Genomic DNA, 144,179 nt, shown 5'->3' on the forward strand with positions numbered 1-144,179 from the left:
CAACCATAGATAACCATTAAATATAAATAATAAATAAAGTACAACATTCAATTGTATTTATCTGTATGTGATAGCCTGAATTCAAAAGAAAGTGACTAGCAGCATAACTAATATTAAAATTTAGAAAAAAATTAATTAAAGTTAAGAATTTATGGCGAAAAATTTTATTTAAAACTTATTTTGATGGCAATAATTACGGATAAAACAATGTAAAATATCATATTGAAAAAGATTACATTTTCATAAATAGCTTAATTCTAATATTTTGCCGAAGTTAAGTCGCAGTCAAATCTTTCTTTCAATCTTAAAAACGATTTACTAAAGAGAGTATTATACGATAGTATATATGAGAATGAAAAAATTTATGTGTATCTGGTTATAATTTATATGCAAAAGCAATGAAAAGACACTGATTTTGTAATAATATATTTTTTTATATAAGAAGCATTTGCATCTTGAAAAAAACAATCGGCTTTACATTAATGATATATAAAGAAATTGTATTCAATTTGTATGTATACCTGTAATTTTGACTCCTTTTTTTACACTAGATTTCAAAAACGTGTATTGTTAGTGACGAAGCATATAAATTTGAGTCTTAATTTAATAATTTTTTTTGTCATATCTAGTTACTCATATCTAAACATACACCAAAACGTATCATAAATATTTATTTTTTGAATTTTGACGTTTTTTATAATTATAATAAAAAACCGAGAAGATTTCTCATATTTTAATTTAGATTGTTTCAGCATATATATCCATGTAAAAATGTAAAAAAATAAAATTTGACCAATTTACTGATAATTAGAGATTTTATATGTAATAAAACTGCATCATATAAGTACATTTTTTTAATTTATACTTTAATACAGTATTTAGAAAAATTTGTGTGAATTCATAAAAACACGACAATTTTTTTATTATTACTCAAGGTAAAAATTATTATAAATTTTTTTTAATGATTTAATCTATCAAAGTTACAAAATGTAAGCGTATTTTTTTAATATAAGAATCATTATTAATAATTCAAAAATATATTGCATTTTTTGATTTTGAAGGTGACTTTGAATGCTTTCGCTTCTCTTATTCACCACCAGCTTGTGATTTTAAAATATCCTCAAACCAGTTTAGAAGCATAAATTTAATTTTTAACTAAACTGTATTTATATTTAATAAGTAAAAGAGATGAAATTATGTTTACTCTATGTAGCTGGTATAATAATAAAATCACACCACAGTTACCTATATTCTTGCACACCAAAAAAAGCTGTTATGTTTGGTCACGTGTTTGGCGCCTCAAATAGCAATTTTTTTTGCCAAGAAAATAGATTAGTAGAAGTTTTATGTTTTACTTTTCAGTTCCTAGAACAACCCACTTTCGCTCTTTTAAAATTATATTGATTTATAAAATACAAGGTTGAATTGCGGTCGAATTTTTTTTCACTTATCAAATGTCTATAAAACTAGCCTTGCCACCGTTTCATATTATGAAATGATAATAATAGAAAAAAAATGTTATGGTCAAAAATTATAAGTTATTCTTGCATCATGTAATAATCACTTAAAAATACTAGTAAACAAATCTTTTTACATAAAACTCTTAATTTATTTTTAATTTTTCAGTTACTGCACCATGCTGAGATCCAGACCTATAATACCTACTGAATCGTATTAAAATCCGTTTGTTAAGCCGAATAATAAAAATGGGATTGTTATAAACAATTTTTTTAATATTATTTTGTATATTTCATGGACTTATTTATGCAGATAGACATTTAATTTACATTTTTAAGACAAGCCCGCAACATATGTTTATTAAAAATATCTTTTGACATTATAACTATCTTCACATTTTTTAGCTCTATGCAGATGAAAAAATTACACGGTTGCTTTTTAATGTTGTAAAACTATTGCATAAAGATAGAAAATATGTAGAAGCTGTTATATATTTCTCATAACACAAATTACATTCGGAAAAACAGTTTGAGTTGCATTTTTTAGGCTATCTTAAAAATACCATAAAAATCGTAAATTATATGGATAGAAAATAACAGCACTAATGCGAATAAAATACGCGTATGAATAAAAAAAGAAAATGTTCTCTTGGTTATAGTATTACTAAAAATACCTTCAAAGATACAATATTGCATTAATTCTTCTGTTTTACAAAAAGGCTGCGAAAAAATAATGTGTATTTATTGTAATTATAAAAAAGCTTAGTAATACAAGCGCTTTATCTATTTTGAATGTTTAGATAGATTTGAATACACATCAAATATCGGATCTTCTTTTCCACATTTTTATACTACTTCAAGATACAAATTTCTTGAGAAAAATTTTTAATGTTAAGAAAATTTAAAATTTTAAATTAGATTTCATTTTTTAAGCAATTCGTGTAATTTATTTTTGAAATCTGATTTAAAGAATCTTTGATATACAGTTTAAGCCAATTTATTATAACATTGGCATATACCCGAGACTAATTGTTTAGTAAAATTTTTTGCAACATTATATTAGCAGCACAGAAAATCAATTATAAATTTCTATGCACTTAGTTGTGTGAAAAAAATTATAAAATTAAGATTCTTTTTACAAACTTTCAATACTACGGCATTTTAGTATGATAAAAGATGAAAAAAATACATTGTTGCCTTTTTTGAATAGAGTTTACATTAAAATTATCGTTCTGGATACAATACTTTTGCTTAAAATAAATTATCAAGGGAAATATTTATTCATTGTGAGTCTTTCGTAGCCATTTAGATATATTTTCAACTAAAAAACACATTTTTTTATTTATTAATTACACAAAAACTCTGCATTATCTGTTTTTAAGATGTTATCAGTTTCTTATTTCTGATACTAAATTATAAATGTAATTTATTACAAGTAAAAATACTGAACAATGTATAATAATCTAAGCAGACAAAATTTAATGCGATTTTACAGATTTTTTTTTTGCATTTAGACCGCCCGTAAAAACTTAGCACAAATAAGTGTGTTATAATTAAATCGAAGTATGCAATATAATACTTCATACTTAAAATCATAAATAAAAAAAAGAAGAACAAAAAAATATCGAGAAAACCAATTTTGGATATACCGATGTTTTTTAAAATATAAAATTACACTAAGAAATACTTTTATTGTAAAAAGTAATTATTGGAGGGGAGTACATCTAATCATAAAATAACAATTAAGTATATCGGATAAGCTGTCGATATACTAACTTCGATCGATAATTATGATTTTCACTGCCTGTATTATGATTGCAGCTTGGCTCTATATAGTCTTAATTTTACAATACCTAAATATTAAACTGCTAAATAAGTTATAAAGGGTTTTTTATATTATATATATGTTAAGAAAAATGATATATTAAATCTATGTTTTGCTGGAGTATTTGGTATCATATAAGCCATACTACCGTAAAATATATTTAAAACATGTTTTTATACACATAACTTAATTTATATAGTATAAAAATAATTCCTATACCTTTTACGATTATTGATATTATTTGAATTTATATTTTTGAACCGTTAAATGGCTTTGACTCAAGGTAAAACATATAAAGCAATCACACTTTTACTAAAAATCTGTAATTTTACAGATAACATAAACGAATTCTATTCTATCTATATTTTTTAAAATTAAGAAGTTTTATAATATCGAACAATCATATTAGATTATGCAATGTATAAAGGTCTACCATTACAAATATTCCAATCTAAGAATGTTTTTGCCTTACATATTTTCCGAGATTTTCTGTTATATTTTATATAATGATGTAAACTAATTTGTATAATGAGCATTAAATATATTTTTATGACTTGTATAGAGTGTTTGTAAAATTATATAGAAAATATGTTAAGGAGTTAAAAATCCCGGACGAAGATGAAACATACATGTAAGCTCTCACACAACACATGTAACTTGAAAGTGGCAAATTTATGGAAGTTAGAGCAGTTGACACAGATAGATAAGGGTAATGTGTCAAAAAATGCATCAAGGGTTTTTGCAATATTCCTAATGAGCGATCATGTTTACATAGATATTATTTTTAAAAAGAATATATAAACATTATAAATATACGGGTATGAATCCATTTAAGAGCAGCCATTCTTTTTTGTGTTTCTTTGCTACAGTTTATTCGCATACTTTCACACGTGGTTTATTATTATTTAATCTTAGATTCATGTAAATATTAGTGATTAGAACGTATTATATACGTTATATCTTAATACTCGTTTTATAACATCGTTTTCTTTTAAATACTTATATTTTTATATATCATTTACACATATTTCAGAAAATCACATTTTCTAAAATACGGGCTATGATGAAAATGCAATACTTTTGTAAAACTATAAAGCCGATCTCCTTAAAATATATTTAACAATACAATATATAAATAAAATATATTTTAAAATATTGAATCTGTTTTTAAAACCACACAATATTAATCTATGATATTAGATTTTATCATTATCCTTAATAATAAAATACAAAAAAGATGATTTTATGTAAATAATTATCGACATAAGTTTTTTAAAATAATGAAACATATTTTATATAACATAGAATTTTTTATTACGGATTAAAAAAGAAGAGATAAACACAAATTTTATAGAAATAAACATAGGATCATATAAAAAAATATAGGAAAATATATAAAGAAAATAAAATTTAGCATCAAAAAACTATATTTTTTCCTTGTAAATTTCTTTTTGACTAAAAATTTTGCAATTTTATTCATTTCCACAATAAACTAGAGTTAACATATTTTAAATAAAATTTCTATTATTTATACAGAACTTTTAAAAAACAGCAAGATTGATAATTTTAAATTGTATAAAGATAAGATGTTGAAGTTTGTATGCACTTTTTATATGTTTTTGGCAATAAAGACGCTTTAAACTATTATTATATATATTTTCAGCCTTTATATAGCATCATAAAATATATTTGTATTATAAGAGAGTTTTTTTAAAATTCTTTTTTGTCAATTTTTTGTTTAAAAAACAACTACTTATGAATATATAAGTTCGAATTTTAAGACGTAATAATCTAGATATATTATATTGATGCAAAAATTTAAAAATGAAATTATTAAAATCGCCATTATAATGACTTTGAATGTTTATTCTTAGACAAAAATAGCTTTTTTTATCCTTAAAAATACGTTTTTTTAGCATATATAACTAAAATACGTTAGAAAGTTATAGAACAAGTTCATGCAAAGAAATCAGCGGATGTTTGAGTTTTCATTTCTTAAAGTGTCTACAGAAATAAAAAGATCATTTTCAATTTTTTTTTGTTTTTCTATATTTTTTAACTTTTTTTAGGCATGTATCAGTTGAAACCAACATTATAATATGCAGAATTATAAAATACCATATGAACTACGAGTTTAAATAAAATTGCCTTTTTAATCTGACAAAAAACATTTAACACATAACTTATTCTATGTGATATAGCTGCTATGCAGAGTTTATAATAATTTTTTTTAGGTCTTTTCAATTATATTTTAATAAATTCAATCTTAAGTAAAAAGTTTAATATTGCATTTATTTCGTAAATTCATAAAAAAATACAATATGATATCATTATATAATTTTTATAAAAATCTTTTATTATTTTATATTTAAACTTCAAATATGCAGCTAATTAGTACGAATAGAATTATGAAGGGTTTTGAAAAAACTAGTTATCGCATTATATATAGATTATTTGCTGTTAAAAGATACGAAAGAAATTTGAAAAAGAAAATTTAAGCATACAATCATACTATAGCACAGAATTATAAACCCTTGCACCATAGCTTTTAAAAAGATAGACCCTATGAGATGTAAGAAAAGATTATACTGTAAAAGTAAAGAAATGATGTTTCCAAGAGAAATCAATCACGTAATTCTCAAAAGAAAATATAAAATTATAATATAGATGTAAATATATATACAAAGTCAATAAATTTTCAGAAAATTATTTATATTATAATTTTATACAACTTATAACGATTATAAAATTAATGCAAAAAATAGTTTACATAAAAATGTAATACAATATATAACTATTATAATGATGTGTAAGAAGTAATGATTTAGGTCATAAAAAATTTGTCAGACGTGCACTTAAATATTAAAATCATGTGAAAAGTTATCTTTTACATGGGCAAAGTATAGTTTAGGTAGGATATTTATATACATTTTTGTAAGAATATATTAAAAAATGACCGATTAAGCTATAATTCTTGTTTTATGCCTATTTTGGTTAAATATACACGAACCAGCTCAAAAAAAGACATAACAAATTTCAATGATAAAAAGTGCATATAAACACCAGAAAACAACGCATAGGTATAATCTAGCTACATAGGAAATATATATATACATATGGTTTGATATGTAAAATGTATGTTGTTTGTATTACGGGTAGCTTTTCTCTTTAGAAAAAAAATTCATATAAATCCGATGTAAAAATACAAACATGTAAACTATACTTATGTGTAGTTAGAAGCCAAAAAACATCCGTTTTTTTTTGTTTAAATATAATGTAATTTGCAATAATATGGTAGCAATAAGTATAAAATATTAGTGATAGCATTGAATGTTTTTTTTACAATCAAGCAATAAAATATTCCATTTTAAATACATAAAATTAAAAAATTAAAGCTTTTTTTTTGCAATTACCTATTCAGAAATGAAAATAGAGGTTTTTAGTCTGGTTTAAGCTATATACACTATATATTTATGCATAGTAAAATTCATAATCGACAAAATATTCATATTCAGAGGAAAAAATCATCATAATATTTTAAAAATTTTTATCAAAGCTAGATAACGATTTTAAGTGGAACGATATCTAAAATAAAATTTCTTCAAACAAATTTTTTAAAAATATAATCGTCAAAGATTTTCTGTAATCGAGCACACAAAAAACATATATATATTGCAAAATTCAGCATTCTAGATTGAAAAATACAGATTTTCTGCCGTTTAAAAGTGTTTATGTTATATTTTTAGTAAATTTACTATTGTAAGTAATAAAAAATAGTTCTTCGAGATGTTTTTCCTATTCTACATCTTAATTTGTAAGAAATTCTAAACGCTATACTATACTTTATACGATTAGAATTGAAACGAAAGATATATATCGGCGACGAAAGATAAAAACAGATAAAATAATTAGTAAATTATATTAATCATATTATGTGCCAAAAGTAATAAATTTATACAATATTTATTATTAAATACTTGAGATAAATATTTTTTTTATAATCTATAATAAAGGCAATTCGAAACAAAAGAATTTTAAAATTATATTAAAAGTGAAATATGAGTTTTTTAGATATAACAATTTATGGTTTTTTTATTAATATATATCATACGATATCTAATTGTAAATATATATTCGAACAGTCTATCCAGAGAATTTACTATTATCCTTTGTTCATTTTAAGATTTAAAAACAGTGGAAGAAATTCTTCTCATGATCTATTCTATATTTTTAGAGAAATAGATATATAACAGAGAAGTAAATTTGTATGTTTACATATAAGACTATGAAAAACCAGAATAGTCAATTGATTATTTATTTTTAGATTTATAATAAAAATATATAAAATTTAAAATTAGAAAATGTATTATATATACAATTGTATGCTAAAATATTTTTTATGTCGAAAATATAGTAATAATTAGTTTTTAGGATGCATAAATTTACGTTTATATTTTACAGCTATATTTTCTATGTATGTATTAGTTGTAAATGAAAGAAAAAGGTCGAGATGCGTTTATAACGTAAAATAAAATCCTTTACACAACAGAATGATTTTTTTTTGGCACCTAAATTTTCAGTCATATGTTAAAAAATGCATCTTTTGCTTTAATGGATTATATGGCTTTTTTAAATATCCTGAGGATCATAATGTCATCAAATTACTGCCAAATTACTTTTTTTAAGCAGATAAAATCATATTAATTTATTAGTTAGTAGTTAATATATATTAAAAATATTTGTTGAAGTAAAGTTACTTTTAAAAGTAATAATCTAATGTGTTTATTAAAATAAAATAGTTTTTTTATTATACAATCCGAAAATCAGATTCTAAAATATTGCAGAAAACATTTAAAAGTAATCTTAATAGTTTCTATTTATATATTATATACCAATTTCGATACTTTTCAGTATTAAAACATCGCAAATACTTCTTTTTTTACATTCATTAAGATAAAACTTGCAAATTAGAATAGAAAAATTTACATTTTAGCTTTTTTTTAAAATAATCTTCACTATGTTTTTATTTTTTTGTAATATAATTTATATCTTTTAGTCAGCGTATTTTCTATAAATAATATGCGTATTTATTTAACAGGTAGTCTTGAAATTTTCAAAAAAGTAAATTTTGTGTCTTTCTAGTATTCATGTAAAGATTTTTTTATTAAATCATATTATTTTTATAAAATTATTTATTCAATTAATAGAATTTAATCAATAAATAGAATTAAATCAATAAATATAATCTAATCAATCCAATATATATACTTCGAATTATTATTTTTTTATTTGAAGCTAAATATGTTAACTTAAAAGTCTTATCATATATAGAAATTCCAACTTTCAATGTTAATTAATATCTATTATTTAACAGATATAATTTCTTAACTTAGAAACCCATTATAATAAATCAAGCTATATATTAGCTTAATAAAAAAGTATCGGAAATTATACATACTTATGGTCTTTTTATACTGCGAATTGCTTTAAGCACCAACCGTGCAGGAAAAAAGCATTTAAGATTAAATTTGCACAATATTTTATTAGTGCATAAAAAATAGGTTTTGACATCATGCTTTATATAACATTAACAATGGCTAAATTATCAAGCCTATAAAAGATGTGATGCTGATCTATATCAAATAGAGATAATCGCACCAAAAAAATTATCTAATTACAAACACATGTTAATTGAATTTCGTGAAAGCACATTTTTATAATGTAAATTGTATTAAATGATAGTGAATTTACAAACCAAAATTTAATGATAGATATTTTATTCAAAATACGCATGTTGATTGCTAAAAATAATCTATTTGCAATTTATACATGAATAAATACATAAAAAATCACGCAAATTAGTAAAATACATATTGGAAAAATAATATATTTTAAAAGTCCGAAATGATATTTAAATTACACGTAAATATAAAATCAATATCATTCTACTACATATCAGCATAAGAGCTAGATTTGCATATATCTTAAATACCGGAAACATACTTTTTTTTACATTTACTATATGGAAAACATAAGCTTATACTATATTATATTTAACAAGGAAATAGTTAAATACAAAAAAATAAATTATTATATATATAAATTTACAAATCATAATGCAAATAAAGATCTGATCATCACAATTGGTGAAAAATACAGTATGATCGATGTATACCAGAAACCCAGATTTTCCTATCAGTCGATTATATATCGCAAAGTTCAATATAAACATATCATTCCCTACCTGGAAAAGAATAATATTTGATTATTCTATCGCCCGTTGACAAAATCAACTATTATAAGGTTTAATTTAGTGTCAGTAGGTTAGCTTATTATAACGTTTTAATGGCCATTTTTTATTTTTTTGAATTTTAAGTTTTTATGCCAAATATAAATTCCGTAAATGCAATTATTTTTATAATATATCGTTTTTTAAATTCCTTGCATCTATTTTATGCATCTTTTATTTTTAAATAACGATTATTTCAATGGTTTCTTCAATACTAAAGTCATAAAAAACGCCATGTTCTATAATGTAACTTCGTATTCTATTTTATACATTTCATATTAAATATTGATTTATTACTCCTTGATATTTTATTTTTTGGTAAATATATCTTTAAGTCAATTGCATACTCACAGGCAATACAAAACGTTGCCTTATATAACAGTTTGAGATTTAGTGCCAGCTTCATTTCTTCTATTTATATTGTTGCGTCAATTCTTTTAGGACGATGCGTAAACTTTTTTTATATACTTAAATTAAATTTTTTTATGTTTTCGTTGATTTGTAAAACACAAAAAATGTAATTGGTGTATTGTGATCAATATATCCGCCGTGAAGAAGTATGAAATATTTATAGATTTACTAGATTTATAATCGAAAATTGGCTATTAGATATATTTTATCATCATTCTTTCAAGACATAAATAATAATCTTCGGTATGTAAATTTCCAACTATATGAAGAGTTTTTATGTATTTTGCAATATAAAAATAACGATTTCTAAACATATATATGCATTATATTTCTTATCAATACAACAAATTTATACTTCTTATTTATACAAGAAATATTTAGCAAAATATGTTAATTATTTTCTATATGTCTAATATACATAATATAATTTATTTGAAGGTTTTAAAAACATTTCGCAACCGATTTCTTATATCTTAATTATATAAACATCTGCTTAATAACCAAGTTCTCATACATTAAATGTTTTTCTATGTTATAACACAGTGTTGACTTTCCGTTTTTATAACTAGAGATGAAATTTAATATTATCTAACAATTTTTTTTTCTCTACTAAAGGCAGACAACTTTTTTATTTTCCGCATTTTTGAAGATTTTATATCTAATATCATATAGTTGCTGTTGTTCCTTTACAGTTTAACATATTTACGGTCAGAATAATACACTTATGGCAAACGTATTTTTTGGTTAACAAAAGTAATCATTTGAAATCTTATATTATTTTTACAGTCTAATATTGCGCAATAATAATTTTCGCAACATTTCTTCTACATATATAACAGCTTCTTTTTGAACTGTATTACACACTTTTAAAACTTTAGCTACTAAGGTAACAGAGTTGTTTTGTTACTAAAAAAAATATGATACGTCTAATTGTATTTTATAACTTTTCTACTTTCAAATAATTTTTTTTTGCTATAATAGATGTTTTTTAGTTAGAAAAACACAAATTCAAGAAAAGAAATCTAATTTGTTACATGGTGCCAGTTCTAGTCTTTTTGATAATTAGATAAACTAAAAAAGCATATTTAATTGTGTATGAATGAATTTGATAATTTCAAGATCTATGATAAATTTAGATAAATTTTGATATATAAATTTATTTAAATTTATAATTATTAGATTGTCTGAATAAAAAAAATACTATATGCTTATATATCAGATAGAAATATATTTTACACTATTTTTATAATTTACTGATCGTGATACGCATACACATATTTCAATATATATGATGTAATCATTGAGTTCTATACATGTATAGGAAAAATTGAATAAGATCTTTGTGCAGTTTTACTAAATCTAAGTAACTAAGATGTTAGGAAATATCCATAAAGTATATGTTTTATAATAAATTTTTATAATATATGTATAATTTGTGCATTCATGAAATAATAACTATATGGTAGTTTATTTTATAAACAAATATGTGTTGTTTTTAATCTTACCCAGTTTTTACTTTGTATGAAAAATTAAAAAAATCTATAAGAATATCAAATACACGAAAATTATTGTATGCTTAGCTAAGGTTTCAGTGTGTTAATATTCCAAGAACATCATTTTAGATAATTAAGTAAATAATAAATAAAGTATAAAATTAGAATCTTATCCAAACATGCTTTTATTTTATTTATGCAGATAATAATGCAAAAAATAATTATAAATTGCCATATAATATCCCGAATAACCACATAAATTACATTTTCAGTAGAAGATAGAAAGATGCAGGCTTTATCTAGGATAATTTTATAATAATTGAAAATAATTAAATATATTTAAAGTAAATTTTCAGTTGAAGATAAAAAGATGAAGGCCTAATCTAGGATAATTTTACGAAAATTAAAATAATTAAATATATTTATATAACTTAATTTGTTTAAAAACAAAAAAACAAAAAATATAATATATGAAATGTTAAACATTCGTGTGCTTCATAAATACAATTTTATTTGTATTTTAAATCAAAGAAAGTGATTGATTACCGTATATACATGTTTATTAAATATATATAAGTTATTTACAGCCTCAGAAATTATAGTCTTGTGCTACTAGATCTATATCATATAACATTGTATAGTAATTTGACTTATTTTCATGATCCGAAAGATATTTTAGACTTAAAGAAAAATACAACTAAACTTTATATTTCTGTATAAATTTCTATGAATAAGATGATAACGGTATTACCTTATATTTTTTTTTCTTGGTTATTGTAAAATATATTTTTAAATGCAATCATAACTTGATTAAATTCATTACCAAATTTTTGGGAACAAAAAGTATTCATTGATATATAGAAAAACAGTAATAATACCCACAAAAATGTTTTTCTGTGCCAAGGATGTATCTTATACTTTTTATTTTGTTTAATATGTCATGCTAATTGTTCAAATTGCTTAGTTATACATTTTTTAGGCAGTATATGCTTTCAAAATTATAAAATCTCTGAGTAAAGCTACCTATATAGTTTATAAGAATATAAACATGTTAGCCATTTTTAAATTCAAAGTTTATTTTTCAAGATAGTTCTACATATCTAAAACCACAAAAATTATTTAATGAAAAATATTATATGGTTTTCGCGAAATCTTAGTATTTAAATTATCATAACAACGACGCATGCAACTTTTTTACAAAAGAATACTATAACTCAGCTAATATAAATTACAAAAAGATTTGACAAGAGTATTTTAAATTAATATAACTTTTATTATATAATAGATTCCTTTTTATTTACAAAAAAATTATTAGCAATATATTGAAGAATCATTTATATATGCATCAAGCCTAAACTGATAAAAATTAAACTTCTTAAATGCAGTAGGCTATACAAATAACAAAATAAAGTCTGCCACTTTAGATGAACTATACGCAGATGTAGCAAAATAAAAAGAAGGCCCGGCAGCATAAAAATATCTTAGAGTATTTGATAAAGGAAAATCGGATATAATGTATGAAACTTATGATATAAGATTAGAAAAAAAGATAAATAAAACATGAAATTTATATAAGACTAAACTATATACTAGCATTTATATAAAGCAAACAATGAAAATTCAAAATCAAAGATAAATTACTATATAGGCGTACACAAATTAATAATTAAATAATTTACGCAACTTTATATTGATATAAGAGATATTTGAAAAAATTTTTACATTAACATTCAGTCTAGTAATAAGCAAAGATCATATCAAAGAAAGAGAACTTTGACGTAGGGTATGAATTATTAGATCAATTGTCGGAAAGATATACCCCAGCTAGAAAATTTGATTGAAATCAGTATAAACAGTTAAACGTGGACGGCTGTAATACCTAATGCAGAAAAGAGTAACAAAAGATATCTCTCACTTATTGAAGAGTATCCTAAAAATGAATATCATGACAATATTAACGATTCCGTGAAGCTGGAGAATAAATAGCAATATAGTAGTTTGGGCTTAGTAAATGAAACATTCATATATAAAAACATTTTGAAATCAAGGAAAATGATATAGTTGATATTTTTGAATCATCAAGATGGAAAGTGGCAAAGATGAAAACAAGTAAAACAAGAGAAATTACATTTTATATCAATACATGATTGTGCAGTTCTAAAGTCGTACAAATTCGCACATTTTTACGAAGCTAAGAAAGCAATCATGCATCTTGCAGTTAGATGCAAAAAAATATTTAGCAAAGATTGGACGCGAAGTCACACTGAAATCATAAGATGTATTTATTATCTTCTATCAAGACAAAAAAATTATAAGAAAAGTTTTCAGATCAGAACTCACACAGTAAAAGATACCACAAAAAAATGCAGAATAAAAGTTTGAGCCAAAATAAAAACCGATAAATAAATCAAACAAAATTTATTCATTTTTTTTTACGATAAGAAAAACAGAATTATTACGTTACTTGTAATATTTATAACTAGTCTTCACAAATATACTGAGTTATGATTGAAAAATAAAGGAAGTATGTCAATTTTGGAGAAATAAATTTGTATAAATTACAAATGGTGAACCAGATCACACTATATGGAAATGACATTAAGAGGCGTGTTTACCAAATTCCAAAAGAATATTTTTAGCAGTTAAAAACCCCAGACAAAGTGAAAGCATACATGCAAGCTCTCACGCTTCGCAAGGCCTTTGAATTCATCTCATCGCGAAAAAATGAACAGTTGAAATAAAACAGGGGAGTGTGTTCTAATTTGCATATAAGAGTCATGCAATATTTGAAATAGACTGACTACGTCCTAAAAGATTATATTGATACGATTGTACTTAATCTATCTATAAAAACAATATTTAAATATCTTATGTGTCTTACTTTACAGATGAAATGAAACATCCGAGATATGAGTCAATTTATATTTACAAAAAATAACTCAAGCATTTTTTATAGGCATATAAAGCTATATGATAACAAAAAAACCTTTTTTTTACAACAACTAAATAATTTATAACAAATAACATAAAAATTGTATACAAAAACAACAATTGCTACCTAGTTCGTTTCTTAAAATATAAATATCTTACTGGTGCAAATTGACTCTTTACTGCACGCAAGAAACAACATTAAAAAATAATTTGACGAATTTTTTTATAAAAGTATAAAATTACGTTAATGGTTCAAGTTTTAATTTATATTCTTAAAATTCAAAAATTTTACAACATTAAATGATTTACAAAAAAAATCAACATAAATGAAACATTATTCAAATTTCTATGTATTCAGGGTCACAAAAAGACGTATATAAGATATAAAGATTATTCGGAAATAAATAGATATTAAGGTAATGTTCTTATATAATTTTGCCCTAAAACCAAATAATAATATAAAAATCTACATTTGAAACAAAAGAACAGACAAAAAAATACTTCAGAGCCATATATCTTATAGATATAAGATTTAGATATTTTAAGAAAATCAACTTTCATTTTGTAGTTAATGAGCTTTTTATATTCAATGATAAAATATGTGATGAAAAAATTGTTTTAAAAAAAAATCTTATGCTTTTTTTCTAGTTTACTTTTATCCTTATCCATATATTTGATAAATTATAAAAAAAAGGATTTTTAAAATGATTTTCTTCTAAAGAATAAAATCAGATGAAAAAGAATCATTGCATTAAGGTGCAGTATTAAAATAAAGCTAATATTCAAGTAGATATGTATTCTGGTAAAAGACAATATAATATTTACAAAGGAGCAATTTTTTTTTAATTGAACCGATTAAATATGTACGAAACACGAATACTTTATAACTTGTTTATTAAATTATCAACAAAAATTTTATTTTTTTCTGTCATTAAAAGGCTTGGAAGCTTAATTAGGGATATATACATGTCAAAGAAGATTATTATAAGTAAGTTCTTGTGTAGCTTTAGCAGATTTATATTTTGTTTGCTAAAATTTATTTTTATTGCTTATAGCTAAGGATATATCAAGCATTCTGACTATCTTGTAAAATATTTGTAATAAATTCTTAGTTGATAAATAATCCAATCAATACTATCTAAAGAAGTAAACAAAATTTTATTTGCTTATAGTCTATATTATAACACTAGAATTTATCATCAAAAATTCTAGTAACCTTTTTTCTAATCGATTTTAAAAAAAGATTGTATGTACATATAAATTTGTATTGCAAATACAAAAAAAGATAAATAAAATACAATCTTATATTATCTCTTTTTCTTATATATGATCTGAAAAACCGATGTATATAAATAGGTAAGAGGTTTTAATTATATTTAATCATAAAGATTGAGTGATTTTGGCAGCATTAATAATTTTTTCTATTCAATAAAACATATTTAACCCAATGGGATACGAAGTTCTTTTTATCATAAAAAACTTATCACATAAATAATGATTTATATGACAATAGAACACAAAATGCATAATATTCTCAAATAACTATGATTAAAACTTATGATATACATTAAGATTAGTTTTAAAGGTTTTTTGTATAAGAAAAAAGCACATAAATATTAGAAATAGAATAAAAGATAAAACTTTGTCGTGTGCAAAAGAAGAATCGAACTTTTTTTTATAAGAACGAAGTTTATCAATAGAAAACACACAATTTTTGTATAAGAACATATAAAAATAGGATAAATTACTGACAACAGTCTGTTATATGTGATAATGTATCTCAAAACTCAACACAAAAACAAATGTAAATAGTTTGATCATATTTGAAAAAATAGAAATGATTTTTGATATTAACTAAGATAACATTTTTTTTTCGGATTGTATCGAAGATTTAATAGTAAAATAAGAATTTTAACAAATTATGTGACTGACTTTTGCATATAGTATAGCTATATTTATGTAGTAAAAATTTTTTTGTCTTGATATGAATATATAAAAAAAAATGTATATCATGCAGCAAATATTGTACAAAAAGATATAAGAATGTTTTTGATGTGCTTTATAAATTTTTAGAATTCTTTATACATATGTATTGTTATAAGAAGCTTTGACCCACACAAAAAAAATGTGACAATCATAAGCATTTATCGTTCAAGGTCAAAATGCAAATAGAGACGAAAAATATACGTGCAAAGTATAGAATGACTTTGAAGAGGTTACGAGATATATCAAAATACAAAAAAAATAAAGTTGGCATAAAAATCAAAAATAAAATTTTTTCAGACAAATGATGTATATAATATAACAATTTTACTGCTAAAATATATAGAAAAATATGTTTTTTAATGCCAAACACCACGTACTTAAAGACGTATATGTTAAGTTTATGTTCAAAAAGCAAAAGCCACCTGGTAAAGAACATGAAGAAAACATGGAAAATTACATATAAAGCTAAATATCTTAGTTTTTTACACATAAAATTAGCTCCTTTTTTTGGAATTTACAAATGTATTTTTAAAACATTAACCGAAGCAATATTTGCTTAAAAACGTTAGTTTTGCCATTATCAAACTGATTGCATCAAGAAAATGTATAAAGATGATATTATATGCTTTTCATTTTATAGTACTTAGATTTTGTTTCGTTAGTGACTTTTATAATAAGCATAAACGATGCTTTGTGTTTAAAAACGTATTTAAATGATAAAGCATTTTGATTTAGAGCTATTTTTATTCATCAACAGAAAAAAAATTATCAAAAAAACAAACTTGAAAGTTTGGTTTATCATAAAAAATAGTAATATATGCAGAAAACTTATTTTAAAATCATATGATACTTACACAATTTTATATACATTTTAAAGCTTAGATTTCGATGCACAATGTACTTATACTAAAATATAAGTTAAAATGTACTAAAATTACATCATAAAAATATTCTAAATTACAAAAAATGAATCGAAATACAACAGAAAAAAATATCTTTATTGCATTTTATGTTTAAGACATGGATTCTTGACCATTTGCATATAGAATGCATACGATCCTAAGAAGGATGAATACATCAATGCTTGCAATAAAAATTTGTAAAAATGATGTGTATGTCTAAAAAAAATATTATAAAAACTATTCTGTGTATAAATTTTATATATAATTTGCTTTCTTTTTATATAAAAAAACTATAGACGCTAGCATTTTACCATTTACACAAATGCATTGAAACAATTCTTAGGATAAAAAATTTTATGGTTATAAAATCAACTATTTTGTATCTAAAAAAATTTATGAAAAAGAAAAAGTACCTTTTCCATTATCGTTACACATTAAAATAGATAATATTAAAAGCCGATTGCTTTTTTCTATTACAAAAAACTTTGATTTATATTATTAGAAATATTTTTTTGTAAAGCTAAATTCTTACTGCTTATTCTGTAATCCTATATATATGATAACATTTTAAATGTCACTAAATGTATATAAAAACAATAAAGCCACTTATAAAAAAGATATTTGCATAAATTGAATATGATTAGCATATTTTGATAAATTATTTTAATAAAAAAAATATTTATAGAATTCAATTGATTATTTCTACTAGAACTGAAGGAGAGTGTATATTAAATGTTGCAGCTGGGACTTGAAAAGAATATAAAATTCTATAAAAACCATAAAGATAGATTAAGGATTGCAATAAACATTAAAAAATCGATTAAAAAATATTTTATTTAACATGAATTACAAAAAATAAAAAACAGAGAATATTTCAAAATGATTTTGTATAATTTAGATCGCAACTAACGAATAAATTTCAATAGAAAAAAACAATTTACAGTGTAATTTTACAGTTGATAGGTATCATAACGCGCTGATATAGTATTTTAGTAACTTGTATATGATTTAAGTAATAAATTCTTAACAATTAATTCAACGATAATGAAAAGTATGATTCTATTGCACTTTTATAATATGCCAAAAACCTTCAAATAGAATACAAAACCAAAATATCAGTCAATTTCATAGAAGATGACATTTTTTATGCTTCTTTGGAATAATTATCATATACATACAGTGAAAAACTAACGTTTGCAACGCCTAATTAAATTTGGAGTAGATAAATTTATTACTCAAGATTTTTAAATATAATAAGGAGTCACCAATTATCACTTCGAAGGTTTATTGCAGCAAAGGATCATAGAAAATTTACTTTAAAGCATGAAAGATTGTATCGATATTAGCATTCCTATATATAAAATATAAAAAAACTGTTTTATGAAATCATATCACAAAAAATAATAGTAAACAGCTTAATTTATATAATTTTAAAAACACACAATCAACAAAAAAATCTCATAACTGTTTTAAAATGCGTAATTTTAATTTTCTGCATAATTTTTTTTATATGCCACATTATGCTGGAATTTTCTCATCATATACAGCCCCACAATATTTTTTTCTGATATATTATTAGCGCGAATAAAACTAAAAACTTCGTTTTAAGATAAGATACTAAGCTTTTATTGACTAAAAAGACCATTATAACATATACAAAAAAAAATTTCACTGCAGAAATATACAAAATATATATGGATAAAAAATTTCTTCTTTATTTATAAAGATTACTTACGTATCAATTTTATGTTGACATTGCAAATAAGAAATATTTAAGATAGAAAAGATGAAGTTGATATTTTCATAAAACTTTAAGAAGGCAATTCTACTTCTGTCATCCATAAAACAATAAGGCGGAAAAAATAAATCCTTTACAAGATATTTTTAGAGCCTAGAGATTGAGTACGATGTTTAATGGGCAGAATGAAAATGCAAAATTTACGTCTAAGTTGAAAAGCAAACACTGTAACAGAACTATTATTATAGTAGAATAATATGGTTGTATAAATTCACATATATTATATACATACAGTTAAGTTATCCCCTTACTTTTCTAAATGAATTAGAACCAGAAAGTTCATAAGTATATAAGAATATTATAGTCAATAAATGTGAAAAAATAGTACAACTTTCATCATATTTTATATGATCGATGATTTTATATGTGTAAAATAGAAATTCAAGCCAGATCTTAGTACTTTTTATGGAACCACGCAATTTTATTGCATGCTGACATTTTAAATCAAGAAACTATTTAGAAAAAATATTTTGCATTTTGGAAAGTTATTATATGCAACAAAATCATGGAAAAGCGGTATATTCGTGATTTTATTTTATAGATTTAGCAGAAGATAAGAATATTAGTATAAAATGGGATTAAAATTTATGCAGGATAGTATATACAAGGTTTAATGACAGCAGAAAACAATAAAAAACTGTCTTGGAATTTGTATAAAATAAAAATAATGAAGGAAACATATATAATCTGTAAAACACAAAAATTGACTTCTGAAAACTACACAGGTTTATAGATTAGAAAGCTAGCCATAAATAGATTTATAAAAATTGCAATATGATATATTATAACAAAAAAGCAGGAAATCAGATATTTGTATACTATATAGAATAGTAATTTTCGTAAAAGCTTGACTTTAACACGTTGTTGGCGCGTACAACTATAATATATCATATGTACAAATGATTTTTGTTATCTTTTTTTGATCATTGATACCGAGGAAAATAAAATGATATAAACTATCGTATGACCTATGCCAAAGAACTTCCTGTATAATTTAAAAAGGTATAATACGTTTATATTACCTCTAGTTTATTTATACCGAAATGGTTCCTAACGATGTAGGTTGAATAAGAAATATTATAAAAATTAAGATATGTAATACATGTTTTTTTTATATTAAGATTGACGATAAATTTAAGCTACAATGTTTTAAAAAGAAAAAGTTTGTTTAAAACATAAAAGTCATAAATGATTAGTCCGTTTCGTAAAAAATAATATTCAACGTAAAGATTCTAACTTCAGAAAATTCTATAGGATTTATGATCATATTTAAATACAGCATCAATGCAAGCATACTATATGTAAACGAAGATATTTTGTTTGCACCGATATTTTTTTCAATCATTATTTGAAGTTTAACAAGCCATGAACATTTGAATTTGAAGCAAAAAAACAGCAAGCTTGACATTAAATCTACAAAAATTCCAATTTAATTCTAATTTATATATGATAATATACTTAAAAAAACATAGATATATTTTATAGCAATAAAAATATTTTTTTTACTTCTTATAGATGTCGAATTCAGTACGTTAATATTACACGTGTGTTTTTTTTAAAATAAAGATGGATCTTTTATATAAAAATAAAACAGTTGAACAGCACACTTATAATAAAACCATAAGAAAAAATATGAATATACAATGTTAATATTCTTATTGATCATTACATTTGCCATGTAAAATGTTTTATCAAAGATCAAAATAAAATTTAATATTGATTAGATTTCATTTTTTTTCATATTGTAGGTTTCATAGTCTTTTCTATAACTTTTATAAAATCATATATATTCATGCTAAATAAGATTCTAATACACTGTATATATATATACACTTGCGTAATTAAATACATATAATCGTTTTAACCTATCTTTGAAATGTCTTTGTACAGCCTGTAAAAGAGCTATAATATCACCTGTATCGCATTCTCCCCTACTTTTATAGCACCATTGATAAAACTCATGTAATATTGTTGCATCATATGCATTTTTTTGTAAAAACCTAGTGTTCCAGTTTTTCGTATGAATGGATCATAAAAACCTTTTTTTTAAAATTTGTGATTTACAACATTCAAAGTATCTATCGACTTTGAGATATCGCTTTTGGCCATATAAAATGACATTTCTATTGATTTGTAAGGTTATTGTTAACTTTTTGATGCAAAAAATTCGCTATCTTGTGCAGGTTTAATTTTAGCCGCGTATAACATATTAATATACTTTTTATACGTATCATCATATGTTAGTAACCGAAGTCATGTGCGGATTTGTAATTTCATCATGTAGTTTACATTTACCAGAAAAAAAGCAAGATCAGGCAGTATATAATTTTAAAAGGACTATTTATACGTCAAAAAACAAGATATTATTATTTCATAAAAACTTTATTTTATAATGGATTATCTAAATTTTCTATCAGACAGTTTTATGCCTGATTTATAAGTACGCAAACACATGAATATATCGTATTTTGTATCATTTGTCTGTCCAAGAAAATAAAAATACACAATAAATAATTCTTATTTTACTACACAAAAAATTCGGCTTCAAAAAAATAAAAAATTCATAACACATACAAATACGCTTAAAAAAAAATAAAATTTTAAGTGATTTTTATGAAGTCTTAAGATGTGATTTAGAAAAATAGTATATCTAAATAGTACGCGTTACATTTTACATAGTTATCATATTAAAAAAAATGAGAAATAGGAATTTAACTTTTTAAATAAGATGTAAATTCATTTGCTTTAAAACATTTTTATTTGTTAGTTATGGAATTTATAAATTATTGATTTAGTATTTATCGTAGTTTTTACACGCTTTTACGTAATTTTTGCTCTTTATTCAGTAATAATAGGCATTAAATCAACTAAAAAAGCAAAATAATTATACATATTTTGAGAATGACCATAAAGAACTACGAATTATATATATTTGAAATAAATAATAAAAAATAGTTAAAAAATTTTTTTACCATAATAGGCAAAATGAATATTTAGAAAAGTGAAAAAAATGAAAGTGTTTACAAAAATATTTTTTTATATATTACTAACATCTATATCTTTTTTTTATAAAAAATTATATTTCATCATAGCAATGTCTTATATATAAACATAACTTTATTGTGTAAAAATCAAAAAATATAGTGAAAGTAAGCATTATACACATTAGGTGGCTTTAAATAAATTACTAAACGTAAAACGCTTTTATTACTATCTTATTGTTGTAAAAATATTTCGTTTAAATTATACTATATATCAGAAATTTGGTTTAAGTTTACACATTACTTACTTTTACATAAAAATTTTTATTTTTAATTTTTTCATCATTTAAGTTTTCTTTTTACCAACTGTAACATGTTTTATTATTCGATGTTGTTTGAAATGTAAATAAGCGCTTAAAGCAAACTAAATGCTTTAAAAACTAACAGAACCATTGAAAATATATAAAAAAATGTCTCTACGTGCACAATATTATTATATTTTTTCTAGATTCTTTAGAAATCTTTTCTTTCGCTTGCTAAAATAAATATCAAAATAGACCATTTTGTCATGTTTTTAAGAAGACAGCCTTTAATTTGCTTGTAATTTGCAATAATTTAGTATATAAACACATCAGTAAAATATAAATTATACTTGTAGATATAACATGAAATTGAATCAAACTTAAATAATTATAGTGATTATAAAACAATTTTCAAATATTATATCTGTCGTATTACTTTATGTTTTAATATAATACAATTTAGTTGTAAAATTACGGCCGTTTTTTTCAGAAAAGCTTTATAAGGTATAAAAAATAACAGCGAAAATCACTCTTATAAGTTCTATTGATAGAATTTATTTTGCTGTGCACATAAAAGTCTTCGCGGAAATCATCTAAAACAAACAATTGGGATTACCATGTTTGATAATAAATAAGATTATATTTATATGTATTATAATGATTTCGATTTTAGCTGCATCAAAACAGACTATTAGTTTTACTAAGCATTTTAAAGTATTTTCTACATATTTTAAATTTAAAATTATTATAGTCATGCATTTTTTTATAATTTTTTCTTATTTGCAATTTATCTAGTATTTACAAGACATTCTATTTTTAAGAATGGATCTGATGCAAAATGAATAACTTCCTTTTATAACTTCCTTTTATAACAAAAATTTACATATAATACATCTACCTTTATTACAAAAAATATCTGTACAGTGTAAAACATAGTAAAATGACGCGATAGATAGTTTAAGAAGCAAGTATGTATAAAAATATTTATCTAAATTTATGCTTGACAAGATAAAGAAGCACAAATAGTATAAAACATTATAAAACTAAAAATGGACATTTATCTTATATAGTTAAATCTTAGGAATACGCACAATTATAATCTATAAACTATCATACAAAAAAAATTTGCAGTTATTCTTCTCAATAGGAAGCTAAAATCATGGTGGACGAAAATCCAAAAGTGCCAGCAAAATCAAACGCAAACGATTAAACCTATAGTATTTTAAAGAGTTGCAATGTATAGTAGAAACCAAAGGTGAGTGTCTAAAATTTCATTAAAGTTCGCAATATGTGGAAGAGCTTATTACGTTACAAAGGTGAAATTTATGTCCAAGAAAGACACTATACGATTTTATTTTTATATAAAAATCTTTTTACTTGTGATTTTACATGTGATGTGTTTGTTTGCAAAACAATTGACCTTTTTTTTACCGAAAATGCATATAAAAGATGATAATCGCATGTGTATTTAATAAAAAAAAATTGCTAAAGAATGATGAATTATATTCATTACAATATAAAGTACATCAAAATCAATTTTTTATAAAAAATAGTGATTTGTGAGTAGACTGCAAATTATTATCCAAATCGGCGCAAAATATGTTTTTTCTTGTATATTGCAAAATAAGTCGGCACAAATTTTTTTTCAAACATTAAATTATACTACTAAAGTGTTAGTAATTTTTTTATCGCTCTTGTTTTTTTTAAAAAAACAGTTGATATGCGTTTTATTTTGCAGAAAAAAACCTTTACTATTCTAATTACTAACATATGATATTTTAAGGTTATATTTGATTTTCTTATAATGTATATATATGATCATCTTTTAAGTTTTGTTAATAAGTTTTTAGCATTAGCCAGTTGGAAAATATCGTAAGATGGCTCTTTATGATCGATCAAGTTTTGCAAACCAATAAATGTGCTATTCAGTAATATAGTTTGAAATAGATCACAAGAAAAGAAATACTTTATTTTCAATGTTTTTTTGAATTAAGAACTTTTTAGATATAGAAAAGCATTTAGAAAAAAAAACGCATCATGAATAACATACATAAATGTAAAATTTATATATTTTACTATGTATATTGATATAAAAAGTCAATTCTGTCATCAAAAGAATGATAAAGTATAATTCGTTGCAAATGTATATTTAAATAAATATTTTCTACCTTATTACACAATAAGAATGGTAATAGTAAGATTGAACAGAAAAAATAATTTTTTTAATAAAAATTAATAAATCAACTCGTCTGATATCTTACAAAAAAGTAGAAATCTTCAAATTATGCCTTGCTTATAAAACTGATCAGTTAATTATTGATATATACAATTTTTTTTTGCAGAATAAACAAATATCACATAGAATATATAAATTTTACACACAAGATACCCTTGTAACCCTAAAAATGTAAAAAGTGCACATATATATATTCATCAGTTTATCGATATTTAGATGTCTAAGTTTATACATCGAAATTCTGTTATTTTGTAAGCATTAGTTTTACTAAAGACGCACTATTTTTTACATACAAGATAAAAAATATTTATAAGACGCAATTAGATACACTACCTCTGCAATAAACATTCATCAAAAATTTTATATCTATCAAAGATATTCGTAAAAGCGTATGACCAAAAAGTATGGCATAAAAAAAGAAAATTTTATTGCTATATAATATATATTATCAAAAGAAATTTAAAAACATAAAAACCAAGATTCAAAGCATACTAAAATATAAAATTGTATATATATAATGTTAATAAGGAAAAAATGCTCAATTTTGTATAAAATCACTGTGTTGGTGCATTGAAGTCTTTTAATATAAATAATATAATTTTTTGATTTTAGTCAATGCTTCTAAAAATTTAAAGCATCCAATTTTATAAACAGATATAACGATAAATTCTAACTAATAATAATTAAATGCCCATGATATTTTATAGTGCAGAGCATTGAATTATGTAATTTATAACATGGTTTCTATACGATATCAATTCCGCATTTGTTGTTTTGTGTGCTTGAGATATATGAGGAAAATCATGCTATATATCTAAAAACGCGTAAAATATTGAGCTATAAATTTTATAAGTCTTAAAAGATATATTCGCATAAATTTTTTTTTATTTACTAAAGTGTTTATAAAATAAAAGGTAAAATTTTATAAGTATTTTATCTCACAATATTATTATATAGTTAAGTATAATATAAAATAAATTTGTGTATGTTATAAAAATTTAATGCAACTTAATGATTGAAAATCTACCCATAAAAGCATTCAAATACAGATTAAATTTCATCTATAAAAACGATGTTTAGATTGAGAAGATACCCAAAAAATTAACAAATGAAAATATCGCAAGGTATTTGGTAGTTATAGAATACGGTGTTCATAAATATAAAATTATGAATATTAAAAGGTAACGTGTTAAACAACTCTAAAATAACCTAAGAAAAATTAGAAAAATTTATTTCAATATAAATTGACAGACAACTAAAACTTGATAAGTGTTCAAAGTGCAGTTTTTAGTTTCTAAAATTTATAGTCTTATATGATATACGTATTTTTAAAATATTTTTTTCGTAAAATATTCTAATAATCATGCCAATAAAAAGGGTTGGTCTGTAAATAAAGTATATAATACAATAAATTTTTTTTATAAAAACTAGAAATAAATTGCGCATTTTTATGATATAAAATTCGAAAAATATATAAGTAAATAAATTTTTTTTGTAAAATTATTGTCAATATTTGCAAACGAAAATTGTAATATCAATTTTACGCTAGTCACTATATTTTTACTACTTTCAGAATATCCACTTTACTTTACAACTCACAAACTTTTTCCAATTTTATATTTTTAAACTTCTGATATCTCTTGATTATATGCGATTATCACAGTCTCCATCTATACTAGCATATATATCATATAGATAAATAATTTTTTAAGCTTTTATTAGTACCATGAAATTATTTTGCATGTCTTATCTATGCTAGAATGAGAATTTAATTATATAAAAAATATGCAATGATATTTTTATTACCACTACCGAGTTCAAAACTATTTTGATGTTCAAACCGATTAATCGCAGCTATAATATATTATAAATAAATCCTATTGTTATTAGCAATTGCACAATATTGATTGTACAAATACATATATTTGCCAAAAAAGGAAGTAATTGCAAATCTAGATTAGCAACTTTTATTAAAAAGCATAAGTCTCATATGAAAATATGACAGCTTTCTAATTTCTTAAGATAACATATTTTCTATATACATATTAAATTCTAAGGCGGTTTTAGAATGGAAATCTATATCAACAAGTATAATCGGTGATTAGAACTTACTTTAGTATTTCTAGATACATTTGAATTTTTTTATAGTAAAAACATGATAAAGACAGTATTACAGCATTTTCGATTCTATTGATGTCTAGTTAATGGCATGTTAATACCAAATACACGGTAAATAAAAGTATTTTCTTGAATTTTCGACCGCAACTGTGCTTTTCTTTTATAAAGAAAAAATGATTATATATATATAATGCATATACTCAGTCATAAAAAACACATTATTTTACTGGCGAAATATTTAAAACTAATTATCGTAATAATCATGTATTATATACTACACTCATATACAATTTATAAATTTAGATGCACTGTGAAGTGTATTATAAAGGCATATTATAAAAGCAATATCAAGCAACCAATAATCATGTTTGTACATAATATTTGCAAAAAACAGATTGTATACTTCTTTTCATATAACATAAAAAACTTCTATTTATAAGTCTTAAAAATGTGAATATTATAAATGCTTATAATGCATTCTAGAAATACAGACATAACTAACTTTAAACAATACATTTTTTAGACAAAATTGCACATTTCTGTACATATAATAGTTTTTATTAGTATTTAATGTTTTTTTAAGATGCTCATCGGTACATATATACAAAAAAAACAGATCCATATACGGGGGTCTACGTAGCTTTTTTTGATGTATACTTAATCAGATATCTGTGTGACGTAAAAATGTTTAAGAATTTTTTTTAAACAAATATATCATACAGATGTATGCGATTTATATTACGAAAGAACTCTAAGTGATTAAATAAAATGTATAATTAAAAAAAAATATTGGAATAAACTTTTTATAATAATATATTTCATTATTGCTGTTTTCTTATAAATATAATGCAAACATGGGTATAAAAATTGATGTATACTCTATCATTCATATGGTTTTGATGCAGTCACAAGTCTTTTTTATATCAAACGGTAAATTTGTATCCTGCATATAAAAAAATTTGATCATAAAAATACACATTCCTAACTACTGTAAAATATTTGCTTAGCATACAAGAAAAGGAACACGTAGTTTGGTAGCATACTTTTAACAAAATGCTCGAAAATCTTGTTTTTTATTTTATATGCAATTCGCTACATATTAAATAACAAAGAACATCAATTTTTTTTCATCACTTTATAATAATGTAACTTAGATAAAAACAAAAACATATTTTAACCGATAGCAGAAAATAATATCTCGGACGTGCATCCTAATTCATGCAAGGTTTTGGCACTAAAGCATACTTACGCAAATAATTTGCAAGCAAATATATGATAAACCTTCGTTGTTAACATTTGCTTCTGTTGCGATATTTTGTTTTACGTTTTTACGTTTTAAAATCACGTATTTACAAAAAAATCAAAGAACACATAAATAAATTTTCAAACTATTAATTTACTGGTTATAGTACACCTTATAACAAAGAAATCGCTGTATGACTTTCATAGCTACATAAAACATGTTGTTATTTTGTTTATGCTCTTGGTGTATAGATTCGCATACTCTTTTCAACGAATATGCAATTATAATTTATATTGTATAATGTAAATACTTATAGTTACGTATGCATTAAGTTATTCACAAATAATATTCTAATGGATAAATGATAATTAATAATTTCTTAAGTTTTGGTTCAAGGTAAAATTTCATACAACAAATTAACTGGTTTTATTTATCTTTTATAATATTTTTTCACAATTAAAAAGTTATACAATACGCTTAATGCATATAAATCAACATAAAAATACTATTTGTATCAGTAAATTTGTTTTGTATGTAAGATGCTTTCCAAACTTTTACTTTTTTTAGTTTTGTAGAAATGCATGTTTTTATCTTTTTTTATGCAATTTATCACCAATTTACCGAAATAAAACTATCACAATAGATAATAAAGTTGTATATCATTTCCTTATTCTAAATTTTTTTTTTCGTCAAAATTTCTATGAAATATTTGATATTTATCACAAAATTTTTTGTCATAATCGTGTCATCTCTTATACACAAAATTGTTAGACATCTATTATATTTTTCTATAATATGATCAGAAAACAATGAGGAAGCCATTAAAATAAAACAAATAAATATGTGAAACTATGTAAAATAAAGAAGAAAAAATTTTTTAGAAATTACTTTTACTATTTATAAAAAAATTCTTTTTCAGCTTGCAATATTTTCTAAGAATTAGACTGTTCATTATAAATATGCCACGCTAATTAATGTATTTTTTTTACACTTGATATTCTAGAGTCAATTGCAACTATTCATTAAAGAAGACCAAGTTAAAGTAAATTGCAGATTGTGTGAGTTTGCTATTTTTTGTACAATTTTATGTCGGTTTTAACTCCATTTTATGATTTGTGTGCAATACGTTACATCAATTAAAAATTCTATGATATGGTATCTGAATTTTTATACATATGTTTATATTTTTAATTTCGTTAGCCTAGGTTTTATAATTTTTTATATTTTTCTATTTCAACATGTGCAAAATTTCGACGGCTAGTTTATCGAATTTATTCAATGTTGTAGTATTTTCATGCATATCTTGTTTATATATACAAAGATACGCGTTTTTTAGGCACATAAATTGCAATTGGCGCTTCGTCTTGTTAGATCGCAATTTTTTTAATCGCAGATCTGTTGTACTTATTGACTCTTGATCTTTATCGATTTTTTTATAAGTATAGCGCCAAAATAATATAAAGTAGTATTTTATTAGTTTAAATTATACATTTGTAGCTTTTCATTGCTTTAAGTTCCGTCGCATCTTTTCATAGATGCTCTTTCGTTTTACTTATATTTCAATAAAAACAACTCATCTCTCACGATCATAAATATCACACTTTTGAATACAAATATGTCTTTTAAACTTAGTATATTAGTAAGCCTATTTGGAAAACTTAAAAAACAATAAGATAAAGCCTGATCAAGTAATTTAAACTTTAAATCAATTTTTTTATTTTATTTTCGACAACTTTTTATCTAAAAAACATATTTTTAATGATATTTGCTTAACAAAGTTGCATATATATTATGCGTTATTTTTATGAAAGTTATAATGTGTTATGATAAAATAAATATAATATATTTTTTATGAATTTTTTTTCGTTTTAAAAGAAAGTCATAGTATTTACAAGCAATTATAAACTTTTAAAGCTTTCCACTGCCTTTAAGAATATACATCAGAGCATACGTAATAACGCGATTAGGTTATATCAGATGTTATTTTCTAGGCTGAAGTACATAGAAAAAACATTAGTTCATACGTATTATGTCATTTTTACTAATTTAAATTTAATATACCTAGACGATAATTTTTAATACATTTTTTTTTATGTTAATCACGTTAATTATTGAGATTTCTTGATATTTATTGCGTTTTTCATGCATATCAAATCTTAAAAAAATATACATTTGAAGGTAAATCAAGGCTGAATATATTCTATTTATTCTTTCTTTCTAACAAAATTTAGATATTAATTTAATACACCTTATAATAAATTTTATACATCTAGCGTCTATTAAATGTATAATGATAGACTCCACGTAATTTTATGATCAGCACGTATAAAAAGTTTATCGTTCCATAAGTCATATTACCTTTTATAGCCTGAGCTTAATACTGTCATTATCTACATTAAATTCTTTTGTGATATATCTTCGACTACGTTTTTCCTGTATAAAATTTAAAGAATTCGCTGTCATGTGAATAGATACAGATATTACTTAACAACTAAAGTGCAAGTATTATTTTCATATTCAGTTATCAATTACTAAATTACATACTTCTTATTCATTTAATCAAAAAGAAACTACATATAGCCGTATTCATCCCATACAAGATGATATTGTTTTTTTGAAAAATTCTAGCTACTTATTTGCGTGTAATATGTTCGTAAAAATCAATACATATGACATACAGTTATCTATTTTATATATATAATGCAATCACAATCAAAATATTAGACAATGATCCTTGAACATGTAATATAATTACATAAATGATTTTTACATACTTATTTTGATCTAATGCTTTTTTTTCTAATTACTGTAACAGATATAGCAGTTTACTTCTATTTATTGATAATATACGTAATTGATCTAAGTTATATCACCTTTGCTATTTATAATTAGTAGCTGATATGTAAAAACAAAATAAAATATTATAACATTAATTTATATTTCGAAATTTTTTTATTATATTAGAATATGTTCATAAAAGCTCTTCATCTATTATAATTTTAATTAATAATTGGCATCCAGTATGGGAGTTTTATATAAGCAACGATTTTTTGTTGTTAAATTTATCCATCTGTTTTATCAAGCAAATTTTCTGTTATAAGGTCGGCACTAATTAACATAGAAATTACAAAAATATATTAAATCTTTGATTCTATACCTCTTTTCTATATTTTTTTTGTTTATAATTTAAATATTAGATGCGTCGATTTTAAAGTTTTTTTCTATAATCGAACCTTTTAATAAGTGTTAAAAAGCTCTAAGATCATTTAAACTGTTTATTATCACATTCTTCTACGTAAATTGTATACTAACAATTTATAAAATTTTATATCGAATACTGATTTTACCTTTTTCTTAATTCACATTTTCTTTTGTTCATGTCTCTAAATAGCATAACTCCCAAGATATTTATTTTACAAACACAAATTGTGAATTTTTTATAGACAAATCAGGTTTTAAAACCTTTAACTAAATAGATCTTTCTATCTAAAATGTATTACAACATAAAATCGATGCCGTTCTGTATTTTTTCATATTAGCATCTTGAGGTCTGTTGCGGAGTCGATAAAAAGTATAACTAAAATCATTTTTTGTTTATTATATACGAGTAGTAATGAAAAACAGCTTTTTTAATATGCTTAGAAACATATGAAATTTTTTTGCGTGTAGTTCCTATCTATGTCTCTAAATTCAGGACTTGTTTACTTGCTTTTGCTTTTACATTTTACATTTTTCATTATTTTCTTTATACATAGTCTACCACATATCTATCTAGATTTAAATATTTTAAAACACAAAATTTAATTTTAATTACTTTATAATTATAAAAGGTACCAGCCGCTATTTTTAACCATGGAGATCTATATAATCAAGCTCTTTCTGAAATTTCTACTTATAAAAAAAAAGTTAAAGCCACCCATTATATTCTTTTTTAAGTTTTATACATAAGTAGCCTGGTATGCAATAAAAGCTTTCTAAATTTGCTGTATGTATGTTATATTATATTAATCGTATATGAGCCTATAGATGTAAATTTTTATGGATATGCAATTTGCCAATTTTTAAAATCGATTGACAACATTTTTGGCTTAATACTAGCTTCAGTATTTCAAATATATCTTTTTAGTGATTTCTTTGCAAATTCTCTGCTGTATCGAATATAAAATAACGAAGAAAACATCTAAAATTATGCATACTGCAAATTATTATTATATTTTTTATTTGTATGTATTAAATGAAGTCATATAATATTTTAATCTTACAGTATTTTATACAGCAAATCAATAACTCATATCTGTTTAATGCGGTGTATTTTATGCGCTAATTGACTGTATATTGCATTTACTTAAATTATAGTGCCACGAAACTTACTTATAAGATACATTATATACAAAATAAGGAAACTGTACACTTAACTATAACTTAAACAAAAATTTCAAGTAACTTATAATTATTTGCTGTTTTTTTGTTAATTTTTTATAATATAATAAGAATATTTACTATCGATTTCAAAAAAAAGATATATAAAATATAAGATTCACAAGACGCCTTGAAGACTTTATACACGGTTTTATATGTAATAGGTTAATTTTTGCGTAATTGGATATCGTGACTTAAACAACCAATTTATTGTATTAAGTCGTTTTTAACTTTTGTATGTTCAAAGAAAAATTGTATGTCATAATTATTCGAAGTTAAAATTCATAACACTTAATAAATACCATTTTTTACATTTCAAATAATACAATACACTATTATATGAACCAATCTACATGTTTTCCGATCCAAAATTCAACTTATTTCATTAACTTACGATTCATTGCTGATATTCAAAAATTTTAGAATCTTATACACTAAATAAATACGTTTTGCACAATTTACATTTTATATAACTTTATAAAGTAATATTCTTTAGAAATTCAGATTTTTTGGTAGATAATTTTAATGAACTTTATTGTATTTTTGGGTAGGTTTTTTTTAAATCGTATTTATCAAGCGGCATTCTATATATGCTCTCTAACTAGATCTTTTTTATATATATTTCCAATAGATTTTTACAACCTCACCATCCCAGGTATGGCCTATAATGCAATTTATTTCTATATTGATCATTAAAAAAAGCTTCTTTGGCAAATAAATTTTATTAACAGACAAATATCTAAACTGTAGTTATATTTTTGATATACTTGCATCAATATACTTTAGATTCTAAGCTTGTTTTATTATCATAAAATAATTATTTGGTAGGTCATTCGTAAATTTAAATTTAAATATCAATCTTAACACTGTACACGATACTATAAGAATTTCTGAAGTATACAACAAAAAATAATTATAAATCTGCATACTTATAAGTATATCAGATTCACTAGGGTAAACAGACTTTAACCCAGTCATAGTACAGCATAAATAAAAAAAATCTTGGAATATTTCTAATATTAAATTTGTCGTGATGCAATAAAATAAAAATATATTAAGAATTGATTTACAACTAACTTGAAATCTATAACTAACATTGACTTAAGTGGTTTGCTTTATATATGGGGTAGCACATTTGCAGAATCTAATAAAATGATATAATGGTGTTACAATTAATGTATTATGACAAAATATTCCTTACTTTTAAAATTTTACATAATAAATAATCAATAGATATATAAGATAGAAATTTAAATCGGAACAATTCCAGTGTAGAAAGATTAAATCGCTATAATTATATTTTACAATCTCAAAAATATCGGATCCTTGTGGGTGCATATTTTTTTTTTATTACATAGCTGCCGATTTTATTTTCATACGATAGCAGTTGTTTGTATTATTTTCCACTAAATTAACAAATCATATATTCTGAGTGATTATAATCTTTGTAATCTATCGAAATTTGATTTTCGAATATTTGAAAATTTCTTCGATGTAATATATTCTAATCATTTTCTTATCAAGAACAGTTTACTATCTTCGAGAGAGATAATGGACAAATTTGATGAGTTTGTTCTTTTTTAAATTTAAAAATATATGAATGCTCACAAAGACATTTATCCAGATAAAAATTTACCGAACATGATATTTACATCAGTTTTGAAAGTTTCATTGATGGTTAATTATTATTTGATTGTTTTAGTTTTTAAAATTAAATAACGAACATAAAAAATCGCATTTAACATTCTTGAATTAATTCTTTGATTTTCATTATAAACATTTTTTTGTGTTGCTAAATACAATAGAACATAAAAAATGTATATTACATATTACAGCTGTTTTAGTATACCATAAGTAATAATATTTATATTTTCTTCTAATATTAAGCAAAAAAAAGTTTCATAAAACAATATAATGCAATCAGCTTGTTGTTTTATTTGTAATCAAAATAATCATAAAAGTTCTTATTCTTTGTAAAGATTTGTAAATAGATAAAAATATATATAATAAAAATAATAAAATTACACAGCAAAAAACGATGGAGATTAAAATAAATAAATTTATATTTTTTGGCTGTGTTATTTTGATAATTGCAGCCTCGATATTGGCTGGCTTAAGCTTTAAGAAATTAATTTTTAACAAGAAACGACCAAAACAACTCAGCTGTAGACATTGATGGAAAAAATCAAAAAGCAACAACAATAAAATTAGATTTAGATGATTCTAAACAAAAAGAAGTTAAGAAAAGTGAAGAAGATCTTATTTTACAAAAAAAAAGGCTATATAAGAGAGAAACAGACTTAATGAATGAAGGTGAAAATATTCATAAATTTGTTCCCAAATATATAGAAATTGATTATAAGGAGCTCGGGGATATTTCAAAACTAAGATTTAATATTTATCAAAAATTTTTATGTGAATCAGTTGATTTAGCATATGATATGGGATTAACCGAAGACGATATAAATGTATTAGAAGCTTTTTTTATCTAAGGAACTACCTATTTTTCTGCCTAGAAGATAATATAACAAGCGAATTTTCGATAGTTCTATTTCAAATGAGATCAAGCAAGAATTCTATCGAGTAATGGAGATCATAGAAAAAATCAAATTCGATCAAAAAACAACCGAAGCGTTAGAAAATGAGCTATACTATTGTTTACGACCATGTTATAAGATAAGAGGGATAATATCAAACACAGGAACTATTAAAAATATCATCGATGAATGTGATGATAAAAACACCAAAAAATTATTGACCCAAATCACAGAAACAAAAATTTTAGTAGATAAAAATGACATTGATTCTATTGACATATTAAATTCAATGACCAAAGACAAACAAGACATATTTACAGATAAAAACATTACAGATGCAGTTTATTTGGATTATAGCAAAATCTGTGTCTCAAAGAAAAAAATTGTTAAAGTTAGACAATATCACGAGAATAATAAGAAATTTGATTTTTTCAAGTTTTTTAGATTTGATTTACGACGAGAATTCATTCTTAAATTTAATTCAAAACTAAATAGTTTGGGTTTCAGAATACCGGCATCAATGAATGATTCAAAAGTTTATATTTTAATACGCGATCCAATTTTTAGATACGATAAAAATGGGACTAGATATTTAGAACAGAAAAAAGAGGGTGAACTTGTGCCAGAAGATATGAAGGAAGAGCTTGAAAAGTGGAAATACAATAGAGATGAATTTATCATGAATTTTGGACCTCTTGTTGGAAAATTTTACGCAGCACTTAGCGACATTAAGCGTAATACATTATCGTTTTAAAAGAAATTATTTTAAGATGTTTTGTAGAAGTATTTATTTCGCACCTATTTTCGAAAAGATTTTAAATGTTAAAATCAAAAAATTTTGCACTTCTATCATGTTTTTTTCTGTATATCATTAACATAAGAATTTTCTAAGAATGCTTACACAATGACAATGGCTTTTTAGTTTCATTAGAATTTAAAAGATATATAAACAGTATTGAATGGTTCTAACAATTATTTTATGATATTCTTTATATATATCTTCTATATAGATGAGTAAATTCCAAATAAATAAAATATAAAATATATATTTCCATATAATGGTTCTTCAAGAATGAATTATTGAAAACACAAATTTTAAATAGCGATTATCATAGAGTAGTTAACAGAATTACGGAAATATTGTGGTTTATATAGTATTCTTATTTATTTATGGGTTAATTTTCTTTTTATCGATTTTATCTTTTTAGACGTGTTCAGCGTGTTGGGAATATTGCACAACTCCTTGATGCATCTTTTGACACCTTCCTCTGATCTATCTTGTTTATATAGTATAAAATATGTTTATATAAAATGTTACCATAATAAGCTAAAATTTTGTCGAAGCCTTATTCAGAGCATAGTTCGGCGAAAAAAATATTTTTAATGAATTATCCGTGTAATAGAATACAAACAATCACACTCCTATATGCATGTAAAATTGTATAGAATAGATGCAAAATACAAAGAACTCTATTCGATCAGTAAATGCACGGATGATAAGCACGTATATTTGAAATATATATATACATGAATATATAAACAAAATAGTTTTTGATTACTATATAAAAAGACATTTATCTTTGATTGGTAACTATTCCATGTGTTCTTAAGTTAAAATCACATGACACATTATACGACACTAAAACTTGAAATTCAATATAAATTTATCATTTTAATCGTACGGTGAAGTAGCAGAAAAATTAATAATGGCAATTTAAATAAATATACTAAGATCGATAAAAAAAATACCAGAAAATAGTAATTACTAATTTCATATAGTAATCTGCTGTAAAGAATAACTATAATTTATGTCTTTTAGATAAAATTATATATATCTATAAAATCAAATATATAAAAGTTATATTATAAAAGAAAAATTTAGAATTTTTTTAAATATTATAAATGGAATGCATATAGTTCAAGAAACCAATTATGTTTATTTAGGACCCAGATCATAAAATATAAACAAAATACAATATGAATTTGATTTTTAAATAGAGCCTTAAATAAAACAGCAAAATTGTATTTATACATAAAAAAAAGTTGTTTCTTTAATTACTAAAGTAAAAAAAACAAAATACCGCACATGCAAAAAAGTATCTTTGGTTGTTTAAAATGCACTTTTTTTATTCTATATCTTTTCGCATATGGCTAAAATATTTTATTGTATATCTCGCTTAAGTAGTATATTTTTTAATTAGATCAGTTTACGTGTTTATACGAGTCAAAATCGAAAATTATATATATATCACACATATTGTTTTCTATTTTGTGTTGATATGTTGTTTTAATGTAAATTAGTGACGCAATGTTTTCTTCAAAAGGATAAATACAAAAATATAATTTTATTACCGTTAAAATGTAATTTCAAATCTAATTATTTATATTTTGTATTCAAAGATAATAAATAATTTTATAACTTTACAAAATCTTTTTTTTAATTTAATGAAACACAATTTTAATTTCTATAATAATAGCTATTTAAAAAAAATCACAAAAAAGTTAACGCAAGAATTATATATCAAACTAGATAAAAAAGATCAGTCTTCTGAAATTTTCGTTTACAAAAATATGCAGGCCTTATCACATTTTTACACTTAAAAAATAAAAGAATTACTCAATTTGCAAATCTGTGGCCTCCTACCTTATATTTATAGCCGATTTTGTAATTGCATATAATCATACAAATTAGTTGTGTCACATCTTTATTATAATTTATATAATAAGATAATATCTATAAAAGTAACATAAAATGCACGATTGTGTATTCTATGAATTCGAAATTCCGTGAGAATACACAATTGAGTAATTGCTTACAAAAAATACCATATGAACCTTGTATTTGAAAATTGAAATTTGGTAGTTTTATACTATTTGCAAATAAGATGTTTAATTTATGAACCTGTATAACCACTGTAACTATATTCAAAAAAAAATGCAAAATAAATACGTTAGTGACTTGAAATACATGACTTCTATGCTGGTATAAACTTAATTTCTTGTATATCAATTAAAAGCATTATTTTAAATTTCAATTAGTTAGTATTTTAATTATATACATCAGGTTATTTTATTTTTTTTATATAAAAAAATCTGAATTTTGAGCTCTGAAAATACAGTTTATATAAGTAGAACATATGCATATAAGTATATTTTCACATAAATTATTTTTTACGTTTTTTAAGAAAAATAACTGCACGAAAATTCATTTTATCTCTTTATTATGCACAGTTAATTGCATTTTTATCAAGAATTTTTTTTTTAAAATGTATCTTTTGATACTTTACTATGCTATTACTATATTACGATATAGTATTTTATGTATGTAAGTCAATCGTAATATTTGTTTTTGATAATACTTAATGTATATATTTATCAAAAGAAACTTGATAGCCGAAAATTAATGTATGCTAGGTGGCTTTTTTTTATGCAAAGAAGCAACAAGAAATCATTTTCAGTTTCTTTATATACTTCAAAAATGTTTTATATCGGATATTGAATAAGGTATAAATGCTTTAAACGTTTAAGAACACAAAATAATAAATTACAATAAGTCGAACAAAGAGATGTCAGCATTTAAGCACTTCTGCTAAACTATGAATACATAGTAGATATTTCACCTAAAATTTGAATATTTCTTGTTATGTCAGATTATATAGAAATTGAATAAATAGAAATCGATGTAAATCATGATACAAATATCGTCAAAAATATTTGTAAAGATCACATAAAAGATATATACAGACACTCACTATATAAATAAACAATAAATATCGTCAATTTTAGAATAAAAGCAAATTAAGATTTTTGTAGGTTTTTATGAAATTAACATGAACATGATACTTAGTAATGCATGCCATTGTAATTATATTAATATTGTAAATTTACGTTAAATCTAAAATTCAGCTGTTAATATAGAATTACGTGTTAAGAATGTTAAACTTTATATTTTAATTCTTGATAATAAACATCATATAAAAATAAATATATTATACAGATTAACTTTGATTAATAACAAATAAAATAAATATACACCCAGATTGATATTTTTGTATAAATTATAATATGAATAAATATAATTGTTTATAATGTTTCTATAGTTTGTTTATTGTCTTATTAGTTAAAAATTGTAGAATAAATACATGTGTTCATAATAAACTAGCTAAATAGAGCAAAAAAATTACAATAAAGTATTTAAAATTGCAAAATTAAAATATTTTAGTAAGATATCAGTTGAACTATTATGCATGAATATGTATTTTTATGTTCATTTTAAAAAATTGCATTTTTATACAATAAATGATTACTTTTTTTTACAAGCACGCTTGAAAAGTATAAATTAAATATGTTTAAGAATATATGCATCCTATTTCGATTTTTAAAATAATAAAAATTACCCGAATATAGTAATATTATTATTAAATCTAACTAGAAATGGCATATTACGAGCTCTAAAAAAATACATTAAAAAATAATAATAATTTTGAATATATTTATATATTCTAAACATTAGATTATCTTTTTAAGGTGATGATTCTCGGTCTAAACTGTTAAACTTATATTTATTATAAAATTTACTTACTTGACTCTAGAAAAAAAAATCACTATATATGTAAAAACAGAAAAAAATATTTTATCAATATTTTTTTTATATCAAAATAAAATTTGTTAGCTTATTCATATAAAAACGCGTTTACAATATTAAAATCAACATTTTGGACTGAGAATGTAGAATTAAATATGAGAGCCATGATTTAAGATATCTTATAAATATAAACAAATAGCAACCCTTAGAATTGCTGCACGTAAAGAAAAAATATCTATGAAGATGTCTAGATTCAATAATAAAATCGCGAAAAAAGTATTCATATTTCAGAGTGACAAAAAATATATTTTTTTGATTTTACAGAATTTTATTTCCACAGCTATTTTGACAGTGTGTGCAAGAAAAACATATTAATATGCATAAAGCGGAAATTCTGTGATAATCATATAATTTAATGCATTCAAAATATTGCAAGTTTTATATTTTATATGCATTTTATGATAATAACTTATGCTTTAATGAGAAACGAAATAGAAAAATAATACAGTATTTGTTTTTCTAATGCATCCTAAGAATTTTCGCGTCATGTACTACAAATAACAATTCTACCTATACGGTGAAAATACGGTAGTACAAATGCGCAAAAAATATAAAAGTTAAATCTCTAAAAACTGTTTTGACAAACAGAATGGCGCATTATGACACAAAAAAACATGAAAGTGAAATCATAAAGATGTTTTACATGCTACTTATTATGCAAAGTATTTTATAATGCGCGTATGGAAATATCTCTAAGTCAGTATTCAAGTTTTTGCTTGTACTTTAATATATACATTTAATCTGCATTTTACTTTTAAAAAAATATAATATGTATTAAATGATCTGTAATTCTATAGCAAAATTTTCCACAAGGTGATAGCAGTATTATTATACAAATTTAATATATTTATCGCTTGTTGTTAATATTGCATTTACAATCCCTATATTTTATATGCATTTCTGCACCTACAGATCAATTTAATACATTAATAACTTGTTATTTCCTTTAATATATCGATGTAAATACTGGTTTTTATTCGTATTTAAAAATCCAAATTTCTATAATTCTATGTTTTTCAATAATGTTCGTAGTAAAAATAATCTTGTTGCACATGAACAGAATCATTTAGTAAAGTAATGCGTGAATATTATTTTTTCCAGATGTAAATTTTCTGAGCAATTTTTATTTCCAAAGAAAATACAGTTTTATGAATTATAGATTATAAAAATTTGCCGTTAAATAATCTTCATTCAAAATATATAACTAAAAAATACATTTAGAAGATCCTTGTTATGCAGTTATGATGTATAATTCTGTTTAAGCATAAACAAGATATAATTAAATCATGATTTAAAGTTGTATGACCATCACATAGTATTTTGCATTTCTAAAAACATTTGAGCAATAATTAATCTAATTTAAACATTTATTAAATTTATTTTTTTGGTGCAGAGTTCGAGTATAAGCCAATTAGCTTAAAAAATAACAAGTATTTTAATTAGCAACGACGTATTATAAAAAAGCTGTTGTAAAATGAGAAATTTCTGTATTTGTATTACATCTTTAGATATATTATTATAAAACTTTGCTAATATACTTGTAAACAATTAAAAAACAGATTTGATAATAGTATTTGTAACCAAAAGTCTTAGTCTTTATTTTTATTACATATTTCTTAAATTTAGTATAATTTTGAAACATGCTCATTTATAGTATTAGACATATGCTAGCTTTCTATTTTATATATCAATGGCAAAAATCTATTTTTTTGAATGCATAGCAATAACATTTGTTACCATAGTTTAGAAATAGTAAAATAAAAAGCTATTCATTTGTTAAAACTATGTCATCAGGCAAATTTTTACACTAAAATCTAATGTGAATTGTATAAAATCAGTTTTTTACCTTTTTTATATTCGCACTTGACTTTTTTTTTATGTCTGGGCTAATGAAGATCTATAAAAAAACGATTTTTTACTATGTAATTCTTGTTTATCATGTCATAAATACAAAAAAAAACTTTATAATGTTCGAATTGTAAAATGTAAGAAAAGTAGCATTCACTTAATTAAAACTTTTTTTCATAATAAAGCATTAATTGGGATATGATTGCATAACTAATAGATTTTTCGTCAAATGTATACAATATAGTGACATTTTATAAGCAAAAATGAACTTTTTACCAAATAGAATTTGTCGATAGCTCTGTATTTTTCTCAATATTGTAAAGATTAAAAAAGAGTTTTTTGTAATGTAAAAAGACGGCATGAATTTTCGATTACGTATTAGCTCCAACATAAGTGACAAGAAAAAGATTTACTTTTCACAGCAAATCCACATACAAAATCTGATAGATATAGGGTTTTTGCAAAGTAATTTTTCGTACGCTATCCTTAATATATTACTAATTCTATAAATTGACAAAGCTTTTTGTTATACTTTATCGCACAGAAAATTGATGATAGTAATTTTTTTCCTGCTAGATTATATTCAAAATGAATTTTCTCATGCTTTTTATATTCTCTCACTTGAGTTACATGTACATGATAACCTTTTTATATGCATTACTTTTACAATGTTATAAAACGATATCATAAATGCATAAAATTTTTTGTTATTGCCATTGATATATTTTGTTATATTTTATAATACTATATATGCTTAGAATCTATGTAAAACATATCATGTCAAATTCTATTTTTAAAATTTGCAAATTAGTGTAACGATAACGATTTGAAACAAAATTGGTATACTTTATGATAAGAATTTGTGTAAAATTAGTTTTGATAAATAGAATTATAAAATTTATGAAGAAAAACATTAAGATGCTCATTAAAACTTGGTATTCTTTATTATCAAAATTATGGACTTATTGTTTGATATTGACTATAAAATTATAACATAATATATTCTACACGACTACTTCTGATAGATATAAAAAGTTATATTTTTTATGTAAAATCTGACACGATTTGCGATTTTATAATACAAAAAAAACAAATTTATTCTAAATATTAAACACATTTTTGATTTAAATCATGTCAAACATCAAGTTTATCTTCGACTTTTTGTTTAGATTTATAAAGTAGCGTTCTGTGTTTATTATTTAGCTAAGATAAAAGTTGAATAAAAAAATAAAGATAACGAGAAGATATAGTGATAAGCTAAGATCGAAACTACAGAGATTATAAATACTTCAAGATCCAAGTGACACGTTAGAAAATTTAAAATTGCACAATATTAGCATCAAAAAGCATTTGAAGAATATATTTAGTTTCAAATATAGTATATTTATCCAATAACTGGCTTAAAAACACGTAAAAGAGATAAAATGTATCCCTAGCATCAAATTTCATGTAAATCTAACCTGAAATATTACATGTATACATTTTGCCTGGTTTGATAATTTCGCTTTTTATGCAGTCTACAGGTAATACTTAATAAGATTTATGTAAGTAAACACATGTATATTTCATAAAATTTTTGTATGTGTATGTAATTTATTTCATTTTATAGGTATTTGTTTTTTACTAGAAATATAGTTCAAAGAGAAACACAACAGTCGTTTTGTATTTACAGATTGAAAAATATTTTTCTGGTGTTTATTTAGATTGAGTATTATAGAAATAAACCTTTTATTAGTTCTACGATTAGATATATGATATTTTATTTTTCGTAATTTATTTTGAGAAAATATACAAATAAAAAAATTTATATTATGAGACACAGTCGTATACTTTAACAGTGAAAGACAGATTTATTGAAGAATGTTAATGTGTGCACAAATTTATAAAATTTTTGACTAAATATTTCCATAAAAATATATAAAAAAATCATTATAAAAATATATTCAATCTAAGATAAGATGATACATTTTATATTGTTAAAACATCTATATCTACATTATAGAATATAATTCTATCATTACTTTCTGATTTGAAAGCCGCAAAGGCATATCAGTAAAATTCTTTTTGTCAAAACTTAAAAACCTACATTTTTATGAGTAAGAGTGTATGCAAGATGCATAAATTATTTTTTTTCCTATAAAAAATGACATATTTTTAAATTACACAGATTTAGACTTAAACTATAGTTTTTGTTGTATATTGATATTTTAAGTCTGTAACATACGTTAAAAGCTATAATATATATTTACCATTTACTAGCATACACGTATTAACCGATTCTGTCTAATTTTTTATATAGAATGTACTTTGTTTCAAAACAATATGTTTTTTATTGCGAAACTAAATCAAGACAGCTTAATTCTATTTGATGTTTTTTTTAATACTATTACGCAATTTTTATCTTGTTCAAAGGTAAAAAAACTACAGAAATAAAAATCATTGAGATTATCATAATATAATGCGAAAAATATCTTACCTGTTTCAAAGATAGTATATTAAAGCGATATTATGATGGCCTATATTTACTGTTTCGTTAATACTTAAAATATGAGTTTATATCATTTTCAAAAAAAATTTTATTGATAATTTTATCTTTAAGACATTCACTATATTTTTTGCTATTGTTACTCTATCGCCACATATACAGCGCAAAAATTTCTTTATTAATTATAAGTTATATTTATTGTAAAATTGCTATTATTTTTTTTACTAGTAATTCGTAATTTTCAATTCTAAAAAAAATATATACAAGTCTGAATTAATTGATGTTTCTTGGATTTAAATACATACAAAAACGTATAAATAATGTATTTTTAGCATGAAATATTTCTTACTTGGATATATAAAGTATAACTTTTTTTAAAGAGCATAAAAGTTATTTATGATAAAATAAAAAATTTAGAAGTATAATCAAAACCGAAACGTAAAATAAAAGATTGTTAATAACTTGAGCAGATTGTTATAATTTTCATGTTCTTTAATAATAATATAGTTATAATCTTTTTTTTTTCTACACTAAGCTTTTGTATTATATAAACGTAAAATATATGTAAATGTTTTTTAGTATATTTTTTCATGATAAAAGTATCCGCCTGTTTATTTAATAACAGAATACATTTTAATTAGTCTATTCTGTTGTTATTATAAACCTAAACATATATAAAAACATAGAAAACACGTAGTAAAAGCAAAATGTATATAAAGTTTTTCCATACCTTCTTTTGCTCTTTTTCTTCGCTTTTTTTATATAATGAAATATATCTTGCCTTAAAAAAATATACACAACTGCAATACTTGCATTACATCCCATATTTCTTTTTCGCGCTACAGAATACAAACATAAACGATAAATAACTGTCTATAAGAGTTATAATTATATAATATTTAAGATTCCATTATCTGTTTAAAAACGCAACGCAACATAGTTGATTATTATTGTATGTAGTCAAAAATTGATCTTTTTTTGTATTTTATATTTATAAAAACCTATAGAAAAGACTTAAAAGATGTAAAAATGTTCGATGTTTTGAACTAATATGGGAAATCAAAATAGTTTTATTAATATGTGATATTTATAATCCATGTTTTTTAGCGCTATTTGCATTCAAAGAAGTAATTCTTTATACTTGATTGTATTAGAAATATTTTGCATTTTAGCAGCGAAGAATGATTTGCTTTGCTAGTATTTTTTTTTTACAGTATATGACATTTTTAATGGTCTTCGTTGTGCTTCAGACAACAAAATAAGGTATCCGAATTACCATACCATAACAAATCTTCTTTTTTGATTAGCTTCTTTACCACAAGAAATTATATTAGTTAGAACTTCTTAGAAATTAAATTGCCATTATAGTAAAAATACACACAACTGCAAGTTCCCGAAACAATAATTGTCACAAAGCAATATACATTCAGAAAAGACAACATACAAAAAACTAGGGGAATAGATACAAATCTCATATTAATAACATACTAAACGTTTTAAATTTTTTTTTTCGTCTTTCTGTAGAATTTCGTGTATATTAAACAGTTTTATGTGATATCTAAGGTGAGCTGGCATTGATAAACTACAAAAAGGCGTAATTATTGCCATCTACCGTTATATACATTCATCACTATATTTAAATATCTAATATGGTTTTTTATAATAAATGACCCTATGACCATAATTTAAAACAAAAAAAACGTCATACGTACAGAGTAACCGAAGTATTTAATACAGCTTTAGATCTATATCGTAAGTTGTTATATCTTTGAGAATGTATAAAGGCATCATCTTATAAATACTGCCTCCGATTATATCTATTTTACATTTATTTGTCGTTTTGATAAATTTAAAGATGCAAGTAATATTTTTACGATACCACTTTCATGCGAAAAATGTTGTGTTATATATTGTATGTATTTAAATAGATTTCAATCTGTTTATACGATAAAATTGATGCTTTAAGTACGTAATTTTAATTTTATCTTAGCTTTCCAAAAATTTAATCTTTCGTTTGTTTTAAAATCTGTTATTAGTATTTTATATGTCGCAAAAGATAATTTAAATGCATGTCTTTTAATTTTCCTCTATAGTAATATAGTAAAACTCGCATAAGCGACAGCTCTTGTAAACCACTGATTTTTACACCACGGATATCGATTAATAAATTTTAAGTTTTACATTTTTTGATTTTATATACTCTGTCTTAATTTTAAGTATCAGAAATATGAAAACTGTTCTTTTATGTAGTCCTTTTGCTAATATTATTGAATAAATAAATAAATTCTATCAAAACAACAATACAATTTACCTTTTTTATTATCAAAAACGCAAGTATGTTATGTTGTCACGATTTTTTATCATTCACTAGTTTGGATAGAATTTTTACGGTGATTTCTGTAGAATAGAACAATTCATTATGTTTTACACGCCTTTAAATACAAGTTTATATCTTTATAAAAATATAAATATTAGTAGAAATATTTTTATAACTGTCTAAAACTAAAAATAGCATAAAAACCATGCTCGTACACTTAAAAAAAGACCATGAATATAATATAAGTATTATTTTTTATGTTTTCAATGTGATTATCAAAAGGCTTCATTGTCAGATAATGACATCAAAATTTAAATTCAATTTACATGCATGTCTATATTCTAGTACTTGAATCAGCGAGTAATTTGTTCCCTTGCATATTATTTTATATATTTTATAGAGTTGTACGCAATGAACAAAACACTATTTTATGATTTTGCTAGTATCTTTCGCAATCTTTCTGGTCTTAATCGACTTGAATATGCCAAGCAATCGGAATGTATGATATATTGTTTCTTTCGCATATAAATGAAAGATTTGATCTGCACAAATCAAAAAAAGCAGTTTGCAATAAAAACTCTGTTTTTTTTTCTTCTATAATCCTATATTCTGTTATTGTGCATCTTTCAATATTCTTATTATGCTCTATGTGTAACTGAATCCTTTATTATCACTTTATGTACGAATAAATATTTTTATGTGTAGTTTTTCTATGTCCTGAACATAGCGATATATATTCATATTTGCTTTATATACACTTTGATTACTTCGGTGTGTCTTGTTCACCGAATGCGTTAAATATTCGACGTATGCCGCTGAAATACGGTTTTTAAGTATCACCATCTATACTTAATATTTTCAGTGTTTTATATTTTTTCAAGAAAGCAGTATCTACATTACATCACATTTCTACATGCCGTTTATTGTAAATTTAGGGATATATACCATGTATTAAGTTTATACACATTGACTTGCATTTTAGTCATTATATCAAATCCATAAAATGACTATGATTGTTACTAAAAGATATAGATATGCTTCTAATATATCGAAAAAAATTTTCTTCTGCTACTTCGATTATATAAAAAAAATGCGAAAGTTGGATCGCGTTAAACGATAAGAAAAACAGGTTCTTCTTTTTTATGAGTATAAATATGCACTTTTATTATTTCATAATACTCATTCTTTATTTCAGAACCCTAAGCAACTTCTATTTTTTTCTAAAAGCAGAATTAAACTTAAACATACAATATAAGAAATTTGATGCGAGATTATTTATGAAAAATATAAACGTTATATACGCTTTAAAGCGTAAGATAATTATTTATATCACACCATGTTTCTTTATGTAGTATTCTATATTGTTATAGATATTCTATTCATGGGTTACAAAATCTCATGCATTAGGATCCAGCATGATTAAAAGATCTTATGTATATTCACATACTTAACCAAAATTTATATATAAGATTTCAAAATTTAGTTTAAAAACTTATTGCATAAATATCTTTTTGACCATTTTGACCAAAAATTTGCATATGTATCGCTTAGATTGTAAATGCGAGGTTTTATGTAAGCATAATATAGCATATTGTTAATCAACAAAACATAAATTCGAATTTACTAAAATGTATACCTATTCTTTGTTCTTTTAAACTTCCGTATTTTAACGCCAGTAAAATACCCTAATCATAAACAATTCTTTCTGTATCTAATGCTTTTTTTCTCCCCCCGGCTGTGAATTTCTAAAAATAACATATAATATATCTTAAGATGATCTACCATTATACAGGTTAGAGATGACATTCGCCAGTGGACAGTAAACCCGACAACTATTGCCTTGTAATGCTGTAGTAAATGCACTTTTTAGTTGACTTTCTTTATTTAAAAAACCCGATAAAAAGCCATCATCTATCTGATGTTTAATTAAGAATTTTGGTTTTAATATTATGGCATATAATAATTCAGTGTAAACTGATTTTTCTCTGTAAAAAGAACCTTTCAAAACTATCTTATGAAACCTTTGTCTAATGTTAAGGTATATGATATTTTTTTTTGCAATGAATTGCTTCACGTTACCATCTTTTTATTAGTTTCACAAAACATTGCAACATAAGTGGAGCTTTCACTTACGGCTTACCTTATGATAAATAGGATTGTTCAAGTCGTTCGCAAACTCTCTTATCTTATTTATTTATCACTTTTATATATAAAAAAAGATATTTAATTTTTCAGAAGAATAAATGAACGTTTAACAGTCATCATTCAATTATTGGATCTGTGAAAAGCCTAAGTATTTGCACAAAAAGTCACTTTAACCGAAAAGTTATAAATTGAAACATTTCTATAATAGAAAAAAAATAACATAAATATTTTTTATACATTCAAGTCAGCAAGTAGATTGTATAAGGAATAATTTACGTTACTGTGGAATCGAAAATATACAGTTTTAACGCAAAAACGCTACATAAGTATATAAAATCTATGATACAGAAAAAAAACACAAGAAAACTTGCAACACACGTAGTACAATCTAAAAATGCGTGTTAGGCCATAAAAAAGGTTTTTCAGCAAATTTCAAGGATAATGAATATGACAAGTAAGTACTTGTCTTGTATATAAGTTTATTGTGTATGTGTAAATAAACTCATTCCAAAAACTTTGTAAGCTTATAGACAATAAACACATAAAACATAAAAAAATCATTTCAGCTGTGATCATTATCAATAACTGCAATAATCTATAAAGTCAGAGATACAAGTCTGTTCGAATCATATAATTATTATTTTAAGTAGAATAAACTACATAATGTACAACATTCAGCTATAAATATAGTTTGAAGTTAAATAAGCTTGATATATATTCGTTATAGGTCGAATAACTAGAATCTACTTTTCATAATATAGTAAGAAAATATGCACTACAGCATTAAAAAAAAGCCGAAACGCAATTTATTATATTCCTGTCGTGTTCTGTGATATTCAAATCTACATGAAAGTCGGAGGACATATAAGTTCATGTGATTTAGATTTATTTAATGAAGATTAACAGAAACAGAAACTTTCATTATAAACAAGAGTAAATATTCTAAATTGAACACATTGTCAAAAACGTATAATATGAATCATTATTTTTTAGAATCTAAATTGTCATCTTTATACAAGTGTTATAACCTACAAGATGTCATATAACCTACAAGATGTCATATAATGTACAATTAAATGAGATTAATTTTATTTCCATATAAAAATTATAATAAGATATATTTGTTATCTATTTTTTATGCTATAATAAGAACTAGTAGATCATTCAATACTCTAATTACAAGGTATTTAAATTGAATAATTTAAACGAATTTAGAAAGATAATTAGGTCAAAATATAAACGAAAAAAAATACTACACGAAGTTAAGAAATAGCAAAAAGATGCTAACATATATTTATTACCTTTTAACCAGTAATAAAAACAATATTGTATATTTTGTCAATTTTTGTATTAGAATAATGTGAATAGACTCTAAGTATTATGCTTAAAAATACAAATTTTTTTTAAAGACGTTATATATAAATATGAATTTCACTTTGCTCTATAAGGAGCGGATATATTTTTGTTGCAAAAAAAAAATTCCAATAAACTAGTTTGCTTGCTTTTTTAACGTTGAAAATTATATTTAAGATGATTAAAAATGTTTTATAAGTATAATAATGGCAATTTGTTTTTTTTCTTTATATGATGTTTGACTTTACCTAACAAATCATTTTTCAACTTCCAAGCTTTCTGTTGGGTATGTATTTTTTTTTATAAGCAACAAATTCTGTCGTTTATATGTTCTATAGTGGTTATCTTATATAAGTTTATATCCAGAAAATAAACATCGATGCTTGTATTTTATTATTACCTTTTATGATCTTTTCCACTAGGGCAGCTTGTAATTTATGCATTTATAATGTAGAATAAAAATAGTAAATGTCGCAAACAACTATAATCAAGCCTCGTATGACTACTGCTAAGTTACTTATTGGAATTTAAATTTACAGCTTTAAACTATAATGTTCATATAGTGTGTGCTTTTAAGATATAAAGTTGTAAACGATATTAAAAGATATAAGATTTTAGCATGAGAAATTGAAAAGAAGACAATAAACAAAGTTTTTACTATGATCACAACTGTTTCTGCAATACATATTTATAAAAGAAAATGGGTATCTGAAAAACAAAATAAAAGCAATTATAGTTTAATGTGATGCAAATGACAATTTATCTCTAGTAAGTTTGACTTGGTGTGGTACTTCCCAAAACTGAACTACTAATACAGAACACATATTATAATGACTTATAGTTAGAATTTAAAGTCATAATCTAACCTTTTTATAACATTTTTATCACATTTTCAAAACCTTTTTACAACATTTTTATAACATTTTTATAACATTTTTATAACAGGGTAACACATAATATCCGTTATATTCTAGTAAAATTTTACGCTGTTTCTTAATATAGAAAAACGCAAAAAATTGATATTAAATATATTTTAGACACCATATTAAATATCTGTATGCACACATATATTTAATTATTGAACTTTCATATAAATTAGATGTATCTGTAGACCAAAATTGGCAAAAACTACATGTTTACATGTATACCGCTGTTAAACAGCGAAGATTAATATTAATATATATTTTTGCAGATTTTACTAGTATAGTTTTCACGACTACACATTCAATGAAAAGTTTTCTATATTACATTGTTTCGATTACATTTGTATATATTATCGTTATGATAATATGATTAAATAATTTATATCTTTATCTTTCTTTCTTTATGCACGTTATCTATTCATAATATATGTTTCAAAAAATTGTAATCTTACTTTAAATTGTACAAAAAAATTTTATGTCTATGTAGATAGTATATTATATGTGCATAGACCAAGTCTCTTCATCTGCAACCAAAATATAAAAATTAATTATTATCTTATATCAGATAAGTTTGCATTGCCTTATCTAATACATAGATATTATCTAAGCTTATATACATTTCTTTACGCGTATTCGCCGATTAGGAACCTTATACATCCACTTGATACATTTTAGACACCTTTCCTTGATTGTTCAAAATTTAATGCTGTAATATTGTATAATAGCAAGAATTAGGTGTCAGTCTAATGTATTAGCTAATATTTTTGTTATTACTCTTATATAGCGTATGAAATTTTTAACATATTTTACATGGAATTTTCAGTCCAGCCTAATAAAAATCATTACGTATGGTTTTTTTATTTTATAGAATAAACAATCAATATTTCATGATTTCAATCTAACAATTTATAATATTTAAAACTTCTGTGAAGTTTTCAAGGCTAACGATACCTATTTCAAGTAACATATTAGAATCAATTTTCAGGGTAAAAATAAATCCGTAATTTTGTATTTTTTGGTCTGTTTTTTCTATTAACATGTGATATTTCAGAATTTCTATTGCCGCAAATCTTTTCATAAAGATGTGTTCTATTCTTTTTGGTTTTAATAAAGTTGTATCGTCCTGATAAGGAAAAATATAGGAATCTTACATATAATTGTTTCTATGTGTGAAATATGTCTTAGCATTTTTTTGCATCTCGTTGCAAGGTTATTAGTAGTTTACATGGCTTTTATATAATTTGATTAATTTTTCATACCACAAAACACACCTTTGTCAATAAAATAATGATTTTCCTTATTAGCTTTTTTTAAAATTATCTTCTTTTTTTCATCTTAATAATTGAACAATATGAACGATATAATGATAGGTGGCTATGGAGTGTGAATTATATTGGTTTATGATAATTATAAACTTAAAGACTTTACTGTAGCTTTTACTCAAGTAAATTTCTAATTTACAAATTAAAATGTTAAAAAAGACTAAATATTTTATATTTTGTGAGATTTTATAACTGTTTTCTAAAGTTTAGATATTGCAGATATCTAAGGTGAACTATTTTTACTATCAAAATGCAAATTTTCTGCAGCTAGATCATCTAGATAGGCTAGTAATATATGATTTCATAGTCACATTGCTTTTAATCGGTTTAGTATAATCTTTATGCATTACTAGAATGTAATTGAATGCTAAGCATCTACTAAATATCTCATATCTTATCATTTGTTATATGTATTTAACAATTTATAATTTAAATACACCTAGAAAGTATTCAAACTAGTATAGTTGCATGTTCTTATATAGCTATAAATAAGTTTATGCATTATGTTTTGTCTTACGTTTTTTATATTGATTTGGATTTTTTTAAATTATGTCATATAATTGAGTTTTTCATATACAATACTATTTTTAAATTCTCTAAGATAATTAAAGCTGCCAGGCTTACAAAAAAATGTTGCTACATCACGGATATTTTGTTCTTAGTAAAAGATATATATTTGTCTATTAATACCTACAAGATAAATAAATATATACGTTATCTTAGTATGACATATTGTGTTTAATCTCATTTAAATTGAAATTAATGTCACTTATGATGAATAGATAATTTGTTGTATTTACTTATGTCGGATGTTACGCTTGTTGCAGAAAAGCGTTTATTTGATTTTCTGCGTATTTGATCCATTCGCAATTCATTGGTAAAGTGTTAGAATGACACCTTGTTTTTTTTTTAAATCCATTCTATATAAAATGCTTTCTTTCCCATCTAACTATAAGTAAAACCTCATCAGCTCTAATATATAAAAATTCGTGATTAATTTAGGAGGTGGAAGTTAATCTTACTTTTTCATTTTTTTTTTCTGTATAAGAGACTAAAGCCTCAATTCATGCAATCCGCAATAATAATAGGTTTTTCTCATGTACTTTATGCATCAAAAAATATATAAAAGCAGGTTATTTTGCTTTTCGAACGCCTACGTATTTATTCTGGTTTTCCGCAAGTGTAACTCTTTATTAATACTTTTATAGAATCTATAGTGTTATTGAATACGTTCATTTCTCTATAAATTAGACATAGTACTAGAAGTTTTTCTTTATCAATATCATTTGGCATTTATATTATTCACAAGAATAAGTTTTTCTTCCAGACTTCTATTAGTCAAAAATTATATGTGTGAAATCTGGGATATATATTTAAAAAGATCATTTCTCTTTTAGCTATAAAATTGTATATCTCACAATTTTTACAACAGCTTTCTATTTCGGAGTTGATTTTTATATGTTATCATATTCAATCTTTGTAATTAAGTCTATTTTTTATGTTTTAAGATTGACTAGATGTGGTATAATCATTATTTTTGATCACTTTATAAGTAATTTTGTGTTCCATTAGTCAACATTAATATTAAAATGTTTTTTATTTGTTTATTTGATATTATTTTTGTTGAGATCTTGTTTTCAGACCATAATGTATAAGGAAAGTCTCCTAATACGCACAAAGCAGACATTTATCTATATAATTCATATTTCTTTATACTGGTCTCTAATTTTCTTTTTTTCTTATTTATATTCATATACAAACTCTAATAGTGCCTAGATTTCATTTAAGAATAAAAAAGTATTCATTACGCGCGTATTTCTCATAAAATCATATACTATTTCGATTCGCTACAACTGCTTAAATCTTTGTAAAATACCATTAAATCACGTATTATTAGGTAAGCCAGAATTTTCGTATTTTATAAAATATTGATGTTGTCATGGTAATGTTTTGACGTGAAGCGTTTGTAGGTCTGTTGTGTATTTTACGCAAGAGTGCAAAATTAGACAAATTTTTATGATTTTAGGTGAATGTAAAATTCTTTTTTGACTTATTGATAATTTATAAAAAATTAAAACTAACTTTGTAGATGTAATTTTTTTTCCCTTACAAGATAAGCGATGTAAGGCTGTTCAAGACTAATATATTAAAAATCAAATATTCTTCTACACTAGTCAAATCTTCTTTTAAATCAATATAAAATGAAATGGGTAACTCAATATTGTTCTTTCGGCATTTTTGACGTTTTCGGCATCAAATCGTTCAACAACAAACTTCTATCTATTTTGATACATATAAATTTATATTGCACATTAATGTTTCCTTACATTGAAAATATTAATACAATGCTTTATTTTTACATTTTTGGTGTTTCATTCATCTTAAGCGTGGCATACGGTGTGTGCGTAATAGATGATGTTTATTTATTTATGATCAAAAACTATAAAAAATATAATAAACAATCTATAAAGCTTTTTTTGCAATTAATAAAGTATTTTTAAAAAGTCAGAAACAGATGTATGATTTAGCATAATTATTATAAGACCTATAATATTTGCCGTCTGCAAACATGCGCGTTTTTTTGAATGTTATATTATTTAGATTAAATTTGCATTTATTATGATAATTTGCATTATAAACGCAAAACTAGTAAGATAAAATCTTTTATAATGATTTAGATCTTTTTATAGATGTAGAATAGATAAATTTTGACAACATAAGTCATTTTGTAACAAAAAAAAATTCATCAAATAAAATAAGCGTCATGAAATTATAATATATGTAGATACGTATTAGATTATTATTATATATGTAGAGAAGAAATAAAAGCCGAGCAAATTTCCATTTCTTTTCCTACACAATTTTATCAGCACAAAAAGGCATTATACACTTTGAAACAATATAAATACAATCCAATATAGTAACTATTTGTATATTGAATATATTAATAAATATTGCAAAGTTATATTTACGTAGTCCAATCATTAATTTTTTATAGAATACGGCATAAAAATTATATATATATATAAAAAAATTTAAGATTTTATTTGCAAATTGCAAAACAAATAAAGATTGAATGTATAATCATATAAAAACAGCTAATAAAGTTACGCAAAATATAGTGAATATATAATATATAGTTAAAAGCATAATAAATCATGGTAAAGGTATATGAAAATTGTATTCAACACATGAATTTTTCTTTCTATTTTTTATATTTATTAGTGCTAGAAATAGATAACTTATTGTACAAAATAAGAGTTTTTGACAGTGGTTTTTAATTTTGTAACTTAAGAAAATGCAGAAAAATTGGATATAATTCAGGAATCTATCATACGCGTTTAAATATGCATTTTTATTATTTGTTTATCAGAAATAATTCATAAAATTATATTTATATATTTATATATTTATACACATAAACATAATATATATATTATATAATAAATGTTACGCTCATCATAATTCTGTTAAAAAAAGACAAAAACATTGACTCTACAAAAGAAAAATGTTATATAAGAAAAAAGACATTTATGCATAATCTAAATATTCATTTGCTATCAATACTGCCTGATCGCTATAGTAAAAAATTCTTTGTTATCTTAGTATATAAAAAATACTTAATTTCATACACTATTTTGCATTTCGTTGCTTGCCTACATTAAACTCAATTTACATCATACTTAGGTAGTATTTGAAATATAAAAATCTTTTTTTCTTGTAGGTAACTAGATAAGATAACACCATTACTTAAATTCAAATTTTTTTAGTATGTATTATATTAAGTTTTTTATCTACCTGATATAGTATTCTTTTGCTTTTATATCTATTATAACATTAGAGTACGTAAATTACTTATAAATCAATTTATTCTAGTGGATATATTTTTTTTGAATTTTTAATAATGTTTTTTTGTGACTCTAAAATAGATTTCTTAGTTATTAAAAGCATACATTCATTGTCAACATATATAATGATATTTGCTTTGTTTGTAGAAACAATGTGAGAACTTAATTTATAAATTTTTATTCTGCTACTCGTGTGTGCCACATGAATGATGTTTTATTTTTTTTTGTTCACAATTTTTAATCAAGATAAATTCGTATCCTGTGAAAAAAAAAATCTACTGATAACACTAAAAAGCATAAAAATAGTAGTTAAATATCTTTTTGATGCTTTTTACAGGCTCAAAATATGTAAGAAATATCCTTGTATTAAATTTTTCGTTTTTGATACATTTTTATGGAAAGTTTTTATTGTTATTATAATTTAAAAAAATTATCATTATATTGTATTTTTAAATTTGATTATGTGTTAAAATCTTTTTTGAATAATAAGTAAGCTATTTTTTTATATGCAAAGTTTAATAATGGTTGTATATAATAACTATATTTACGCATCACAAAATAAAAATTTTTTCGGTATACAAAACGCAAACAATATATGATACATATTAGAAATTACGATATTTTACAATATAAATCCATTTAATACATTTTGCTTTTTTTGACCGTTAATTAGTTATATACAATAAATCGAATTATTATGGAGAAATAAACTACCATTTCAATATATGATATAGTTTTTTATTCCTACCAGATTCTTTATTTTTCTTTAATAAGAATAATCTTGAACAAAAAAAACTGTTTTTATAAACATCAAAACTATCGCCGTAGCACACAGTCCAAGATCATTTTTATATATACAATATAACGCACATATTTTCCTTGGAAATTTTAAAAAAGTAAAGCATTTATAACAATATATGCAGAAAAAGTAGTTTAGATAATCGAAACGCAGTAATTATATCTGAAGCCTGAAATATCAAGAATAGAGAATTCATATAATATATTATATACTTAAAAAATTTTAATTCAGATAAAAATATTTAACATCAGTAGAATTCATTTATCTTGTAATAATTATTACCTATTATACAATGATATATCCACTATCAAAAAAGGAAAATATATGGTTTTTATTGGATTTTTTTCAAAGGTAATCATAAATCCGAAGCTTTTATTTGCAATATTTAATATTCAAACACCATTTTTTTTGATCTCCTGATTGCAAATTTATATTTTTATATATAATTTTGTTTATATTTAGATGTATTTGTAAAATATGAAAAGTCTTTTCTATCCCCATAACGATCAATATAAACGATACATAAATTCATACATAATGTATACTTGTGCATATTACGCGAAATATACAAAATCTAACAGTTTTATTTTCATATATCATCTATTTAAGAAAAAATGAATAAAATATGCCTGCATAACTCTTTTTTAGTAGAAACATTAGAAAACAAAATTTTTTTTACTTGCACAAAAAAATTATTCTAGACTTCTTTTATTATAAATTTGTATTATAAAATTCTTTCAAAAATATAAAAAACTCAATAGGCGATACGATATGTATGCGAAGACAACGTTTTAGAAATTATTCATCTTCTTAGAATATTTTTTTCGTGTTTTTATTTTTTTACCTTTCTGTTAAAATTTGAAGAACTAGTAGTTTTTAGTAACCAAAAAAATATATAACTCTATAAATAGCTTGAATTCTTTTTTTTGTGCTTATATAATTAGCATACATGAGCTTATTTTGCGAACGATGTTTACACGTTATTATATGGCAAATGATTACGAAAATTGTGTATCGATACTATGAGATAAGCCCATATATGTAAATTATCAATTGATAAAAAAAAAACGAAGATTTTTTCTCGTATATATTTTTTTTCTATTATAATCATTTTGTATGAATGAATATTATTAATATTGTAGTTAATACTGATAGCAAAAGTCAAGCGTGCAAAATATTAACATATTTATAAATATATAGAGATAAATAGACGTGAATTAAATATATCATTTAATTTTCTATATTAGATATTGACAAATTTATTGCTTTCAAAATAAATCTTACAAAAATAATATCTTGAAAGGACCCAAAATCAACTCATTTATAGCAATTTTATTCAATATACATATAATTTAGAAGAAAAAAAGCTTCTTGTGAATTTATTTTATCTAATACAATGTGACATGCGTTCTTTTTTTTGTAGTACGTTTCTAAATCTTAATGCGATTAGGTAAATATTAGTTAGTTATGTATAGATAAATAAAATTCGAATTTCTGTAGATTTTAGTCCAAATGCGAATTTTTTTCGTAAGGACTCCAAATTATTGATATTTATTTCAAATAGATTTTTTCCTCCAGAATGCCACTGTATTTCGAATAACGGATAGTTTTAAAAATAAAGTGACATGTGTATATGATTAAATATAAGAAGCATCGTGAAAAAAAATTGAAATGACAGTTGATATAACTATTTTAGAAATTCTATCATTTGTGCTATTTTAGTATTGACATGAAACTAGCCTAATGAGTTTTATTGTATATTATAATTTATAGACGAATAATCAGTGTGCTAAAATACGAATGATACACATGGCTTCTATATTTAACTTATTTGCTATTTTCTATTATTTATAAGATCAATCTAAAGAATATGTGTAAATTTTAATACAAGCTTACATTAAATATCGACCATTTAAATTTAATTGTTTAAATCTAATTTATAGAATTATCGGTTTAATATTTAGGAGTAAATTTACATTCATACAATTAATATTTACTATTGATAAGTATGATCACATTTGATTACAAAAATATAATATACTACCATAATTTTATAAAAAATAAATGTGCACACTATCACATTTTTATATCATCATTTTTATTTTACAAAACATAACGCCAATAATTCATTATAAAAAAATACAAAAAAAAAGTCACGTTTACGTTTATAGTGAGGTCTGTATAGTATAACTTCGTAAATATTGTATATAAAGAAAAAATCACAAAAGATGACATAAACTTCTTGAAGTTTATAGTACGAAGAACTTTACATTCCTAAACAAAACATTGAAAACTCATGTAAAAAAATTAAATTTCTTACATTTTTATATTTGGATATATAGAAGCAAACAGCATTCATTATATATTGTAAACTTCAGTGCTTAATTTAGTCAAGTAGTACTGCACAATGTATAAAAATATATAATAAATAAAAAGTTAGCTATCAAAAACGTATTCGATAACCATGCTTACAGATATTTTTCGTATATAACTTGTACAATAGTTATCAGTATCTTACTTTATGAATGTTTGCTTTTCCGTTTAATAAAAATATGTAAAAGGATTTTTTTAAGGTTTTATATTACTACAAGAGCAACTTATTAAGTGAGATATTATCAATAAGAGCTATTCTCTCTACTACTTTTATATTTTTTTATTTTTTTTCTGAACGTATTAGAAGGAAATATTTTATAAAGAATCAAAAAATATAAATACAAATATCTATAAAAAATCACTTTCTTATGTGTTTTGATATTTTAAAACTTACTCTAAATTTTAAATTCGATTGTTATATTTTATGCTGTATATATAAGATTTTACAAGTCTACAATTATATTATATCGTAACGCTTAGTTTGTACACTTATAAATATGCCTTAAATAAATATTTAGAAATATTATTATGGCTTAAGTATGAAATCGCAATTTAAGCTATATATGATATATGTAGATAAAAGATTTTTCATGCATTAATGGAATAATTTTATTTTAGTTTATTGTACCAAATTGCTATATTTAACAAACTGTTATCATAGAATGTTAGTTATATGTGAAATTATAACTTATGTTTTCTATAAGTGTTACAATATCTATTTTGAATCTGAAATCTTGAATAAATCAAGTTATAAACATAAATCACATCTTAAAAAAGTTTTTACATAGTATATATAGTTAAACATTGTTATTTTTAGTCTTTTTGCCGACAAGAACAAATATAAAGTCTTTATATTTTACATTACAACACCAAAATGTAATCCAAATATAGTTTTAAGCAAAAACATAATATATACTATTGATACGTAAGTTTTAACGCAATGTATATGATTCAAACAAATCAAATTTCTTTAGAAATCATTGTGTATTAAAGCAATATACAAAAAAATTTACAAACATACAGTATTAGAATTACTAAGATTTTTTTTTATAATTATGCGAAAAGCGCATTTTATTATCTATAAAATAGTATACTTTCTATAGAAAAGATAAAATATTTTCATCGTCATATGTAATATATGATCTTAACAATATGACATATTACAATTTAATATATAACTCAAAAAAATATTGTTTTGTGTAAACAGCGTACATTTTTTTTTGTAGAAACTCTTTTGCGTTATGGATAAAAAATTCTTTAAAATGCTGTTTTGCGCAAGCAATTTTTAACATCAAGCAATATTGTTATTGTTTTGATCAGGGAAAAAAAGCCTTTTTTACATATGGGTTCCTCAAAAATATTATTAAATATATTTTGACATTTTTTTTTATATAAAGCAATATTTGTGACATCAAATAATGCAATTTTAACGAAAAAGAAGTGCTGATTTTTTATTCTTTGAGCAATTTGCGTTTAGATAATCGATTTGCAATTTGTATATTGTAATAGAATAATTTTCCCCGTTTATGATCATTTTATAGAGCTTAACTATATATATGTAATGAATTCTTTGGTGCATTAAATTCTTTTATAATTTTTTTATATATTAAATCACATTTTTAAATGATGGTTTCGGATATTGTATCTGTACATCAATCATGATTTTTTTGCTAAGACCAAATTGAATGTTTTTAAACTAACAAGTAAATTATATGTGAAAAATATAGATGATGACAAAGGAAAAATTGAACAACATTTTTTTTTTAAAATAGAAAAAAATTAAGGATTAACAAGCATAACCATTTAGGCAAATATGCATAAATTTTATAGTTCTAAAATATCTTTTACATTGTATCATACATTTAAAAATATAATTGTTACTTTTTTTTTGAGTGTAGAATGTCATTATATTGAAAAAATAATTTACTCTAGTGATAAAGAACATAAAAAATATCTATATTTGTAAAAGAAATATTATCTTTATTTTGCTATAAATGCTATATTTAGTTGACATTTTTATTTAATTTATCTTCATAAATGTTTTAGTGTGTAATGTATGCATAATATATATATCTAAAGCAATTATATTACGTTTTACATTCAAACTTCTTTTCGATTATATGAGATATCGATATAACGTTATAAAATATTTTTCATATTTTATATATTTTTCATATTTTTTTTTGTAAAATATAAATTATAAAAATACTGAGAATTGTAACTTATATAATAAATTGCTCATAACAAATTGTATGCTTAATGTATCGTACTAAGCAATTATATTAAGTATATTATCAAATAAACTATCATGAGCACAATAAATTATAATATATAAAATAAAGAATTATTTTCGTTGAAAAAATGTCTAGAACAGTCCAAATATTATTTTATGTAGATATAAAAACCATAAATATATGTTTTGATGGTTCTCGAATTTGCATATGTTCATTTACGTGTGTGTTAAAAAGATTTGCTTATTTATGTTTTTTACAGTTTAAAATGGTTATAGTAAAATAAATGTAAATAACTTGTATTTCTAACGTGTAAAAAATGCATATATGCAGTTTAATCTGGCTCAAATAGATATCGTTTTTATAATAACATATTATCTGCGTTTTTTAAATTAAAATTTACGCCTTATTTTTTATTTTAGAGTCATAATACAAAATAACTGTAGTAAGGTTTGATGCCAAAATCAAGAACAAAATAGATATAAGTTTTGACTTAATACATTCTTTTAACCAAAGAGAGTAGAAATTTTTAGTAATAAAATATTAGTATATATAGCATATATCTTTATTCATACGCATGCCTTTAGAAAATGTGATTTTGCTCAAAAAATATAAAAAACGAAAACATACGATTACTTGATGTATTTACTGATTTTAAAAAAAAGTCTAAATATGTGAAAATTATTTTCTCTAAAAATCTAAAATATTTGAAGTTCGTAAATTATCTTCCAATATGTAAATAAAAATTTATTCATTTATGTTATATTGTATTAGAAGAATATGATAATCGAACTAATGTTTATTATAATAAAAACCTTTATAACATTATAATAGCATATAATGCAACGGTTTTTGATATAAAAATTTATAATCTATAGTAAAAAACACGTAGTTATGCGCCAAAATAAGTAAAAAATATAGAAAATGTAAAAGAATATAAGCAGCGATATAATAGATGTGATATCGTCGTTTTTATTATTTTTATATTAGAAATATTTTTTTAGTTAAGGTTTTATATACAGTATCATGGCTAATCATGGAATAACATTTTTAAAGGCTTTTTATAATTTTTTAGAATATTGTTTACAGCATATTATGTTGTTTTTATATGAAAAATATAATTGCAAAGTTTGAGATTAAAATTCTAGATCCATATCATGCTTTTGAAGAATGGCATTATAGTAAATAAATACAATAAGCACAGAAAAATTTTTTGTAGTGTATTATCTTTACCTCAATATTTATGACGAACTTTGTGTTTTGAACATTGTTTGTAATGATATAAAAAAAATGATTTTCTCATTTAGATCAACAATCTATAGCTATTTTGTTTGTACATTACTACTTTTATTATGAATTTTTAAATGTGGATAAAAGGGAACTCGATATTCAATATTCTATGTGCGTAATTAGAACTTGTCCTTTATTTACAATAAGACATGGAAAAACACGTATCGAAGTATATTTTTATACATAGGGATTTTCAATAACTTTTGAAGCCATTTTGATTGTCTGCATGAAAGTATCATGTTTAAATTCGCATTTTAGCTTTTTATATTTTATGAAATTAGAAAGGTTTGCGATAATGCCTCAATATTTAAATAATAATTTATTATCTTGCGACAAAAATTACAAAAAATTTCCAAAATTATAATTAAATCATAGAATTTGGCTAAATAAAATCTAACATATATCCCAATTTTAAATTATAAAAAACTATTTTACAATGTTATCTCTTCCTTTTAAATTTCTTCATTATATGCACAAAAAAATAACGAAAAGGTCACTGTATTACAAGATGCAACACACGGACCTACTTATAAAAATTTATTAAATATATTTTATATGTTCAAAAAGGCTAATACTGCAACTTTTGCATGAATCTATAAACTAAATGTGCATTAGTACATAAATAATGTAATAATGAGTAGGTAAAATGGCATAAAAAAGAACAAGAGACATATATAAACCCGGATTAGCTGTATACACTATATAGTATATATCATTTGATATGACTAATGAAATATCTTACGCCAAATATGAAAAACGCATATATATTAACTTATTAACTATGACAAGTTTTTTTGAAATAATATAATGAACAAAATTCGATTAGGCGTATGTAAAGATATGATTATATCAACTAAAAGTAAGTTATAGCTTGAAACATTTGCGATAACGCAAAAAAAATTATGATTGCATTTTCGTTAAGATAAAAATAAAAAATAGTAATATGTATGTTTAGGTTCTTAATCATAGTTTCATTACAAAAAATATAATAGAATTGTAAATATAACTTAAACGGCTTACATAACTCTACAAGATAAAGAGTATACCTATCGTAAAGATAATTATATTTTATGTTTTTAAAATTTTTTTATATAGGACTTATTTAAGATTTAACAGGGAAAGATTACTGTTATAATTAGGCATTTTTTAAGATTTATTCAAAAATTATTTATTTCTTAATTTCAAGTATGTAATATTAATACGAAAACCACATAAATTGTATTAAGTAACCTGTATGACAATGTTTGATAAAAATAAGAGAACTAGTATATACGTATAGTAAGATTAAACAAACTAACTAGCGCGTTTGAGCATATTTTTTCTGTGCAAAACCAAGTAAAAATACGTTGAAATTCAGCAAAAAATGTTGGTTGCTCATTATAGAACTGAGATGTAATGTCATTGCACACCCATTTGTACTTAGACTTGCAATATTGGACTCGTTTCTCGAACATTAATGCAGGTATACATAAGAATAAGAATGTAATGCTTCATATGTGTTATAAAAAGACATGATAATGTTCATACTGTAAAATTTTCCTTTCAATTAAAATTTTTACAAAATAAATAAAAGATACTAGCGAAATAAATTTTATAAATTTTAAAAACGAATTCGTATCTAATTTATATTCAAAATATTTCCTATTAGTACATATGGGAGTTTCTATATGTAAAACTACACACTTTGCTGTAGTTCTGTATAATTTACTAACCTAAAATATATGTTAACCCTTCATAGTTATAAAAGCGAATCTCTGGCATAGAGACTTTGTCAGAAAATTGCCATTAACAATTTTTACAATAACGATACCGTTTTTCCACCTTTTTTATGATCTAGATACCAACATAAATAGTATATGAAGAGTTATTCAGAAAGTTTATTATAGAAGAACAAAAACCGAATTATTTGTATATATATAATATAAATCAGAAAAAATGCAGGATCATTTTAAGCACTCTATATGTAGAGATAAAACCTACATTTTGTATAAAAAGCAAAGATAGGTTGTTTGGCGTGGAAAGAAAAAAAGAATCTTAGCAAAAGAAATATAAAAATATAACTTTTGCAGAAGTGAATAACCTGTTAATACACATATTTTTTTGCCGAAACTTTAGTTTATAACTATATAAATCTTGCGTATGTTATAAAGGTTTTTGAATGAAACAAATAATTACTTGGAATATTGAAAAATTGTTAAACTTAGCCATAAGGCTTACTTTTACGGTTATTACTATTCTCGATATTTTAAAAAAAGTTTAAAACGTGGCTTATTAGCATAATGAATAAGATGCATATTTTATAGATGAAAAGTGAAGAAAATATATAAAGTAATGTATCGTTTAATAGTCTAAATGAAGAGCCATGTATATCAATGGTTGCAAGCTAAAATATAAAAACAATTGTGAAATAATATATAAAAGAAAATATATTTTGTTCAATATTAAAAACTTTAGATCATAAAAATATGTTAATTCATAATATTTAATGTTGAATCTTTATCTTTTAACCAAGAAAACAACATCTTATGCATAAAATTTATTCACTTGGACTATATTTGAAAAAAGCATCTAATACATAAAAAAGCACAATAATCTATACACAGAATATTATAAAAGTATTTACACTATACTATCCATATGGATCAGCAGTTTTTTGTGTGAGTTTACGACTCAAAAAACAGTATTTGTGAAGAATCAAAAGATTTTAAATGTTAATACAAAAACATAAATGTTTATACCTTCTTAATGTACGAATTTAAATATAGTAATTTTATACCTTATATTTTAATTTTTATATCCGTTTATTAATGATTACATTATATATTGCGTACAAAAAAATAAATATGATGTTCTAATTATAGATATTACGTGAAAATGATCATTCAAATATGTAAATATTTTTTATATAAATGAATTTAATATTACACATAGTCAGAAATTACAGGGTAAGCAACAATAATACTAATATAACTGCTGGACGTACAGAACAGAAAATTAATGATCTATAATTGAACTGGACAAAATGTTTAACAGTTTCTAGATATAAGAACAATGTATTTGATGTCAAGTGCGAAGAATGAAAATATAATATTATTAAAAATATGTTCAACAGCCATAATACCATATTTAAATCTCGAAAAAATAGACATATGCATGTTTTCATAGTTGTAAGCATCAAATCTGAACTAAAAGTACTAATTTTATAGACCGAAATGTAAAACCAATTGAATGACTAGTGTCCTAATGTAGATGACAACGATTTATGGCTGCAATAAGCTACGATAATAGATGTAACTAAGTTTCAATATATAACATACGGATTCTAGAATATAATAATCATTTTAAATTAAGCATGTGTAAAGATTGATACGGTTAGAAAAAATGATTAAAACTGTGAACTTGTAATTTAAAAAATTTAAAACACACACTTTTTACATATCTTTATGTGAAAACAAAAATGGTATTATGCTTAAATATAGCATGATCATGGAAAAAAAAAGTCTTTTTGACAAATTATCTAAAAAAGGAAATATTGTTTGTCAGAATCTGTTTACACTATTTATTAATGAAAGCAAAAAATATATATAGATGTTTGTGTTTTGAACACACATATAATATATACAGTTAATATAAATGTTAGAATTCAGCTAGTATACAAAACAGATGCTATTAAATATGTTAGTTATTTTTATAATATAGAATAGAAATCCGTTTAATGATATGAATACAATTTCAGAAGAATTAAATGATTATATAAAATAATAAATCTATAACAAAAAAACAAAGAAAAAATGATTTTTGTATCATCACATAAATCTTATATAACGCTATATTTTTATTAATTAATTTTGTATAGCAATAGTGTATTGATGTGCATTTTTACTTAAAAATGCAATTGCATTATCGTTAAAAAACGCAAAGTATGTTGAGTCAATAAAAAATTGGTATCACCGATGTTTGGTTTTGCGTAAAATTTATATCTATGTTTGCAAAGAATATGACTGGAGAGAGTTCACGAAATCACTTTTATGTGGCATATTAAATTGTACCTTTTGTATGATAACACTTCGAGGCAATAAATCTTACAAGTTTTTTTAAAATTTAGCTTATATTGATCTATAAAAAAAATTGTAAATTAAAAAGAATAAGTTTTGGCAAATAGAAATTAGATGCAAATTTTTTGTATGAGAAATATATTTTCCTTCATAAACACGATAAAAAAAAACATCCTTCAATATAAAGAAAAAAACCTTTAATAAAACAAGATAACAAAAAGATCGTTACAAAATGATGGATACAATATAAATAAATTGTAAAAAAGTTTTTTGCAAAATAATATGCAAAAGATGTACCTGAAAAATTAGACTCCTAGAAAAGTACCTTCTTTGTGTGAAAATTGTTGATAGTTGTAATATAGATATGTATGGAAAGAATTAAACGCATAAAGTTGTTTTTTTTTTTGCCTAGTTATAATCTGCTATACTTGAATTGAATTCGAATTGAGCACAGCTGTATGTATAACAAAATTAGTATAAAATGTTTTCTAATACAATCATGATTTCAAAATGATATTATATAAAATAAATTATCGTAATAATTTCAATATAGTAAAGTGTTCAAATCTATAAAATTTAAAAGTCAAGCAACTTGTAATTTGTGATAGAAAATACATTTATCTTTTTCATTATGCATAAAAAATATGTGTTGATTCTTACATAGTATAGCAAAAAAAGTAACATTAATATCTAAGTAAAATATAGTATGTGATATCTTCAGAAGATTTTCTATGCAGTTTTAACATGCAATACAATATAAATAAAATTACAGTTTAAAATTTTTACTTGATTTATTTCTATTTACATTAAGCAAAATATAGAATTCCAAATTAGATTCTAATATCAGGTAAAACTACTTAATAATAATTGAGCACGGAATTTTCTTTTTAATTCCTATGAATATTATATATGAGCACACAAAAACAAGGTTTACTGTTATAAAACGTATATTGTAGAATAGATGGGCAAGCTTTTATATATTTTGATTTTTTTTCGTAATTTAATTTCTAGTTTTTATTCGTATTTTATATACAAACAAGCTTTTGACTGTTTTGTCTTTATATTTGTATTTTTTACAGTGTAAAGTATATTTACAATTTATTATTAAAATTTATTATTTTCATATTTATAAATATAAGTTTATATAACATAATTGGAAAAAAAAAGATACACAAAAACATGGGTAAAAATATGATTAGAAAGCATCAAATAGTTAATACAGTAATATATTTCATATACATAGAATACAATTGGGTTTCAATTATATAAAAAAGTTTTAATTATTCCTAGAAAATCTCTTTAAATAATATAAGCTTATAAACATATTATAACAATTATTATTTTACTTAGGTGAGATACATGAGAATTGAGGTTATCATAGTGTCAGAATGTATTTTAAGAATTACAAAAAAGGTAATTATCTTTTATTATCATGACATAGTAAAATAAAATTTTTTTGGTCTTTTTTGTTACAAAAACAATTCAGAAAAACTATTTATATTTTTAATTTTGTATGAGCTTACAAATATATAATCTATTTATTATTATAAGGTCGTAAAATATTTAAGAACTAACAAGTAACGCTATGACAGCTATTTTTTATTTCAAAAACATGCTTTAAATTTTTATTAAATTCTAGTTACTTTACGAAACGGATATTATTTAATGTATCTTTATAAAATGTAATAATATAATAAATAAGACAAATATATATAAAAACTTAGTAAAATATATACGAGAATTTTACTATATTTTTCTATTATACTACAAGATCAGCCATATGTTATTGCAAAAAAATATTGTTAAACTTACAGACGACAATTTTATTTTTAAATTTTAATTGTAAAAAAAAATATCATAAGAAGTAAATAAATGCAAAAAGCAACGCAATATATATAAAACATACTAATCTAGTTAATATTGCAATTAAAAATCCCTGTTGATATAATTGGATATAGTTATACCTAATTTTACCGTCATAGAATGCATGCGATCGTAAAAACAAGGAAAACCCATATAAGTATGACATAAAAATTAGAATAACATTGTTGTCAAAAATTGGTGCATACTACGTCATGTAAATCGTAAATTTTTACATTTTACATAATGGATGTGGCAGTACATGTTTAAAGTATTATCACATAGACTAACTACGAAATATACAATGAATTAAAACGGATTTGATTTTATGACCTATACATACTATATCATGGCTTATATATGTAAATCAAATTATTCTATATTGATAGAGTAATACAAGCGTTGACGCATTCGAAAAGTTTAGTTCCTATGAACTCATTTGAACATTCCTAAAATAAATATTCACTTTCAAAAAAAAAAAATATAGACTTATAGTTGATATTCAAATATAAAATTATTTTTAACCTTTATTAGGGGTTTAAAGGATCAAATCATTTAATGAAACAAAGAAATCAGATTTAGAGATACAATACAATATATTCGGTTTGTATTGTTTTTGCTAATTATGGACTAGAAGAATTAATAAAAATTTTGATCATAAGCTTAAATTTTATAAACCATATTTTTGTGATATAAATTTTTTTCACGATTGAATAAATAAAAATTCAACTAAAATCAACAAAAAACGTTTACAAAAAGATTTAAACGCTAGAAAATATAATATTGTACTTCAAAAGTTTAATTTAGCGCTGTACATATACAAGTTGCTTAAATAAAATTTTATTTACTTTTTAAATGCAATTATGTATTTTCAATAAATTAAAATTTTATATTACAGCTATTTATGAAATTTTTGCAGTTCCATGTAAATCCTATTGATAATTTTTATGGTTTACATATATGAAATAATAATTCCTTTGTTATATTTTAATTATATCATATTTATCTATTTTTTTATCTCGCTTTTTTATATTCATAATATTTTTTTTACATAGAAAAATATTTTACTAGTAGTATTACTAAAATTTCAATTTTTTATACTCATCGTTTCATAAGTTTGAAAAAATATACTATTATAATAAATTTGAAGAAAGAGTCAGTGTTATAAGTAAAAATTTAATTCAGTGTTTTATATTTAAAGTAGAAATTGAATTTTTCATTTTTTTAATTCCGAAACAATTTTTACATTTGTGAACCGACAAAAAAACACACAATTTGTAGGAGAACTGATTCTAGAAATACGAGAAATCGCCGCTCCTGTGCTTTTAACCTTACATCTAATTTGAACTAAATAACGGAGAAAAATAGCCATCGATTTATATAGTAAATGTCTTTTACTAGTCTTAATAGATAGATTAGAAAACCTTTCTAATATACTCGGCATAAAATGTGAAAATTTATTGATTGTGGTAGGCTTGTAAGAATATATCGCTAAAAAATTTTAAAAACAACTTATATTTTTTATATTTGTGCATTTAAGAGCAGTGTGCCACAGCTTGGGTTGTATAATTTAAGTCGTATATCAATCGGATGAAATTTAGACTCTAATTGTAAAATAATGCAATATATAACTTTTACTTTGATATACTACAAATCTCAAGTTTTTTTTTGCATTTTAGACATATTTAACTACTTTAAACAATAAAAAAGACCATTTACATAATAAGAATACATATTACGCTATTTTACGTTGATATCAATTACAAGTTCTAGATACAGAAATATAAAACTTCATACTTTAAACAATAAAAAATACGCATGCAATTTATGCGTACACTTAAATCGGAATATTATATTAAAATACACCATTTTTCGCCTAAAAAATAATAATTTGACTACGAAAGTATTGTTTTTTAGCGTAAATTCTGTTGCAAATATTTACAAATCAAAACAAAATGACATATAATCGCACCAAAACAGTAATGAAATCTTTACTTTTCTTTTCACTTATAATATGGGTTGAAATTTGAATTATGTCTCTAATATTTCAATAGAACGTAATTAGTTTGTTCTTAATCTGACGTTTAAAATATATACATACTGTAATCTTGTATCTACTGTATTATCTATATAAATTTTAGGATTGTTGCAAATATGTGTAAATTATATCTTTAATTGTAATTATCATATTAACATGGGATTATAATATAATCTTAATATTGTTTATACTATTGACTATATTTTTTTAAGTGTAATATTCTACCTAGATAATTAACAATATATATGCCTCTATTTACAAACATAGACCATCTTAAGTATCTATATATGCTAAATTCGATTTTTACATGTTGAAATTTTACAAACGGTTGATTGTTATATTTGCCAGGTAATAGCAAATATTATACTTTAGAAAACATCCCTCACTGTGTTATTCATGGCAGTCAAAACCTAATATTTTGTATATATTTCACTTAGCGTTGTTTTTCATCATTCATTACAGCGAATTTATGTTTTAAATAAAATTTTGAGGTTAAGCACGGCTTAGATAGCCTTTTGTTCTGTATTTTTTTATACGAGTAGTTCTATAAAACAATATAATCATGTTTAGAAAGCATTTTTAAGTTTTTTCGCCATATCTAGTCAACATCATCTTCATAAATTTAGTTTTATTTATTTTTTCATGCTGTTAAATAAGTAATATAACCTTGGTTATTATATATAAATTTTCTATGGGTTTGGCGTAAAACACAATAAATATATATAATGAGATCTAACTTATATGCTATTGTTTGTAAATTTGATTTTAGTTTATTCAACAAGCTTAATTTCTTGTAAAAATGTTTTTCTATATATTTTTTACAGATTAATTGGTTGCAGAAAAATCATACGCTTAAACAATTTGAGTAATATACTTTTTATAAGAATACAAAAAAATGCATATAATATATATTTTTACTATTTCTTTATTGAGTTTTGATTTTTTTAGCGTTATCTTAATAACTAGAAGCATGTGCAATAGCTAATTTCATGTTCCTGAGCTATTTCTGAAATATTGATTCTGCATAGAAACATAAATTTTATATTTATTATGCAGAAGTCATTATAATGTTGTTTCATAATTTATTACAACAGTCTAGTAATAAAATATGACTGAAAACTGTAGTTTCATATATTTAACAATGTATTGATCATAGATATTTGAGTTTACAATTCTATCTGGAATTTTGCAGTAACGCATATACATACATCCTATGTATTATACAAACTCTTATTTGTTACCTTTATTGCATAATACAGTTGCTGTTGTTTCCCAGAAGTAAAAAAGCGCAATATTTGCCGTTTTTACCACAATTCGATACGATTTATACATGAATTTACATTAAAAGTAATTCTTTATTTATATATGAACAAAAACTATATACTATTATTTTTGCTTTTATATTATCTTTAGTTTAAACATTTTTATATCAATATAAAGTATTTTAAAAAATGAGAATTTTTGAGCATACAATCTTTTTTAAATGTATTAAAATTGTTATTTATATAAGTTGTAAGGTAAAAACATGTTCCACTTATCATATGTATACAAAATGAATTTTATATCGTATTCTTACAAACAAAAAACACATTAATTTGTTATTCTTCTCATACAAAGTAGCGAGATAAAATAAAAAAGAAAGCTTTAGTATATTGACATAATACTAGAGGTATTTCAATGGGATTTATTATATTCTAGTACAATATATTATTTGCAAGATGTGTAGTTTACATTTACAGAATATTGCATGAATATTATAAATTTAAAATTTATCTTCTATGAAAATTCGTTATCAGTAGGATACGAGTGAATTTTGAATGTAAAAAAAAACCTTTAAAAGCATTTGTCTAAAAATAGTATTACATATTATAAAAAAAAGGTTTTAAAAATATTTATCGTAGCTGTTAGCTCATAGGCATAAAGCAGTATGTATTAAAACATGATAGACAGATGATAGATGATTTTATTTTCGAAAAAGTATTTTTTCTTTATTACATGATATAATGCTAAAAATCTGTATAAAAGACCACATAGTAACATAAAATGACAATCAGTATTTTTAAATGCGTGTTAGAATAAAGATATACATGTTTGTAGTACAAACAAATCGAAAGCATGATGACGATATAACATTCACATATCACTATGCACTAGAATTTTACCCTATTAATATTAATCAGTAATATATTTTGGTAAATAATTTCAATACAATCAAATATTGTATACACTATGTTAAATATTCAACAAAGAAAATAGATATTATTAGGAAAACCCAAAATTCGTAAACGCGATTTTTTATTATAAATTTAAAGAGAAGTCAAAAGGTACAAAATAAGTTAATGAAAAAATAAATTTAGATTTTATTTCGATGCTTGTACAAATTTTGTTGGCATGTTTTGTATCAATCTTCATGATAATTCATATTTTTTAATTTGAATACTTCTAAATGATTTGATTGCCAGAAAAACTAAAAACTACGAAAAAAACTTAAGAGACGTCATAATATATGTTATAATATAACGAATAACACACAAAAAAACAAACATAACCGGCTTTTAATAGGGTATATTACATATTTTATAATTTTAGTAAGATTTATCATTATTTGATCACATTTTACTTTTTACATAACCCTGCCAACGTAGTTCATTGCAAAGTGTTGCTTTTCATACAATATAAACATTTTTTAGTCGTTGTAAAATATAATAATTAGTACAAAATACTTAAAAAAAGATGATTTTTGTAAAATACCAAACTTAGCTTGAGATATAGCTTTGATCGTTATTTACAAAGACAAATGTAGTTAGGGCGGAAGTCAAATACAAATACGTTTTAATGCGTGAAAATTAGTTAATTACAGGCAAATGACCACAAAAACTACATCCGCTATCTGTCAGAAATACATGCTGTTTGACATATGAAATAGATATATAAAAGAATTTTTATCGATAATTTTTGTTTTAAGAAAAATATTAGGTTCCCCACCATTTATCAATAAAGTATTTAATACATATAACTAACATGTAAAAAAAAACTTTCATATGTGTTTCTATATATACACAACCATCTGTCTAATGCATACTTACATGTATAATTTTATAATTATAGCTAAACCAAGATAAAATCTTTTTTATACATCTAAAAACACACATGTTTGGGAGCATTACTTTTAAAAATTTTTTCTTCTGGTCCAAACACATAAAATTGCAGATATAATGTGTTTTGAGCATTCAGAACTAAAAAGTTATATTTTATGAAGTATTATAATAAATTTTAAGATAAATTTATATTTGCCGTAAATCAGACGTTCGATGCAGCACGCCATTTAATAATACTGCAGAGAATCAAGCAAAGAAAAATTTAAGAGCTGCATTCATGCTGTTGTTATCTAAAATGACGAAAATGTTTTGCTGTTCGATATTAACATATATATTTGAGAATTTAAATTTTTTACGAAACCAAATATATGAAAATTGTGTCTTATTGACTATATTATGCTAATCTTTTTATAAATTTTTTTTTGTAATGAGAATTATAATATTAATTATGATTTTGGCAATGAAGCGGTTTTGTAAAATGAATAGTTTGATGTATATGATTTATAACTGTATAATAATACATTTTTATATATGATTCAACAAGTTCAATTTAGATGTAATATATAGCAATAATTATACAATATTATAAAGATACGATAATAAAACATTTATATGATAAACTAGTATCAAATAGATGTATATATAGAAAATATACACATTTTACGAGCTAAGTATTACAAAAATTTGCGTAAAGTAAAAAAATTGGTTTCATTTGACTATTTGTTTAGAACATGATCATGAATATATTTTTGATGTATTTTATAACAACATACTGTGAAAAAAACAATTTTTATATAGTCATACTATGTACGTACATTTCTGAAGATTATGTGTATGTTTTAAGAAAAAACAACTTTATATATATGCATGTATATTTTATACTAGTCTACACCCTGATTGACGGTTCCCTTTAGTTAATAACAAATTTATATATTTAATAATTAATTATTACAGTTATAGTAGCAATCGCAAATATAAAAAGCTAAGCAATTCAATAGATCGCTTATAAGATTCTCAAAAAAAATTACAACGATAGTGTATAATGAAATTGTCACTTTGTTAATATATTCGTAAAGCATATTAATAACTTTCTGTGAAGAGTAATTTGACACAGAAACAAACTTTTGTATTACAAATTGACTCAAAAAGCACACTTGAAAACGACAGTTATGCAAGATATATTTAGAGGTTTTTAAACAAAAATACGATGTATATAAAAGAGATAAAGAAGTAAAATTACTAGATAACAATGGATCAATTTAAAGAAAATATTAATAAAAAAAGAAAAAGCTAAAGAATTGTTATATAACACTAATTTATTTATTGTTTATGTTTTGCCAAATCTTATTCTACTTATATTATTCTTAATGCACAAGCCTTGGCCTATTATATTGAAAAAAAGATTATTAAAGCATTAGTAAACTAATTTCTATGATGTTTGTAATATTTTAGAGGCATCATCATACAGTATCGATAGAGATAAGATTTCCACATTTCAAATATATATAATATTAACATTTATAAATATAAAGTTATATAAAACTGTCGTTTTATATGAAGCATAACGGATAAAAAAAGCAGACAAACATTATGCATAAGAACTATAGATGTAGAATCAAATTTTGAATTAGAATCATTACAAAAATTTGACATTGAATTTTAAAGTAAAAATCCGTCATTACATAATAGAAAAAAACGTCAAAAAATATTTCTAAAACAAATTGAAATGAACTGTACAGTTTAATTAGGCAATAATGCAGTTTTTTGACACAATACATTTGAAATATATAAAAGAAATTTGGAAAATTGTAAGGCTGTAAAATACAGATCATGTATATAACTCCAAATAAGGATATTTTTTATGCAAATGAGAAAGTGGTTTATCCGGTAAAAAATATAATAAAAAAATACATATCATTTAAATGTTTTATTTTTTCATTTCAATTTTGACATTTATTTATAGATCGGGATAAAATTTATTGCTATAATTATTTAAGAAAGCAAATAATAGAATTTAAAATGAAAGTATTTTTTTATGTTTTTTTATGTGTATTTATAATTTTCAATATTTTTTTTTATAGCCCAAGCTAGTGTAAAAACTATGCATACAAATATAATGATACTTACGCCAACAAAAGTACAGTCTAAAAACAAAAATAAAATCGAAAGAAATTACAAAAATGAAGAAAATAAAACATCTAATAATAGTATGGTTGAGTGGTACGAGTTGCAAATAAACAAAAACTTTAGAAAGAAAATGGAAAAAATTACAAATAAACAGAATTTTAATTCTTCTGATCTTTATCATATGAATAAAATCCTGCCATACGACAGACAGAAGAGCATTCCATACTTTCAACTTTATAATAATAATATGAAGATTAAGTTTGTCAGTTTACGTTCTAAATGTTTATTTAAACAACAAAAAAAAAATAGGAGAGCCAAAAGACAGGTTGATTTGACAAATAACTTAAGTAATGATGCCAATGTTGAGCGATTTTTTACGATTCTTCTTATGCAACATCTTGTATTTTATCGTACACACAGAAATTATATGAAAAGAGTTTGCCAATTTCCATATAATTATGGAAATTGTATCAAACGAGTACACAGGTATGCAGAAAAATGTGGAATCAATAATTTTCGTATACTTGCAGATTGTTGCATGAGTGACTTAAATGTCGACAATGAGAAATCATATTGTGAAAAAGTCAGAGCGTGTACAAGAGGATCTGGATTATTTAATATATTTTTTGCAGAGTATGATATTTGTGACAGCCCGAGAACAAGAATAATTGCTAAAAGAGGAAATATTTTCTAATTAAATTTGAAATATTTTTTTTCGTAATTTAACATAGTGATTTTTAGCATGATAAGTAAGTTAAAATATATGCAAAAAATATCATAATAATATAACCCGTACTTATTTTTAGTTTTTTTGCATTTCATATTCATAAAAAAACAATGGTTTTAATTATAATGGAAGCCTTTACCATCTTATTATTTGATAAATTGTTTTATCCTTTTAAAAACAAATTATAACCAAAATTGTGAATTTATAGACTTTAATGATTTCTTAAACTATAAAAGTATAAAAAATGTATACCATTATTATTTTGTTTAAAAATTGTTCATAATACATACATTATCCGTAAAAAAAAATATTATATGCGCAGCTGCATGGTGTCGCTGCAACCACACTCCAATCAGTCTATATTTTATAGCGAAGTATGCTTTTAAAAGGCAAAGCATAAATAAGATCCGATGTATGAAAATTGAAGCAGTCAGACAATCTATATAAAATACTCATTATCGCACTTCCTACTGAGATTTTATTCTAGGTATAGACTTACTATATTAGAGTTGATATATCCGCTAAAGTTATAAGTTAGTTGTATATTTACATCTAACTGTTATAAAGTTTATTATTTTAGATATATAGACATAGCTTTGAGTTATACTTTAACTCCATTTGGTATATAGTTTACTTTTAATTCTCTAATTTTAACGTATTTAAAATATAAAATATCATTTATTCGGCATTTGTTCAAACACTTAGAATATTTATGGGCTGTATATTGTAGATAGTAGTTCAGTATCGTAATAATGAGCATGAGATATACAATATTTTTGAAATTATGTTTAGTTTCTATCTTCAAACATCTGCTAGCCCTTATATAAGTTTTTCTATATTAAAATTTCGTTATAAAGTTTTCAGAAACCTTATGTAAAATCGTATTTGTTGATTTTTATAAGACTGCATGTTGTTTGAGGTACACATCTAAAAATTTGTATTCTTGATCTTAGTTTTGATGATATTTGAGGTAAGCTCATATTTTTTTTTTCATATCATATGTAGATGAGTATATAAATTTTGTAGCCTCGTAAGATAAAATTTGCGATTAAAAGTTTCATTTTGTTTATTTCTTTTTTGGCAAAAAAAATAATTCATGTTCAGAAAATAAAAAGGCAAATCTATGAGAAAACAACATATAATATACAGAAATTTTGATTGAGTAGAGCTTTGCGCTATTATCACTATAAACTATAGAAAACTATACCGATGACTAACTTTCATACGATGAATACATATTATAGCATTTTATAGGTTTATAGATTATTTTTCTATTAAAGGCTGATGTAAATTCATCGGAAACATATAGCCAATAAAATGATTCTCAACTTAAAAAATATATTTCTTATGTATACATAACTTCTTTACATGCTTACAAACTACATTTAGGTATAAAAAAATAATATCTTGTACAGTTATTACTTAAAGGTATCTCATAAAAGCTAATCACAAGTTAGTATTTGTGTATATAAGTTAAAATTGTAAATCTTAGACTGTAGTAAATCGCAAATTGTAATCAAAATATTTTTAATTAGCTTTTGCTTTAGCTATGGTTACTCTTAAGACGTACATTATCATTTCTGAAATAATTTACCGCAGAGCGATTTAGTAAAAACGTTTATATGGTAATCTTTTGCATAAAACAACCAACAAAATCTTTTTATTTGCAGAAACTTATGAAAATCTTTAGTCAATGATTATGATGACAATATTCCATTTCTCAGTAATGTACTTATTTTATTTATTTGTATGACAAAATATATACAGAAAGTGCACATGAATATATTGCAAGTATTACAAGCAAAAACTTATGGTTGTTTTCTTCTATTATTCTGTATATAATTCTTCGGTTTTTCGGAAACTGCTTTTATATGGGGAGATACGATAATAAAAGTTAGTTAAAAATTTAAAACTATATAACGCTAGTTATTTAGAGCCCAAATAGCATTAAAAATTGCTTTACTCAAATTTCGTGTAGAAAAAATCTATTCTGAACTTATTTTAAATACGACGCAGCATCATTTTTTGACGCACGTAATGTACCCGGATACGATGTCGTTTCTTGTATACAAAATCTTTTTTTGTGCGTTGACTTAATATTCGAGTTAAGCAATTTAACAGAAGTATCCTTTGAATCATCGTATATTATTAAATATACTTTAAAAGCACCTCTTGACACATTCTATGTGTAAAAACAGTTTACACATAATAAAATGTCGACGCAATATAAAAAATTCATTATGATAGCGATAGGCATTGTTTTATTAATTAAAAGATGCAGTCAAAAGCGCTACAATATATTTCAAGACAGTAAATACCAAAAAAAATGCATTGTAAAACGCAATTTATACTTGAGTTGTGTAAAGATGTAAGATCAAAGTAAAAATATATAAAAACGCAACAAAATTGTAGTCGAACTACGAGTGGGCAAGTAAAATTTTTATAAATAAAAAAGATAATATAAAAAAGAAATATCTTATATACATAAAATGTAACAGAAAAAGATACGACACAGTCAGCAAACGCCAATAAATAGTATGTAATAATATAAATCTATACAATAGAGATAAGAACAAGCAATATTTATTATATTATTTATTCGGAACTTATCGAATATCTTAACATGCATAATACTGTTATATAAAATTACATTAATAAATGAGAAATTTTTCTTATTATATTATTTTATTTTCTTACATATTAAGAATATGTTAAAAGCGACTTTCTACGTAGATTATTATAAGAAAACGTTAATAATATTTTTTTATGCCATATATTATAAAAAAAAAGTTCAGTAATTATATTCTATTATATTGCAAAAAGCGATTTCTTTAAGATAGGTAGTATATAATTCAGTTAAATTAGCAGCTGATGTTTGTATCTGGCTAAAATATACATCTATAAACTAAAAGCTCCTTTTCTGACTGAAGCAAAAATATAAACAAGGTAGGTATAAATGTTCTCATGTGATCTGAAATATTTTCATATGTAGAAAAAAATCATTTCATTTGTTATCATTTTTATACTTTATAAGTATAATACAATAAAACAGAAGCCCAAAAATAGATTGCGTTGCTTATTAATCATATATAAAAGCGTTAATTCATAAAAAAGTATCTTTTGGTAATACAGTTATTTACTAAAAGACCTTATAACTTCATTGGAATTAAATTGTTTTTTCTGTCTAAAAAAAGATATAACATGCGAAATAATTACGATATTCAATGCAAAAAACAACCCTAGAACAGCTTTTCTATAGCGGAAAAAAATAGTTATTATGTATACAACAGCAAAAGAATGTCATATTGCAAATGAAAACGTTTAACGTAGCTAACAATATACTTCTTAGAATATTAGATCCCTTATTTACGGTTTATTATATATGTTGGATCTAATATAAGAAAAAAATGATAAATAGATTATAGGGGTCAAAATTATTAAAAAAGCTTATGACGTGTAGCTTGATGGATTTATATGTGAAAAACAAGGTAAAATTTATATAAAAAAAGATCATATATCAAAAACGTACAAATATGTCTTTACTATGAGTTAAATATAGATCAGATACCAATACGGCTTATATCAGTATTTTCTTCATGCTATACTTAAAAGTTATAATATTTGCTAATTATATAATAATATAATCTTAACATGCTTAATAATGTATCCACATCGTTATAACATATGTTCTAATAAACTGTATGTTTATTGATCATAATTTTAATTCATAGATACCTCATCAAGAAAGTATTAGCCATTTCACATCTTATATCAAGAAAAAGTTATGGTTTTTATCTTTGTTTAACTGTATTTTTTAGTATAATTATCAAGTTCTAGTGTATAAAATCTTTTGAATATATCGAAAATGATTTTTTTTCAGTATCATATACAGTTTAGATATTAAAGTATATAAAAAGTAGCGTTTTAAAAAACATCATAGAGCAAAAAAAGCTCTACATTACACTTTTACTACAATATTACAAATAGAACAGTACTACAGTTTATAAACAATATAAAAAATAACGTGCAATGCATCTATAAATATTGATATAACAAAAAAGATAAAATTTTGCATATTTTGATCGTAATATATAAATAAAAAATTTTGTTTACTGAGATGCGCATCAAAATGTTATTTTTAGAAAAAACCTTTTGAAATCGCATGTTTATAAGGTAAATAAGGTTTCATATAGAGATAGTATATTATTACGTAAAATACATGTACTATTTTTTAACTACGTTTACTAATAGAAAATAATACATTTGCGTAATTTTATTTTTGGTTTTCGTAAATATTTCGTATCACAACACTTCTTTATACCGCAAACCAAATACACTTGAACCACGCGATCATCACGCTTATCTACACAAGATAGCAGATAAAATGCAATAAATATTGTATAACTCATGTACTTGTAGCGAAATAGTAAATTGCGCATTTTTATACATAGGACAGCAATACTAAACTAACATTAACATTCACGTAATGAGAAATTGTTATTTGATCATTAGAATTCTTATTACCAAACTAATGATGCTGTATCAATTTTGATTTTTTTTTGTTTCTAGGTTTTTCTTGATTTTTTTATAGTTTCTTACTATACGATTGATTCTATTTAAAAATTCACATTTGCAACCATTCTTCTTTTAATAGTATGTCATTATATTTGTATGACCAGAGAAATATCGTTTTGCGTATTTAGGATCGTTTTGTTTATATCTGACATGATTTAATTTGCTGTTTGGTTATTTTGTTGGTGTTGGTAATGATGCATTTATAACTCTAAAGCGTTCTTCATAAATTTCAAACCATTATAAAGAACACTAAAAAACACTAAAGATGATTTTTCATTAACAAGTATAATTCGTTGATAAAAAGAATCATTGCTACTTAAATCTGTGTCTTGTTTTGAAAATAAAAGAAATTAGGCACGCAAAAAATATTATCCTACTATAAGTTCTACCATTTGGCTGTATGTATAACAGTATACATGTTCGAAACGTCCCGTACTTTAGGAATTCTTGTAATATACATGTTACACAAAACTTTTAAATCTGAAAAAAAATAAAAAAAAATTAAACGCAGAGGTACAAATCTGTACAAAATACCTTCTAATGGAATGCAAATCACAATGAAATGTAAACAAAAGTTGAATGTATTCAATTTTAGAAGCAAGAAAATTGTTTTCATATATAAAAATTTTATAATAATATGATCTGGTTTTTTGTTGTTATATGCATGAAAATATAGAAATAAGCAATGTTGTTGTTTGACTATTATAAAAAAACATTTTTTTTTATATTATATTACAATAAAATGTATGTATATGTACATTAAAAAATCACTAGATTTTTCCATTTGAAAATATAATGTTGTTGTAGCATTAAAATCAAATCATGAAATATAATTTTTGTATTATACTCTTAGCATTACAGATGCACTACAAAAATATGAAATATTTATATTTGCTGATCCTAACACTATAAAAAACAACATAACTACTTTGTAATATAATATTATAAATCTTTCGTGTATTCCTTTTATTGAAATACTGTAATTTTTAGTAATTTGGCTTCTATTTTGAATTCTAAAAAAGTAACAATTATCCAAAATATCGATAGTTATAAACAAACAATTGTTTTATGTCGTAAATTTTGCTTTTGTTTTACTTCCCTATACAACAAAAAGGTTTATATAGTATAAACGGGCATAAAGTACAGTTATTCGATATTAGCATGTACATTAATGTAGAGTAAAGAATAATGAAAACGAGTATATATAAAACTAAGTTTTATACCAATTCGACTATTATAATTTTATCTCGTTGTAAAAACACATTTTAAACGCTGGGGCGCAGATTTTTTGCCATTTTTTTGTAATTACACCCTAAATTAAGCTTTTTTGCTGCGTTAAAATAAAATTTTATTTGTCATATATACAAATTTCTTATCATAAAATGCATATAATACGATATAAAATCTATATGAAAACTAGCTAACATGTGTATTTGAAGCTTAATTTCTAAATGTAAAAGCTTTTTTTTCAAAAACTTACGTTTTATTCGAGACAATGAATACAAAGTTCTAGTGTATTACATTTATTTTTTTGTTATAACGATCTGAAATATAAAATCTATATATAATAATTTCATATATAAATTGTAATATATGATCACTCGTGCAATAAGTTGCATTTTATCCATAGTAAAATTATCAAAAAATAATTTTATAAAAAAATAAATCTTCTGTATATTGCTACAAAATAGATTTTTAGATATATAAAAATGATAAATACAGACTTCAATTCTATTGAAATGCTAATTACGTTTTCTAATTTAGTTAGCATGTAGAGTGAAATTTACAACACAAAGTCACAGATATTTTTGATACTATCACTTCAATCTAATAAAGATTTCTTTATATGGAATTCGTAAATATTACGATGATAGAATTCGCGTGTTACAATCATCAATTCTGCTTGAATTAGTTGCATTTTTTCTAAACGAAAATAAATTTTGGACGATTACTGCTGCACCCATAGTTTAGTGAAAAATCATTGCATTATAGCTTTTGTTATTTTTTTCGGCTTTCCTTAGATTGAAATTTCTTATACGTTACTAAGACAAAGATTTTGATATTTTTTATATATGCTTAGTACAAAATTGTATCATTAAATAATACTAAAAGTGTTGCTTTGTACGAAGAACAATTGTACTAACTAATACGTGTATCTTGGTAAATTTATTTTTTCGATACAACTTACCGCTTAATTTGTAAAAATACATCTACGCACATATTAAAGAAAGTTAAATTTTTTTGCAACAAAAGAACGATATTAGTGCAAATGTTGATCAAACATAATTTGTGACATGTGTGATCATAATTTTGTTGTTACAAGAATTGCAAATGTATATTTAGAAAGTCACATATTTATATTTAAACAAAAAATAAAGATTTTTAGATATAAAAAATTATATACAAAATGTAATATATAGTAACTTGTTAAAAATTATCGATATATTTTTAGAAAAAATAAAAATTTTAAACCTTGAATATTTTTGAGCGAATATTTTATATAATATATGAGTAAAGCAATACAGGATGCATAAGATCATATAATCACACTGTATTCTTCATAGGGTAAAATTTTACGAGTATGCAGTAAAAATGTTAATACGTGGATCTACATCATAATATGATAAATATGTAGTGCTTTGTACATTTAATAGTTCTATTTTGTTAAAGAAATGCACAAGCAGAAAATTGTTTACACAGCGTGTTATTCTTTTTAAACTAGGTATTTGTGACAAATTCACTTTAGCAGATAGTTCTAATAGGTATTAATAGCAAAATGAATGTGTATATACGAACTGTAGAAAAAACTGATACATTAAAATACAGTGTTTTCTTGTATGTATATATGTTAATATCCACACATGCAATTTTTTTATATATTAATATATATTTTATTCAAAATCGTTCGCAAAATAACATTTTGATAGTTTCATGTTAGTAAGACTCAAGGTACTATATTTAAATTAACAAAATATATACAATAGAGCTTCAGATTGTGTTTTTAATAACGATAGTTAAGAATGCTAACACTTAGACATGAGTTTCTAAAAAACTTAAAATAAATAGAAAAGTTTTTTATATTTTATAAGAAAATATATTTAGACGAAATGATACAATTTCAGATAGCAAAACTATTTTTAAATGATATTTTGAAAATAATTATATTTTTTATATATCATCTAAAAACATAAAATGTAGATGAGTAGTATAATTGAACACCTAAAATAGAGCTAAGTTTATAAATAAGCATGTATATTATTCTTTTCGTTATCTTACGTACAAACAAAGCAGAGGTGATAAGTATATACAAAAAAAAATTATTTGAGGTAAAAGTGTATCAATTGCATCAGACTTGTTTTATGAAGCAATGAGAATAATTTAGTCATTTTTCTGCATAGTATAGTTTTTTAAATTCGCTACATTAGATACAATTTAGTGTATCTTATATATATGTATGTTTCATAAATAGATATTCTGAAGATTGTGTGGTACTCTTTATGTAAAACGCAACCATATTCATTTGTGGAATATATTCACTTTCGCATTTAAAATTAGATTCTTGCATAACCTTTTTACGATCATCGTAAATTTTTATATTTTGTTCATTGTCAATAATTTGTCATATTTTTTCTAGACCGTATTTTATCAATAAAATGTGACAAAAAAACGCTTTTTCGTCTTTTTATAAAAATAGTATGCATAATTTGTAAACTTTTTATGCAAGATGAAATTAAGATGCGTTAAGTAAAAATTTCTTTTTATGAAAACATAGTAAGAATATTTTATAATAGGTAAAAAATAATTTTTTATGATAGGAATTGCAAGATTTACAGTCATGTAGCGGGGTAAAAAAATTATAAAAATACTTCTAATAATCGATAGAAATAACACTAAAGCTACACAATTTACAACAGTGTTCGTATATAAAACAATAAAAAAAAATAAGTAGCAGTTAAGCATGGTATATGCACATATACAATAAATCAATAAGGATTTCATATTTAGATGAATTATAAAAAGTCAATGTTTATTTCTAATAGGGATTCTACAAAAAATAAAACCACATTCAAATAAAAGTCTGACATGTATATCTATCAACATTATATCTTTTTTAAAAATAAAATAGATTCTAATATTTGTTCAGACTGTAGAAAAAGATGTATTTTCTAGCATCGAACTTCTAAATATACTGTTTACCATATAAAAAATTCAAGTTTGTCAAATAAATACACAAAAAACCTCTATCCGCACATATTTTAAATTTTAAAAAAAATGAACTCTAGATCTTGTAACATAAAAAGTATGCAACCTTGCAATGTAAATTGGTTTTTTTACATTTGAAGATTTTTTGCATATAAATCTATCCAGGCTCAACCTAGCTATCAGCCATGAAAAGTCAGCCGTTGTTAATATAGACTCTATGTTTATATGCAAATGTTATATGTCATATACATCAATACTATATTCAACGTTATATACAAGATTTTTATATAGATTGTGAACTGTAGCGATTTGGTAAAAGTATTTACATATATAAAGTACCTTTACAATCTTTAAATATTTTATCTGTCTATTCAATGTTAAAGTATTAATACAGTAGCTTTGTATCACACGAATAGGATATTAATATACAATTCGTATCTGTAAAATTTTCGATACTTTAAAATAGCATTTTTATATGTGTATACTGTATATAATATGTCTAAAGTATACAAATATATCTATGATTTTAATTTCATGTTAGTTTTAGTCAGTGTGAACAAAAAAATAGTGCAACTATTACATAAAATTGTTTTCAAGCTAAAACTATACAGAGAAAAATTTAGTATAGTGTGTACTTGCAAATCAATACAAACCAATAGAAATACAAAGGAACTATCAATTTCATAAAAACGTTTTTTATACTAAGTTCGAACTTTTTTATATAAGAACTGTAAAAAATTAATCAGAAATCGGTTTCTAACTTCATGTATGCAACAAAATTTTGATATAACAATCAAATCAAGTTGTTGTTTACAATATATATGTTGTGACTATACGCGCATACAATTAATTCAGCTTTGAGTGTACAAAAATGTATACAAAGATGTTAGAATTATCTAGTCATTTTCAATTTATCTTTATTTTTTTTAAAATTATCTTGAAATGATGTATAAAAAATTTTACAAGAAAAAGTAAAGTTGACGTACGAAATATAAAATTTATAATAAGAAAAAGCTTGTATTCGATAAAAAAATGAATCTTAACATTTTTCTATTGTAAAATTTATTTTTCTGTTGTATTGCTCACGCCAAATTGCAGTTATATAGAGAGAAAAGCTATTGTGTGCTATGTTAGGAGATTAATAATATGATTTTACAATATTATATACAAAGCTAAAATCTTTATCGTATCTAGAGTAGCATTTTATACCTATTTTTTTAACAATATTTTGTTTTCATTATACTGATTTTGTTTTTAAAATAATTTATAAAAATATAACTAAGGTAAAATACACGGTGTCATTAGAAAAAAATGTATAAGCAGTATATTGAAATATAAAAGTTTATTCTGTACTAGAAAAATAAGTTTTATATCAAAGTTATATGTTCACTGTTTAATTTTCAATCAGTTTATCTTATAAAAATATAGGAAATAGAATGTTAAACATGCTAATTTTTTCACACGATTTATTTAAACTTTTGTATGTTTATTTGTGAAGATTAAACTGTGTTTAGCTTGTATTTTTTACATATATAACCTATAGCGTCGTGAAATAACTTAGTACGATCTTTACCATGTTCTAAAGACAAAAATCTTATCCTTATAATATAATTAATATCTATATAGCATAAGAAGAAACGTTTCTTGTTTGCAATGATCTTTTAATATCGTCTTATGACCATGTTATGCAATAGGAAAATTATCTTGAAATACTTTAATTTATTTTCAAGGCTTGAAAATAAACAGATACGAATATTTTTAACCCATAACATTTACACAAATTAATGTTTCAGTTTTTTTTTGATTCTGTATTTTATAGTTAGAAAACTAATATATACCAAAATATAAAAATAACTTTCGAAACTTAAAAAATTTATATTCTTTAACTAAATTTATAATGAAACACAAACTGAATTTTTTACACACTAAGGTACACATATTGTCATTTGTTAATGCATTTATTGTCCTAGCAAATCAATTTTTCCAAATATCTTTATATTCACATATATTTCATATGCATGTTGTTTTTCTATGGGTCAAGTAAGTCCGATAAAAACAACAGCTTTTGTCATGAATACGCAAATTTATATGTAATGACCGTAATCATGCTTTTAATGCATAAGGTAAGCAATCTTGTAAAAACTTATCTTTTGCTAATAGTTTCACGATTTAAATATGTTTAAATTTACTACTAGGTACAAATAATACCATACTAAATTATATATCTTTTTTGTCACAAGTTAAAAACGATTTCCACCTAAGAATATATCTTTAAAAGCGTAATTTCTGGTATTTTATTTTTAATTTTTGAAATGACCGAATTTTAGTTTAAGGTTGTATTGTTTATTACAAAACTAACCCTGACTATTTAATGCAAGAAGATCATTATTATAATAGCTATAATATGCAAGAATGAAGTCTACCCAGTTAAGACAATATAATTCTAAACATATTTTGACCCTTAGTTGTAAAAATAAAAATACCTTTTCTAACAAATTTTTAATTTTTTTAACTAAAATTTCAATAAAAAATAAGAAAATGTATTATTTCATATAAAATCTACATTTATTTCTTATATAATTATCCAAAAAGTCTTATCTTGCATTTGTAAGGTTATAGACACATAAATTAAACATTAGCTACATTTCAACCTAATTAATTTGAAATTATATCAAATATATCATAAAGTATTAGATTTTGCGTTTTTTGAGCTATTTTAAAATAAGCATGCCTTATCATTACGCTACATTATACATATGTGTTAACACTTACATATTTTATTATGAGAAGATTCGAGAACTTTTATTTCTATATTTCTTTAGGCAGAAATAATCAAGATTCTACAAAAAAGACTGACATAATCATGCGTTATCTATTGTTGCAAAATTTTAATACTTTTAGCATTATATATTAATTAAACTTGTGTATTTTTGTTTGTACCATGTTACATTCCGAATATCAGTATGTGCCATGAGTTAGCACCGGATTGCTTTAATAGCAAGCAGTCACATGCATTCTAGCCCAAGAAAAAGACATTAAAACCTCCATAAAAACAAATTGTTTTTCTTTTATTTTATTATAATAATTACAAAATGATACTATATACATGGATTCTATACAAAGTGCAAGTTCTATAAGCACGCCTTAAAAAAACAGAGATTAATTATAATGGGTTTTGTCTTGAGTATCTTAAAATGTAATTTAAATAAGTCATGATACAAAATTTTGATTCTGACTATATTTTTTATGTATGTATTTTTCTAGATCTAAAACGTAATTTTTTTTGTAATAAGAAGTTCTTTTGAATGTCTAAAATTTTTATATTTAGTATTTTTATTAACTAAGATAATTTTTAAATTTTTCAATAACAACTATGAAACGGCGATAAAAATGCAAAAATTTTTGCAATTAAGTATATTATGATATAACTTCTATCCATAGCCATTTACGAAGATAATGCAAAATCTCTTGACGATATTTGCAAAAAGTTTTTTGCGATCAATAGATTCTAAAAAATTGTCAGTGCTTTATATTTAAGCTTGTTTACAATTTTTTGTGTATTAAATTAGTTTTATATATTTATATTGTTATCAGTATTATATGAATTTTGCTATATGTATATATTCGACCTGTAAATATTTTTTTAAAGAGTTTAAAGCGTAAAAAATAATCAATTGGCACAGGTTTCTTTTTCTCATGCAGCAAGCCTATTAAAACATAAAGTTACTTAATCCTCAGATTCTGTAATCTGCATTACCTCTTGTCTGTAAAAGACTGATAAATCTAATAATAGATATTTTATTTTTTGTGCAATAATGTTTCGATCTGCTAATTTTACATTCTATTTATTATATACTTCAAATGATATTTCGTTCAATCCCATCTAAAGAATGACATAAATACACTATTTTTGTGCAAGCACATGCAAATAAATGAATGCTTAATCTAAACATTTTTCTCTATTGATTTATCTTTTGCGTTTTTTGTAAATGTTTACGATACATGTCACATTGATATATTGTGATGGTACATTTTTTTTTCAAAAATAAAAATTAACCAAAGACACCGTTTATATATATAATACATGAATATATATGTATCTGGTTTTTCTCGCGCAAATATGCTTTAATTGTAACTTAATTAAACGACCAAGGTGTTTTTCTTATTTTAATAATCTTGCTTACAACACGTTAAAAAACTGAATAATTATTTTTGTTGCGTTTATATGCGCAAACATGTACTTTTATCATCTAGTTAAAATTTGTTATCAATAAATTAAAAAGCGTATGAGATACAGCATTTATTTATTTTACCGAAGTCAGGATTTTAAGACCAAATGTTAAAAAAAATTATTTAACACGAAGTATCTCTTATCTGTATAACTTTTAGTACTGAATTCAATGCATCAGTATTGTAAATTGTTTTTTACAAGTATACGTGCACAATTTTTTTATTGTATTTTATGAACCATATTTGCAATGAGCTTATCATGTAAAAACAATGAAACTTATACATTTCTTGTTTCATCTCAAAGAATATTACATAAACCAAGTTCTTTAGAATTTTTTTATCTTTTTTTACAAGCCGATTTTCTAGTTGATAAAATTTTATTGTGTATAGTAATTTGCTAGTTACATATAATTCTTTTAGCATATCTTTACAAATGAAAATACCTAAATATTCACTTATAAAAAGATAATAACTTATAATAACAACTAAATATAGAAAACGTTGACCTTTTAATATCTTCTAACAATACAAAACTTTTAATTTTAAATAAGAAAAACCAAAAGTAGATAATAGTTTTGATATATATGTATATAATAAGCTTCATAGATAAAAGTGTGTTTATTAGTTCGATAAGATTTTTTTGGCGTTCACGTTTACCTTCTTGTTAATATTTTTATTGCTGATTTTTAAATTAATGATCTCCAAGTTCTTTATATTATTTTATCCGCAACTACTTTGATTATTGTTATGGATTTCGTATCATTATTGGTAGCTGACTTTACTATGTTTTTTTATGATCCCAATACATTTATAAATATACTTTGTAATTTTTTGCAATAAATATAAGTAACAATGTAGTAATGTTTTTCTTTAATTTTGTAATAATTATAGATAGTTATTATGTATGCATTTTTTTCTAGGTAAATTTCTATTGTATTTGATTTCGGTTTTTGAGTCAGCTAAGTTGAAAATTAAAAAAAAAACAGCCAACAATATTATGCTATATGCATCTTAGATTACAATTTTCAACTTATACTTTTCTTCAAAATATAATATACAAAATATTTTGCTTGTAATTGTATGTTTTTTTGACATTAAAAAATATTTGTAAACTATGAAATAATGTAAGTAACTCGACTTGAGCTTTTTTCTTCTAAAATATTAGCCTTTACAAATATTTTATAATAACAAACCATGTTTCGTTAAGTCAGTTGTGATTATGCAGAAATTAATAACATATATTGCTAAAATATTTAAGAGCTCTTTGTACGTTTCTGGCGTAACCAAGTATGTTTTTTACAAGTAGGTTTATATTGTTTGCAGCTTTCTAATATAACTATATTTTTGATAACTTGAAAAAATTCAGTATTTATGTAAACGGTGATATAAAAAATCAATTTTTGCGTTCAAAGCTAGTAAAATGATGATATTTTTGTAAAGAATACGGTGTAATGGCAATACTTACTCTATAGAAAGTTTAAAATATAAAACAGATCTTGCAATGTAGTTTCTATAGTTGATGTCCAATAATAGTATTTTATAAGCGAAAAACACATTAGATGTTTTCTTGTTTGTTTGTCAGCAAGTATGATATAAATGTATTCTTTGAATCATTTTTTCAATTTTTTTTCTTCACAATATATTGTAGTACCTTGAATATGTATTTCCAGTTTTATGTGTCTGTTAAGAATCCATAAGAATGCACTTATGTGTACTTTGCTTTTGTGTTTCTAATAAAAAATTTATATGGCTGTGCTCGCTTGTTTCAGTAATTTTTAAGCTAGCAATATGTCAATTGCACGCATCATATATACAAATATCTTATTCGATGTGTACTTTCATATGTTAATGCAGTATCAAAATGAAAAGTATATATTCTGATTCTTGTCTGTCATATCAATGTATGTATGATGTAAAAAATTTGTATAATTCGCTGTAAATTTTACTTCAAAGCAACATCAAGACAACCTTCTGTGTCTAGTTAATAGTATTTCTGTCGTAGAAATATGAACTGTCTGTAAAATCATGAGTGTTCTAAAAAAAAATTATGTTTTAATGTGGTTTTTTTCGTTTTTTCACCGCACATCTATTTTTAAATATATTATATTGTCATATATTTTATTTTATACATAATTTTTCTAGTATATTATGACTTTATGTTTTCAATTATTCCAAGTCAGCTAGAATGATAAGAATAATTGTTCATTTTCTACAAAAACCATATTCTATGTATGTTTAAATATAGAGTATTTCTTTCGATATCATGCGATCTTAAAAATTATGAACTTGCCGATTTGTCATGATTTCTCGTTATTTTCTTTATAGAAATTTCGCATTTCTTTTCCATTGAAACATACAAATATCACATTATTTATAATATTTTAGTTATTTATTATATAGTAAGTTTTGATCTTTGTATTCTCGGCCTCCATTATATAATATAAGTTTTAACCTCATGAAAAGAAAATGTTAATCATGGCAAATATAGTTGAGCTAAATGCTTCATAAATAGAAATTTTTTATATTGATTATGCTTGTATTTTATATTTTCAACATGTTGTTTGTGCTACTCGTTTATGCAACATGTTATAATTCGAATCTTTGTAGTTGTTCTCAATTTTTTGTTATTCCTTTACTTATGCATAAATCTATAAAAATTATTTATGTAGTATCTAAAACTCGCTTTTCTAAGAAGATAGACAACACAGAAAATTTGATAATAATTCATGATTAGCTGTATGTTCGAGAAATTGATAACTATTAAAAGCAAATGGTAAAAAAAAAAGTTGCATATTTTAAAATATTTACAATAAAAAGATATTATAAACACATTAATTACACAGTAAAAATATAAATATAGTTGAATTGTATGTATTGTTATCTATATTTTTTAGTTGAATTGTTGTGTTTTGTAGGGAATATTTATAGCAGGGTGCCTCATATACAACTTAGAAATAATATAGTTTAATACGATAATTACGGTCATTATATAAATGCATTTTTGATGTCAATGTGCAAATTCGTATTACACATTGTATATAAATCGGATTACGTTAACGAAAACATAAATTTCGATATATAAAAATGAATTGATAATCTTTAAAGCGAAACTTAAAGGATCTTATGCATAAAAAGATTTAGATTAATAAATCTAGATAAATAGATTATTTACAAGTGTAAGAAAATAAAATATAAAATATGCAATTTATTGTAATAATATTTAGAAAAATTTTCATGTATATTTGTTTTATATTATATGTGAATTGCAGTTTTAATAAGCAACATATGAAAATATACTAACTTATTAGTAAATAAAAATATTACATCATTTTACACTGATCAGTCTTAGTTTACATAATTATAGATAGACTGAATAATAAAATATGCATAAGTTAACTAAACTGTTTGCAAAATCGTATTTCTCATCATATAATACTATAGCGTTATACGTTTTTTGTACATCTTTTTAACAAATATAAGTTAACAACATATCCCCATATAAAATGTATAAAAAAACAAAAAAAAAGTTTTAACTTTTCTGAACGACATATTTATAGCCGGTTTTTCACCTTTTCATAAAAAATGTCACATATTTTTTATTTATTAGAAATAAACATTTGAAGACTAGAAGAAATTTCAGACATACAATAAAGTAGCATAAAAAAAAATCCAATCAAAAAATAAATAGGCTTTACTATATAAACTGAAAGATATCATAATATTTACATTTATAAAAAAATATATATGTTATCAATATGTCTGACTCTGATATGCATGTAAAATCATGATTTTTTTCGTATATGTGTTCTATGTATATCGCAAATATAATGATGTTCATAATAACAGTAATGAAAATATTTTTAAAAGTGCATCTACATAGAAAATAATAACTATTAAATTTTTTGCTTAACCAATATTATTATGTTAAATATTTTGATGTATTTTACAGTTCTATTATCTTTTCCATTATACTTGTATTATGATTTTTTTATATATTAAATGTGTTCTTAACCAAATCCATGCATAGGTGTATGAAAAATGTGGAATACCCGTGAAAATCTAACATCTACTCAATTAGTAATTTTATATATACGACGTCTATCAATTTTCTATGTTATATTATATGAATTACAAAGAGTCTTACCTGACAATAATTTCATTTAGAAAACAAATATATAACATAAATTGTAAGTTTACATTTTTTTGTATAATACAATGCAAAAGTAATATATTGTAGCAAGATTTAATATTAAAGCAGACATATTACTACCTATAAATGTGTTTACTATTTACTTCTAATATTAGTAAATATATAAAAGTATTGTTATAACAGAAATTTTCATGAATTATGCTGAAAAACCTACTTTTTATATCATTTCGTATCTAAAACGTATTCCAATTATCTTTATTCATTTTATCTATGTAGTATCAAAAAAAAAGAATTTTGTACTTTTTTATTATTATAAGAATATTATTAAAAATCTTTTAATATTGATTGTAATAGAAATCATGTTATATTTACATATCCGAAAACTTTACATATAAAAATTAGGTTGCTTTATCATACTTTATACAAAGTGAAAATCATTCTATATTTTTTTTTTCCTTATGACTATAATATTTGCATATTAAATAGCTTTTGTGCTTAAAGTATAAATCATATTTGTTATAAAAAAGATATTGCACAAATTCATAGGTGTTATGAGATTAAAAAAATGGTTTTCTGCTTTTAATTACACTTTAATTCGTTAAATATGGACTGACATGCTGTAAGAGTAATTCTTAATTTTTCTAAATATAAACATACATATCACATACTTTGACAACTTCAAAGCTTACAAAAATCTAGAAAATTTTTAACTACAGCTTGTATGCTTTGTGTTTTATATTTTTAAAATCGCTTAATTACTTTACATTGTTTTTTAAAAAAAAAATTTGTAGTATAAATGTTAAGGGTTTATACTTTAAACAGTATTTTCATATTATATATTTGCTCAAGTATGCAAATCACGTCTTTCTAGACTCTTATCTGTTTTTATGTGTATTATACTTTGCTATAACCGTAAAAAGATTGGTTATTTGTTATTCACAATAAGATTTTCATTGCAATTTGCAAGTAAAAACATTTTATTTATGTTAATATATATTAGAAGCATATAGTACTTGTTATTTAGATCGAAAAAATCTAATCATTAGAATTTATGTAAAACATAGAAGTACGAAAAAAAAAGAAAAAAAAGCTAAGAATATAGAACCCACAGTTGTGAGTTGCATTTATGACCTAATGTATATTGCTAACATTATATATTTGTCTTATTGTAAAGTTCGCATTTTTGCAAGTATATAATTTTACATTGTAATTTTTTATATTATTTTAATTAGTTGTCTTAAAAAATTCGTATTTATATGTTTATTTTTATCCTATCTAGGGCGATTTGTATTATAAACTAACTTGATCATATGTTCGCACTTAGAATTTAAACACCTGCTACTTTGATCACCACGGATTATACTTTGATACTTTTTCTGGCGTGGTTTACATGCTTATACGATTTTCTTAATAGTCATAACAAAACACCAGCTATCATACCACTCGCACTTTTAAAAAGAAGCCTTATATGTTATTTGTAAAACTTGGTCTTATGTACAAAAATTTGTGCGATTTCCTAATAAAAATTTATAATGATAGACCGCCAGAATGTATCAGAGCAATTGTGCAATTTTTTTGAATATGAACCAGCATGGTTGTTATAATATCATACAAATAAAAATATAGAAAGTGATTCGATCTTTCTGCATAGTGTATAAGACAACATGTTTTTATTTTTTTATTATCTTAATTGTATGCATACATGTGCATTTTACACGCCTGCTAGTTTTTTTTAGGTGTTTCTCTACAGAATGGCAAAGGTTTATGTTTTTTTTATATTTCTTTCTGTTTGCATACACTGAATGATATCACTTTACAACTGTAAGAAAGTTTGTAGGTAATAAAACTATAAAAACATTAAATCAGCTTTCAAAATGTCTTTTTATTCTAAATCGGTCATTTTTGCGCAGGATGACTTCTCATATCGTATAAGAAATATCTATTCACATAAAACAGAACATTGCAGATTTTTGCTTTCTAATATTAGCTTCATAAAAACAATAGTAGGATATTAGTATTTCTAGTGTATAAATCATACTTTTACGCATGTAAGTAAACCAAATTATATTTTTTTCTCTATAAACAAAATATTTTATACAAATGTATCGGTTTAATAAAGTATATTGATTTCTTTGTTGCGCCTCATACATTGAATGTATATATCAACTTGTAAAATTGCATTCTTTTGCTCTCCATATATTTATACCTAGTATCGATGCAAAAGTAAATACTTTTATTATAACAAAACATAACTAAAATAGAGCTTAAACGCTCTCTTACGTAATAAACAGTATTTTTATATTTTCCTAATGCACAAATACAGCAATCTTAATATGAATTAGATATCGATAATGTTTAATTATATATATTAATAAAATTATCATGCAATACTTATTATTTTAAACATAATATTCGTTGTGCTCATATGTACTCTGCTACATTTTTTGCGTATATTTTATTGGATGCATTATATTTGTGATTTTTTATTGTATTTTAAACTAAAAACAGTATACATTAAAGGCAATATTCTTGTGTATATGCCATGTCACACATATTTATAAATATTTTTATTATAAATGACAGAATGAAAAATAATGAAAGTATGACATCATGGCGACTGAACTTGGTTAAATTTGTAAATGTTACCTAAGACACGTACCATATGTATGAATTTGGATGGGTTAACAAAAATATCATAAAAAATATGTTAAGAAGTTAAAAATCCTGGACGAAGGAGAAGCATACATGCAAGCTCTCACTTTCCGCATGACACTTGAAGTCATTTCATGTATAGTAAAACGAAAAGTTGTTTCAGATAGATTAGAAAAAGGTATCAAAATATCTAATGCGTAGTTGTTCAATATTCGCAACACGCTAAAAAAACATAAATAGATATAATTAATAAAATAAAATGTACCAATATAAAAATATCTCTTAAAAATTACAGTATGTGTAAAAACTGTATTTCTGTCAATTGTGTTATGTGAATAAATTTTTCGTAATATACATTTTGTGTAACAAATAACTTATTAAAAAATTTTGTTTTTACTTTTATTTTATAAGAAAATATACATTTAAATCACATAACGAGTTTTTTTACAATTAAAAGGAATTTTGCAAATTTAAATAATTTTTTAGTATAAAATCTATAATTATATGAATGGGTTACAATATTGATATTTAAATATGGTTTGCAAATTTCTTTTTATACAATATAAATCAACCTTTTATCGAGATATATGAAAAAGTCGCAATGATTTCATATTTTGTTATCTAGTTATTTTATTTTGTAAATGTATTTTCTGTGTTTCTTACTATTGCAACTATTATTATTATTTTTTTGATAGATTTTATATGCAAACTTAATACGCAGAGACTTTAAGGTTTAGATGAAAAAAGTTTTATAATTTACAAAGATTCAGATTATAATAATTATGTAAGTTTTTTAATTTGAGATATATATGTTTTTTAAAGATAAATCTTAAAAAAAATTATATAGACATAGTAAGATCTTTAATTTGTTAAAAATTATAAACTCTATAAATAAACAAGTCTTCAATTTCTTTCTTAGATTTAGATGCTTACATATGTTTTTTTTTTATGTCTAAGCGCCTGTTTATATTTTTTTTTACCGAGATATAATATCTACGTAGCCAAAAAAGAATGTCAATTTTGTTAGATTTGTATATATTTTCATAATGTAAATATATAAAACAATAAGAATAACCTTTTCTATCTCTTTATATCTTTTTTTCAAAAACAAAAATATATCATTGTAGATAATAACAAGTGATTTTATGTATAAATTTCGTTTGCTACAAATTTATCATATTTTCGAAAAAAATAACATAAAAATTGTTCAAGTATGCTTTTGCTCTAAAATGACATGTTAATATAGTAAGAAAAATTTTGAACTTTAAGATGGGTTTTATATATTTCACATCTTTTTAAGCTGTATTCTTTAAAACCTATTATACACAAAACCTTGATTATCACAGAAATAATAAACTTAATGGTCACATATAGTCAACTATACGTTTGTATACGTAATAATATACATATAAAAAATCTCAAACTGTGTATAATAATGTATATTAAATAAAAGTATAGTTAAGAAAAGCCAATGTTGTCAAAGTAAATAATTTCATTACATATTTTGAACTTTGATAGCATAAAATATTATTATCAGATTAAATTTTTTTTGGTATCGTATTTTGAAAAATTTATTTTACGATTTCGAACTTATCATCATATTTTTCTTACGATTAAACGGCATATTCTTAGCGTACACATAGTGTTATACAATGATTGATAAAATATAAGCGCAAGCGAGATATTGTATATTGCTATTTTTATACTTAAAATTTTTATTTTTACCTAAATAGTATTAAAAATATATGATTTTGTATTTATATATACACTTGCTACAATACTTTGTACTTTAATTGCTTTCGCGTGCAAAAAAAAAATTTATAAAAAGCGAATAAACAAAATTTTTTCATTAAATGTCTTTTTTTATTACAGATCATATCCTAAACATATCATTTTTTATAGAAGTTACCATTTTAATTATGAACAACACAGTTTTATTCAATTTAACATGGTTGAGTATCTTAAAATGCATAACATGCCCGTTTAATCATTTAAACCTCTTTTCTGCAGCTTTTTTTACATTACCATAGATACTGTCAGCGGTTAGTATGACCAAAATTCATTTTTTATAATTCATACATGCGAATCTAATGGATTAGATATAAAAATATTTTGACATCACAATTATTTTGTTTAGTTTAGCTATTGATTATATACAAAAAAAATTTTATATAAAATATAACTTTATGCGAGATAATAAAAGAGAAAAAAATTATGCTGAAAATTGTTAAATTTTAGTTTCGTAGAATTTAAAGCTCTTATTCTTCTTCTTAACATGACAAAATTATGAATTGATGTGAGATATTAGAAAGATCACATAAAACAAGCAAGTTGATCCTAATTTTCTTGTCTAATTTTATTAAGACAAATTTTTATCAGGGATGATATTTGTTTCAGGACGAAAAGATGTACTTTATCTTTGTCTAGTGTTTTTAAGAACTGATAATTTAAATTTTTTAAACCTAAAAAGTATATGTATCTAAAAAAAGCTAAAAGCTGAAAAATGACAGCAGTTAAACCATAAAATTCATATTCTATGCAAATAAAAATACTATTACAATTCTTACATTATATTTATACAAGATTTTTATTTTTCTAATGCAAAACTAGTTCTTATTATTTATAATAGCCCTTTTCTATTTTGCAGTCGACTGTCGAAAACGAAAAACAACTAAATATTTTTATTAAATTCATTTGAAATGTTTTTACCAAAGTGTTTTAAATAGTAAATCACTATATATACTAGAGGTCTATATTGCACTTTTTTTAGATTTCAATTTATTTAAATATATTGATTTACATATCGAAGACTCATTTTCATTTTTTTTGTGTTACAAATCGATAGCTTTATATATGACAAAAAAATACACATCATATATACATACGAAGTATATAATATAGGATTGCAATCTTAAATTATTATCAATTTGTTAAATAAAACTCGTTTAAAAAATTTCGTCTGTATTTGTACATTGTTTATATATCCGATATGTGCTTTCTGTATCATATTATATATATTCAATTGTATCTACAACCAGGTTATTATATCTTCTTTTCTAGATCGACAGAATGCAATTATTTATTCTTATATGATTACAAATATAATATATACTCGAATACACTCATTTGATTCATAAACTGAGCATCATTTTATGTTTTAGAACATGCAAATTATTTCCATAATTCTATATCTTATGATAGATTTTGATAATACTTCCTGATATAAACAAGTCTTGTATTTGCAAAACATATATATTGATGTAACATTAAGTTCGTTATATAAACCAAGATATTGTTGTACATATTCATATCTAAACTTTTGCGATTATAACACATACTGTATAGTGACGTATATCCGCAGATCATATTTTACAGTCTACTATATGCATAAAGTTATTATGCGCTGCCTTAATAAAAGGTATAAGCACACAACATTACCTTTTTACTATAATATATAATTCATGGTTTATGTTTTATTTTCCGTAAAATAAAAATATGTATTTTTTGCCATTGTGTTTTGATTGGAATAGTGTTGCCTGTTATATTTCTGTATTAATCGCATATGTTCATAAGTATTTTTTTTTAGCGTAATCCTAACATAAAAGCAATAAAGACTTTAAAACTTTTTAAATATTTTCTTAGTATGTTTATGCGCGCAGATATATCTATTTTTTAGAAACTTAGCGTAAAGTTAGATTTGAATACTTAAGTATGCGCAAGAATACGATCTTTTGTATTTTTTTGTATATATTTTATACTTTTTTTGCGTATATAATATATCTTACATTTTCAAAGCCATTTTTTGCTTTATTATACAACCAAAATGGTTTTTTCTGGCATGGAAATTCATCTTTAAAATAGAAGGCTTATTTTATATGATTTTTGTGTTAATAGTATCAGATAAACATTATAAGAAAAACTCTATTTTAGAGCTTTAATCTATAGGAATTGTAATAAAGATTTCGATCAGCTCTTTTGCTGCATATAAGTGAAAGTTTTCCATGAGCCATATTCTTCATTCATAATATTTTCAATGCGCAAAATATTTGTAATATTTGATGGGCAACATTGAAAGATCATTAACATTTTTAATATAATAGTAATAAAAAAATGTGATATTTTCAAATTCAAGTTCAGATAATCATATCATTTGATTTGTAATTTTATCACAAGTAATATAAATTCATAAACTGTTTGCAACGTTTTAAAGTAGATAAAGTAGTCCCGAGTATTTGTAATTTATTGCATGCCCTTATATTATTGAATTTATAACTGTTAGATATGTAAAAAGCCAGAAAACGAAAGAAACGATATTAGATCAAATTATTTATAGAATATATCATATAGAGTATATTGACGCTAAAACTCGTCGATATAGGCTAGAATTTCGTGAAAATGTAGTTATTTGTAAAAAAACCATTCTAATCGATTTTTTATTTAGAATATATGATTTTTACAGCTACTTATCGTATCTCTAAACATAAAAAGAAAAACTATTTTTTTATAAGTGTTTTTATATTGTATGTTATAACAGTAAAGAAGATATTTTTGTCTTCGCAATCATACATAGATCATGGTAATATTACGATATCCAAACGTAAAAATATAAAAAAATCAACAGCAATCTACGAGATCATATAAAAATTTATAATATTTGTATTTAATAAGATAACAGATCAATAAACTTGTTGTATTTGATTTGTCATAACACTTCAGTCTACAGATAATGTGCTATAAAAGCAATAGATATAAGATTACAAATATAAATGTAATTAGATAATAGTCATATGCATATTTAAATAGCACAAAATAAGCGAATAAAATTGAATTAAAGGTTTTGCCGAAAATTGCGATTTAAAAATTCTGTTACTTAAATAAAAGAATATGTTTTTATATTATAAAAACCATTGAAATTGTGAGGACAGCATTTCTTATGATTTGTATTACCCAAACAATATATTTCAATAAAATGCATTATATAAATTTTTGCTTATTTTGATGTTAAAATAAGAATAATAACAAAAATAAACAGTTTTTAATTAGACAATTCTAGCATAAGTATTACAAATATAATCTTATATTGAAAAGGTAACTTTAAAACATATAAAATTACAGTAAACTTCTATGCAATATTTAGATTGGCGTGTTATATGCTAGTCATATAAAAATTTGACAAAATGACAATATTACAAAAGTCAATTTTATGTTTAAATATGCAGTTTCATACTGTCGTTCAAATTAAAAAATCAACGATTGCGTCTACATTATTTTTTTTGGATAATTTGACATTACAAGTATTCTTACGTATCTTATTAATATATTACATCTTTCAATGCAATTGATTTTCTTAGAAGTTATTTTATATTTTTATACTATACAAATACCACTTTTGATCCATATTAAAGTTTAGAATCTTGTGTCTACAGAAAAATCCAAAAAAAAACGTCTTAAACTTATCGATAGTAGTCAAAAAAAATTAAATTCTTAGATAAAACAATATCAAATTTTTCTATAAAACAAGCATATCTTTATACTCTATAATATCATTAAAAAGGTTTTTTATTGTATATTATATATTGTTATACTTCAGTTTATCATTCTAGAAGTATCAATACTAGATACTTTATGCAATATGTAACGCTATACAACCAACCATAGTAAGTTGTCAATGTTTACATGCATACGTTTAATATTATAGCATATCTTACATTTAGAAGTAAAAAAAATTTTAGGAAAAGCGAAATTAACATATGGATATTCTTTAAGCATCCAATGGAGTATAAACATAAGCAGTCTGTGATATATATCAACGCATATATTTTTTTCTTTATTACGTGGATATCAAAAATATTTTATATAGATCGTATTTCTGTAAAAACCTATGTTGAAAGTAACAAAATATCACGATGAACATTGTTCTATAATTGAAACTGTGTACAAAAAGTTTATATGAATGCAATTTTGCAAAAAAATTAAGATAAGAAAGTATACTTTACGCAATTACAGCTCAAAAATCTTAATATATTAGGTTGATATTTACAAAAGAAAACGATCTGTGTTTGGTTTATATTTAAATTAGTAATTTTATGTAAGATTAAGCAACCTCATTGTTTTAAATTATAGAAAGTAAAATCAAATCGTTCATATAAAAGTAATACAAGTCGTTTCTTACGAATGTAAATTATAAATTAATTTCTAAAAATTTATTGTATTTGTAACAAGTTATACACTTCATCACAATATAAATAAAAGTTATGCTATAAATAAAGAGATTGTTAAAGGAAATCTTAATATCAGTCAATTTATATGCCGGAACCTCCCTGTAATAATTTCGTGTTTTTTAAAGTTTTTTGTACATTTGTTCGATCATTAATTTTTTTTGTATCAGTAAAATAAAAAGAACGCAATTTTGCAAAAAAATATAACAAGAAAAATAAACATTAGTTTGTGCAGTCTACTATTCTACGCATAACAAAAATATTATATTTTATGTAATAATTTTAGATAATATGCACATTGTGATAGATTTTTCGTTCTTGAATGAATTTTTAGTACTTTTTATTCACCAATATGCGATATAGTTGATACTGCCGCGACATTTTATGATTTTTTTTTATTATAGTATAATAATATATGTAATCATCATTTTTTATTACTTTTCTAATAAATTTTAATAGAAGCAATTTTAATATATAGAATGCTCTTTAACTACTATATCTTTCACAGTATTTATAAACGTGACGTTTATAAACTCCATTTTTGCTTTACATAAAATTTATGAAATCTTTTAAGTACAATAAGTATATTCAAAGCATATGTTTCATTAATATAATAATTAGATCAACTCTTTAATAATTTAAAAGAAAATCTAGTGCAAGAACTACAGAAGTATAATATATAGACTTATCATTTTTTATAACATACTGTCTAATATTCATATACAAATTTTCATATAAAAATACAAATAACAAATATGAATCTTAAATAGATTGACGATATAATTTTAAAGATTTTGTAGATTATAAACGTGTAATTCACTTCTAAAAAGCATTGAAAAAATACCTTTCATCAAATTAATTAGACTTTCACGACAATAAAATTAAAATGAATGTAAAGTATGATGAAATCAGCTTGTTTGCATACAATGATATACTAATCTAGTCTTTTATACACGATATCTTGTACAACACACAAGCATTTGTAACGCCTTATACAAGATCTTATCGCAGCAAGATTTTTTTTTACACACATAAAATATACTAAAACTACTTATATTACCACATAAACGCAATTCAGTACATATTTCATATTATTAAGTTTTATTAATGTTATCGTCGTATTATGTACAAAAATTACAAAATATTAATTACAAACGACTACAAAATATAGGTCGTAAAATCATATTTACAGCGTTTAATGCTACTATGAGGTAAAAAATAATAATGAAATCATTACAGGATAGTTATAACAAGTAGATATATCTACCTATATGCTTTTACATGCTTGAAAGCATCTTCGATGCATCGAATCGTATTAGAAAGTGTGTTTGACGATATATACAAGCAACCATATGTATTCATGGTGGCAAATACAAAAGTCATTACAAAATAATACATAGATATTTTTAGCAAGTATCATCCTAATTTTTATATTTGTTTTATCAGAAAGCATGCGAAATGCTACAATAATTTTTTTGTTGCGTAGTTTAAGGCTATAAAACAACATCTTCACGTACAGACTATGGTTGTTTATATGCAATCAAATACGTAGCGGTTTTTTTAAGCTAAATTCGTAAATGCAAAAAAAATTTAAATTGTTGATATAATAAATCATCTATAATGGATATTTGAAATCTGAAAAAACCACTTTTTTTTGTTTTTGTTAAAGCGATACATTTAAAGAAACACGCGAAATTATAATCCTATAGTATATAGAAGATTTATTTAGATAAAGATAAAAATAAAGACAAACAAAACAACATTTTGCATATTAAAAAAAAGAGGAAATTCAATCTATTTACTAAAAAATTTTATTGCCTAAAAAACCTTTAAAAACATATTTTTACAAGCAGTAAACTTATATTATGTGACAAGTCGTTTTATCAAATCTACTCAGTATTCGCATTACTAAAAAACTAAAGGAATAATGCGAAACGGGAATTTAAGTAAGTATATAGAAATATTACTATGTTATTAATACACATTTAGTTATTGTATACTATAGAGTTTGTAGAAAAAAGATGATATTAGATGTTTTTTACATATTTTTTGATTTATTTGAATTCGCTGTCTTCGTAGACAATCTTACAGAGATAAGATTTTTATATGCATTACACAGAAAATGTTTTAAAAACGTAAACTAAAGTAAGCGTTAAAATTCAATCTTATATATAGTTAAAAATATCTACGTTAAATGAGAAAAAATAGAGTATTTTTTTGAACAAATTTGAGCATCTAAAAGACAAACACGGATATATAGATAATTAACTAAAAACCAGATAAAATAATAACAATTTAAGATTTTAATTTCAAATATAGAATATATAGATAAATATTATATTATATAGCAAACTATATGCGATTATTAAATTTAAGAGAGAAATAAAGTCTTTTAGACTATTTTTTAAGAATGATGCTTTACAAGAATGGATATTTTACATCCACACTCGCATATTATTTGTTAAAAACATGCGAATTCATATTTTGCTCATAAATATTTTTGTTTGTATACCAAGTCCATAATTTTTCTAATTGCAATGTTCTTATTAAATAAAATTTTAAATACAATATCTAATAGAATAATGTCTAGTAGATCTAAATGTGCTATATATCACAAAAAAAGGTGGTGGATTTTCTAACTTGCAATAACACATTACAGCAAAAATTACCGCTAGTTTAACTAGATGAATCATGTAGCTGCTCGGTTCAGCTGTCATAAAATAAATTAGGACATCAACTATACTGTTAAAAAAGATTTACAAACAAATATACATAAAATATGCGTTTTATGTATTTTTTGACACTAATACACTTCGTTCAGAAGATGCTTTAAAAAATGTAGTAGTTTTTTAATTTTATTAGCATAGTAAAGCAAAAATGTATATATTGTGCATATACCTGATAACGTATACAAATGATAAGTTTATATTTTATAATAAAAAAATTTATTAAGCCGTAGGGTTATGATAACAGATTTTTATATATTTTCATTCGACATGATCTAAAAATGTGGTATTTGCTATAGTAGATATACAACAAGTAATGTTGTATTTTAATATATTTACCATATTTTGTGATTTAAATATAGCATAAATCAGGCAAATATCAGCTGTTATGATACAACTTGTGTAATAATTATGGGTCTTATATTTACAAAAACAGCCTTTAAGCGATTTATGTCATAGTTTATACATACTAAAATATGTAAAAAATAATTGTTTATTAATATACCCATGTAAATATCAAAAACTTGCCGTATGCCAAAATAGCAAGCGTAAAAGTCTTTAAAGTAATAAATTAAACGTTTTGATGTTATATACTTATATTTTCTTTGTTTTTTTAGAGTACTATAAATGTAAAAACGAAGTCGTGATTTTTATCGATATTTGCTAACGTAAAGCAGCAAAACAAAGCAATCGTAAAATTAACGATATTTGAACTTATTTATTATATCAAATAAGATCATTCTATGTAAACAGTTGCAATGTCTTTCATGCGTACTACGTATTTTTTTGCAATAAAATATATTAAGCTTTTTCGTATAGTTGTAAAAATTTTAACGGTAATGGAATTTTGAAACAAAATGTATTCTGTTATACATAACGTAAACTTTGCAAACATGTAAAATTGTACTTTACGGGTAAGTTTTTTATTTATAAGAACAATCTTGTGATCACAACAAACATTGGATGTAATTGTTCGTTGTTTTTGTGCAGATTGTATATTTTCCATTACATTTAACCTTTTTTATATATAATGCCGCATTTGTAGTCACACCAGAAATGTATTAAATTTTACGTAGTTTTTGTGCAGATTGTATATTTTAGCATATAAAATAAATGTTTAAATGATGATATTTATATGTCAAAAAGTTTATTACAGCTTGTTTTTACTATATAGAAAATTTATATGGCCTTAAATGTTGTTGCAATGCGTTATTGTAGTTCTATTTATATAATAAACATTGTAAATGAAAGAAAAACTGTGATATATACTAGATATAAACTACAACAATCATTTGTGCCTACGCATGAAAAGAAAATCTATAATTGTATTTTTTCTATTACTCTTACATAAAAAAAAATATACGACAGTTTTTTTTTCGTATTGTACCCGCTATCTTGCAATATATAAATACAGTGATGTAAAAAATAAGATGTTTTATTTTGTATTTCTGCAAACCTAAGAAATATTTGCAACTAATTCGGATATTTTACATATATGGACATTATAAATAAAACTCTTTTTTATATCACTATTTCTTTATAATATTAATTAGACTCATGCTTTACTCTGTAAAACGAATTTTTGCGTTGCAAATGATGTTAATATTTTTGCATTTTAATATAATATAAATGTATTTTTAGAAGTTGTAATTAGCTTTAATACAGCTATTATTGCATGCAAGTTTTATTTATCTACATATAAATGATATTTTCTGTTAGTCTTTTCTATAGAATATTTGTTAATAAGATTATTGAATGCATATATTTATATGCATTGCATTAACTGAGAAGGTGCAGTTACATTAGTATATACTACATACTTTTTACCGCTTTTTGCAATAGATGTATGTGTTAAGTAATCGAGTAACGTTTGTCTTTACTGTCTTTAAAAATAAAATATTTAACGCGTGGTTTATTCAAGATTTATAAACTTTTTTGTTATCTGTACAAAAGAAGAACTTACTTAGAATGCTAAATATATTTTTTAAAGCGTATTAATTATAAAAACCATTATATTAATATAGAATGGTAGCATTAATAAAAGATTAAAATATTTTTAAGAAAGCAAAAGTATTATATGCCTTAATTTAAATAAAATATAATACTAAACATTTTTTTGTATCTGCACTAGAAAAAACGACTTTTATGTTTAAAGAACATTACGTAAAAAAATCGATTGATTCGATTAAGTGATTATTAGTAATCCATTTGTCTGTAAAGATATATTCGTTATATGTATAAATGATATCTTACACGAACTGATTTATTACTAAAGTTTTTTTTTTTGCTTTAGTATTTTGGGGCATGATTTTTGCAGATTTATTAAATTTAGAAAAATAATTTTATTAACTAATTATACCACGATATCAGCGAAACAAAATCTAATTTTAGTATTTAGACGTACATTAACATAAAAAACAATAAATATAAGATGTTGGGCTAAAATTTAGAATGACGTAGATTCCTAATATCTATAAATTATATCACAAATAGATCATTCTTTATGCATAAAACCAATAACTAGCTGCAGCTTTTGAGTATTATAATACAATAATTATATGAAAAAATTATATGTATATATAATATAATTTTAAGTATTGCGATTCTTCGAAGCAAAACAATTTATATGAAAAATATAAAAAATGTAACAGTATATAAAAAACGTATTGTATTAAAATTGACTTATATCCAGAATAGATTGTTATATATCGATATATCGTATGGTAAGTGTTCATCTGTATATTACTTTCCATGAGGTTTTGAAGTCGGCGTGTATATAACTTATTATAATATAAAATTTAGGTCGTTTACACATTTTTGTACTCCAAATCATATTAAACTTATATTATGACACACGTATGAGTTTTTAAAATGAGTTTTTACATCGTTTTAGTGTTTTTTGATTTTCTAAGTCGTATAGCTAAATCGAATAGAAATATAAATCACTTTGACATAATTCAATTTTATTGAGACAATCAGCATTTACAAAATAACAAATTAAAATGGGTTTTCAAGGTACAATCTTCAGCTCTCATTTAGATTATCAAGGTAAGATATGTTGATGATTTTGCTGGCTTTGCATCTCAAAATAGATGTAAAACATGCAATGCAAGTATTCTGTTGTATTTTAACTGTGATCTATGCATCGAAATTCATGAATAGGCAGCAAAATTAACTAACATAAAGCGTTTGTCAATGTTTATGCGACTTATACTGTTAGAAAAAATGACAAAGCAAATTGTATTTTATATCTATTGATTGTTAATCACCAAGTAAGGAATATATAAATGCAGGAAGAATATATCAAATATAAAATTGTCTATTTATATTATAATCATCAAAAAAACACAGATAAAATCTGTTTTAGAATGTTTTATTTGCAATCTTTTCTGATATTGTTGATCTTTGATTATTTACATTTTGCTATAAATCTGCTTTAATAAACAATTTAGAAGTATAAAGCTTATTATAATTGCATCTAAAATTTAAGAACATATATAACAGTGAATACATAATAGACAATTCTATATACATTATATTGCCACAGAAATTGAAACTTCATATATAAACTTCTTTCTTGGCAGTAGATTTTAATATCGTGAGTCTTCATAGTTCCTAAGGAGCTAAAAAACTTGTAAATTGTGCTATTTATTATATTTATAATTTTGAAACATAACTAAAATGCAAAAGGAATAAGATAAAATAAAATCTAGACCATATTTACAATAAAAAAGTAAATTATTGAGATGTAAAAAAAAATTTTTTAAGCGACGTGCACAGACTTAGAGTTGTTATTTTAGTACAAATGACTAAGCGGTTATTCGGGAATTATGATTCTTTCAATAGTATGTTACGGTAATATTTTTTTTAATTTATTCCTGTAATTGAACGCATAAAGTATGTAGGATATAGTTTGTCGTATCATGAACGCTACATTGGTATGAATATGCATTTACTATATGGCAGAAATATTATAAACAAGACTTTACTTGACTTTTAATACTGATAGGTAAAAAAAAGTTCTTTACAATGATTTTATTCGTAAAAAAAGATAAAACAAAATATGTGCCTGGATATCATCTTATATACAACTTGAAAAAAAAATATAAGTTTACGTATAAAAAAAAATAACTTTTTTGTATACTATATCAAACAAAAAACTTATATTATCTACAAACCATATAATAATCGCTTCATATATATCTCAATAACAGGCATCAAAAAATATAATGATTTATCATTTGCGAATATGACAAATGTTTCATAATCAAAAACATTTACAATCAAACAGTAAACACATAGCGAGATATATTTTCTGTGACGTATTAAGCATTGAATTCTTAACATTACAAGCATGTCAAGATTAATATGATTATAAATGCGCAACTGAAACAATAAATTGCCATTCTAAAAATTCTAAATTTTATCTGCGTATGTAAATTTTTATTGCTACAATAATTTCCGCAACGTATCTACAAGAGAAAAAACGCTGTTATGTATATGTCAATTTGTTTTTATTTCTATAAAAATAAATTTTCTTTTCTGTGTTATTTTAAGAACAAATAGCAGTTTCTTGTACTTTTATAATCCGGATGTATAATTGAATTTTGCTTAATTTTATCCATTGCATATTTTACAAAGGATTCTGTTATAATATTATCATATTCGGTTTTTTTATAATTATATGTTCTAACTTGTGATTTTAATATAACCCTAGTTTATTAAATATGTGATAAAGATCTTAAAGCGCAACATGTTAAATTTGCTGTAAGTATACAAAAAAGAGATTATATTGATGCCTGCTTTTTTTTAGTAATTTAAAAAATTCAAAAGTCGCGCAAAGCATAATAAAATATTGCATGTAAATGTCAATTCTTTATTATTTTATAACTAACACCATTATATTTTTGTAAAAAAAACTTCGTTTTAAGACGTAATTTATTCGGATGCTATTATCTAAAGTCTAGTTTAACTTTACAATATGAAATGCGTAGAAAAAAATGTAACAAGCCGTAATATTTATAATATATCTTTTTGTGGTATAGTGGCTAATCATAAAATGCAAAAATAACGTAATTAATATTCTTTTTGCTAGTTTGAACACGTATGAAGTCATATTATATGTAAATTCGAAATTCTAAGAAATTTTCCTACAAAAAAGCTCGTTAATCGCACAAAAAAACCACAGTTATCAATAGAAATGAAATATAAAATACGATCAACGATCACTTTATAGTATATGACAATTGATATCACAACGGTAGAAACATAATCAGCTGTGTTTCATATTAACTGCGAAACTTTTTATTTTGGTTCTGAGAATTTGTTTAAAAAAATTTTTTTTATTATAAAAAGATAGGGTAGTATAAATTATAAAAAGACTTACTTTCTATATTTTTAAGCTAACATGAGACTATAGTAATTTTCATGAGCATCTAGAATTATGATTATGTTTATCTTAAAAAAATATAATGAAGAATAATAAAATTATTTATGTCTCCTAGCGTAGATATACGGTTATTACAAAAAAAGAACTGTAAACAGACTTTTACTGTATAATTTTTGTTTACAGAAATAAAATATGAACCATCTATATTACATCAGAAAAGGAGCAAAAAATCAAAATAGATTGCTATTTTGCAAACAGCGCTTATAGAGATCTTTTATCTATAGTAGATATTATGTCAAAATTTTTTGGTTATAGGAGATGTATGTTCAATATGCGTTTTTATATATTGATTATATAAATCATCTTTATACGTGAATCAAAGTTGAGAGTTATGACAAAAGTGAAATCTACCAAATATATTTTAATTTGCAATGCATAGAAATTACGCGAATGTATATTTTAAATACTGTGATTCAATTCTTAAAATCAACCAGCAAAACACTATTTATACATTTCTGAGTTATACTTTTTATAGATATTATTTGATATTTATCTTATTAAAATAGATTTACTTAAAGATTGCAAAAAAAATATTATTTTATATTTATCTATCCAACTTAAAAGTTATATTTTCGCTTTATTATCATACGAAAAAACTTAATATATTATTTATTTTCAAGAAAGGTTGTCCGCATCATAAACACCTAAACAGCTCATTATATATACATGTGGATTCTCATGTTTACTAATAAGTTTGTGAAATTTAACATACAACAAAAATAATATTCATTTTATTGTCTTATGAAATTTGAAAATATGTCTAATAAGATATGATGTCGCATATTGTAAGTATATTCTTATGTATTTTTATTCTTTCCAAATAAACTAAAAGTAAACCTAAACACAACAAATTTGCATTCACATTCGAAATTTATATTAATATAGAAATTATTGCTATATTTTGTTATATTTCATATGACATGTTGTAAAAACGCTATTTTACATGACTTATGATGTTTTTCTTCGGCTTAATTTGTAAGTAATCATAAATTATAACTGCTGTTGATGCAGAAATAAACTTTTAAAAAGTAGTAATATTATCGATACCTACAAAACACAATCTAGAACGTATAAAGCGTTGCAATATATTATAGTTTAAAAAACTACTAGTAAGTACATGAATAAAAAATTTATAGATTACTAGCACTATCAAGAATGCAATTTATTTGTACGAATAACGTCAAACTAGCACATACGATCATTAAAAGAATTAATGTGATAACATGGTTTAACAGAAGTTCTAGTTAAGTTTATTGTGTTATGTATACTTTGTTTATATCATTCAAAGAGCCACACAGTGTTTTATACACACGTAATCTTATATTATGTTATATTAAATGTAATAAGGGCATTAAATAATGTATACTTTGTTATGTTTTTTTGCACGAGATTATATAAAACGAAAAATTTATAATAGTCAGCAAACTTTCTAATTTTGCAAAAAAAAATAAGTTACAAGGCAGTAAAGTTTTGTAAAATTATAACAACTATTTTTTCTTCACCTGTTTGTGATAGTCATTTTTTTCTATTAAGAAATTTTTTTCATGCTAGACTGAAACATTACGGTTAAATAAATTAAAAATACAGATATCAATATTTTTTTGTATAGTAAATTTCAATATTAGGTGGGCGGTAAAAATCAAAAATATTTTATAATCAATGTTTTTGCTCCGTGTCGTGATGTTGTATACTTATATATAAAGTAGATTTTCATTCTTAAAGATAACAAATATTAAGCAAAACAATTTTAATTGTTTATAAAAAATTCGTATATTATCAAATAACTTTTTATATTGACTTTTGAATGTTGTATCTGTAATTATTTGATATGAGAATTATCATTTATATAGTATTGCAGAGTTTTCTTGTGTTGAAAATACTAAAGCATAAGCATAAATATTTACATAAATACATTAGACATGAAATTTATTTGTTTTACATCTAAAAACTTATCATTTATAGCAACTGTTACAATTAATAAATTTTTATTGAAAATTACATTCTACGACTTTATTTGCTGCACAAGTAAGTCAAAGGCCTCAAAATATTTATGATGTAAAGACAGCACTTTTATTGACAAAATAAATTTGAAGAAATATAATGTGCGCTGATATGTGCGTACATATTTTGACAGCTAATATCCTTTTTTGGTATATATAATAGCTATTGTATGCACTTACTATATCATAAAATCAAGGACAATACTAGAAAGGCTGCGCGATAATTTCGAAAAAGCGATTTGCATAAATTTTATTGGCGCATTTGTCAATGCTTCTTGTATTTATAGATGAAATGCGATATCTATGCATTCTTATTATTTATGTTATAATTTAAATTATTAGTTTTTTTAATTAAAATGAACTAATTTGAGATCAAAATCAAGATCTGGTTACACACATTTCTAAACAATATTTTTAAATGATACTTTGTTTAAAAAAAAAATATTTGAACAAAATCGAACACAAAACTTTATATGTATTAATGTAATAATAACAAGAAAACCGAATTTTTTATTTTTACATCATAATATAACGATTTCACGTAATTCATTGCTACTCTTTAAGTTATAATAAACATATAGAAAACTCTTATTTCTCAACAGATTAGCATTGACAATAACATTTAATCCCATTTATATATGCAATTATATTTAATGTTTGTTTTTCAATCACTTATCTTGCATCAGCATTTTGCATCATTTGATCGCATTGTGGTTTTTAATTGTGTAACTATACATGAATAAACGTAAATCATACTCTCCTTTATTTTCTTGTTACATATAACATTGTTATATGTAACATGGAATACACGGTTATCGTTAATAAAAACAATAATATATGACAGCTCAGTAAAAAAAGTACAAGAGACGACACTATTTTTATTTCCTATTTCTTTATAAATAGCTTTTTATCAAATGCATTTATTCAATATAAAATATTAGCAAAAAGTTCCTTAAGATTGCACTTTTATTATGCTTTGTGCAAAGTATTAAAAACTAGCATTTACAATAAAATATATTCATTTTGCTGATTTTTTTGAGCCAATAAAAAAGCTTTGACTATGATATTTGTAAATTGTTTTATATAATGTACTGCATTTGATTCTTGTATGAATATAATATACGAGCAAGTAAATTGATTGAATTTGAATTAGAAGAATTTACACAAAAATAATTTTTTGTTCCAAATTAATGATTATAACGGAATTCATGGCAAATCTAAACAAAATAAATTATATTATAACGTTATTTTCGTATGCATTCAATTTATGAAACAGATTATATTATATTATATAAAAACTTGAGCTATATCGAACTAAACTTATTATAAATTATAGCCGTAGTATCCAAATAATCCAAGGTGGACCCCTTACATTAATAAAAAATAAGTAAACGACATATTTTTGACATAAAGTTAATCTTCTCAAAATACAAGTTTAACTTCTAAAGCTCTGCTACTTATAAGATCCAATTTGCATAAAGAAATAAATTTGTATATCTACCTTTTGAATAAAAAAGAATACTGCAATCTGTTTTTTATTTATTTCTTTATATGTTTAAAATGGTAAAATCAATGCTCTTGCTTAAAAACAACGTTTCGTTGACCAAAAAAAATCTTCTATATATAGCAGTAGTTTTTGATTGCTTTCAAAAAACATATAACTACGAAAATAATATTTTTGCATAAATAAAATATCCCATTGGTACAAATTCGAACACAAATGCCATTTTTTTTATTTCAGTTCTGTATTAACTAGCAAAAGAACAAAACTGTTGTTGCTTAATTTTGTTCTTTTCCATGACGAAATTAAATTTTTGTTTTATTTTTATATGATTTTGGAATTTTATGACATTTTAAATTTTAAATTTGTATATATGCTATATGTTTAATGGATGAATGCTTACTCATAATAAGGTTATATTTCTTTTAGATTCACTCATTTAGACATAAATTATAAAAAAGACAGTTTAAATGACTATAACTGAAAATTCCTATTATAAATAAAAATTTTAACAAATCGCAAATCTTTAACCATATTTTCATAGGATAATCATTGTAATGATACACTTTTGTAAGATTCAGAATATCCTAAAATATTCTTTTTCTACAAATATCACTTTTTTAAATAACTTAATTCCTTTACGTCAAATGTCATTATATATTTGCATTCAAATGTTGAAGTTTGAAATTGATGAAATTTCCAGAAGATACATTATTTCCAAATTAAAAAAAAACAGTTAAAAGGTCAAAAAAGATGCATGATCATGAGATTTTTTATGATGTTCATTGTTGTAGCTATAGCAATTTTTCAAAGTATGCTTTTAGCTTATGGAAGTGAAACTCTTATGAATAATAATCATGAACAAATGACACAAGCACAGCAATATACAGAATATTATCGGCAACGTGCATTGGATTTGCTTGACCCAAAAGTATACGAAAATATTGAGATTGGAGATCCGACAACAGAAATCATGACTGAAGCTCAAATGAATTCAAACAAAAAACCATTGTCCAGCCATCAAGGTAACAATAAAAAAAGAAGAGATATAAGTAAAAATATTTCTGTTTCAAAAGATATCGAAGATGTGAAAACAAATGCAATTGATGTTACTGAAGAAGTCGAAAGTAGTCTTGTAAATGATAAAGAGATAGATAAAATTCTACCGCAACCACATGATGCTTATTATGAACAAATCGATAATAAAGTAAGAAAGAAACGGCATGGTTTGTCTAATAAAAATCCTCGTAGGCTTTTTCTTTTTGATAGTTTGCCACATGATGAAGGATAATTGAACTTTTTGAAAATCATTATTTGAAATATAAATAAAATATGTATGTTTAGTTTTATATTTATTGACTTTTTATATTATGTAAAAATGTTGTATAGTATACATTTTTTGTATTTTAACCAATTTCTTATACAAATATTTTATAATAAATTCAGAAAATCATAGCTTTGATATATCTAAAAAGTATTGCGTCGCTTTTTTGTATATTTTATTAAATAAACTTATAATATACAAAAAAGCTTAAATCGCGTTCCTATAAACTAATTACAAAAATAAATCATGCCTTCGTTTATGAGCAGATATATTTAATGTATGAGATTATGCAAATCTGCGTACACTGGGTTTATATTTTTTATTTTTGCAAATTTTAATATTATAAAAAATGACTACGTAAACACACAATTTTTATCGGTTATGCTTATAGGCTAGTATAAGTGAACAATTACATGTTTTCTATATACAAAATTTATATCTGATAAAGAAGTATAATCATACTATGAATCAGTATAACATTTCAAGTTTGTGCAAATAAATCACTTTTATACAATGTGTTTCTTCGCATAAAGAAGTATATTTATAGAATAATCACTAGAAAACAGAGCAAAAACAAATATTTTAAAAGACAGAATATACATTGCAAAAATTGCCTTTTGATTAGCAAAAAATAGCAAAATTTTTTATTCATGCTTGTATGTGTTTATAACAAAAGATAAGAACGTATTAATTGTAAAACAAATAGGAATACTTGAGCAAATATGTGTTGCATGCGCAATAAAAGTATGATTTTTTATACTGTACAGATAGACATGAGCTGATTTGTTAGGTAGATTAAACTAGATTTAAACTCTATTGGAATTTTTTTAGAAATCATAAAAACATTTAAGAAAAATACAATGTTCTATCACTCATATTTTATAATAAATTTCGTAAGCAAGTAGAAAATAGCGTCTTACATTGGTATTAAAATATTGTTATTCAAAATTTTTTTAGGTGTAATACGTTAATATTTTTTCAAATATTTCCAAATCTTTGTTACAATAAATTGTATGAACATAGTCATTTATATTTTATGTTGAACATTTTCGGTGTCTTTTACAGAATTTTAGTATATTCTAGTCACATAAATATATTTTCGAGATATTGAAATTGCATTCTCTTATAAAAAAACACAGTTAACATAACATTTATTCTTGACGTGAAAATTTAATATATATCTTGAATCTTAAATTTTAAGAACACATCGCTGCAGAAATTGCTTAATTTCAATTTTAAAAAAGAAAAGATGTGTCACAAATAAATAAAAATTTATTTTTGTTAGCAAATGTGTTATTACGCAAATATTATCGCAAATAAAAAACAATAATACCCATGTAAATGATTCCGAAACTATTATATATGAAAAATTAAAAAAAAAACAATAACTCACTACGTACAATTAAAATTAGTTTACTCAAAAACTTAATGTCGTAAATCATTTACAAATTGATAATTCGATATTTAGGCTATAAAAATATAATTTATATTTTATGATTTATTGGTAATCATAACGCTTTTTCGTGCGCGAAAATTTATACTTTATTCCAAGATTCTAGCACTTATACTAAAAGCTAATTCTAGTTTTCTTATACAAAAAAAGATTCATTTTACAGAAAAAGATAATGCATTTAGAAGTAAAACAATGTAATTGCAGCAAAAATAAGCTATTAAAATGCTTCAAGTGCACATTATATTAGAATAAAATCATTTACACACATAACTATAATAAAATTAAATTTTAAAGCAAATAGATTAGATCTATAAAAACGAGTATGATTCATAAAAAAAAAAGCAAAAGAATATATGTGTTACATGGTTCATTACTAATACGGATTGTTTTTGTATTTGCTTTACAGAAACAAGTTTTTATTTGAACTTATTTTATTTTTATTATCATTTTGAATAATATAAAAGTCTGTATATTGATGTTTTAAAATGGTGTATGATAATAATTATAACAGCGGATCTACGTATAACGAATACTCTGTATTATATTAGTGCAGAACAATAAACATCTGTATCTTTAATATCATAACTCGAGAAAAAGGAATATCCACTATGAATATAATGCAAAAACAGTGATAATTACGAATGTGAATTTTATTAGCACTATAAAAATATCGCATATTTTATCTATTTTTTTTGTTCTTGCATAAAAAAGTTTGTTTATTATTTAAAATGCAATAAAAGGCATACAAAAATGCATGACAACATAATAGTATTCTTCATATCGATAATATCAAAATCTATAACAAAATATTATGATATACGCGCAATGTAATCTAAAATATTTTTTTTTGCAATACGAATATATTTCTTTGTGTAATAGCTAAAGACATACTAATTTCCGTGTAAAATGTAAATGAAATGTTACTGAATTGTTTTTTTAGCCTTTTCATAATAATTTTTCGAAGCGTAAGCAATCTTATGTATCGACTTTATACGTATTATTGTTACGCTAAGATTAATTGTATGTCTTTAGAATGTGGATTTTTATCTACGAAACAAAGATTTTTCAAATTATAGTTACACTTGTTATATAATTTAAATATAAATAATACATGCATAATCTTAATTATAGAAAATTTTTTTTTAATCTCTCGAAATATATAATAAACTGCTGTGATACGAATTATTTACTGTAAACTTTATGATCAAATAATATAATAATATTTTTTCATAGCCTAGAACAACAATAAAACAAACAAAAAATATATTGAGGGGAATATCGTATTATATATTATGTTATTTACTGCCAAAATCACATTTCAAAATAAAATATAAATTTGCTACTGTTTATGACTGGTTTTTACATATAGAAAAAAAATGAATATTTAAGAATATTTTTTTTGTCACATTATATTTTTAAAATGGTTTTTCCTATCTTTTATGCCTTTTATTTTACATTTTTGTATATCTAATTCTATATGGTTGTTGCATAACGTTCCTATATATCATTGTATTATTTAAAAAAAAAAGATTGATAAATTAATAAAAAATAGTTTTTTAAAACATATCTTAAACAGCTTTTTTTGTAAATGTCTATAAAATTGATTATAAATCTGCAAAAATAATGATTACTTGTCTAAATCTACGTGTATAATATATAACTATTTTTGCTATTACCTTGCCTTTTATATTTTCAAAAAATGTTAAAAAGTACTGTTTTCTATATCTTTTTATACTAAAATAAAAGTTGCACGTAATGCTATTGTAGGATAAGAACAAATAATATAAAAATTTGATGATTATTACTTAGCACAAAAAACAAAAAAAAATCATCAAACAATACATGCAACAGCTTCATACTAGAATCCCTCGTGCGTAGATATTATATATAATCTAACAATTTTATGGGTCTAATTATACAGATCATAATAAATTATTTTTATAAGAATCCAATTTTTTGACAAAAATGTATTTTTTCAATGTGACCTTAAGATACCATATAAAAACTCGAATGCAAAGACTCTTGTAACATTGACAAGAAATAAATACAAATTTTAAACGTACAGCACATTTTTGCATATTTAGAAAATCTTCGTTAGAAATGGCATCATACTATTACGATAAAATATATTTTAAATAATAAAAATTACCCGTATCAGACAAAATTTACAGTGTATGACATTATTAATAATAAAAAAAAATGCATGTATCTTAGTTTTCTTGTCCCTTTTACGTGCCATTAGCTATTTTATAATTTTAAAAACCTTTAGATGTGTATATACAAGTATAGAAAAAACTAAGAAGACGCCATAACTATTCACATATAAAAGATTTTAATATAAAGCAATAATCGGCTAGATAAATTTATAGATTTAAAACTGACCATATATAACCATTTGAAATTACTTTGGTGATCTTAGGATATTCATAAGTAGATATTATATTTAAAGTAAAGCAAAAAACTGTTTTTTTTATTTTTATCTATTTATTAGACTAATTACGTATGCGCGTATACATTTCTATTTTATAGAATGCTAAAATAAGAATTAAAATATTGGACATAACAAGAATAAAATACTGTGGCGCTATCATATGTCAACTCGCAAGCATAAATTTTTTTAATGGTAATGGTTATAATAAGATCCATGAATTTATGTATCTATACTTAACTTATCAAATGAATAACTTTGCTATCACAGTTTTGCAAAATATGCAATTATCATCTTAAATTTTCATTTCGAAGACATATTGAGTTTTTATAATTTTTACATACTTTATAGCATATATTAATGAAAAAATGTATAAATCCTTTGATGTAAAAATAAATTACCCTTTATATAATGTCAATGAGAAATTTATAGTATGTCTAGAATTTGAATTATAATGTACATATAAAAGTCAGTATGCATACAAGCTATATTTTTTTTTACAATGTTTTAATAAGCTGTAAATGAACCTTTTTATATAAAATAATAAAGATCTTACAGAAAATACATACATTCTTCTATACGGCGTATATAAAATACGATGCTATATAGAAAATATTTTATTTTGTGAATTGGAACATATCTTAATTTTTTTAGGATATATTATATTATTTTATTTAGCGTACAGTATTCTTGAAAAATCTATAAGAAAATTGTAAGTGATATTTGCAAGGACTGACAGTTGTTTTCATACTTCTTTGAGTGCATAAAAAGGTATAGAAAGAATTTTTAGGTTCTTTTTTTTCGATTTTTATACCATGATTGTATAATTTGATCAGAATAAGTGATAGGTGATTTCTAGTTTTTTATTTATATTATTCTGTTTATATATATTTAATTTTTACATTTTTTTTTATTCTATTATATATTGGCAAATCACGGAAGTTTGTTATATTTATGATATTAAAAATTCGCAAAAAGTATAAGATAATAGAATTTGCATTCGGTTTAGCTTTAATGACGCAGCATCAATTTAATTTGCAAACAATCGTTAAATAGCTAATATTTATAATTTTTTTAATATTATTTATACTCTTTCTATATATCGAAAATATACATATAGTAGAATTGCTTATACAATATAGAAAAAAAAAATCAAAAAACGCGTATTTTATAATTTTTGAACAGCAATTTTAATTTTCTTATGATCATAATTTTCATGCATGCAATATATGTGACCTTCTGCAATTCAAGGATGATGGTATGTCTATTGATACACAAAACAAATTTTTAATTTTTTATGAGACTTCGTTTTTTTTTTATGTATGCAACCTGTATTAATTTTTTTTTGCGTTTGCTACATAAGAATACAAGCTAAACAGTACTTTGTCGTTTTACCATTTAATAAAAACGAAATTAAGCGCGTAAAAAATATTAAATAGTTGGAAATGACATTTGTAATACGTTTTGATATATTTTAGTACGTCAATTGTAATTAATTGTATTTTTTTAAAAAAAATAAATAAGATATAGAAATATGCATTGTATAGTGTTATTGTACGATAATATTGAATAAGATGTTTTTTTTTAATTTTCAACGTTATAGTATTTTATTGCAGAAACGCATGACAATATTTTTACGGTACATAAAAAATATTTATGACGATAAAGAAATTGTTTTGATTTATATTACAATGTCTTTTGCAACAAATCTGATTTAATTTTGCACGAAATAATATCTCGTGTGCAATGTTTGGCTTAAAAACAAAAGGTGGTCTGTTTGCAGCTTTACTAAGAATTTGTTTTGTTTTTCAAGGGTGCAAAAACATAAGGTTTTTTTTGTTTCTTTTAATATGTTTGTGCATAATATATTGGCAAAAATCGAAAAAAAAATGTATCATAAACTTTAGAGCTAAAATTACGGATTATAAAACTATACATACCTACAAGTTTGCTTTAAATTATATATGTTTTTCAATCCAATAATTCCAATTTCTTTGATTATGATGTTTTTTTTTACAAACAATTTTTATTGTAGAGTAAAGTTTTATTCGATTGTGTACAAAAAATTATCATGTTGTAATATAGGCTAGCTAAGATATTCTCTTTGTATTATAAGGACATGCTAACATATAAAAAAGAGTGGTAATTTATAAATGTATACAACGATCTAAGCTTCGTCTAACCAATAAAAAGATTATAATGCTAATATAATAAATTTTTGATTGTTAATGGAGAGAAAACATTTTTTTTTTGTGTGAAGTACTATATATTATATCGATGTTTTACTTGAAAAACTCTAATAAATATGATGTGCATGTTAATAAATTTATGTAAAAAAATCCTTGTATAAAAAATTTTGGGTACGTGATCGTAATCGTACACTTTTACTGCATTATACAAATAAAAAATGCTTTTAAGTCGCAAAAAATTACTTGCAAAATTCAATAAGATTTTCATTATATTTTCATACGAATTTTAAGGCATTTGCAATATTGGAACTCAGATAGAATCCGCAAAACATATTAAGATTAAATCGTATTCTTGATAGGAGAAACACAAATTTCTATTTTTATGCCATAAATGCAAATAAAAAAAACTTGTTTTTTTTTGCATAATTTCTTTCCTAATTTACTTTAAGATATTAGAGAGTTCTCTTTTTTTTTATATTTACATATAAGATGATGACAGCTATCAGCAATAAAATACTGTTTTTTAGGCTAAAACATATAGCATCAGTCGCAGAAAAAGGTTAATATTTAACCATAGCATCTATTTTAACCAAGCAGTTGATATTAAAATATTTATGCAAGAAATGTAACATATAACACAAAAAACGTAGTTACAGTATAAGATAAAATTTAAACTGCATTTTAAACTGTAAATTAGTTAAAGTTCAAAATTTTAAATGAAAATAATATTTGATTTCGTACAAAAGTAAAAGATTAAAATCGATAATATAAGCGATTTAATTTATATATAGATAATATATTGTGTTTATATAATAACGTGCGACATTATCTTTAGATAAAAGATATATTATCATATATAAAAGTACTTAGATTGATTGCAAAAAAATTAAAAAAAAGAAAAGAACCCTCTTAAAGTACAATCAATAACTATAAATTTTTATAAATACTAGGCAAAAGCATATATACTCTGTTTGTCAACGTAAGACTGTGATAATGTTAGATTTTCGTTCGCAATATATGCAGTTCTAACAGCTTTACTTATTTTCGGTAATAAAAATGGTTGCATACTAGATAAAAGTAAATTCACTTGTTTTTGTCTTTTTATATGACAACTTATCGATATAAAAAGTAATTCAAAAGGTTTTAATAAATGTTGCATGCACATAACCTATATAACAGCGAACTAGATAATATTTAAATTTATACATTATTTGCATTGTTGTGACGCAATAAAACTCACCATGCTTTGCTATTAGCTAATAGATAACAACTGAATATAACACAAATATGAAACTTATAAAATCGTACGGATAAAAAAAAACTTTATGTTTAACTGACAAAATACATAAAAAATCACGTATTAATAAGTTAACCGTGCATATCCAGACACAAAAAATTACACAGTCGTATTCCTATCGTTTTGCTAGCAATATTATTGTGCTAATCTTGCTTAGATAAAAAAATGCTCTGTATCTTATATGTATATATATAAAATATATATTTTATAGCATAAAACATATTTCTCTACTATATGATATAGAAAAATTTAAAAGTTGAGCACAAACTTGCATAATAAGCAAATATATTGTCTATAATATAAATCTCGTAGACTTTTCTGATAATTTCAATTTTAAATTCATTTTTTCTATGCATCGCAATAGCCTTTATAAAATGTGTGTGCTTTATCCTTTTTTGGTTTATACGTATTTTATTGTTTTATGTTGTTCCACTTTTGAACTTACACTGAAAAATTTTTTCTGGTTTAATATACATGAATACCATAATTTTATTTTATAACAAAAATATTATTGTAGCTATGCAAGCGTAGCGATTTTAACGCTTTCATCAATGCTTTAGGTTTGACTTTATTTTCATTTAGAAAGTCATTTTACATTTTCTTGAGCCAGAAAAAAATATCTTTTGCATAATTTCACATACGATAAAAATATCATATGCATTACACATCTTAATTGCGCAGATGATAATATACCTTTATTTATCTAAGCTAAAGATAACAGCCATAACGAAAACACAGCATATACTTGTCACAAGATGCATATAATAACTATATCAATATGTCAAATTCTTCATGCAAATTGACTTTGCATCAAAATATTAGTAAAAACTATTCAAAGTTAATATAGAATCAATACAAAAATTCATTAAGTACAACTTAAAAGATTGCAACAAGATATTCTAAATATGAAGAATGAGTGAAATATACGAATAAGACCACCTAAAGACTTTATAACGTTTGCTTGTAAATTGGATACTGATAATTTTTTATTATGTTAGCTTAAATTTATATTGCACATCGTTCAAATGATATATTATAATGCAATATTCAAATCAGCTATACTAAGATCGTATAAAGCACACTACAAATTATTTTAAATACAATTATAATTTCTTATAAACTATAACTAGTATTAAAATATATATTAACAATATTTTCAAAGTCTTAAAATTCAAAAATCTCGTACATCAATTTATAAATAGCAGATACATTCATATTGTTGCCCAAAGACTATGCAGTGCTTTTTCAAATGAATTTTTCATAAACAATACAATTCAATTTTGTGAACAGCAGATAATGATTACACAAAACATATATAAAAGACTTCGTCTTTGACATAATAGTCAGCGTATATTCTTTTAAATGTTATCAATCTATGTACATGCGAATTTCTTATGTCTATTTAAATCCGGAAAAAAATATGCGCATAGAAAAGCAATTAACGAAAAGTATTTTTCTGAAACATAAAATGCTTAATTTATGTTTTAGTTTATTGCGATACATACTATTGCAATGTAAAAATGCGAATAGATGCTCGTAAGAAAAAGCAGGACACATAAAAAGTATGAAAGTTATACGCAAAGATATCGATTTTTGGTTTGAGACAAAAAACCGTACTTTCATTAGTGCGCACGTTTAGGTTCTTTTACAAACAAGTTGCCACATACTCTTTTTTTAAAATTGAGTGTCATAATCTAGACAGCCTTATATCTTTGTTAACAGTAGCGCTTTTTACTTAAAATTATACAAGGAAAATATTAAAAAAAAAAGTAAATATAAATTCTATGGTATATTTAAAAACATAACAAAAAATTTATTAGCAAAACAACGTGTTTATTACGATTTATATAGCTATACATCTATTATCGAAAAAAATCATATGTTTTTGCTTTAATAATTCTTAGTTTCACGATCAATAATACAGGGTGTTTTTTTCGTCTTAGGGGATAAATTTTGATATTTTATGCGGACAAAAAAGTTCATGATTATTTTTTTTATATATTTTATTGCGAAATTGTATAGTACGTAAGTAAATTGATATAAGATATTTTTTTGATCTATATGAATCATGTTAATTTAACTCTTCTATTTAAAACGGGAGATTACAATAGATTTACAAAGTATTATATCATACAGAAAAATATGTAAGAAAGATTTTCTTAGACCTTTTGAAAAAAAACAATTATATCTTGAAGAAGCGCAAGTATGAAGCGTATGTAAACGTAAAATTTACTATATTTTTGTGCAAATTCATAATTTTGGTATTTTTATATGCATTATTTTATATCTATTTAAAAAAAAGGTATAGAATTACTCTTTTGTAGTAGATTTTATCAGATTCACAGGTTTATTTGGCTACTCTAGATGTTTTTGTATATTTTTATATTTGAAATTACGCTAGATTTTGTTTAGAAACAGTTACGTAAACAGACTTTTAAAAATTTTTGTCTGCTTAAAACTATTTGCATTTAAAAAATGGAAAAAATTTGTTTTGCAGAATATGACACATATATTAAATTTTTAAAACTGAGAAAGATAGTAGAAATTTGTAGGTATAATAACACAGTAAAATTTATACACGTTTACGAGCATCTAATAATTACATGTAATCATAAAAACAAGCCGCAAATTGCTTCCTTATCTACTCTATGATAAAATTTACATACTTATTATATAATAACATTAAGCATCTTTTTTTATCCTTTTTTTCATATAAAGCCCCAGTACATTCGATTGTGTACGAAAATATAAAATCATAGAATATAATGGAATTCATTATAAAACTTTACTATGTAAGAAATTTTCACATTAAAAATACAGTTACCTTCTACTCTATACATTCTCTATATTCATATATTTTTTTAATTACTTAGTATAACTTTAACAATTTATAATTTATTTTGTAGAAACCAAGAATTGCATCAGACAAGATTATTGATAAAATTTCGCGTATACTAAATATAACTCACTAGGTTTTTAATATGCTTTTTGTACAGTTTTTTATATTTCAAATAATTTTTTGTTCATTTTTTTATATACGATACACGTTACAACATTCTTTTAATTAAAAAATAACTAAACTAAATTTTTTTATATTATTTATATCATTAAATATATAGGTAAATGTTAAATAAAGCAACAAGAATAAATTGCATATGTGCGTTATATAACACACACAGTGTTCTGATGATTTATTAAGATAATACTTAAAAATACTAGTCTAGAATATTGCTTTTAGGCATAAATTTTAGCAGATCTTTTGAGTATGTAAATTTTTGCGTTTTGAAAAATCTAAAAATTGCAATATGTTTAATCATGAATCTAAAAAATAAATAAAGAAATTATAATTTATTTTAAAAAATATGATTTCTCAAACTAGAAAAATAATAAACCCTAAAAGTTTTATTGGTTTGTCTTCATGTCTTTACGAATTATAGAATGTGTATTAAACTAACATATGATAATACTTTTTTGAAGGTTCAGTACTACTATTTATAAAAACGCGGTAAAGTGTAATTATGTTAGAACTGTTTTTGCTATATATACAACGTGCATTTTGTTTGTTTAAACTACGTAAAAAGATTTTTGTATATGCACACAAAAAAATTGTTCTTATAGATCAAGTAAAACTTTTATATATAATAAATTTTACATGTATAATTTTTTATAAGACTAAAAGATATTTTGTAAATAGACAATTATAATACTCGAATATTTTTATTTGTATTGTATGAAAGATTGATTGATATATTTATATGTTTTCTTATACACAAAAGTTTAAGTGCATTTATATGTTTATTTATACAAAAAATATCAATAACACTTGCAAAAAGATAACATTAAAAAGACACTCAGACTAATACGATTACAGCAGAATACTTTAAGATGTAATTTGTAATTGTAGAAAATCAAAAAAGATAATTGTGACTTTTCTGCTAAGAAGTACAGGGTATATGTCTGGTTATCGCATAAAAATGCTACAAATTATATCGGTTTGTCTATTAAAATTTACTAATTTCTTGTAATAAAAACCTATAATTTATGTACATCAACAGAGTCGCAACAAATCTTTTTTACTTGCAAGAAATTTTTATAGTCATACATAAATTGTGTTATATATTTAGTTTTAAATTGCATGTTATACTGACAGCATCGCTACACTAATCACTGTCATTATAATTTCTATTGCAATTGCAGAAACAAATATAATGTTCTTTTCAATATTTTTTGTAGCTTAGATAGTTTTTTTTTAAACTTCGAATGACAATTTCAAGAGTATATAAAGCATCTAACCATAATCTATTTATCAATTAAAATCCATCTCATACCTCAATCTTTAGAAAATATGCAAAAAAACTAATAATTTGTGTTTGCAATACACATCATTATTTATAATATTTCTAGGTCAAAAACGTAATCTTTTGTGTTTATTTATCTATTTTATTATTTTTTGCCATTATCGCAATTTAAATAAAACTTATAAGCTTAAAATAATATGAAAGCGGTAATAAGATTATCGGTTACATTTGTACGGATTTTAGCAATTTTTATTAAGTGATGAATTCTTTATCATCAAAGAAAAATTTAAGGATGTTGCTGTAGATGCTTGAAATAAATATACACACAAAAATTCTTTTTTAGAAGTTATTTACGATTTTTGTAAAAAGCTTTATTATTCTTCATTTTATATGATAATTGCTAACTAAAATAATAATTTATTATTTATTAAAACTTATATTATCAAATCACATGATGTTTTCAGCTAGAATTATTTTTAAAAATATATCCAGTGAGCTGATTTATACAATCTTGATACAAGGTAGATATACTTATGAAAAATATCAAATATATAGTTATTATCACGAATTTTTATTATATTTTAACAGTGAGATATAAATTTGAAACATCATACTTTCATAAATTTTTAACCTTCCCAATATTTTTATTTGTAATAAATTGTTTGTAAATACCAAATTCTATATTTATACATGTTATTATATGCTATAAAATTGTAAATTATAAAAACAACCATATTACTGCTAATATATTTTTATTGCTATAACTTAATTACTAGTTTAAATTCTGTCGAGTATCTTATATTTAAATTTTTTAATTTTAGTAAATTTAATTTATATGCAATATAATGCTACACTGTACGAAACAATAAAAATACAAATTTATACGTTATTTTCAATAAAATAATCAATTACATAAAAACTATATTATTGTATATAAAGAACAAGAAAATTATATATAAAGTCATTTACATAACAATAATTTGCATACACGCATATATTATACCAGCAGTCATCAACAATTTTTTTTTATTTTGCTATTTAATTAGCAAATTTTGTTAACATTTTTGGCTGTTTTATTTTTTTTCTCATGAAATTACTAACTTACAACCATACTTCTTATGACTACTTTAACGTTGTTTCTTTTAGCGAAGGTAAATAAAATAATAAATAGATATATAAAAAATACATTTGCAATGCTAGCAATCCTTTTTATAAATCATTCCTTGCCAAATTGAAAATGTTTTTGCAATATTATATATAGTTTAACCAAGCGGTCTACCAAAAAATACAACAGAACAATATATTTAACGATTCCGAAATCTTTTTATGTTATATTTTTATTTTATTATACGATCAGATCATTTTTTTTTTGCATTTAAATTTTATCGTAGAATATTCAAAATGATCTTTATGCACAAAAAAAACATTTTTTTACAGGCAGATATATTTATAATTGTATATGTGTTATTACAATTGACCGTATCTAGTATGTCATTGTTCAGTATGATGTGTTAAAAAATGTGATCTCTATATGATTGTATTTTTTACATATTAATAAAGTGATTCTGGTCACAAGCAATAGTATTAATTTATAATCTGCAGTCATAAAGCATTTGCATAGCAAACCTACATATCATGTATACAAATTAGACATTTTTCCTAACGCGAAACGAAATTTAAAAAAAAATTATTTTGGCTCTATATCATCCTTATAACTTTGTATGCATCAACGGAATAATCTTTGCAAATCTATGAGCCGCATACTTTATACATTACATCATTAGAATTCACAAAAAAAAATAATACATATGACATTTATATATAAAAAAACAAAATAGAAAAAAATTCCATGGTAAAATATTTAAAAAATAATGTATCATAGTCAGATAGTGTTTGCAAAATTTATGATGGATGTAATGATAACCAGTATAGTATTAAAATTTTGGTTTTAATTATTACACGGTTACACGCGAATTTTATTTGAAAAATTAAAATAATAAATACATATAAATATAAAAAATTATCCAAATAACGCAAATTATAGAATTATTATATATCTAAAAAATAAAGGCTGTCATTTTTCGTAACACGTCAATAAAAATATTGTCAAAAAAAAATTATTTTTTGGCATTGCTTATTGGCATATAAGAATAATAATATTATAATAAGTGGTATCGTTGATCTGTTATAAAAATAGGTATATTCATGTTTATATCGCTATAGATCTTTCTCTGTTAAACCTCTAAATATTTTGTGCTAATTCTATTGTTTTTTAACTTTCTTTTCTATATGTATTTGATGTCAAATTTTTAAAAGCCAAACAAAATATATCTGTGTCTATGTTTAATACTACACATCAAGTATTTTTGCAATTCTTAAAGCATCTTATACAATTTTGTTCATACGATATTTTAAATCATAACATGATAGTTTTGTACATATGAATAAACTAACAATATAAATTTAAATTACCAAATATGATGCAAAACAAACTTAAGTTATATATTCTACTGCGGTCTACCGTGTTTTATCGCTTTGTCATTAATTCTAGTTTTTTTATGATGATATTAAATATTTTTTATATTCATAACTAAAAATTATAATTGAAAAAGATTTAGATCTTAAATAATTTTTTTTGCCGCAGACCTTAAGTTTTTACCTTATATGTAAAGTAATTTATATGCAGTAAAATTGTTTTTATTTTTTTTACCTATAGAAATTTTTGCAATTTGCTATGAAATAATTACTTTTTGATGGTTAAAATTAAAAACTTAGTAGATAGGCTTCCAAATCAAATACTTCTTTTATCATTTTAATATAGTGTTTTAGATAGATATACAATTCTTATAGCTAGCAGGAGATCAGATTCCGTGTATAACTTAATTTCTATTGCGGATAGATCATTTAATTTCCTATAAATTTGACTTAAACAATTTTGATACTATATATAATTTTTAAAATAAACAACTAATCCTAAAAAGTTTATTTAAAATAAAACAACAATTATTTATACTTTCTGATTACTTGTAAAGATGATAAAAGAGAAATTGCATACCATTTGCAAATTTGATTTCAGAATGCGTATACAATTCTTAAAATTTGCATAGATCGTAAAAATTGTATTAATGCAATTTTATAATAGTAATTTTACAGCAAAAAAAAATGCTGCACACGATACTACATATAAAAACAAGTTTTGCACTATATTGTATCTTTTGCGTTTTAATTCAGTGTATAAAACTACAAAAACAAAGTATGAGGCAAAAAAATCTAAAGCAAAATTGTTTATCACTAAGTGAAGATATTTTGCTTGTCAATGTTACAGAAAACTACTTCATTACATATTCTAATGCAAAATTTAATTAAAATATACTCTATAAGTATGTAATGCAATATATATTAAAAATATCCGAGAAATTGTACTATTAAACAAAATCTCATTAAAAAATTTTTATGTTGCAAAATTGACTAAAATCATGTCTATTCATAGTTTCATTATTAATATCACACATTGAACATATTTTTAAAATAATTTTTATTAAATCAAGCAGATCTTTTACAATAAAAGCTTTTATACATAATTTTCAATGTATGAGATAGAACGAATGCGCAATATTTGTAATAATAATAACTTTTCGTTGTATAGAAGTAAAAAATCAAGCAGATGTAAGCTACGACATCCCAAACGCGATGGCTCAATTAGGAAATTTTACAAATATAAATAGTAAGATAAACGTTTTATTTTGTAACATGTATTGTTCTATTACAACATTACCAATTTTTTTTTTATGCTATTTCACGTCAAATATGTAATTACTTGCCAAGCTTACAATCATTTTTACCTTATAGCGCCTATATTGTGCATGTCTTAAGTGTGTATCTGATTATTAATTTATACAGGTAGATAAATTTGTATTGATCAAGTTCCTGTAAAGTTTTTTTATATTATATAATTTTATGCATTGTTTAAATAGTTTTGTATCATATTCAATACCTTTTATAATAACAATATTTCGAAAAAATGTCGTCGAATACAAGTATAGTGTATTTTTGTATCGAATGAAAGTTTTCATAGTATTCTAGGCTGCATAAAAAAGTCAATATATACCTGTTCTTAGCGGCTAGTCTTTCAATTTGTTTCCTAATATTAAATCCCACTATATTCATCAGTCTAAAGAAGTCAATATTTTGAGGAAAAAAAGATGAAAAACGAACAGAGATAATACATAAAATATTACGTGTATATAAAAAGCATTTTGAAAAAGATCTACACGTATATTCAATAAGGTTACTTCTACCTATTTTCCATGTTTTTTACTTTTAATTTTTTATATTTTAACTTAGTTACATTTGATGCATCTAATTTTTATAACAACTTGAAATGGCATGTTTTTTTGCTTTTTGCAATACTCGCATCATATGAAAACACTATTTTTTATTTGTTACGCATATATCGTAATCTAATACCCGTACACGATATTTTTTAGTATACTTATAAACTGAGAGATTTATTGTTTTTCAAATAAAATTGTTAAGACTTTATACGAAATACGTAATTTTATATTTTCAAAGCAATTCTAAATTTCGCTTGAACATAAATAATTTTAAATTCATATTGATAATGCAAGTTAGTATATTTAAACATAAATTTACTGTTATCACAGTACAAAAAATGCTTGATAGTTTTTTTTTCGATCCTAAATTCTATTATGTTTACAAGTACTTTACATTGTAACAAACAAATTTATACCATTTATGTAATCTCTGTATCAATTTTTTTTTGTAAAAAAATTTTGGACTAGAGTGTTAAAAGCTATTATTTTATAAAAATACTTTGCCTTTTTATCACTTAAAGATTCAACCGTAAAAGCGTACAAGGATTTTTTTTAGGTAATGCAATAGTGTATAAGAACAAATATGAGGAGAAAAGAATGCATTTTCCCCTTTTTTTTATTAAGAAAATTTAAACAATTTTAAAAAACATATAAACTAAAAGTTCATACCGTCATGATCATATATTTGTAAAATGTTAAAACATACTTTTTCGATATATGATTCTATACATAGAAAACTAGATTATAAAAAAATAAAATGCGCAAAACTTCTAGAATATATACATTTGTATGAATTTAATTGTATTTTGTTGTATAATATATATAAAACTACTTAATGAATATTTTAACCGATGTAACTGTATCGGCATATAAACATAAACATAAACATAAACATAAACATAAACATAAACATAAACATAAACATGAACATAAACATAAACATAAACATAAACATAAACATGAACATAAACATAAACATAAACATAAACATAAACATAAACATAAACATAAACATAAACATAAACATAAACATAAACATAAACATAAACATAAACATAAACATAAACATAAACATAAACATAAACATAAACATAAACATAAACATAAACATAAACATAAACATAAACATAAACATAAACATAAACATAAACATAGACATAAACATAAACATAAACATAAACATAAACATAAACATAAACATAAACATCAACATAAACATAAACATAAACATCAACATTAAACGTATACATCTACATTAAACGTAAACTCAAAATTTTGTTCCAAAGTTTTATTATTAGAATATTATATATGTTGTATATGTGGGCTGGATTACGCTGCAAAATTACAAAATCAATTTTTTTAACATTCAGATCAATACATTGTATATTGGGAACACGTTGCATTTTATATGCTATTAAGACATATAGAAAATATTTTAAGACATTATACATTTGTATTTCCATATTGCGTACACATTATTTAATTATATGAAACCTAGCACCATAAAGCGATTTCGTTTTTTTTTTCAGTAAAAAATTGGTCAGTTGGATGTATATATAAAATATTACGTTTTTTTTTTGGTTTTCCTATCAAACTTGATGTACCTCAAATAATCTTTACTTTTCAGTGTGATATGGTATTAAATATGTACAGAATAAGTATGATCATGTTTTAAAAATATTAAAAACATATTTTCATATACGAATTCACTAAAGTTGTATATTTTGTATTAATGTTTATTTTTGTTTTATTAACAATTGTTCATTTTAAATACAATAATTTAACGTGGATATTTAAAAATACGTATTTTTGATATGAACTTTTTATAGCAATTGTATCTATATAAAGACTATCTTATACGTTTGAAGTATTTTCATTCTTTGTGTATATGATTTTACAGTGTATATGACAAAATATTTTAATAATATAGTCATTATTACTTTCTAGTCGTCATATCGAAAACATCCAAAAATTATTTTAGACCCATTAACGGCAGCACTTCGTAAGATATTATAGCATACAAAATATAATATTTTCCATGTCATATCAGACTTATTAGAACAGCAAAAAAAAATTGAAAATATTATGTGCAAGATCATCTACAAAATGATTGCGAGAACGCAAACATAATACATATTATTGTAAAAATCTCAAATTAATTTTGGATTAGAAGTAGAGAACGCGATTTACTCTTTTATGTCTATAGTTTTTGGTTGTAAAGAAAAGGCGTATTGACATTGTCATAGAATAGAGTATATTATTGGTATTTACTGTAAATGAGATATAGATTTTTTATAAGGTATTCGTATATCTAAAAAAAATAAAATTACTGATCGTACTCGAAAAGTAGTATTTCTGTAAATATACCTATACCAATTATATTTTCATCTACAAAGAAAATATGTCGATACATCTTAAGATATTAATATTTAACCTCGAACTTATGCGTCTGTGAATATCCAAAATAAATGTTTTATTTATAGGCCATATTTTAGAAGTTACAAATACAAAGAAAAACGAGTATGTCAAAAAGAACAATGGCTTTTATTTTGTATGTTTAATGATTTACTTATTTCTGTACAGAGAAATTTTTTTTTTGTATGCTTTTCACTCATATTTTTATTTCTATGAGATGATAGATAATATTTAACATACATAAACTAACAAAACCAATACTTTTGCTCACTAATAGTGTTTAGTCATACGTAAAATAAGCTTATATGTTTTTAGAAAATCACAAAAAAAAATATAAGATGCAAAATATTATGTAAATACGGAATAAACCTTACATTAAATATTGTTGTTTTTTTGTTGTATTGTATTCTATATTTAAAATTTTGTGTATGATATTGATATATAAAATCTAATCAAAAGATTCCAATTCCGTTAAATCTATACTGTATATACATACTATAAGCATAATACGTACAACAAATACATTTTCTATTTGATGGAAGCATAATGAAAAAAATAAGATTAACTTTATAAAAATGATAATTTATGTAAAATCATAGAAAAAAATAAATATGAAATCCAACAGTACAAAAGATTTGAAATATTTGCAAAACCTGTCATTGTATATGTATAAAGATTTCTTTGGGCAAAAATATTACGATATTTCAGCTCGTATTTTATTTGAAAAAACGTTTCATAAAGTAACGGATTTACACATATGCAAATCACTTATACTAAGCTACACATTATGTCAGATAAGACATAAAATTCTCTATCATTAACTCTAAAAATATACCAAATAAAAACGACAAATTTTGATTGCTATAAAAAGTCCATTTATATACATTTTACGTGGAAGTAATATAATCAACACCAATAAAAATGTCAACAGATATTAAAAATGCAAAAAATAAAAGGAAAAAACTATTTTTACTACATCACATGTACCGTTCTTAGATTAGATGTCTTACTTAACATGAAAGTTACTCACTAAAAAAAATATTTACTATATTCACATATATTTCGTAAAAAATTGTAAGATAGTACTGTATACAAGCCAAAAAACCAAATAAGCCATTTTTTTGACATGATAAAAAGATTTTTATATTTGATTTAACATTATCACATTAATTTTTGCGATCAATATATAAAAATTTGTCTAAATAATAACTTCGGATCTGCTTGTAAAGGGTTAAATATTTTGAGTTTTGGCGAAAGATTTTGTTAAATCAGATTTATACTAGCTAATAAAATAAAAGGTAACTATTTTTATATTTCATATTTTAACAAATATATTAGAGCTATAGAATTTTTGATCAAAAAACACAAAAAAAACGTAAATTTATTGTATATGTGCATATTTTGCATTTCAAATACTCGTTTAGAATAGAATATATTATAATATGTATTTGATTTAAGTTTTAAATAATGTTGTGTATTGTATAGTTTTTTTAAAAATTTATGATTTAAGGCAGTGTATTTGATTTATGCACATAAGAAAACTGTGGAGAATAAAAGGCTTTTTTATATACAAATTGATCCCAGAGTATAAAAATATAGCGATTTCATGTTTTATTGCATCATTTTAGTATAGTTAAAGCATAAAATATTCTTTTCGCGTAAAGAGATAATGAAAAAAAAGCCGAAAAATTATAAAACACGCATGAAATACGTCAGGTAATTACTTTCAAGAACATTCATATCTTCTATAAAAAACGGAACGAAAAAAAAACATTAATATTAGTCTTTATATGCTATACGTAAAAATATTTGTAGATTTTGTGTATGTAAAAAATCACAGCCAACTTAGATATATCAATATACGTACCATTAATTATATTACCGCGTGTATGTACTCAGCCTAGGACAGAAAAAGAAATTTGTTTTATCTATGTCTAATTTATGTAAATAAGGTAGAAAGTACAAAAAAAAACGGCAGCAATAAACATAAATTACGATTGCATATATTAATTTCGTAATACTTATGAAAGATATTTTATTATGAATATAAATGCAAAATGCATATAAAATATCATATTTGTAATAGTTTTTAATTATCATCACGATCTTTCCATACGAGTATACAGCTTAGGCACATAAAAAAACGTTTTTTATCTATGATAAACATATATTAGACACGGAAAAATGGCATTGTAAAAAAAAAGATTATATAAAATTGCAATATAATTTTTCACATGTTTATGGGATGGCCGTCAGCAAAATGTGCATTATAAGTAGAGGAAGAACGCAACTATGTAGATATTTCAATTCGCTTCTAATATGCTTTAAAAAAAAAACTAATATTGAATAATATACTATTGAGTGTTTTATGGTATCTGCAAGTACTGATGTATAGTTAGTTATGTTCGAAATAATGTCAATTCATTGATTTACATTTTAGTCTAAGCCACAAGTAAAATTCTTTAAAAATATAACATTTTATTTTCAACGATGATATACTACGGCATCCACAGCGAAAAGAGACAATTTTTATGCGTAAATCTTGCATATAGTTTACATTTTTGCGTCGTATTGTAAAATGTCAAACAATACCTATATCAAATATTTGATACATGAATTAGAAGCACTTTTTATTATATGTTCATAGAATAATGAATACAAATTATTTTATGAAAAATATATAAAACATACACAGTCAATAGGAGCATAACACAAATTCATTGACACAATTACTGATAGAAAAAAAACTTAAATAAACAAAATTCAAAGCAGTAAAATATAGATATTTAATGTGGCGCAGCAATTAAGTAATTATAGACAAGTATTCAAATCTCAAAAATAATAAAATTGTTTAAATATGCAATATAAATTTAAAACAGTTCGTGGCAGCTTTTTTAGCTGTATATTGCTATTCAACAAATAGAAAATATATAATATATTTGTACATATCTAAAATAAAATTGTCAGTTGAAAGTTTTTTGCAAACGTTCTCAGTTTTTAATTTATTTTTGATACAGTTTTATCAGTTAAAGCTGGTGCAGAAACTGTTAACAAACACGAAATAACACTCTACATGAGTAAATATTTTTCTTACAAAAATCTTACAATCATGTAAAAATTCATATATGATATATTAAAAACTATTTCAATTGCAATGGTTAAAGTTTTACAAATAGCGCAGCAAAAAAATATATAAAACTGATTATTAAAAAGTACAAATTATGAAATAAGAACACAAAAAATATATTTTTACTGCAAATTTTATAGAATATATATTAACGCAGTTTAGAAGTTTGCGCTCTAAAGATATATAGAAGCTACAAAAAATTATTGGGCGTGAAGAGAACAAGTTATTTAGATTATGTTGTATGCAAATTGTACGCAGAATCGTCTGTTACGATTATCATGAAGCAACGTCTTTTATGACATCGCATTCAAATAATATATATATAAAGAGTTTGTCGTTTTCAATTTAATTATAAATGTTATAATAAACTTGTATTTAAATATACAGAAAAAAGTAAATCCGTAACTTTACATTGTAATTAAAGTATTTTGCACGTCTTCTTGTCCAGAAAAAAAAAGTCACATTATATAAATGACAGACCGTGTCTATAAAGAACTTGATTTTATAGTAACATTAGAAGTATATTAAATTTGTGACAGCATTGCAAGACTCATTTTATATTACTTAATTTTCCAATAAAATTTATATTCGGTTTTTTAGTAATTTAAGGTTGTGATTTTAAACCTGATAAGTTAGTATCAAGACACAGATAAAAGTTATATTATTCCAAAAAATACGTTGTTTTTTATACTTTATCTTTTCATTCATATAAAATTGTAGTTTCATTGATCATGGTTGCATAAACCATCTATGCTTATTTGATATTGCGTTTTTTTTTTGTAACAATACAGATTTAGTCTATTATATATATTTGTGATAAAATTGGCCTTTTAAAAATTGAAATGATGTGTAATAAACCATTGCTGATATGATAAAATTAGTTTTGCATACATTTAAGTATAATACATGCTTAATCATTAATACAAGATTACTTTTATGTACAATATATATATTTTTAACTGTATTTATATCTAGATACGCAGATGAATGTACAATGCAGTCTCACTACAAACAGCCCGTATATAATAGTTATGTAAGTTATATCTAAAGCAGAGCTTGATTTTAGTAATCGTTTTTACCTTCTCTTGGTCTTTGACAACCACTGATATGAATAATGGCGCAATTACTACCCAAATATCCGTTCAGGTGTAGTTTTTCTAGATTAGATGTAATTTTCGGTGTATATATAATTTTATTATATATTATGTTTCAATTTACGTATACATTTTGTAGATGCACACTAACAGTGTTGAGTCATGCTCAACCTATTTTTTACATAATTCTACTTAACATGGCACTATTATATTTTAATCTATGCTTAAAAAGCTTAACTGCAGCATCGCACAATTCCCCAACAATTTAATATTACGTGATTTGTTATAAAAATTTGAATATCGATTAAATCGAGTTTGATATACACACAAGATCAATTACAATTCTAAAGCTCAAGCAAAAGATTTATATCTTTAAAAACGTTATTGCCCATAAAAATTCTTAATGCAAGGTTTTGAAAACCCTTTTTTTAAGCTAAATACTTGCTTTAGTATAAAGTTAAAGCATTTGAAAGCAGAAATCTTACATGCAACAACTTAATCTTTTTTTGTTGACATGTCGAATAATCACTCACAATTTTTTTTGCGCTAACATAATAATTTATATTTTTTCAGTACATAATTTTTGTAGCCACGTAAATATTATTTGTATGCAATAATAACATTTGTAGTATTCTTTACATCCAAAATTGTTATAAGTCCATAAAACGAAAGGCTGAAACATAGATAAAACAGCAGATAAAAGACTTCTAAGTTAAAAGATATAGTACTACATTTGAGCATACTCAAAAATAGCAAGACTGGGCCTGATGACAGTTTACAATACGCTAAACAAATAAAAATAACATTTTTACAGCGTTCATGAGTTTTTTCTATGCAATAACTCAGAAGAAATACAAAAGCAAAAAATAGTCATGTTTTACATCTTCGACTAATCAATCGCTATCTTTGTATGTTTTTTATAAAATCTAGAAAAGCGGGCAATTAGTATTTAACTATATATAAAGAAAAGTCGTACGGTAATTTGTATAAAAATATGACATAAATATCAAAATACATGCTATTCTTAGACCAAATAGATACTATCTAAATACAAACAAATTTTAATAGCATCGTAAAGTGATCTATACGTTCTTATAGAACTAGCATGATCATTGCGGTTGGTATTTTACGCAGACATGATTGAGTGCAATAGCGCCAATTATCAAATCTTAGCATTCCTTACTATAAACATAATAATTCGCGATAATTTATCATATAAAATGTGCAATACATTATTGATGCTAATGAGAAATTTACATAGATTATATAAATTAGATTTTTTGTATTAACCCGATGTTTAAAAAATTTAAAACAAGAATGAATTGCAAGTTTTTTTAGCTTATATACATATGCAGTAATTGTAATATCCTGTAAAAATGTACTATAGATTTTTAAGAACTGCTTAATAATAGGAGATATAATAAGGAAGTAAGTTCGAATTATTTAATATATCTAACGCTAGAAAAAAGAGCCCTCACTACACTTGCATAAACACAGTGCTTCAATTTCAGAAGAAATCTTAATAAGTAATTACTTATATTTCGAAAAAAATGCACTAGTATATTCTTGTTCGTTTCTTTAACGTTGAATGTTTATAAGCAATAAAAACTATGTTTTATTATTGTCTAATATTTAAATTATATCAATATTTGTGGTTTCAAAGTTTTATGGTGGTCTAATGCTTAGTTTACAAAAGTACGTCTCGACACAACAAAAATCACACTTTTTTAAAATGCCGATTACAAAGCAATTTATTTGTAATGTTCACGGAAAGAATTTTTTCATATATATAAGATGTTTAAGAAAATTTAAATACTACAAAGATAGTAAACATCTATCAAAATGCAATTACTGTGCAGCTCATAGATATGTTGCAAGATTGTAAAATCAAAATACATAAAAAGACTAAAAACAAATTTTGTTCATAAACCAAGAACTGAAAAAAAGACATTCTTACATGATATACATTTTAACGAATAAAATGAGCAATATAAAGTAATTGAATGGTAAAAAAAATAAAACGATATTCTATACAACACAATATACAATAATAATATAAATAATGTTGCATAAAATACCAAAATTTACAATTGCACAGGATATTTTATCTTAAGGTGTAGAAACATAACATTATAACGAAATATCAGTATTCATCAATATACAACAACGTAACGCAAATGTTTTGAGATTTTATTTTTCAACGTACAATTCTTTGAGAAAACACGATATGTTAAGTTTTAATGGCCAAAATCAGAACATAAAAAACTGTTTGGCAACTACTATTTAAGTTATTTCAAAAAGCATCATTTTATGATGTATTATATCTAACACTGGGATTTATATATAGCAGCAGATATTCGTATCTCTCATAAAGTGTTTATTCATTTTTTACAGCACATTTACAAAGCTAAAATATTACAAAAGTTCTACAAGAAAGGGGATAAAATTCTCATGCCGCAAACAATATAATCATATGGAAAATAAAATGTTAAAAGATTTTCATTTTTTTTAGACAGGGAAGTTATACAAAAAAAAGATCTCTTAGCTTAAAGTCTTATAATTTATATTATAATCAAAAGCATAATTTCGCAAAAAAAAATTTTCTTCAATACTATTATTAAAAAAACACTAAAAAAAATTTATAGAAGATAATATTTTCTGATCTATATTTACTAATATAGTAAGCGAATTCAATCATTTCTTATTTTTATAAAATGTTGATAGATTTATTCTTCCGGTGAAAAAAAACCAGAAAATACAGAATTACAGCATACAGTATGCGTATTTTTTATTTTATTATTATTTTTACTTGCGGAAATGACTCGCATATATAGAATCGAGCTGACAATAAAAATACAACATCTTTATAGATACTTTTTGCTCATCGCTTGTTATATTATTTACGTCTTTTACAATGTAAAAAATATGAAAATTTTATATTCGGCTAATATAAATTTAACAATAATGATAAATCATACCCACTAATAAGAGATAAATCATAGTACGATGATAATAGATAGAATTTGCTCTATACAAATAACTAAAAAAGTACATAAAACATAGCTTATATGATCAGATACATCTTAAGCGCATCACAGTAACTATAATAAAATCTAAACAGCAAATTGCATTATATAAACGAATATAAATATGCAGAAGCATATAATATTTACATGATATCTTCGAGCCTGTATATCGTAAGCATATGTGTTCCCGCGTATATTTTTTTAGTTAAGTCCTTAATAGACTGATGTTTTCCTGGTGCTTTACTTACATCCAACGCAAAGATGATATAAAACTTTTCAGCATAATATTTTTTTTTTCATTATGAGATTATTGCATCTATGTAACCTTCAAATCAATGCAAAGTTATATACTAGGATCATGTAATTGCTTATTGGAGTATGAAATCCGTTGTTTCGGTGTTATAAAAAAAACTTGGTAAAAATACAAAAAGATTATCAAATCTATTTCTATGATTAAAATATACTACTTTACAAATTTAACTATAAGGCAAGTTTGACAATGTAAGACAAGTCTAGATTAAATAGGAGAAATCAAATATTTCAAAGCGTTTACTAACTTAAATTTAAATTCCATATTCAGACATTCAAAGAATTTTTTCTTATATTTTCAGGTATTTTTTATGTGCATATATAATGCAATTATTCTTTAATTTATATACAGCTATAAACTGTACGTAAATAAAGCTATATTATATTTTGATATATCAAAAGAAGAAAATGAACTGCATTTTTCTAGTGTTTTATGTTATAAAATTATTAATACTATGATTTGCAGTGCTAAATTATCTTATACATATGGAAACCGCTTGAAAACGGTATGTTGACATATAGATAAGGTATTTAGATCAATGTTTTATATTTTCAAACACAAGAAAAAACATAAATAAACAGTTTTATGTATAAATATAGATTTTTATTATCTTTATGCAATTTTTTAAAATATTTTGTTGTACATAATATCGTTTAAAGCAAAAATAAAAACAAATAGACTAAGACCGTAAAGTATAAACGCTCATATGCGCAAAAAATTCTACATATTATATAACAAATATATATAAAAAACTTATGTTTAATGTTTCTATTTGAATAGTGTAGCATTTTATCAAAGTATGAAAGGTCTTAAAAAAAAGCAATCAGGTTATACAAATCTCAGTTTTGCCTACATCCATATACATAATACCAAAAATACTATTTTATAGCTATATTTATTATTTCTTTGCATCTGTTGAAATCAAATGATGTTTTTATAGTTATCTTGTTGCTGCCAGAAGTTCACATATAAAGAACTATCTTATATTAGTAACAAAACAATGGTATATTACTTATAGATGAACGTCTATAATAATTTTGTTTTAAGTATCATATAGGATTCTTGTAAATCTGACATACTTTAAATTGTGTTCTGTTTGACTATTATGCATGTAAAAGAAACACATAAAACTCTAAAAAATCATTATTCCTTATATACCTGTTGAGAATATTCTAGATATAAAAAATACAATTTCACAAAATATTTTTTTTTGAAAATATTTCGTTTAGTACCTCTTTATGGCTGCAGATATAACTTCAAAAAAAGAACATAACCAATGATAGAACTTATAAATCTGACAGCTGGCTAAAAAAAGTCTAATCATGGTGTCATTTTGCGTGATTATATATTGCATATACGTTAAAAAAATATAAGAAGCATAATCTGTTTTAATGGAAACAAAAATATATTAATACCGTAAAAGTTTTATTCTAGGTTTAAGGACATATTTGTAAAAAATCCATTTTAAATTGGAAAATTAGAATATTCTGACATAGCTGTTTTGAAAACAAGATAAAAATTTGATTATATGAAAAATGACTATCTTATTCTTGAAAAACCTGTTTGATATTTTTCATGGTATAAAACTACGTCAAGAAAAGCAATTTAAATCGTATAACCAAAAAAAAAATCATCTAAAAGCAATTATAAAAAGAAAAACCACAATATATAGAAATCCGACATATAAATATGCAATCTATATAAACTATATTATGGTATAATCAAACGGTTTAAATAAAGAAGTATGGTTATATACGAATTTAGTATTCTTAGCGTTTCGAATGTAATCAACGTCATCAAATATAAAATCGTTTTTGTCTACTTAAAAAAATATTTTAGAATTTTTTATCATTTTAAATTGCATATTTTATATGTATTCGCGTTTTAAATTCCCAATTGTTTTGAAGTTGAAACTGAAAAATTTCGTAGATATGTCTGCTTATATGGATACATTTAGTCTGTAGAATTTTCTAGAAATATTGTTTCTTGCATATACAACAAAAAAATTTTTACGTTTTGCCAAGCATAAAGAAAAATTTAAAGATTATTTCATGCAGAAAAATGATAAGAGTACAGTATGAGATAAAGCTGATAAAAAACTAAGCTGAGATCAAAAAACTTTTCTTGAATATTTTGATACTGCAATATATATATATAAACATATAGGCTCATAATGCTTCATGGTTTTTCTGCCAATATATTAAAAAATTTATTTTGCATGATGTGCTTACTTAAATTTATTATCAAAAACCATCAAATCCATAAGAAAGCAGAATTTACTATGAAATGCGTGTATAAAGTAAAAGCATCATTGAGAAAATTTTCTTAGATGGTTTTTATAACATTAGTTACAATAATCTAAGTGTTAAATCTAATACTCTTGTATGAATGTGATATAGAAACGCAAATTAAATGTTTTTTTCTTTTTTTACGTAAAAACTTTGACCCATATAAATTTTTTTCTTATAAATTATTTTGGTTTTGCAAGAAATCTTTTGAAGGCAACATTTTGCTAGAAAAAATTCTTAAAGTTGCAAAAATCTATTTTGTATGTAAAAGAAATTATATAATCTAAAAAAGCATATTATCGAAACGCCTTGGAAAATAAATCATTTTTATAACTTGAATCATAGTTTTTATATAAATAAAAGTACTTAAATACTTGCTTTTAGATTTTTATAGACAAAATGACGTTTGCGTTTTATCGAAAATATTGAGACTTCTTATATAAAAAACTATTTCTGAATTGATTTTGTATACTTAATCTG

The sequence above is a fragment of the Rhyacophila brunnea genome, unplaced genomic scaffold (genome assembly GCF_057557595.1).
Source record: "Rhyacophila brunnea isolate RB1 unplaced genomic scaffold, BYU_Rbru_1.0 scaffold_122, whole genome shotgun sequence".
Classification (NCBI taxonomy): Eukaryota; Metazoa; Arthropoda; class Insecta; order Trichoptera; family Rhyacophilidae; genus Rhyacophila; species Rhyacophila brunnea.